The 134,656-nt window shown below is 34.6% G+C and overlaps 2 protein-coding genes and 1 long non-coding RNA gene across 7 annotated transcripts; 2 read left to right on the forward strand and 1 right to left on the reverse strand.

The window, feature by feature from the left end:
• Positions 1-3,654: 3,654 nt before the first annotated feature.
• Positions 3,655-18,680, forward strand: LOC106069581 (tRNA pseudouridine synthase Pus10-like). Of its 2 annotated transcripts, none has more exons than XM_056024231.1 (15): positions 3,655-3,671; positions 11,097-11,323; positions 11,607-11,723; positions 12,305-12,426; positions 12,725-12,833; positions 13,296-13,357; positions 14,266-14,311; positions 14,450-14,523; positions 14,646-14,728; positions 15,417-15,542; positions 15,950-16,083; positions 16,761-16,934; positions 17,679-17,824; positions 17,923-18,022; positions 18,140-18,680. In XM_056024231.1, the coding sequence occupies exons 2-15, from the start codon at positions 11,168-11,170 to the stop codon at positions 18,329-18,331; spliced, it is 1,641 nt and encodes a 546-aa protein (XP_055880206.1). In that variant the 5' UTR covers positions 3,655-3,671; positions 11,097-11,167; the 3' UTR covers positions 18,332-18,680. The 2 variants fall into 2 exon arrangements, with proteins under 2 accessions (XP_055880206.1, XP_055880205.1); XM_056024230.1 differs by lacking the exon at positions 3,655-3,671 and adding an exon at positions 9,784-9,932.
• On the reverse strand, positions 18,681-120,720 carry LOC106069582 (protocadherin Fat 4-like). 4 transcript variants are annotated; one of them, XM_056024227.1, is made up of 64 exons: positions 120,669-120,720; positions 111,196-111,713; positions 93,676-93,878; positions 92,886-93,007; positions 92,221-92,350; positions 91,996-92,095; positions 90,834-91,107; positions 88,718-88,846; positions 86,471-86,665; positions 78,026-78,181; positions 73,045-73,244; positions 72,321-72,423; positions 72,058-72,216; positions 71,671-71,893; positions 71,152-71,354; positions 68,152-68,278; positions 67,362-67,474; positions 67,046-67,210; positions 66,470-66,640; positions 66,049-66,213; positions 65,038-65,226; positions 64,116-64,305; positions 63,751-63,932; positions 63,087-63,299; positions 61,726-61,890; positions 61,450-61,617; positions 59,946-60,104; positions 59,545-59,679; positions 59,101-59,287; positions 58,217-58,446; positions 57,011-57,262; positions 56,756-56,914; positions 56,387-56,561; positions 56,119-56,267; positions 55,481-55,642; positions 52,288-52,570; positions 51,971-52,089; positions 50,982-51,233; positions 50,459-50,617; positions 49,405-49,569; positions 48,728-48,892; positions 47,536-47,836; positions 46,528-46,748; positions 44,981-45,211; positions 44,051-44,236; positions 43,733-43,843; positions 42,547-42,756; positions 41,126-41,284; positions 40,485-40,721; positions 38,895-39,059; positions 38,178-38,341; positions 37,390-37,624; positions 36,553-36,666; positions 36,374-36,448; positions 35,804-35,989; positions 35,560-35,724; positions 31,040-31,199; positions 29,017-29,141; positions 28,217-28,402; positions 26,857-26,976; positions 25,932-26,114; positions 24,913-25,116; positions 23,138-24,362; positions 18,681-22,478 (listed from the first exon to the last, which is right to left on the reverse strand). In XM_056024227.1, the coding sequence occupies exons 2-64, from the start codon at positions 111,696-111,698 to the stop codon at positions 22,255-22,257; spliced, it is 12,486 nt and encodes a 4,161-aa protein (XP_055880202.1). In that variant the 5' UTR covers positions 111,699-111,713; positions 120,669-120,720; the 3' UTR covers positions 18,681-22,254. The 4 variants fall into 4 exon arrangements, with proteins under 4 accessions (XP_055880202.1, XP_055880201.1, XP_055880203.1 ...); XM_056024226.1 differs by lacking the exon at positions 120,669-120,720 and adding an exon at positions 119,231-119,473; XM_056024228.1 differs by lacking the exon at positions 120,669-120,720 and adding an exon at positions 118,732-118,757.
• LOC129925205 (uncharacterized) lies at positions 71,814-77,797 on the forward strand. Its single transcript, XR_008776999.1, has 2 exons — positions 71,814-71,951; positions 76,656-77,797. It is a non-coding gene; the product is annotated as an uncharacterized LOC129925205 (long non-coding RNA).
• Positions 120,721-134,656: the final 13,936 nt, after the last annotated feature.

Here is a 134,656-nt window from a genome sequence, read left to right on the forward strand (position 1 = left end):
TATTTTTATTATTTATCATAAAAAATGATCTAACAAAGTGAAAGATAGATTGAATAAGGTTTTCATAAACATTGTTTGTAAAATGTTTTACATGTTTCTGATGTTCCTTCAGAGTTGAAGATAATTTAGGCCTACTTCCAAGTCCAAACCTCCTGCAGGACGACGGGGGATTGGAGCGGGCAGGGTTTGAACCGGGGACCATCGATAAGTCCGAACGACCAGGCAGCCATATACATATATATGCATTTGTGTGTATCAGTGGTTTAAAATAGGCCTATGTGTTTAACATTATGATAAAACTAAGTGAAGTGACATCTGAATAATTCTTAGAGTTTTTGTTTATAGGCCTATATTATCATAGTGCTAAAACAAATAGTAACAAATCTTGATGATCTAAATATAGACTAAGATGAGGCTTAGGCCTATAAAGATCTTTTCAATTTGTATCAGCAAAAATGTTCTTATATGTAGACGTATACTAGCAATCTAGGTCAGTTCGATAAGCCTACATAAATTTATGATAACCCCGCCACCCAACTGGCCTATCAACTCGTGTTATCATGTTATAGTTTCTTAAATTTTCACACTTCTCCCTCTATCTCGCTCTCTCTCTCTCTCTCCCCCCCCCCCCTCTCTCTCTCTCTCAGTCAATCATTTTATTTGATAAGTCTAATAGGCCTATTATATTACGTTACAAATGTGGCCATGTCACATGCATGTAGGCTATGTATCGACCAGAAAGGAACCTTCAGGCATAAGCTGGGATAAAGAATCAGTAGGCTACTACTTCACTCCGGCCATTGGGAGAAATAAGTCTCACTGGACATTTCATCGGGCTCTGCATTAGCGCCAACCAATGGCGGATCCGGGGGGGGGGCGGTAGGGCCGATCCTTTGGGGGGTGGGGGGAACGGATGAATATTAGTAAAGAAATCACACATTTTGTTTATGAATTTATTACTTTTGTTAATAATATATACTAATTATTTATAGTTCAACATATTTTTTTACCTTATTTCGCCCTACCACCTCTAGTATGTTGGCCGATTTGCTGTGGTGGGGAGGGGGCGATGGCATTAATCCCGTCCCCCCCCCCATGGGCGTAGCCAGGATTTTTTTTCGGGGAGGGTTTTGAGGGGGGAATCCCCCCCCCCCCCGAAAAAAAAATATATTTATAGGGCCTATATATATATATATATATATGTATATATATATATATATATATATATATATATATATATATATATATATATATATATATGTTTGTATGGATGTGTTTGTGTGTACATAATTAATCTCTATTACATTCTGACCTTTCTTTCTTTTGGAAGACGTTTATTGTGCCCAAGAATAGGTTCCTCCTGGAGTTAGTGAAAAAATGAAAACTCCTCGCCCTTGCCAGCAAGGGGTCTGGGGGAACGCTGAGAGCTCGCCTGCGCGGGGCGAAGCCCCGCCGCCAAGCACTATTTCTGGTTTTGAAAACCAACTAAATGCATATTCTGAGGTACCTACAGTGCATTATTTTGCTATTAACAAGTTTTATATTGAAAAACCTAATGTGCTATTCTTACTGACTTAGACACTCCCGCGCCGTTGGCGCATTTGCTGGCAAGCTGTTTCCACAAAAATCTGTCACTGGCAATGTCCGAAGCATCTTCCCACCTGCTCTAAGGACCTCCATGAAAGTGTGGCGCCAAGTTGTACTAGGATGTCATCGCAACTCTTATTATGCGTAATTCATTTTGTCGGAGAACATGTCCCGCAAACCTCATGTGACGCTCTGTCACAACCTTACTAAGGTGTCGACTCCCATTTCGGCATAGGATTTCCTTGATTTAGACCCGATCTCTATAAATGACTCCTAAAATCCGTCTTAGCCATCTTTATAGAGCCACATTTAGTGCTTTTCAATTTCATTGCACTTTATCAATGGAGCCCAGCCACTGGTAGATATGTGTACCTTCTCTTGACTACGATTTTGGAATTAGGTGACTATTTAGCTTTAGATGTTATATCGAAAAGGGAAGTTTTATCGTCAAAATCATCTGTAGGGGGTTAAACTAAAATATATCTGGAGTTTTTTTGTTTCTTTTAAAGTCAAAACCACATTTAGCTACAGTCATAGAATTTGGTGACTGTAGTTTGCTTTAGAAATAATATTGAAGAGAGAGACTTTTAACCTTAAAACGCTTTGAAGGGGGATTTTAAACTCAAAACTATCTTGAGGGGTATTAAGCTTTTCAAAAAGCCATCTGGAGGAGAGGGGTTAAAACTCAAAACCTCCCATTGGCTTGGCTACGCTAAAAGAATTGAGTGTGTAATTTGATTTTTTTTTATATTGAAGAGGAATTTTTTAGCATCAAACCCTCTGAAGGGAAATTTAAACTCAAAACACCCAATAAGCTTGGCTACGCTCATAGCATTTTGATTGCGAAATTTGATTCTTTTTTTATTTTGAAGATTTATTTTTTAGCTTCAAACCCCGCTGGCGGGAGGTTTAAACTAAAAAACCCTTTGGCTATGCTCATAGCATTTTGAGTGCGTAATTTGCTTTTTTTTTATATTGAAGAGGTATTTTTAGCTTCAAACCCAGCTGAAGAAGGGTTTAAATTTAAAACCCCTTTGGCTACGCTCATACAATTTTGAGTGTGTAATTTACTTCTGTATGTTGAAGAGGGGTTTATCGTAAATTTTGTTTTTGTTTTATAGAAGAGGGGGATTTAAATGAAAAAATCCCTTGTAGGGGTTTTCAAACTCAAAACCCCTTGTAGGGGGTTTTAAACTCAAAACCCCTTAGTATGGGTTTTCAAACTCAAAACCCCTCTAAACCCCCTAGTAGGGGTTTTTAAACTCAAAATCCCCTTGGCTGTGCTAGGGCTAGTGATGGTTTAGTATTTAAATTTCACCTAAAATAAACAAAATTAAAGCAAAAGATCAGTCACATAACTCCGACACCCCCCCTGCGGGGGGGGGGGGGGATTTCATTTCGGGGGGGGGGGGGTTTGAACCCCAAGAACCCCCCCCTGGCTACGCCCATGCCCCCCCCCCCTAAACTTTCGAGGGGGGGGCGGTCCAATTTATTTGTAGAAGTCCCAGCTTGTTAACAGAATGAATTAAATATCTATACGATTGAAACATATACTTATATATTATATCTAGACTGGAAACCGGAAATAAATTCTTATCCGCGATTGATCGATTTACAGACCTATGTATATATAGATTTTTATGTACGTAAACTCTTTTTTTCAGGCTCTAACGGGAGTCGCCCCAATCAATCTTTTCTGTCTTAGAAAAGTAATGATTTTTAGTTTTCGAAGGTTAGAAATAATGCAAAATCATTTCTCGGATTTTCACGCAAATATATGAAACAGACATTTCCTGTTTGTTTCCACTGAGATAATGTTTCAAAAATCCTAGATGGAAATAATTCATGTTGATTTAAATCATCTTATATAAATGTGAGCTGGAGCGCCTAGATCTAATTTTAACCTAATTTTATCTAATTTGTAATTTATATAGGCCAGGGCTATGATGTTTGTAATTTGGTGTCTTTTTAGTTTATATAGTTCAGTGCTGAGTATTTTGTAGTTTCCGCTATTTATAACTTTCTGCTAGTTTTAGCTAACTAGCTTTAGAGCTGTGGATGTTCTTTCCTATTTTTTGTCCCTGGTTAGTTCTGCTTATTTTTGTCTTTGGCATTAGTGCTGGATTGGTTGTTTTTTTTTTTAATATCAGTTTATGTGCAGGTCTGTAAACGGTATAGAGCCCCCATATGAGTTTAAAATAGAAATAACTTTTTATCTTCCTTTTTGTATTTTTTGTAGGATTTAAATTTTAAGATTCTCTTTTTAATGCTGTTTAATTTGGTATATAATGTTGTGTAGTCCGTGTCTTTAGTAATTTGCTAGATTTTATTGTTGTGTACGGCTAGGTACAAATTAGGGAAATCGGTAGTCCAGTTTAGTTTTAGAAAATTAGCGTGACGTCATGCTCTCCGATATGTTCGCGCTGACCAGTTATAGCTAGCTCCGGAACCACGTTAAGCTCTCTTTTGTCTTGAGCAGTGGTCAGTGCTGACAGTGGTGCCTGTATAAAGCTAATTGTGTGTTGTATAATTTCAGCTGGGACCGCCTGCTATAATTCCCGCCTGACTGCCTTACTGCCATTATTACTGCTGTACTGTTGCTTACTGCCATTATTTCTGCTGCCTAACTGTGCGGTAGTACTGCCTAACTGCTTTTACTACTGCCATAGCTGCCGTAGTACTTATAGCTGTTGTCTTATAGCTGTTGTTTTATTGCTGCTGTACAGCTGTCATTATTTCTGTGTAGTAGCTTATGGCTGTAGTTCTGCCAAATAGCTGCTTTATTTGTTAGGTTCAGTTCGGTAGGGTTGATCAATCGTTTAGTAGGGGTATATTTAGTTTTATTAATGTTGTTTTGGTTTCATGTAAATAACGTATATATAAGTTGTTTTATAAATTTAGTTGGTTGTTTTATTTTTAGTTTGTTCTTCTAGTTAGCTAGTTTAGTTTAGTTTAGTTTAATTGTGCTGTCTGGTTGCTTAGGCTACTCTAGCCCCTTGGTCGCAGACCGAGGTGCACAGATTGGGCCCACCCAGTAGAGCTACCACCTGCCTACTGTTATAATTGAATAAATGTTGAGCAGCAGATAACAAAAAAGGCCTCACTCAGTAGCGCCACCCTGACCTGCTCACATAAATTTAAATAGATTGATTACCTAGATCTTTCTAGATTTTGTATGTAAAATTGCAAAATAATTATGAGACGAGAGTACTCTTATTTTTTATTTCAATTACTAGATCTAGATCTAAAATTAAATTATTTGTTACATAGGTTATGGTTGAAAAAAACAACAACTTTATTCTTTTAACTACTTACAAAACAACGCCTTGATCCAACTTTCTAACAAAATTGCAACGTATGATCAAATAGCCCTCACATCTTGAGGACGCTACTAAACAATTGCAGACTCTTTGGCCCACCAGGGAGGGCAAATTCCACCCACTGATCAGGCTGTAAGCTTTCATCAAGCCCTGGCTATAATACAAAAAACAAATGGAAAAGTGGTTTGAGTGCTGGGACAAGTCCCAAAAAGTCCGTGGAGTCTGGGAGCGAATGAGCGCCCTGACCGCACTTCCCTGTGGTGGAGGCTGTCCAGGCCTGAGCAAGCTATTATAGCAGTGCAGGACAGGCCACTGTCCTGTTGGCTCATATTTCTCGCGGCTATGGCCAAATTTTGATTCACGGTGCCCCCGCTGCGGGGAAGAAGAGGAAACCGTGCCTCATACTCTGTTTGACTGCCCCAGACTTGCTGATCTCCGTCTCGACAGGTCTGGGAAACCCAAAATTCTCGACCTGTATGGCGACATTTATGCACTACGCAAGACAGCAGGGTTTCTGCCCAGGCTTTTGCAAGAGAGGATTTGAGCCTCTCAAGCCCTCACTCTAATGGAGTTTGATGATGATGAACAAAATTTCACATTTTTTGTGGTAGAAGTAAATCTCCATGTCCAGTCTAGATATAGTATATATAACTCTATGGATTGAAACTTGTTATTAGTTGTTATTAATATTTTAATCGACGTTTATATTATGTCACTCCCCTGTTGGCCGATTGGGTATGCAAAGGGGGGGGGGTGCGAATACATTTAATAATCTTCCCTTCTAAACCGTTTGGATTGGGAGGGGGCGATCCTATTTTTGTGGAGAAATCATAGTTTGTGAACAAAATTAGTTAAATTACTATATAATTTTTATATTATGTCGCTTTCCTCGGGTACCCGTAATTTAGCCAAGTCGGTGGGATTGAGGGGGAGGCTATTGCATTTACTGCCCTTCCCACTCTAGCCCGTTGAATGTGGGGGGGGGGGGGGGGGGGCGGGGGCGGTCCTATTTTTGTAGAGAAATTATAGTTTGTGAACAAAATTAGTTGAATATCTTAAATATCAATGTAGTAAGGGCCTATAAATTCACATTAGGCCTATATATTTTTCAAGTAAAACATTATTACAATGGTTCCTGAAAATTATTTTTTTTTGACCTTTTTAACTTTCGTTCTGTTTATGTTTTATGCAGACTAAAACAGATATACTACAGGAGGTCTCGCTTAACACGAAGATAGGCTTAATATTACGATGATTACGCCTAATAAAGATATACTTAAGCCACTTGTGCCTTGATTGTCACTTGCACTTCAGGATCGGCCCTTGCCCCAATGTTACTTTATTTTACTAAATTTGATCTGCCTTTTTTAATAGGATAAATAATGAGCTGTAGATGTCAGGAGAATGTGTTTCTGCAGTGAAGAATGCTAGATATTGCTAATCGTCGGGGCTCCCCGAACCCCACTTTGGGAAGCTTATAGCCCTCCCCCAGATCCCTTAGCTGTCAAGAGAAAGGCCACCAACATAACTTTGTTTTGTTTTTCATTTTTCCGAAGGTTGAAAAACACACACACGCATACGTGCTGTGTATATGCGTTTATACATAGATTTAGGGTTTGCTGGGCGTTAGGGTTAGGGTTTGGAAAAAATCCCCCCCCCCCCCCTAAAAAGTTCTGGATCCGCTAGTGGCGCCAACCAGAAATAAACTTTAACCCGGTAGGGTTACCTAACTCCGGTAAAAGGAGGACATGTCCTCTATTTTTTTTTTAGATTGAGTCTTAATCTGGCAGATATTGATCTAAAGTCTGAAACCGTTTGTCTTTCACTCTTGTCTACAGCAGCGTTATATGTGGTGCTTATCCGTTAATCGAATTAAATTCTTCATATCTTGTGGTTTAAAGACACAAACTCGCTCGTAGGCCTACTGTCGTGCATACAGAACCTAAAGGAATGGGATATCGATATGAATTATTCAGTTGTTTGACTTGTAGCTTACTGCAACTTGAAATCTTTGCTAGACAGAAAAATGAAAAAGTTTTTTTTTTTTTTTTTTTGGTTAGGAAAATGAAACCATATCTTGAATACTTAAATATATCCTTGACTTCGTTGCATGTGTTGGGGTTAAAACTACTATAAAGATGAAGCAATAGGTTAACAAGAAAAACTGATCATAGCCTCACATTACACGCCGTTGGAGGTGGGGGAAGTATACTTCGTCCATAGTGATTCGACAATTAGGAGCGTACTACTTTCATCATCCAGGGGGCCGAGGGCTTTGCACTGTATTTTTGTGCTTTCTCATGTGGCTAGTGAGACATATTTGGCCTCGAAATTTTTGGCTGTACAGTGAGCAAGCTATTTCAGCTGGAGCTTTTGTGAATGCCTTAATTTTCTTCTCAGGCGCTTTTCTTCAGCCAAGGCTTTTTGCTTGTCTTGAGCTTTTTTTGCACTGGTTCTCACAGCGCAGCTTCCGTCCCAGGTGGCTGGTCCAGTTTCTCGGGGAGGATTAGAGGGTGTCCTGGAGCATTTTCTTTGAAAACCTTGAACTCGTTTTCCACATGTCAGTTGTTCGTAAAGGAGTCTAAGGTATGCGAAAGTTGTCCTTTCTGAAGACGTGGCCTTCCCATTGCATTTGAGACTGCATCAGGATTGTGTGGATGTAATGCAGACACGCTCTTTGCATGACTTCTCTGTCAAGTAACTTGTCTTAACCATACGTTGAAAATGTTTCTGGGGTAGATCATGTGGAAATGGTTCAGCTTTTTGTATGCCTGTCCACGTTTCATAGGCGTACCTGGCGCAACGTCGAGAATGATGACAGCTCGATAGATCCCAAATTTTGTAATTGTGGTGACGCCTGTTCCATAAATTTCTGGATTTCTAGATGTAGATACGTTTATAATTATTTTTTTTCTGGTCGCTTCTCTTATTTCATTTCAAATAATGATTTTAATTTTTAACATGAAGAAAGAATAGGCGAATCGGTCTAATGGTTTCGCTCATTTTTTGTTGTTGTTACCAATAAAATACTTATTTTTTTTACTAGTTGAATGCATACATGTTGTATAGATCTAAGTCATTTGGTTAACATGCAAGACTAGATTGACATAGGAACACGCAAGTAACGTGTGTATTTTATCAGATAAGATATAGAATCTAAAACTTAAAAAAAAAAAAAAAAAAAAAAATAGGCCTGCATAAAAAAAAAAAAAGAAACAAAGTTACTAAGACAGTTTGTGTGGAAACTTAAACTCAAAATCGGCCCCCGAAGTGGTCCATCCAGGCAGGTAAAAAGGCAGGTTTCAATATTTTCAGAAAGAATATATCAGAATGAAATTCTATCAAAGGCAAATGACAGAGAAGAATGGAGAAAGAAGGGTGACAGATCTTGTGTGGTGCTCCGACGGTCCAGCAGACCAAGGGATAGGTGAAAGTCAAGGTGAAGTTTGATGTGAACCTGGCCTAACTGATTTCATATAATGATTATCTTATTTATCTAATTGTTTTGTATTGGGTCAATCTCTTATTCAAAGCCTCATAAAAAAATATATAATAATTTGCCAATTAGTTTTTTTTTATTCAGTAGTTCAAAAAGGTTTTACATCGTCAAAAACAAAGAAAACAAATTTCATGGTCTCTCACGACAAGTAACACGCTACGTCAGAAATTGTTCATAGTTCATTTGGTTGTCCTATTTTCCGGCTGTAGACATCATGGCTATTGTTCTCTGTTGTAGACACATGTACGAACACATGTATTATACATGTCCTTACATACCAAACAATGAAACAGGCATTCTTCCAAAGGCAGCCGTCTCCGGTTTCCATGGAAGCCTGGAAGCCAAAGAAATCCCTGGAAATACAATGGTTGATGTTTGTGTTGGTGCGTTGAGGGCCTACTAGTTGACAGATCAGCGTGAATCTTCATTGTTCTAATGTTGTTATGTCCAACACAATATACTTAAAACTGGGCTAATCAATGCAAACAGTGTTCCTGGACATCACTCAGTCATCACGTTGCGGATGAGGCGTGTGTTTGGCGACATTATATATACATTTTCCAAAGGAACCTTATTAATCTGACCGTTTTTCCACATCACCATCGGAGAAACCTCTACAAGTTGGCAGAAATGCACCGGCTTCCAGATGTTAACCTTTCATCAAACCAAGATTGAAGCCAGACAGCATTGCAGTGAGTTCATGAGGAATTAAGTGGACTAGATATAAGCAGGTTATTTAAAAAAATTCATTGTTTTAACAATTTTGCATACTATGCTGCGATTAATATAAATAACTACTTATTAATTGTTGTTTTAAATTTTGTTCTACTTATATGCATATTAAATAGATTTTATCTCTTTGAACAAAAATAGTAACTATTTATTATTTTTTTTGTTTATGTAGTAGTTAATATGTCAGAACTTACATAATTTAGCAATACATTTGTAAAAAAAAAAAATTACAAAAAAATCTAAAATCGTTTGCATAAATGTGTTAGGAATATGGTATATAGTCATCTTCCTTACTAAATGTGTTTGTTACTATTAATAGTGAATAGTTGTAAAAATGGTGTATTTTTATGAAAAAAAACAACTGCTTGCATAGTTGATTTTAAAAATTAAATTTTTCGCATTTAGAAAAGAAAAAAAGTAGCCGTTGCATCAGAACTTTAAAAGGTCTAAAATATCATGATGTGGGATTTTCACTATCTTTTCTAGTTTACGAGTTTTAAACGGGATGGACTGACAGACATTCCACACAAAACTAATAGCGTCTTTTCCACTTTCGGGGGTCGCTTAAAAAAGAAGTAAATCCAGATTGTATAGGTCTGTTACCCAGATATAGGTCTGTGATCTAAATCATTCTTCTTTTTAAATTACAATATGGCGACTTCCATTGCATGGAAAGAATATCATTAGAATTCTAGATCTAGTGGATTATAGAGCTCTAGTACTTTTAGTTGGTCTATATAGTGAACATTGTCTGATTAATGACTAATCTAAATCTAGACTCTATTAGCCATTAGGTATTATTATTTACACAATTGTCAAGTGTATTAACTTATAATTAACGTAATTATCTGTATAATAATTAATAGTGTAATCAGTTAATAATGACTCAATCATTATCATACTCAATCATTACTCAATGAGTATAATTATAAAAGTAAAAGTGTAAAAGTATTAAAAAAAAAAAAGGTAATTCTGCAGGAGTTCAAGGGGCAGCCATCTTTGTTACTATTTTGTTATTGTTTATTATAGTTTATGTTCCAAAGAAATCTCAAGATAGTAGATTTAAGTAGATAGAGTGTCTTAAAAAATACCAAGAATTAACATTAGTAGACATTACTTCTGTGTCTGTGTAGTGTTTTCAAAGCAATGCTATTTAATTTTTCTTTTAATTTTGACTAGGTGTCATATATTAATATGTTGTTATCTTTGTTTTTTTTAACAAATGTTTGTACTTTTTAATACTCATTTTTCTAATTTTTTGTTAGTACATCATTAAAATATTTTATCAGAATTTTCCAATGGTTATGGTGTATACATTATGACTGTATGTTAAAAGTTATGATTTTTTTTTGTGGCGTTTTGACCTAACATTGGTTGACATGGAACAAGAGAGAGGAGAGCTTGTTGCTGATTAGCCGGCGAGACACACCCCCAGCTCAAAAGTTAAAAAGTTGGAATTGAGTTTCATAGACGATAGATCTACATTCTACTTATTAAATTTAAGAAATTTTAGAGTAAATCTATTATTAGTAGTAAACTTTTAGCTCACAAAGCTGATTTTATTTATTATTATATTTATGAACTTTACACTTGTTTAGAATGTAAATATTGAAGGAAATAAACAAATTATCGGGTCTTGAAATGTCAGAGAGGTGGGGACAGAATGGCGGCGTTGCGATGGCAGAAAATAAAAAAATATCCAAAAATTTTGACAATCTCATTCATGTGCAGTTGTGTTTGTATAATAATGGCTGTTCATTAGAAACCTGTTTCTCAGTGCTCCCCTAGATCTGAATATTTTTTTATCAAAAGTGTTGTCATTGACATTAACCCTAACCCATCTACCTCTCGATTTAGTTCTAGTTAAGTGTAATTAGTATTTGTGACAGTAATACTGAGTTACTGTGTTTTTACTCTTAATAACTTCCTTAATTAATCTTTTCTTTTTTATTTTTCAGAAAAAATCATCTTGGCTTTTACAAGGCCTGGTAACAAAGCTTCAGGGTTATAAATAAACATTTTTATTCCAATGATAGATAAGATGGATATGTTCTCTCTATTTACAAGATCCTTTGAAGAAACAAAGGAGGTTTCAAAATTTTTACATCAAATTGGCTGTTGTATTCGTTGCATTTTGAGAAATCTTGGTGAATTAAATCCTGCATCTTATAAGTTATCAATAGAGGTAAGATATGAGCATTTGACCAACTTTCTTCCCCTGAATCAACTTTACTATTTCACTATTCAATCTTAGACCAATATATTCTAATATGAATCCTCTGTTAAGAATCCTTAATTTAAGAAAGAATTTATAGAGGCCAAAAATTATTTATTTTTGAATAGCAGTACATTTATGTTATAATAAAATCTTGATGAACTAAAGGCTAACTTTTGCTAGTTGTAGAGAAAAAGGTTAAGCAAATTGCTTGGTTCTTTTCCAATTTCCTTTATTTTCTACATCTGTCAAGGAACTTGAAAATATGCTTTTACCAGCTGAGTCCAGAACTACTGCTGAGAATGTTTGCCCTTGTCCAGGCTGTCTTGGAATTTTACAAAAATTCACTGAAACTGCATTTCTGAATCAGGTATGTTAATAAAATGATAATTAAAAAAAAATATTTTGGAAAATGTTCATGTCTCATAATCTTTAAGATAAGACATTAGTAATTTATCTAATTTTTAATGTCAACTGATTTTCAGCATTCACTTACTGCACTATTTCTTTCTTCATAACATTTGGCACTAATAAGAAATGTATATTTTATTTTTGTTTTTTGTAATAAGAAAGTGTACAAATTGCTTACAAGATCAAAATTTCACAGATACCATTTAATGTTTTCCACCAAATTACCAACTTAGTTTTCATTTAATTAATTAATATTTCTTATACATAATTACCCTATCATGAGTAGGTTCAACTTTTTTCAATGAATCTTTTGTTGTCAGCACATTTTACAGTTCTGTGGATAAGTATGGGAAGCAGTTTGAAAAAAACACATTAACTAAACTAGAAAAAAAATGTCATTAAATTCCATTATACTTTGAATATCACTTTTTGGTTAATAAATAGCTAGTTTAAATACATTTATTAGAAAACTGGTTATAGTATTTATTTTATAGGCTTTGAAAAAAAAAGTGTCTTGGTAAATGTTTTTTTTTTTTTCAGATCTATTTGAAAGTCAAGGAAGACGGATTTCAGTTCAGTGACTATCAGTGTTCACTTGTTTTACCTGTATCTCTAATTGTCAGACAGAAAGCATTATATATTTATCTGCTGAATAAATTTGGGTAAAAATATAAACATACTATTAATATATAGACATACTATTTTAAACGTTTCCAATAAAGTTTACCTTGTGTATTATATATATTCTATTAGGATGTTTCATGTCTTCTAACCCTCAGTAAGTAAAACTATAGATAGGTGACCACAAGCCTTTTTATATATGGGTGGGAACTTAGACTGTTTTTTAACTACCAGCTTTTGTTTATGTTTGTAAATGAAACACTATACATACATGTTCACAAACACACATATATGTTATTAATGAATACAAAAGTGTTAGCTCTTCTTTTTCATTGGCAGTGAGACTTACAAGGGAAATGAAGACAAACTGGCATCAGTCAAAGATGTTTGGAAGTGGAGCTGTGGATTTAAACTTGCCAACATTTTGGGATCTAGATTTCAGAACAGGGTAAGTCTCTTCTATTTTACTCTTAAAATCTTTATTGTTAAGTAGTTTAGTAAGTAAATTTAAGAACACCCCCTTTCAGACCTTGAGATCAATGGGGCAGATGATGTAAAGATTATCTGTTTCTGTTGCCTACAATAAAGCGCGAGGGTGTCATGTGGCCATTAGAGTTGGCCATCCTAAAAATCCTGAAATTTAAAATTCCAGCTTTCACAGAGATTTGAACCTGAGACCTCAGCTCGGAAGACGTGCTTTACCACTCAGCCACTCTGCATCGTTAAGTAGTTCAACTTCTCTATATCAAGTTAAATGGGATATTTTTTTTAGGAACATATTTATGAGTTTGAACTTTTCATCAACGTAGATATATTTTACTGGTTATTTGACAGTAAATACAAAGAATCTTTTTTTTTTGTTACAATTAGCATGACATTCTTCAGCAGAGTGATTTTCCTCTCCTTTTAGAGTCAGTTTGACATTCTGATGACATTCCAATACAAGGACTCAGACAAAGAATGTGCTTTTCTGTAAGTGTAAGAATTTTATCATATATTAGAGTAAAAAAAATAATCTTTATATTACATTTTTCTCTTGTTTATGTTTTGATTTTCAGAGATGAAAAAAAGTTATTTCTCTTTTGTTGAGAGGCAAGTGAATAAAGTTAGATCTAGACATTCATGTAATCATTAAAGTTAGGTCTAGTGGTTCATGGGACAATTAAAGTTAGATCTAGAAGTTCACTGAACAATGAAAGATCTAGAGATTTATCAGCTAATTGAAGTTAGAGTTAGAGGTTTACTGAACAATGAAAGATCTAGAGGTTTATCAGATAATTGAAGTTAGAGCTAGAGGTTCACTGAACAATGAAAGATATAGAGGTTTATCAGCTAATTTATTGAATAGATGAAGTTGGTTTCCTGGAGCTTTTTTTTTCAAGGGCTATTAATGGATGCTATGTAGAAAGCACAAGTATCATTTAGCTTAAAGTTTTCTATATATATAGTGTATTGCTGTTGTATTTAGAACTGGGACACATTCTAAATCCTGAGAAACAAAATATTGCTTTTGCAAGGATTTCTACCTAGACACTAGAACTGGAAACATTTTTTAACATTAGGCCACCGCATTCCATTAAAATTGGATGAAAGTTGTTTTATTATTTTTTTGATTTTATATTTTAAAAGCAACCATAGCAGTTATGTTTTTTTAATGCACCACTGATTGATGGCAAAATTTTTAATGCTATAAAATGATGTACACTTGTAAAGGATTTAGTTCTTATTGTAGGCCTATTTCTGAACAAGAATGTCTCTTTAAGCTGTATTAGTCTATTTCTATTTCTTATTTTATTTTTATTTTGTGAATATTGTTTGAATTGTTCTGTGAAATGTGCAATTGTCCAAGCTTATTATAATTTGTATTCACCTTTGACCAGACTTGACTATTTACCTGATGTCTTCAAAAAGAGGAAGCAGAGAAAAGTGAGTAAAGAATCATTTGATAGTCAGTTTTTATTGTAATTCAATATGTCATTTCATATTAGGAATAATTTATTCAAGGTGTCAGTCAAATGGTTACATAAGCTGCATTAGTGACATTGTGTTTCTTTATTTTGACAGTTTGGATTTGAAACTTTTACCAGAGCCAATGTACAGAAAGCTGTCTCAGACATGACATACTCCAAGCTGCAAGAGTATGTACATATCAATAATACATGACTGTCTTGGTCAAACAAAATTCTTTGAAATCTTACAAAATTTAGATTTTCAGTGTGGTTTAGCAAGTAATACAACTGTTACTTATTTCTGCCTCTAGCTGTACCAGCTGCCCACCTCTGATTCCAACTGTAGAATGTACCTGTGACATTTCATGCAGTCATGAAGCTGTTTTTATTGCAGGTAAATATCTGGACACTTTTTGTTTTGTAATAAAGTAATACATTTCTTCATGCTGATGTACACTAATAAATGCTTCTATTTGTAGTTTCTGTTTTATTGTGCAGTTTCTTAAATAGGAAATTTGGAACTTATATGATTGCTTTTTAAATACAAATCATTGACATTAAGAAGACAATTACTGTTACTCTCTTCTAATAAGGTATTTGACTTAAAAATATATGGTTCTAATTCATTAATTTGATTTGTCAAAATTATATCCCTTTTAATGAAAATGAAAACAACATTATATATTATAACATAAAAGAGTTTTAAACATTTAGCCATACATTTTCTAAACATTAATTAGGCAAATAAAATTAATTCAACAAGTTATGAAAATCTTAAAGTTTAACAATTGTAGTAATCCTAATAGAGTTCATATTATAATTATTATTCATATTATTATGAATAGAGTTAAACAATCTCTGTGGTCAACACTTTGCTAGTCTCTCATGTATCCAGCATTATGACCAACTTTATTTTACCAAGACAATGACTTTAAAAAGTTTGTCTCTCCAGAACTCAAACAGAACATTCTTCAATATGGTTTCCAAGCTCTGTTATTTAAGCCACCATATGTTATAAATTATTTCCATTTTTATTGGTAAGAATTTTTGTTAATTAGTTGACTTTCATTATTTTATGTCAGGCAGATATTTGAAGTTTAGTCGTGAGCTTAGTCAGACACCTTGGTTGATCGATGGCAAGAGAATTATGGAGGGCTCTGTACAGGAATTGATTTGTGAACCAATCATACAGATGTTTAAACCAACAGGTAAATTTATCTTTCTTTTTTAATACTTTGCCAACTTTCCTCATGTGGTGCTTCATCTTCTAAGAGGTTAACTTTTTTGTTCACTTTGGTAAAATGCAATAGTGCTGCATTTTATACATTGTACTATAGTGTCCAAATGTCATAAAAAAAAAGGTAAACTTTGAGATCATCCATTAGGATTGCTAGTGTGCTCGATTTTGAAGTATTTAGCTATGATTTAAGACATTGTTGAGTCTGCAAATTGACCTGATTTTATTAATGATGCTTAGTATAGAACTAAAATATGACAATATTAGAATTACATCTGAATTGTTTTATTTATTGTAACCTCCTGTAAACTATAAAGGAATACTTTTTATTTTCCCCCTTACAAATTATAAAGGAAGTTGCATGTTTTTTCTGTTCAGATCACAAGCTGTCATCTTCTGGACGTGAAGATGTAGATGTGAGAATGTTAGGTCTTGGTAGGCCATTTATTGTGGAACTTGTGAATCCACATTGTGTACAATTCTCATTAGAAGATTTGGCAGCCTTACAAAAGGTAAACAAAAATACTCTTTACCTTAACGTTTTAAGTTGAATTTTAGATTAGTTATAACATTAATATGATTTTTATATATAATTTTTATATTGCCAGCAATTCTTATTTCATGTTGCTACTCATGTTTATTTATATCATAATCTTTTCTTTTTTTTTTTTTTTATTTGCACCTATGATAATTTTGAAATGTCAAAACCTTTTTTTTTTCCAATCATATTTAGAGGTGTTTTTATTTTAAGAAACAATGTTTTCAGTGAAGGACTCATGCTATTAAAATGTAATTTATTAAAATACAAACACGAAAGGTTTTCCAGAAATAAACATTCTAATTTTATAAATATTTTTCATCCTTTACTGTTTCCAATATTCTTTCAAAAGGCTAGATTAGAAAAAAAACAAAAATTTAAAACATTGATTCCTTTGATGACAATCTTGTACATACTTTTAGTTGAGCTTAATTCTGAAAGAGTTGTTTGTAACATGATAAACTTGAAGATTATAAGTTTAATGTATAAGAAGAGTTTATACCCAGGTGGCTATTAATGACTACACTTTATGTCAACCTTGAGTACTCATGCTCAGACACACATAACATTTTTTTTCATTAACTAACTGAATATAAAATAATTAGTGGTTATTTTTGGAAATTTTTTAAATTTCTTTTTTGGGTCCTACAGAGAATAAATAATGTGTCCAAAGATGTCCAAGTGAGAGATCTGCAGATAGTGTCCAGGAAGGACACCAACCTACTGAAAGAGGGGGAGATTGATAAGACTAAAACTTATACAGCTCTGTGTTGGTGTGACAGGCAGCTAACTGAAGCTGATGTTGAATTAGTGAATAGTTTAAAGGTATTAAAATTGAGCCAGTTTACATTGGCCTCTCTCCCCCCCCCCCCTTTTTTTTTTTTTTTTTTTGTTACAAAGTTACATCAACTCAAGTGCAGTGGCTGAGTGGTTAATCGCTTGGCTTCCAAACTGGGGATCCTGGGTTAAAATCTTGGTGAAGGCTGGAATTTTGAATCTTGCGATTTTTAAGGAGCCCTTGAGTCCACCCAACCGTAATGGGTAGCTGACTTTAGTTAGGGAAAGTAGAGGCGGTTAGTCGTTGTGATGGCCACATTGCACTCTGCTCATTAACCGTTGGCCAAGGAAACATGACCTTAACATCATCTGCCCTATAGATTGCAAGGTCTGAAAGTGGAACTTTACTTTTTATTTTTACTTTAGTTATATCAACTCACTCTGGTAAAAAGTTTGTACACATTATTTCTTCGGCAACCAATCTTTCATATTCATAAGCACCTCACTAGCAGAGTGGTTAGTATGTTGGTTTGAGAAAGCGTGAGCTTTGAGTTTGAGTTCCTGTTTTTCTTCATTTTATCAACAGGACCAGATAAGTGATAGGATCATAGCATATGAAATAGCACTAAACTAAAACTATTGGTAAAAATATTTCTAATCACACAGATTTATTGTTGTTGGTCTAGATCTATAACTAATTTAATTACATGACTGATCCAAACTAATTACACTTCGTATAAGCTTGATTTTTTTTTAAAGTTTTTTTTTCTTTTCTTTTGTCTGTATCAATAGGAAATAACTCTTCAACAGAAGACACCATTGAGGGTGTTACACCGGAGAGCTGCAGCCACCAGAGAGAGATCTATTCACTCACTTAGCATCAAAAGTCTTCTTCCCAACAACAGGTTTACACTTGAGCTCACTACACAAGCTGGGACGTATCCTTCTGACAGTTTTAGTCAATAATTAGGACTTGCTTTGAGGCTATTTAGATAAGTTATTTCAAAGACTGGCTTTATTTTTTCTAACTTACTAGTTATGTCAAAGAATTTGTTCATGGTGACTTTGGTCGTACCTACCCCAACAAGAGCCAGATTTTGAAAGCAGATTGTGATATCATAGACCTAGATGTTGAGGTTGGTATTGTTTACTGTCATTATTTAGTGTTATAGCATATGAAGCAGAGCTGTTTATTAACCTTGAGTATGGTAAATCTCTACAATCATTATACTTAATATGATTTTGTTCTTTAGGCTGTAAATGTTGATTGGCCACCACTTGTTGAACCTATTGAATCAGGCACACTAAAAATAGAAAATGGTCAAGACAATTGCTTGAATAGTATTGAAACAAGAAAAGACAATTGTGTGGATGAAAAAGAAACCAAGGAAATTTGCTTGAATGAAAATGAAACAGTGACAAAAAGTTGCAAGGAGGAAGGTTAAACAACTATTTACTACTTCAGACTTTCATTCGCTAGTACATTAATGTCAAGCAGAACACATTTTGTTCTAAGTCTGTATGAATTATAAAAAAGTGCAAGAAACAAAGTTGATTTGTACTAGATCTCTTATTACATACATTCTTTGGTGTCACTTCTAATCTTAGTAGAATTGAGACTATTTTTATTTTATTGAGAATTTAAATAAATGAGTTGTTTTTTTAAGCTGTGAGTAAAATTAAATGTAATTAATTACACTAACAATTACTGTCATTTTGAATTGTTGATGTTTTAAACTTTGTTCAGTACAAGCAATGTTAATGTATTGTTTTAAATAAAACAAAAATAAATCATTTCTTCTTTATATTTATTATTGTTTATGAAGATAACTAAAGATTTAGGAGTATAGTGTTTCAATGCAAAATTTGCTTAATTAATTAAGGAAAATATGCCTAAAAAAAATCCTCCATAACAAAATTTACCACCAAACAAAATTCTAATTAGGTTTCATTGTACAAGTTTGCAGATTGGAATTTTTTAAAATTAGTTAACACAATACCATGTTGTAAGAAATCGTAATGTAAATATCAGTCTAAAATGGCCATAACCAATGGAACATACATTCTGTCAATGTTTTAAAATCATTCCCAGTAAACATTTTTGTTTATTAGGTTTAAGCATGGTTTTACTTCATTGACTATAAATTAAAAATCACAAAATGTCAGGGTAAGTCTTAGATTATCTGCATGATTTTCTGAGTGTATACATATCTAATTATCTCAAGGTCATGCTGAAAACCTAAAAGAAATATTTAGAGTAAAAATAGTGAGTTTATCATAGTGCTATACTTTTAAATTTAAGTAATCAAGCCACAGTAGTCATGAATATGTTAAAATAGTATACAAAAGTCATTGTCATTGTTAAGTACAATAACACCAAGTGCCATGTCCTTCAAATTAATTTGAGCTTTTTTTTTGTATAAATTATAGGAAAACATGTACAGTATTTCAAATGTTTGTACCATTAAAGACAAAGTACTTTTGTTTCTCCTTTACAGCTGTAAAGGTTAAATGCAAAGATTTCACAGATAATGCTTGATAAGATTACTGGCCATGTAATACAAAGATAGGTAGATAATTACAAAAAAAGTATAATGTGTCAAAGACTAATAACCAAACAAATGCAAAGGGAACACACAGGTGGCTAAAGAAAGAGCTGACTAGATATTTTGATAAAATTGAACTATTGAGTTGACATCCAACAAATAAGTGTTGAGATGTAGTTTTATTGAGCCCCTCATTTAGTGAGTTGGATGTTTTAGTCACTATCTTGTTTTCAAAATACTTAAACAGATCAAAATCGTGCATAATGAAAACAGCTATCAGATGAAATATACTTGAATGCTGTTAGAAACAAGTAAAAAAAAAATCCTGGTTACACCCCCTATGCCTCACATTTGAAGGCTTGACACTTGTACAAAATATACAATAAATAGATGAAAGACAAAGAAAGCAGTAAATAAAAAAAAAAAAAAAAAAGACATCACCTCCAGCTTATAAAATCTGTCATTAATCCAAGTGGGGGGGGGGGAAATTAAATTAATTGCAGTAATTCTAACAATCTAATTAGGTCAATTGGTGGACTATTTAAAATAACAAGCCTATCAAATGAGCTCTGTATATTTCTTTATGGGAGTGACATGTTTAAAATGTTGGTTACAGACAATATAAAAAAACACACAAAAAAAAAACAAGCAGTGAATTTAAAGATAAAAGTAAAGTTTCCAGTCCCTTCCTCCCTTGATTATTTCAACCTCTGACATTTTTAGCCAAAAAGTAATAATTGTACATAAAAGAATAAAATTTAATGTCAACTTAAAATTATCTACCCATATTTTTTGTGTCTAAATGTTAATAGTAGATCAGTAACATATGTAGGCTATTAACACAGCAATGTTTAAACAGGATTAAAACAAAACCTATTTAGACGATATGAATCAAGAGGATGGGTGAAGTCAGCGTTTGTTGGAATAAATAAAATGTTATCTCAAAGTTCAATATGAAGCGACCATGCTCATGAAAGAGAGTTTGACAAATAAAGATAAAGGTGAAAGATGATAGCAGCTTGATCGTAATTATTTTAATAGTTCTTATCTCTCAAACCATTTCCACTACTTCCACCACACATTGGCCTTTGAGGCTAACGTCATCATTTATGGGCAGAATAAAATTGACACCTCCTACATCTAATTGAAGCAAGATTACTAAAAACCCAGACAGCTTTGAAATAAATCTAGCATTTTACTACTCATTTACATCTATTATTAGATTTCTCCATAAGAAAGAAGAGGGGAGGGAGAGCACTATAAGAACTTATCAACAACCATTATAAATAAACATATTTATATATTAGATGAAATGAGTGCTTAAAGACAAAGCCTTAACAACACCATTACACAATGACAGAAATTATAAAATTATAAATGAACATCAGAAAAGCTAACTTTCAGCATACCTCACAATTTGTATGTGATCTGCAGAACTAGAACTCTTCAAATTATAGCTCTACCCACAAATAGTACAGTGGACATGAAAAGCTGCATTAAAAACATACTTATAGATTTAAAAAACAAAATAGATTTTCTTATTACATTAAATAATAAAAATAGAAAGTCAAATAGTTCACTTTCTATAGACAGTTTGAACAGTTCTTTCATTTCAATTCAAACATCATCTTTTTGTTGTATAGCACCAGTAGTTCTGAGAACAATTTATTGGAATACATGTTAAAAAAAAAATATTAATAAAAATTTATTAAAATTATCAACTTGCTACTGAATAAAAAGGAGGTGCAGTGGCGGTGTGGTTAAGTGCTGGGTTTCCGAACTGGGAGGGTGGAAGTCCTAGGTTCAAATCTTGGGATTTTTAGTTTCAGGCTTTTTAGGGTTCCTTTGAGTCCACCCAGCTCTAATGGATACCTGACAATAGTTGTGGAAAAGTAAAGGCAGTTGAGTTGGCCACACATGACACCCTCACCAACCCTTGAAAACAGAAACAGATGACCTTTAAATCATCTGCTACATACCTTTACATCATCTCCCCATAAATCGCAAGGTCTGAAAGGGAATTTTTTACTGAATAACATTTTTATAGTTTCAAAAAAAGTAACAGAATATGAAATTTTTTAATTCAATCTGACAATTTGAACCACTATTGCCTTTTCTAGTACTAATCACAGCTTTATTTATTATAACAAATAATATTTCAATATTGCGAATACTGTTTAGTCAACGTCACACTGAACCTTATATCTTTCTCGTGTCTGTATAATTATGTTGAAAATGTCCATCAACTTCCTATTAAACATGTTTAACTATTGTGTAATTCTGCTTAAAGTTTTCTATGGATGTTTTCCTTAATAGAGCAAAACATTTCAATGCATCTTAGAAAACAGTTTCTTATAACCTATAAAGCTATAACTAAATCTGCAAATTAGAACACTGTGAATAAGACAACTTCATAGTTTCTGAATTATTAAATAATTTCTAATGTAAAATTTAGTTCTTTATATCTAAAAATTAAAAAAAAAATTGTTTTCAACAAGGAACTAAAAGCCATTTCCACATTCATAATTTTTCATGGAAACAACTGGCAAAATCTTACATGATGTGCAACTGCATAGTTTTTTATTTAGATTATGCAAGTTACTTCCATTATCACATTAGCTGATGAAATAAGTTACAAAAACACACACACACACAAGCCTGAATTGATCTATTAGGTTTTAAAATAAAATATTATTGTGTTGCTATCATCAAATTTATTGATGAAATGAAGAAAATGAAGAACATTAAATCCAGAAAATAAAATGTAATCAAATGAGTTGGGTTACATTAAATAGTAGACAATAGTCTGAGTTTCAGTTTTACTAAAATACATACAAAGTGTATAGGAGAATACACAAAGCAATAAAGTAAACTGAGCTCCCACATGTTAATCCTGATGCTCCACTTGGCAACGTGATCGACTTTTTGGGTGGGGGTGTTGTTGTTGTTGTTGTTGCAGTGGTGCTGGCACTGGTAGTGGTGGTGTATAGGTTGTAGGCAGTCATAATGGAGGTACAACCAACACTCTCTGACTGGCCACTTTCAACTGAAATACAATAATGAAGTAAATAGATAGATCTGATAATGTGCTAGCATAGCTTTGATGTCATAGAATGAATGGGGGAATCAGAAAGCTATTTCAAATTTAAAATATTGATGAAAGAATTGCATGGAAGGAGTTCTATTCTGCAACGTTTGGCTAAATGACATAAACCACTACCTAACAAGGAGCTTGAGTTGGAATATCAATCTAGTCCAGGAATTTTGATTAATTGAGATTTGATTCAAGCTGAAATATGTTTGCTGAGAGCCTCAAGGCAGCATGGTACCTTCTCCCCACAAAAAGAACATCCCAAATATGTGAACCAGACATTAGTTCCTCTACTTCATTTGTATAAAGCACTGTTGAGTTTCATTCTGAACTATGTTGTTTTTGTTCTTAAACATCAATCCTTTTAAAAAGAAACCAGAGAACTTATCTCCCATTTATTACTGGTATTTTCTGTATTGAAGTATTTAGAAGAAAGGAACTATGTGCAATTTTTTTATTGAGATAGGCCTACTACAAGTAGCAGCAGCAAAGCAGGCTGTGGCATTTTATAAATTCAGCTGCCCAAAGGGAAAATAATAAATTTGTTAATATTCTAGTAGCCTGAAACCTTAAAACATTTTCTAAATCAAAAGACAAAAAAAATAAGCACTGACCTATGGAAATGCATGTTTTTCCCAAAGCTTGCACTGTTTCGTTTTTAGAGAAAGAGATGTAACTTTCGTCCAAGGCTACAAAAGAGATCTCTAGTGTTACATTATTAAAGGCTACTTCATAAACTGTGACATTGCTTGAATCCACAGAGGTTTGTCTTTTAACTCTCTCAGCACTGCTGTCAAAAAACAGATCTGAAAAGAAATTATGAAGTGAGCCTATCATGTTATGAAGAGTTATTGCCCTTTTCTTTCTGCCCGCCAATTCCATGGTACCAGTTTGCTGCTTGGCCTTGGAAGGGAAACGCCCATTCTTTAGTACAAACTCCAGAAAGTATGTTTTGCATAGGTCAGTACTGTTTTGGGTTGAGCATTTCAATATAATGGAAACAATATTTTCTTTTGGGCAGCATGTGTAATCATGAGATTCCACCTTTGGAACACATATTTCATTGTTTGTGCAGATGTTGTCTGAGCATGCATCTATGTAAAACTGACATCTATGACCTGTCTTGCCATCTGGACATTGACAAAAGAAGGACACAGTGCCATCAACACATCTCTGGTAGTCTGGGCATGGAGATTCTGAGCAATCATCTATATCAGTCTCACATCTCTGCCCTGTCCAGCCTGGCTTGCAAACGCAAGTGTATGTCTGTTTGTCATCAGTTGGCCTGCAGGCAGCAGAATTTTGACAAGTGTTATTTTTGCATGGATCACTGTTGACTGGGGGGACCTCACAGTAAGCTCCAGTGTACCCAACATCACACAGACACTGAAAGGAGCTGATGCCATCTTTACACAAACCTTGATTGCAAGGTTTGGACACATTCACTTTGCAGTTGTCAATCTGCTGACAGTAGTAACCATCGCCTTCAAAGTCCTCATTGCACCTGCACTGATAAGATAAGTCATTCCTTTGAATACACCTGGCATTCTCACTGCAAGTCTTGCCATTGTTGTAGCACTTGTCTGACCTTGATATAACAATAACTATTGTCCTGGTCTTGACCTGCTGGCTTTGAGAATTTTTAGCCTGTAGGGTTACTTCGGCTGAGTTTCCAAAATAGGAACTTATATTCTTGGACAGGATCAAGTATTTGTTATCTTTTATACTGAATAATGAGCTGAGATCACTAGCTATAGTGAAAGTAACAGAACTAGCCACAGTGGTGTTCTGGTCATAGATCATTCCTATAGAGTCACCAACCAATCCATTTTCTGAGACCTGAAAGTATGAAGATAAATATTTAATTACTAATTGGAGATTTTTCATCTATGTTGGATAACTATAAATAGATAGCTATTTGGTGTATCCAGAGCACAGATTATAGACAATAATTATAACCTATGTATTTAAAAAAAAAAAGAATATGATTTCTTTTGTTTCACTTTTTAGTAATGTAAAACCAAATGTCAAAGCTCTTTGCCTTGTAGCACAAAATGATTTTTATTATTTAGTTGACAACAGTGATCTTTGACTATGGTGTCCTTGACATTGTTAAGCTTGTTTATTTATTTCAAAATCTCTCCCAATCCTTTACGTTACCTTACAGTCTATCACTTCCCCCCTCCCCCCCCCCCCCCCCATATTTCTCAATATCAATTTCTTTTCTTTTTCTATCTTACTGTAGTTTATTTAAAGAATGAAAATTGTACCTTAGAAAACAAAAGTAAGCCAAGAAGAGATTTCTGTGTGTAAAATGTATTCCCAATAATAAGACTACATCAAGTTAAAAAAAAAAGGAGAATTGAGTTTGTGAGAAAGGTGTACTTACTACTGTATTATTGATTGTTATTTCAGGAAGTTTCAGATCCTCAATGTCTATGTCTGTTATGGTCAATGTAATGGACTGCTCAAAGGTTAAGACTGGCTGCCCACTGTCTGCAACTTGTACTATTACAGAAATGGAAGGGTCAGGCTGGTCCAATAGTTCAGTGGGAATAGGGGCTACCAACACAAGTTGATTAACTCCCTGAACCTACAAAAAAAATAAAAAAAAATTAAGACTTGGATCAAGCTGTAAAAGAAAAACTATTTTATTAGTGAAAATAAAAGCCTTTAAATAATACATTCTAACATCTTTTATGCACCATATGCTTTGCCACATCAATGAATTCTTGCTAAAAGAATAAAAGAAAAGATTTCACACTATAAAAACAGACAATGTATGAGAAATGTATACAATTATGAGACCAAGTCACATTCAATTGGTAGACAAGAACATGAGCAAGACTTGTTGAATGGGCATTTCTGACCTTTAAATGTTTCTTAGATTTATTTTTAAATTTGTGCTCTGTCTGTATTAAACTGTTCAATAATTTAGATACTGTACTACAATGTGATTTATATGTCACCATCCACTCTAGCATCAATTACAATTATAAACTGCAGTTTACACATACTTTAAACACAAAAAAAGTTCTTGAAGATGGTGAGGTGCACTACTACCTACATAACTAGATAATGAAAGTGACAAAAGTAGTGATGACTATTACATATATTTTAAAATGCAATGTCAGGTGTCTTGAAGTTTTTATCTAGATTTCATAATATAAGACAACATACAGACTAATTAAGTATATTAATATAAATTTATAGTGTGATATTTATTTTATACTAAAGGGTTTAAAGACAGAAATATTAAGACATCCTTATTTAAAACTTTAAGACTGAAATTCAAAACCAATAATTAGTACTTAAATTTATGCCAGTATGGTTATCAATATTTTTATAGGATAAAGACATTTGCTACTGACCTCTCAAATTACATTAAATTAAATAATTTAAATTCACCTGTAATAGATCTGAGTTTGTGCCACTGGTGCTAAAGGTGAACATTTGGCCTATGTCATCATCTTCTGCCAAGAGCCTGTCTATAGGGTATGGTGCAATGGCAGTGGCTGGCAAAAAGTGAGGGCCCTTAAGAGAAATAGCTGTGGGGGGCTCATTGACATCTTTCACTGTTATGGTTATGACCTATATGTTAGTGTAGAGGCAAAAACAAAACCATTATACCTTTGTTGTTACATTTGCAGATGTCTAATATTATGTTGTGCTAGAAATAGGTCCTACAAATGTTAACAAGACAAGTAAATTAGTGTAGCCATATACAAGTGTAGGGTGGCCAAGGAGTAACTCAATTTTGATTAATATGATTGTTATTGATTCAGGGGCATACATTTTGTATTATTACATTCAATAAATGATTTGAAATGCTATTTATCTGTAACTCTCTAACTCACGATCTATTTCTTTATGTTCCCAGCATTTCTATTTTGAATTGAATTAAAACATACCATTATCCTCCTTCCATAGACCTTTCAATAAATACAATGTTTCAACCACTGGAAGTGGATAACTTTTTAATTATTTTTACAATGGTCTAGGCAGAAATAATGTATGGTCTTTCTGCCATCTCTTTTTATTATTGAAATCTTTTAGATTTGAGGATACATAAGTTTTAAATCCATTTTATGCATTGCTGATACAATGAATGTACTGAACATTATGTGAAAATCGCAGCTATAAAGAAAACTGCAGCACTATCTACATCTGCTTAATCTTTTATCTCTTTGTCAACTAATCATTGAATGCCATTCTAAAACCTATGTTGGTTGAATGATTCCTAATTATATTTTAGAACTAGTGTATATGTAAACAATTTATGTAAAATGTTATACAGGGATCAAACAATCAGTAAAATATACAAACAAATTACCTGATAGATACTAAACTCTCCATCTGAACAACTAACATTCACATGATAGATTGACTGAGCTTCAAAATTGAGAACATTACCAACAATCAATTGTATTGTTCCTTTCAGAGATGTGATAAACTGACAAGAAAAACAAGTAAAATAAAAAAAATACTTAAAAAAAAATATATATATAAAGTGTATCAATTAGTTTCAATCAGTCATGTAATTACAGTTGTAATAGATCTAGACTATCCATAATCAATCTGTGTGATTAGAAATGTTTGTTTTTTTTACCAATTTTTTTGTTTAGCCCAATTTCATGCTTTTAGATTTCTCAATATGCTATGATCCTATCATTTGTCTGGACCAGTTGGAAAGGGGTAGGGGGAGAAAGAACAGGGTATCTGGGTGATAGCTTTTTAAATGTATTTATAAAATTAATATAAATTTGAACTATTGGGCTAATGCCTTCAAAGGCTTCCCAAACCAACACAGTAACCATTTTGCTAGTGTGGAGCTTATAAACATGGAAAATTGTATTATCTATTGTTTCTATTTCGTGTTTGTGTTCACCAAACCTCAGATGTTGACCTATAAAGGGGACTAATTCATCTTATACCACCACTTCAGTCAAGTACAATTTCTTTCCCTTGTTTGAGATACTAAACAAAATAATTTATTACCAATAGTTAATTACAAATTGGTTAATTTTTTAAAATTAATTCTTGTGTTCTCAGGTAAAAGAAATAATTGTCCAAAATGTCAGCTTGATTTGAAATTGGGTGTGGGAGAAATAACGTGTACAACCTTTTTACCAGACAGACAGAGGGAGTTGATATAAGCTTTAAAAAAAGCTCACTGTCAAACCCTTGTGCACAATAAACACAGTGTGTCCCATTCTAAGATATGGTGGGAAATGCTTGGCTACCCATCAAGGGAGCTCAAGTTTGAATCCCAGCTCTAGCAGAGATCTGTTTGCTGAGCACATAAAGGCAGCACGGGAACATTCTCCCAAATACCCCCTCCCCCATTGGTCCATAAAAGAGATTGCACCATAATGTTCTGAGCATGCTATAAGCATGAATGTTAGGCTATACAAAAGCAATTTAAAAAAAAAATTTAAATGCAATCAAATGAGATATTTATGTTTTCTTTCAAGGCCTTTAAGTTCACATTTCTAAGATAAATGTCTAATGAGTTTGTCATGTGGCCAACAGAATGGTCAACTGTCTTTTTTGTGTAGGTAATCTGAGATATGTCCTTACATGCTGACCAATGCAGGACTTGAAAAGTAAATCCCTTGATCCCATGGGCATACTTTGTAGAACAAAATTCAGTTCTAAAGTAATAAACTAACAATGTAAGATTGTCTACTCACAACAAATGGCAGTTTGCTGTCCACAGTTTGGCATGAGTGAGTCTGGTTCTTATCTACATCTATGACTAGTATATCAGACAGGACAGTGTTAATGCTTGCTGTTTCAAAAACACTAATGGGGCTGCTTAGAACATTTATACCAGAAGGTGGCTCGTTAGCATCTGTAACTTGAATGTCAAAGTCAACCTGCATAGTCAAAAACACTTCTCAATATGTGCAATCTAAGTATTGCAAGTAAATGTAAAATTTACATTTCAATGACTATATATTTATACATCTTGCAAAATAAATTTGAAGTTGTAAGATCAAAAATAGCATTCTAAGTAGCTGTTATGTATCTATTTTATGAGCATTAAAATAGTGTTAACATTTGCCAAGTTATTTTTACAAATCTACATCTTGGAATTACCATACATAATAGCAGAAGTAAAGACTTTATTCTTCTAGAGAGAAAACTTTAATCAAATATGTGCTAAAATACTTGCACAAATCCCAGACTACAAGCTGAAACAAAGAAATTGTTATAGGGCCATCTAGCTTTCCCCAAAAATATCCTTCCAACCATCAATTTGCCATCAAGAAATTACAAGGTCATATGACCCACCCATATATGTCCACACTCCTTCACACTCACTTAACTACCAACTTATGAACAGGGCCTCAAAAATATGGTCTTCTAGTTCTGCATTTTTACAATATGTTATACTAGGTTAATCTAGTGACATCAAAAGCATTGACAAGTGAACATAGTAGAAATTGTTTAAAACTTTGCATGATAACAATTTAGTTGGTACTCTTACAGTTAATGACTGTGCTGGGCTGCCACTATCAGTGCTGGTGATTGAGATCCTATAGACACTAGAGAACTCAAAGTCTAAACTGGTCTGACCAACAAGCAACTGATCCCCAACAATGTAGAAATGATCTGTTGGTAAGAAAGACATTTGAAAGTTAGTTACTTTTCAACTGATAAATTAAAAACTTATAAAAAAAACTTCACCTCTGCAGTTGTTTAAATTCAATATTTAATTTTTTTTTTAACAATCCATATATTATGTAGAATTTAAATATGATATTTTACAATGTTGCAATGATATTATGACATACAAATAAATGCATTTACAATTTACACTTAATATAAAAACAGTATTTTTATGTAAAGTATACTTTACATTGCTCTGCACATTGATTTGAAATTCTAGATATTGTTAAGACATATTTTAAATAGATTGTCAATGGGTAATGTTGCAATTCATAGAGATGCATAGTGATTTCATCTATCCATCCCAGTGGCACTACAGCCTATGGAGGGCTCTGGCCTGCTCTGGCACATCTTTCCATTCTAATTTATTCTGGGCTTTACGTCTCTATGCCTTGACTCTTAGCTATTGTAAATCTGCTTCTACATCATCGAGCCACCATGCTCATGGTCTGCCTTTGGGATGCCTGACCTTTGGTTTTGCTGGTGAACAATCGTGGCTCCTCTGTTCTCTGCCATTGATGTCATCTGTTCCTTTTGATTCCGTAGTGATTTGGGATGTAAAAAAACCCAGAAAGGAACCTATCACCATATGGTCTGTAGAATAAGTTATAACTAAAGCAAAAGTCAAAACCAACTCAATAGCATAACAGGCAGATGAAGATAACCTGTTACTCAAGCTACTTTGTTTAATGGTTTATAAGGTTAAAATCCTTTAACATAATGTCTTCACTTTACTCCTCTAGTTCTCTTTACAAGCAGGAGAATTTGAAGGACTAAGTCATGAATTTGGGGACTAAGTCATGAATTTGAGGGACTAAGTCATGAATTTGAAGGACTAAGTCATGAATTTGAGGGACTAAGTCATGAATTTGAGGGACTAAGTCATGAATTTGAGGGACTAAGTCATGAATTTGAGGGACTAAGTCATGAAATTGAGGGACTAAGTCATGAATTTGAAGGACTAAGTCATGAATTTAAGGGACTAAGTCATGAATTTGAGGGACTAAGTCATGAATTTAAGGGACTAAGTCATGAATTTGAGGGACTAAGTCCATGAATTCCAATGCCAAGAATTTTTTTTTTATTCCAAACTGAAACTCTCTTACCAGCAGTTGATTATAAAAACTCAAAATATGTAGATGTAATAATAAATTACATTTTGATTAAATTATTTTAAACATCAAACAAAGCTTTAGGTTTTTTTACAAATCAAACAAGAACATAAAACTAAAATTCTATTTAACCTTATTTAGGCCAATAACATCTTTTAATAACAAGGGCATACACAAAACTTCTTATCTTATCTTATATGATACAGACGTTACTTCAAAAAAGAAGATGATTACGTCCTTCGCGTCATGCATTTAGTCATGCATAAATAATAATAAAAATAACTAAACACAGTTGGTATCTTTTACAACAATAAATTAAACATACAGTTTGAGCTCCTACATTTCTTTTCTAGAAATCCTACATCTTATTAATAAAAACCAAACTTGGGCAAAGAGTGTCATTGATAGAAACATTTTAGAGAAAAAATAGATTTTAGTTAAGGGAAACAAAAAGGAATACACTCATTTTAATGCTAATGCTGACTTATCAGATTAAAAAAATATTTCAGTGTTACAAGTTGGTTAATAATGCATCAATTAAGAAGAAAATCAAATGAACCAGAATGCACTATAGCTGCCATTTGAGTGTAACAGAGAGGGAGAGATTAAACATAATAGTATAATTTATTAAACACTTCCTATTGAAATAGACATTTTTTGTCACAAGAAGTTGATATTTTCCTGCATACCATTTCCTTTTAAAAAAAAAAATTTAACTAAGTAAAAGACCTGTAGATGGAGGGGGTTCTGTCAAGTTGTACTGAAATGTTTGTCTTCGGTCAGGGTCTTGTGTCACTATTGACCCAATGACCGTTCCCCTTGGTGCAGACTCTGAAACAACTTTCTGTGTTAGTTTAACATCTGTTGGCTTCTCATTGACATCAATCACCTTAGAAAGAAAACAGAACTATGTAAAACAAACATTTTTATGTATTTTAATTTGTACACCCTTAGATAAATTTCTCTTTCAAGCTTGTTTTTTTTTTTACTATTAGATTGAATATATATCATAGTATACTACTAATTAAAATTGCTTTTTTTTACTATACTTAATTACTGATAATAAAATATTGAAGAAAAACTTTTTAAAAATTATTTTACAACAGATTTCATAGTATATAATAAAGTAGTTCTCCTTTCAGACCCAGAATCTATAAGGCTTCGGTTTCTGTGGCCCACAGTTAACAAGGGTGTCTTGTGGTCAGAATTATGACCTTTACTTTTCCCTAACTAATGTCAGCTGGCTAGACTCAGAGACGCCCCAAAGATCCTGAAATTAAAAATTCCAGTTTTCACCAAAATTCAGAAGCCAAGCACTTTACCTCTCAGCCACTATGCCACTTTTATATTCAGTCGTATGCTTAGTATAGGGATGAAGTAACAAAAATATAGGATTTGAATAACAATGTTTTCCATCACTTTAAAGTGAAGAAAAGAAAAAGAAATGGAAACTAGTGTCTATCACAGGCAAAGTATGCACTGCACAGAGGCATTAACAAGAAACATAGAATAGGGATTAGAAAAATAAATAGCCATATAGTTAAACTAACAGTAGAGAAAATTCATTCAAATAAAAACTAGCCCATCTAGGTACTGAAACACTACCTAGAGAAAAATAATGTTAAGCATTAAGTTTCTAACTCTGATAACTTGATACAAATTAAACTAAAACCATGTCAAATTTTGATTGGTTAAAAATAGTTAAAATACTGGCAAGATCATATTAGGCTTATTGGTCTTCAGAGCATCTATTCAAAGAAATTAGTAGTGTTGACAACAATAAGACCAGCTTTAAAAAAAAAACAAGTAACAATGTTTTAAAAAAGGAAATAGAGTGTAGGTCAGGGTATTTCTACTCAGCCAGTTAACCATGACTCCATTTAAAAAGTCCTTTCTACACAGTTTTCTCACTATAAATGTGTAGTGTAACTGAGTTGATCTTCTGCGTGCGTCCAGCGTGTCTGAAGGTCATGGCCATTGTTGTGTTTCATGTCCAGTGTGTGTGTGTGTGTATAGACTGCATCAGTGGTATGCTAGACGTGCTGGTTTCATTCACTGTTTACTGTAGTCTAATTTTGTCGAATAAAGCCATGGTATTGGTATTCTAGTCGTTATCATTTCATTACAATTTATTCGACAAAATTATGTATCTGGATTAGTGTTGGATTCCTTAATTTACAATGGATAAATTACTCAGACCGAAAGAGTTGGACATTGATCCTAATGCTCCTCTGGCCTCAGAAAAATGGACTCACTGGTATGACACATTTCAGAATTTTCTTTCGTCCATCAAGGATATTAACGAAGACTTTAAACTAAAGTTGTTGAAGAATCACGTATCTGCTACGGTTTATATGCTCATCAGTGATGTATCGTCCTATTCGATGGCCATAGACACACTCAAGACTACTTATATTAAGGTAAAGAATGACATTTTTGCTAGACATCTGATTACATCCGAGCACAATCCAGCAAGTAGAGAAAGTTTGACCTTTTTGTAGTGTTCTCCCTTGTACTGGACATCGGCAAATGTATGTCCTAATGTCTGGATAAGTCTTCATAAGGAATTGACCATACCGTACGGAGGAAAACGCAATCCTCTACACATCTGTGGTCTTAAAGCAGCACGAGTCGAAACACCGAGCCTATTCAGTAATCTAACTTCTGACTGCAGACCAGTGGCTACTAAGTCCCGAAAGCACTCAATAGGTGATAACAAATTTATTGAGTCTGAAGTTAGAAAACTCCTCTCGGACAAAATCATTGAACCTTCAAAGTCTCCCTGGAGAGCACAGGTGCTTGTGACAACAAACGAGAGACATAAAAGAAGGATGGTCATTGATTACAGTCAAACAATAAATCGTTTCACCTTACTGGATGCATACCCAATGCCCCGAGTCGATGAACTGGTAGAACGGATATCCAACTATTCCGTTTTTAGTACTCTAGACCTCAAAAGTGCCTACCATCAAATACCAATCAAGACTGAGGAAAGACCGTTTACTGCATTTGAGGCATGTGGCAAACTCTACCAGTTCTGTCGCATCCCTTTCGGTGTTACCAACGGAGTTGCATGCTTCCAGAGAACAATAAATCAAATTATTGAGATTGAAAAGTTGCAGGACACCTTTGCATACGTGGACAATGTAACGGTATGTGGTCATGATCAAGAGTCGCACGATGAGAATATGCAAAGATTTCTAGATGCTTCTAGAAAGTATGGGATCACATTTAATGAAGACAAAAGTACGATAGCCACTGACAAAGTTTGCCTATTGGGATACGAAATTTCTAAAGGCCTTCTCAAGCCAGACCCTGAAAGATTCCAGGCTTTAAGAAACCTTCCTCCCCCTCATGATATGCACTCACAAAAACGGATAGTGGGCATGTTGGCGTACGACTCACAGTGGATCCCAAATTTTTCTAACAAAATAAATGTTTTGGCAAATAACAGGTCGTTCCCTCTTTCAGAAACAGTAAAGACAGCCCTTAACGAATTAAAGCAGGAGCTGGAGAAAGCTGCCATCTTCACCATCGACTATACTCAACCTCTGACGGTTGAAACAGACGCTTCGGATGTTGCAATAGCTGCCACCCTCAACCAGGATGGCCGCCCCGTGGCGTTCTTTTCAAGAACACTCTCGAAAAGTGAAAGGCGGCACTCAGCTATAGAAAAAGAAGCTTATGCCATTGTAGAATCTTTAAGGAAATGGCACCACTACTTAGTAGGAAATCGCTTTACCCTTGTCACGGATCAACGCTCTGTGGCCTTCATGTATGACAAACAGAGCAAAGGGAAAATAAAGAATGAGAAAATTCAAAGGTGGAGACTGGAACTGAGCTGTTTCCACTACGATGTCTTGTATAGACCAGGCAAACACAATGTAGCGGCTGATACGTTTTCTAGAAACAGGTGTGTGTCAGCTATGAGTCGAAATGAATTGAAACTGCTCCATGACTCTCTGTGTCATCCGGGAGTAACAAGACTATGGCATTTAGTGCGAGCGAAAAACTTACCTTTCTCAACCAGGAAAAGTGTTGTTAAAAAAGGGAGTCCGTGCATCAAAATATGATGATGGTACAATAGCTGTGGACTTAATTACATGCAACCCACAGTATGCCATTGTAAGACTTCCTGATGGAAGAGAAGAAACAGTGTCATTGCGACATTTGGCCCCCGTTCCAAGAGAGGGAGAATCAGAGGTGTATCAACATATGGAACATGAAGACTTTGAGCCGGAGACAAACCCTATAACACAGATGCAGGTGCCTACTGACCATGTGACTATAGAACCAATGGCTGCTCCTAACACATATGTACAACAAGGGGAAAATGGACATCAAGAAGAAGTAAATGCAGGGGCTGAGTCTCCTGTTAGAGAGCCGCCGATGTCACCAACTCCAAGCGACGGCAGTATTGGTCCTGGTAGATATAACCTAAGACCAAGAACAAGCAGACCTAATTATAAGGTCTAACATTTATTTAATTATTTTTCCATATCACAAGTTCTAACTCAGTAATTGTAGGCTTAATATGACACACTTTGAACTGATCATTTTATAGTGTATAGCTTTTCTAGTTAGACTTTTTGTATTGTATTGCTTATTACATTATTATTCAAGACAACTGGTCCTAATATTTGTATGCATAAGGGACTGATAATTTTATAGTGTATAACGTGTTTGTTTATAGTTATACAATGATTTTCAATAGAGTAAATCTGTAAGTATTCTGTAGGGATACTAAGGCCTCTTATATCGCTGTCCTTCACCATTATTTACATGTTTATTTCCTATAACTTTTAGGCGGGGTGATTGTAGTGTAACTGAGTTGATCTTCTGCGTGCGTCCAGCGTGTCTGAAGGTCATGGCCATTGTTGTGTTTCATGTCCAGTGTGTGTGTGTGTGTATAGACTGCATCAGTGGTATGCTAGACGTGCTGGTTTCATTCACTGTTTACTGTAGTCTAATTTTGTCGAATAAAGCCATGGTATTGGTATTCTAGTCGTTATCATTTCATTACAAAATGATTATACTTAAAGCAACTACTTTTGTTGCTTGGATTGTATACTGTGTTCAAGATATTTCAAATTCTAGTTAATATTACAAGTCTCTTTTCAAACATGTGAGTGAGAAAATAAAAAAATACTACCCAGTAGGCCTACTCTTTTTACATAACTGGTTAGTTTGTTAAAGGTTTTCAAAAGTACTATTCCCAAGCTTCAAAGTTAAAGATGCAAATTTAATACCTGAATTACAAAACTGCTATTTGATGTTAGGCCATTTTCATCAGCTGCTTTCACACTAATTGTATATTTAGATTTGGTTTCATAATCAATAACTTTCTTTGCCACCAAGGAACCAGTTCCGTGAATGTCAAAACTTGAGCTGTCATCCGTTAGAGTAAAGAATGTCTGCAAAGTAAATAAGAAGACTAGAAAATTGACTAAAATGTACATCTAATGAGCACAAAGGTATAGCAGAAGTGAATACCTGCTGGCTATCTGGGTCAGTTGCAGCTATCTCAGCAACAAGCTGATCTACAATATTGTTTTCATTGATACTGTATGTTGACAACCTGAGGTCATAGGGTGGCTCATTGACATTAGTCACATTTATCATGAGAGATTTAGTCACCTTCAGGTGACTGCCATCACTGCCAGTGTCTTGACATGTGACCTAAACAGTGAAAAGTTTGAAACTCCATTAAAAACATTAATACAAAGAAAACTTGTTGAACAGAAACAGACTTTTAAAAAAATAATATACAAATGACCTATTGCTAGTCAGTGGTACATGAAGTACCTATGAATGTCAGTACTTTTGATAAGCACCCTCCCCGTAAAGCTTTTTTTTTTTTTATCTTTTTGTTCACAACACTCTCCATGTAGACTTTCTGGCATTTCAAGGCTTTGTTTAAAAAATTATAACATTTTAGCTACTAAACGCCCAGCCCAAATTCTTATAAATAACTTTCTTTATCAAAAGCCATGTTTTACAATTTCACGTTTTTTTTTTTCCTGTAATAATTATATGTGTTTGTTAAACATGATTCATCATTACCTGTAAAATGTAATACTTTTGAGTCTCATAATCTAATTCTGCTTTTGAAACTTTCAGATTCAGAGAGCTTTCAACCTAAGATGATATAGAAAAAGATTGTAAAATGAATTTAAACAATTTCAACCCAATTAGAACCTGATCAATCTATAGAATAGTGATTACATTGGATAATATCTTACTGTGAAAGGGACTGAGTCCAAATTGTTGACCACACAACTGTAAGTTTGATTCACATCTTGATCCACTACTGAGAACACTCCAACCAGTGTTCCTGCTGGTGTGTTTTCTGGTATCTACAGAAATGAAGGACAGCAAATTTGGTTTTTTCTCGTAAGAATTCCAAAAGGTATAAATGATATTTTTAACATGTCAACTTAGTGTCTCCTTGACTAAATATAAGTCCTGATTTCCTGTTTCTGACAATGTTTACATTTGAATAAAAATAAACAGCTGCATTATATAATCTTTACAAATAATTTCTGAAGAAAATTGAATCTTAGTAATTATCAAAATAATTAAATTTTTCAGTAAAGTAAAGAAAGTGTAATGACTATTGTTCTTCCTATACCGTGTATAATTTAGTTTCACTATTTGCAAGTAAATGTTGGCAATTGGGTTGTCCTTCAAATCTCTCATATGAGCTTTATTGTAAAGGACAAAAATTAATCAATAGAACAATTTACTCTACAAGGTCAAAATCAATGGATGAATTTACTTTAAAAGGACAAAATCAAAAGATGTTGTTACTTTTTACTTTAAAAGGACTAAATCAATGGACAAATGTACTCTAATAGGACAAAATGGATAGATGCATTCAATTTGAAAAGAAAATCTCTGACTGCATCATGTCTTGCAAAGAAACTAGTGAATTCAACTTTTACAATGCTACTTTTTTTTATTTTAACAGGGATACTTAATATTTGAGGCATGATTTTTTTTTTAATGCTGAAACTTTTTAATGCTAAAATAATTTTAAAATAAATTCCTAGTTAAGGTGATGTTAAAAATCTACTTACAAGTGAGTTATTTAATTTGACATCAGTAGGGGCATCATTGACATTCAATAATATGATCCTTAATGTGTCATTCAGTGCAAGTGGTGGATCTCCAGAGTCCATGGTCTGTATAACTAAACTAAACACTGGTGTTGTTTCATAGTCCAAGATACTGTTGTTTATACCTATCTTCAAGGTGCGGCCAGAAATTTGGAATGTATTCAATAGCTCTGGTAAGCTTTGAGTCACATCAAACCTATAAACAATTTTTATTTACTATTATGTCCACTAACTCTGATAAAATTAAATTAATTTAGAATTGATCAAAATTAGGTACATTTAATAAATAATGTAGTATTATTATAATATTTAAATCCACAACAAAAATTGTTTGGGTGAAAAATGGTAAAAGTTTCAGCTTTGTTTGTCTAAAGCAAACTTTTGAGCACGATAGTTGACAACTTTAACTTCACCTTAACTAACCATTGGTCATAGAAATAGATGACATTAGAATCATCTGCCCCATAGATCGCAAGATCTGAAAGGGGAAACAACAACACAACTTCATGCTATAACATGCTAACTGCACTTTGGTCCAATCTCTTGTGAATCTAAGGGGGGTAGGGGTATCTGGAGAAGGTTTCTGTTTCTGCCTTTAGATGATAAGCAAACACAACATAGTTTGAGTCTTGATTCAAACTTGAAACCCCCTTGACAGGCAGACAAGGGGTTTATGCCACTCACACATCCCACAACCATAATAATAAAGATAATATGTTTACACAAAAATAGAAACTAAAGGCACAAACCCTACAGCTACAGATATCAAAGTGTATGTAAAAGTCTGGTACAGCTCTGGGTCTACAGTGTTCAAGTCACCAACCACAGTCCCTGGAGCAGAATTTTCTAGAACTTGTCCTCCACCATAAATATTGATTTGTTTTGGTGGCTCATTGACATCCAGTACTTGGATCTAGCAAAAACAAATGTTTTTTCAAAGAGAAAAAACAAGTAACAATGTTGTTATAATTTTTAAGAAATGAGTGCAAAATTGTCTTATGTAATGTTACACAGGAAGTGCAGATGTTTTGTATAGTTTTATTCTTTATAGTCCAAATAGTTTATTGTTATTTAAGACTAAGACTGCTTTATTGATCCTTACGGAAATTTGTTGTGATTACAAGGACTCGTTTCTCATATAAAGACAACAGAAACATACATATAAATACAACAGACACAATCTACCTGCTAAGGATAATTTCCACCTACTAAGGATAATTGCAAACAGGTATATAACTTAATTAAAAGATTATCTTTAGTGTAAGACAATATATTGATGTTAGAAATTAGTGCTGTCTTATTTATCCTGTTAAGGGAAAAAAGGTTTAAAAATAGATTAAATATTCCTAGCAAGCAATGACTTTTTTTTTGTATTCAGCAATTATGTCATTATTGGTATGCTAATTAAATAAAACAAATATCATCCATTTCTTTAACAAGATAAATATTAACATGTTTTGACCTACCTTAAAAGTTTCTGATAAGTTAACTTTATTATTATTTGAGTCAGAACCCAAAGCAGTAACAATGATGGTGAGTACTGGAGATGTTTCATAGTCTAATGAAGTTGTAAGTCTCAAAGAGTTTCTCTCAACAGTAAAATTACCAGAGTCAACAATAAAATTGTAAGTCTGTCATAGATGAGAAAGTTGAAATCATGTGAGATCATTGACATTAAAATAAAAAGGTGCTCACACTACTGTCTTTGTTTTGAACAATAAACACATTTCAACATGTCTCAATGTAAATAATTGTTTTTTTAAAGTGTGTACATACATTTTTATGTGAACCCTAACCACTAATCTTATCTTAAACATAAGTCTGATTGTTTATGCACCTAGCAATGTTCCATGGGGGGAAAGTCTGAATATTTTCAGAACAATGAGCGTTGATTATGATTCTTTTCTGAAAGTCTCATGTTTATATGTAAGTATTTTTAAAACATTTTTTGGCATAACTATGTAGAAAAAAAGTCAGAAAAAGATCACTGAAGGAGCAAAAGCTTTCTCAGTCCTATAATTACATACATCTTCCTGAGCCATTCAGCACATTAGGCAGCAAATTGTCTCCATAGAAATAAATCTCAGCCACTTTGAAAGGCCCACACACTGTCAGCACTTTCTAATGCTTTTTATGCAACCAGTTGCTTTTGAATGTCAGAAGGCTTGCGATCCAAGGGGCAGATGATATAGATCTCATAGGATTCTGTTGCAGTCAGTTAAATCAGGGGGGGTTAAATGGCCAGCACTACAATCAATTGCCTTTATTTTCTTTAATCTAATGTAGAGTGGTCATCTGTGTTTGGTGGACTCATTGATATCCTAAAAATCCAAATTTAAAATGCAAGTCTTCATTAGGATTTAACCTTGTGAACCCTCAGTTCAAAAGTCAGTGGTTTACCCTTCAGCCTATTAACTATGGTTATAAAGAAAACTTTTAGACAAACATTTAAACAAAGTGATTCCTTTTTTTTTCTCATAATATTATCTTCTCAGTATTATTTTTACAAAGCTTATATCCACTCACTGTCTGGCTGTCCATCTGTCTGTCAGTCTGGTAAAAAGTTTGAACATGTTTTTTCTCCCATTTCCCATTCTTGGATCAAGTTAAAACTTTGCACAATTATTCATTACACCTGACAAGACATGAATCAATCAAAAAAATTAAACAATTAGCTATTTAATTGTTAGTGATTAATTATTTTGTTTGATTTTGAAATAAGGGGAATATTTTGTTTGGACAGGTTATTTCTCCCTTTTCCCATTGTCAGACCAAGTTGAAATCTTGCATAATTATTCATAGTCTATAACAATACATGAATCATTCAATAAGTAACATAAAACTAAGGTAATGAAAAAGTTACAGATCCTGGTGGCAATTGATAAAAAATTAACTTATATGAAAATTAAAATTGTTTAAAGTGATGTTATTGTGAGGTCACACCTCTCAGAAATAACTAGTTCAGAAATTATAAAGACAACAACTATTCTACCAGTACTCCTAGTATGTCAGATTTAGTGCAGGTTTTAATTTGTTATTCTAACAAAAGTACTTACTCCAGGTATTTCAGTTTCAGTTAAAGTGTTGATGATACTTAGTTGACCCACTTCAACATTAATGCTGTTCTCAGACACACTTCTATTGCCAGTCAACTGAATAGCTTTAGGCACTTGGGCAGTGTTGCTTATGAATATATCAAAGTCCTTCACAAAGTACATACTAGGAACACCATTATCTGAACAATTTAATTGAATCTTAACAGACGTTCTATTCACAGGAGGCTTGACTAAAATCTATAAAAACATTTTTAATGAAATCAGAATTAAATATCATAAACATTGTTTTTAAAAATTATAACTAATTTAGAATGCATGTACATATATAACATATTTAAAACACAATAATTTTTATTTTTCTTCTAAAACACACAAGCCTACTCTCTGATATAACATAAAAAGGAGACCTATGATCTTCTGTAAGCATACATTTTCATTTTTTTTAGATTTAAATATACACAAGCAAACGTTTTCTTTAATTAGCAAAAAGGTGTATAAATAACAATGTTCTGATAATGTACACCAGAGAAATGCAAGAAACATATGTTTTAACAATATTATTCACTTCTGTTTAGTCTGCACTGGTTGTCATTTTACAGATGCACTATTTATGACAGAGATAGTACAGAAATACAACATGCCTGCAGTGAGAGTCCATCTTTACCAACTTTAAATGATCCAGATTCATCTTTAATAAGTACACAGGTGTGGTTTTGTTTCTTGGTGTTTGCTCCAGCATTATCTGGGTCAGTGACAAGAATGAAAGCAACAGTCTCTCCATCTTTGGCTGCAGCTGAAATCTGAAATAAGTTGACATAAATGCTGCAGATTATACTGATGATGTTAATAGTATTTATGTCAGATGTTTTGTGATTTACTTAACTTTTTGATGTCAGTTCATTTGAAATTCATTGTATTAAAAGCTAACAATCAATAGAAAAAAGGATACCTTTTTAAAAGCTTATCTAAGGGAAAGAACTGCTAATTAGTATATAAGTAAATGCATGAGTGGGGCCGATTTGAAAAAGCCCTAAAACAATTGAGATATGGTGCCCTTTAAAAGTTTAGATAGTATATGTCCGTGCTTAATATTTCTTGGGGGCCCTAAACTATAGCTTGTGTTGCCTCTATTGGTAAATAGGATAAAAGGAAATCTGCTACCGAGGACAGACGCAGATGACGAAAAGAAAAACTTAATCGACCATAGGTGGACAATGGTTATGCTTGCCCTGGTTGTGTGAAAATATGTAGGTCACAGATGAGGCTGCGTATCGACGGGAAATATTGCATTGCATTTAATATTTTAAAATTGCAGGGTTTAGCTCCTTTTCTGCTATATAAAACAAAATTAATTATTATACTTGTATATATGTTATACTAATTGATTAACTAATTGGTTAATTTTTGAATTGATTCATGTATTGTCATCGACTATGAATAATTTTGCAAATTTCAACTTGATCCAAGAATGGGAAGTAGCATTTATTCCCCTTATTTTGATATCAAACAAAATAATGAATCACCAATAATTAATTAACTATTATATTAACTATTATTTATTAATGTCTTGTCGGGTATAATGAATAGGTGTGAAAAGTTTCAGCTTGATACAAGATTGGGAAATGGCAGAAAAAACATGTCAAACTTTTTACCAGACAGACAGAGAGAGTGAGTTAATAAAAGCTTTGTAAATGAGAAATCAATTACAATCTTGTACATAAAGTCAAAATGTTGGCAGACCAAATTTTGAAAAAAGAATATATTTTATTGAAATAGAGATGTGGACGTAAAATAATACTATATGTCATAAATATTTTAGAATATAAACCTATTTAATTCTTTGTCTCCAGAATCTTTTCTCCCATTCTGACAGAATTCACTTTGCCCATTTGTAGTTCACTACTATTACTATAAAATGGTGTAACATTTGTCATCAGAAAATGTTATGATTGGTATTGACTTTAAAGGAAATACAATTTTTTTTAAAATGTTCTCACTTGACAATTAGAGCATCATTCTGGAGACAAAGATTCAAATCACTTTTATGATATAAAAAACTCACATCACTATTAGAAAGTTTAATATCACTGGGTTGTTCATTCACATCCAACACTGCTATTAAAAATGTCTTTGAGTAATTGGCTGAAGGCACGCCACTATCAACACAACGTAAAGTCAACTGATATGAGGGCTGCTGCTCATAGTCTAGCGCTTTTAAAATAACGAGTACAGAAGAGGCGTCCACAGCAAAAACATCATAATTGGTTATGACCTGTGTAATTTATTTAGTTTGCATCAAAGTTTTTAAAAAATATAATAATAATAATTTCTGAAGTTATCACCTTCACCTATCCCATTGTTTGTTGGACCATTGGGGCTTCAAACAAGATTTGTCGACTGTCTTTCTCTATTACTCTCTGTCTTTTGCCTTGGATAGAACCTCTTTCAATGGCAGCCCTGCCCATTCCCTTTGATTTCTGTCTTCTTCTTTTTCCTGGTACTGTTCCCTTAGGAAGGTCTTTGTGAGCTCTGAAGACCTTGAATATGGCCTGATGGTTTTAATATGTTTTTTTAACAGTAGTTAGCAGGTCATTGAAGGGGTCCAATTGCTATAATAACCCTATCTCTAATATCTTTGTTTGTGATGTGGTCTTTAAAAGAACCAAATTAGATATCATTTCTGATTAATACTAGAGGACAGACATTCCAGAGGAGTCCTTTACTAAAAGTACAATATGGACAACAGGAAATAGGCCATGAACTTCTTAAGTTAGAAGAGAGAATTAATCAACACTATAGTGGAGTCTTAATAATTCAAAGTGTATGGGAACAGGCAGTGACTTTGAATTAAAAGAATTGGAATTACACTTAGACAATGGAAATAACAGAGTCTTATGATTTATATATCCCATGACGTTACTTCCTTGTTGAAATTAAATACATTGAGTTTTATTTCATTAACCAAAAACCTGGCATAACTGACTTGGAATCGACCCTTTCTTTTTTAATAAGGACAAAAAAAAAAGGAAAAAAAGGAGAATCAAACTTAACTGCTGGACACCTTTTTTTATGGTCTACAGTTTGGAAATGAAAAATAAACAAATTAAATATTGATACTAACATATTGATATTTATGTACATTGGCACACTAGCACGACACCGCTTGTGTTTAATATAATGAAGAGAGTACCTAATATGTCTTCCCTTACAATAATTAATATAATTTCTTTGTTATTCAACTATAATACCTGAAAAAGGTGTGTCTGTCCAATATCTGGATCATCACAGGTCAGTAACCCAAGCTTGTATATGCGCTGGTTTTCAGGAATCTCAAGTTTTGTTGCATCAATTGAAATGTTCTATTTAGACAGAGATAAAGTTACACAAGGTAAGAACATTATTGTCAAGAGTTTTAACAAGCAAAGGTTCAAAACAATTGTGATTTAAGTTCTGTTTAATGATGTTAATTTTATATAGCAATTTAATACAAATTTCACAAATAACACTTGAAAAAGTTGTGTACAATACTAAGGCATAATTGACAAGAAAATAAAATTACAACTTACAAAAGGGGGGTCATTACTGTCCAAAACAGTTATTTTCCAACTGTTTGTTATACTTAGCTGTCCCTTGTCTTTGGCAAAAGCTTCAAGGACTAGGGGAGGTGAGTCAATGATGTATCGAACAGTTTGGGCAAGGAGAACCTTCTGAGAACAGACTGTGCAAGTTGAACGTAAGCTTTCAACAAATATCTGAAACACAGACACTTTCTATAGATTGATAGAAGTTTCAAAGCTAAAAATAATTTGGAAAGATGAAGGCATAGCCCTCAACACTATAATCAGACTGATGCGTTCCTTGGTCATGGCCACATTCTTGTATGCTTGTGAATCTTGAACACTGACTGCAGAACTAGAGAAGAGGCTCCTAACATTGGAACTGAGATGATAAAGAAGGATCCTAGGTATCAGCTACTAATAAGGCATCACTAATAAGAAGATGCAGAACAGGATCACAATGGTGATTGACCTCCATGATGACCTGCTGACCACTGTCAAAAAAACACAAACTATAGCCATATGAAAAGGTTCTAAGGGCTCACAGAGACCTTCCTATAAGGAACATTACCAGGAAAAAGAATAATAGGTAGAAAAAGAAAGTGATGGGAAGACAATATCAAAGAGTGGACATGCCTGTCACTGGGAGAGGTTCTACTAAAAGCAAAAGATAGGGAGGAATGGAGGAAGAGGTTGACAGATCATGCATGGTTCCCCAACAGTTCAACAGACTAAGGGATAGGTGAAGGTAAAGTATATCCCTAAGTTTCATATCAAATAAAGAAAAACATTTACTAGAAAAATACATACCACTATAAAAAGGATATTTTAGATATTGTAACAGATTATTAGATGTGAATTAACAGCAAAAGAGATACTAACAGCTGAAATAAGATTGTTACAATTAACATGGAGAAAAATGTAAATAAATACACAAACCAATTTACAAATGGCTTCTGCTGTGTCCAATTTAAAGTTTTTGGCAGAGGCATCTGTCAGCTCTATGCTGATTCTGTCAAGGTTGTCCGGATCATAAGTTTCTATGGATCCAACCACAGCATTCACCAGTGTTTTCTCATCTATGGTCTGATTAGCACTTACAGAGGTATAATTCATCAGTAATGGGGAATCATTAGCATCAGTGACTGTGATAGTGAAATTCTTTGCCACCTGAAACAATTAGAAAATGTTTTAACCATAGAATGAAACTAAAAATCTTCAAAACAAAAGTTTGATGAAGCATTTGCATGGAGTTGTTTCATATCAGTTCACACAAATACAAATAGTCTAGCACTCCTCATAAATACACCTAGAATGGAAGTGGACACAAATACAATTAGTCAAATACTCCACACAAATACAGCTAGAATGGCAGTCACTACAAATACAAATAGTCTAGCACTCCACACAAATACAGCTAGAATGGTAGCCAATACAAATACAACCAGTCTAGCACTCCACACAAATACAGCTAGAATGGTAGCCAATACAAATACAACCAGTCTAGCACTCCACACAAATACAACTAGTCTAGCACTCCACACAAATACAACTAGTCTAGCAGTCCCCACAAATACAGCCATTCTAGAAGTTCACATAAATACAGATAGTCTGGGAGTCAATACAAATACAACTAATCTAGCACTCCACATAAATACAACTAGTAGTTGAGAAAAACACACAAATACAACTTGTCTAGCAGTCAATACAAATACAGCCAGTCTAGAAGTTCACATAAATACAGCCAGTCTAGATGTTCACACAAGTACAGCCAGTCTAGAAGTTCACACAAGCACAGCCAGTCTAGAAGTTCACACAAGTACAGCCAGTCTAGAAGTTCCAACAAGCACAGCCAGTCTAGAAGTTCACACAAGTACAGCCAGTCTAGAAGTTCCAACAAGTACAGCCAGTCTAGAAGTTCACACAAGCACAGCCAGTCTAGAAGTTCACACAAGTACAGCCAGTCTAGAAGTTCACACAAGTACAGCCAGTCTAGAAGTTCACACAAGTACAGCCAGTCTAGAAGTTCACACAAGTACACCCAGTCTAGAAGTTCACACAAGTACAGCCAGTCTAGAAGTTCACACAAGTACAGCCAGTCTAGAAGTTCACACAAGTACAGCCAGTCTAGAAGTTCACACAAGTACAGCCAGTCTAGAAGTTCACACAAGTACAGCCAGTCTAGAAGTTCACACAAGTACAGCCAGTCTAGAAGTTCACACAAGCACAGCCAGTCTAGAAGTTCACACAAGTACAGCCAGTCTAGAAGTTCACACAAGCACAGCCAGTCTAGAAGTTCACACAAGTACAGCCAGTCTAGAAGTTCACGCAAGTACAGCCAGTCTAGAAGTTCACACAAGTACAGCCAGTCTAGAAGTTCACACAAGCACAGCCAGTCTAGAAGTTCACACAAGTACAGCCAGTCTAGAAGTTCACACAAGTACAGCTTGCAAGAAGTCTTGAAACTATAACAAATGTACACTAACAGATTTGGGTGGTGTGCCAGAATCAGTTGCTGTTACTTCCACTAATAATCGAGGGGCCGTTTCAAAGTCAAGCATTCCACTGACAATTAGAAGATTCCCATTGACAGAAAAACAGTCCGAGTTGGCCACAGTGAAAGTTATGGTTTGCCCCACATCAGAATCTTGTGCTGATAGCACCCCCACTGTACTATCTATGAAAGCTGATTCAGAAACTGTTGTAGCTGAAAACAGAAAGCATCAAAAACCAAATTGACATTTCAATTTACTAAAGTATGTCTAGAGACACATTGGAATCTATAAAAGGTAAATATTTTATGTAGGCCTACTAGCTAGAAATATAACTATCTAACATAGTTTACAGAAATGAATAAAAATACTTTATCGAGAAGGTTAATACTAAAATACTTTCTAGCAGTTTTACTTGCTCTCAAGAGGTTAATAACTACAATACTAAATAGTTATTTTATATATTAAAATAGTACCAAAATATTAAGGTAAATATCTCTAATCCTAGTCTAGAAATGATGTAAAAGAATAGAATTGGAGGCAAATATATAATATAATTTTAAAGTATCTTAAATGGGAGCTAAAAAACAGCTACTAGCATTTAATAGACAAACAGCAAAATAAATTGAATTTATTATTTTTACATTTCTGTTAAAATTGCTGTACGAGAACAGTTATTTTAGCAGCACCTGTAACCTGAATTATGTCGTTCCCCAAGAGCAAACAAACATCATAAAATTAGATCACAATCAACACAAATAACAGTTAATAGCTTGATGAAACTTTTACACAATTTTATCAGAAAAATAAATAATTTATATCTAATACCCATTTACATAATCTTAACAGAAAAATACAACTTCTACTTCTTGACACCGTTGTCAAGGCAGAAATCAGATCCACATGTAGAAATGTTTTTCATTTAATACAGGAAAAGTAACCAGAAGTGAAGTAACAAATGAAAACACAATAGGTATGATAGTATAAAGCAACTTCACATACCTGACAGCTGTAAATTAGTTGGTGCTTCATTTACATTAATAACCTCAATACTGAAATCAAACTGGGCTGACAACGGTGGTGAACCATTGTCTGTGACCTTCACTGTGATGACGTAGCTAGATCTCATTTCATAGTCAAGCTGAGCAGAGGCCAACACAAGAGATCCATTTCTTATTCCAAAGATATTGTTTGGATTAACCAAAAGCTCATAAACAAATGATTGGCGTATCACTTCTTTATTGTCAGGATCTGTGGTCACAAAACTTCCAATCTCATTTCCAATGCTGGCATCCTCTGAGACCTAAAAGTTTTAAAGACAATTCTTATGAATGTAAAATAGTTAATAAAATAGTTTAGTAAATTCAGGTAGTTAGTAAAGGCTAAAAATTAAGTGAAAAAAAAAACAGCATTTCAACCACTTCTGTGATGAATTTTCAATGAGTGATGCAGTGCAACAATTTATAAACTCCCTAATTCAAATTAATGTGTGGTACTTATATCAGGCTGCACCAAGGATCATTGTCGAATTCTGTGAGAAAATCTAATACTAATAATACTAAATCTAATAATAACGAGAAGTTTAACTTAAGCATCATGGATGTATTTTGAGCAACTATGACAAAAGCAAGCCCTTTCATTCATTCGTTAAGAAATGAGAAGGTTTTCATTTCATTCAATTTTAATACTTTTAGTTTTTTACCAGTACAATAAAATTAGTCAACACAGCAAATGAGTTCATTAAACTTTATTCTGACTTAACTCTACAAAAGTGTTTCTCAGTCTGAGGTCAGTGTCCAATTCCCTCAATTACAATTTGGTAGGTTAGGGGTAAAAGCTAGAATAGAATCAAATTCATTCTTATAATGACAAGAATTTTAATTAGCAAGCCCATGATTACTAAAACAAAAGTTCTGTTTTCAGATCTGGTCTGTAAAGTCGAGTTTTTAGCTTTTTTTTTTATTTTTGCAGCTTTATGTTTAATAATGGCTGAAAAAAAAACCTTTGCATTTGTCACAAAGCTCCCTAGAAATATTGTTGGAGTTTTGTAAAATTTCTTTTGGTAGCTTAAAGACACATTCCTATTTTGACTCATTGTCTGCAAACTACGTTTCATACAATTTTCAATTTACAACTATAAATCAATATTCAACTTAGGAACATTTTTTACAAGAGAAAATAAAAGCATAATAACCTTATTCCTTGTTAAAACCACTGTTGTTGGAGCTTCATTCACATCAAGAACTTCTACTGTAATGTTTTTATCTAGAGACAATGGGGGCTGTCCACTGTCTGTTACCCTCAAAGTGAGGGCCAAAGTTTTTATTCGTTCATAGTCTATGATGGCTGCTACTGAGACCTAGTTCGGAAGAAAGAAATAACACTTCAGGAGAAAGAGGAAAACACAAAAGCAGAGAATACACAAATCCTTAATAGTCAAATAATGCATCAGAAATAAAATTATTTCACAGCTCACTAGGGGATGACAGTAGGGTTCAAACCTGGAACTATAGTGATGACATCCTATAGAAAAAAGGCATTTCTTATGGGAGTCATAGAGTTTATGCAAATTTCAAAAAAATCTTGTAGGGTTTTAAATTCACAAAGTTGACATCCTCACTCAAGACACAAGCCTCACACTAAGTGACAAACCTCACTCTATGTGACAAGACTCATACTAGAATATTCCCTAAGGATGGCATGAGAAATGAAGAGTACATATTTACTCTTTTGCAGTGCCACAAGAGGCTAAAAGATAGGTACAGGAATATTTTTTTTGGGTGGGGGGTGAACTATGAATACATTGATAGTACAAGATATCATTTAATATACGAAATGGAAAAAGTTTGTATAAATATTACAAATACTTACCTTCAGTGTGTTGTCTGTGATATAAAACTGTGTGCTACTAGACACAGTAAAGACAAAAGTTTGACCTTTGTCTGGATCAATGGCACTAAGGTTAGCTACAATCATTCCTTGTGAGTTCTCCTTCACCTTGATAGTGCTGGTCACTTCATTGTTAATCAATATGTTCTAATGGTATTGAATTTAAAAAGTAATGTTTAGAGCTTATTAATATAACCAAAAACGCATTTTTTTCACTCTTCATCTATGAATACTATAACAGCATTTATATTAAAAAGTTAGCAGCAAAGTTCCTTGTCAGACCCTGTGACCTATATACTAGATGATGTAAAGCTCATTTATTTCTATGGCTGATGAATAATGAAAGTATCCTATTGCCAGCACAGTGTATTTACTTTCCAACTAATGTCAAGTACCTACAATAGCTGAATTAAGGATGTTCTAAAAGTTCTGAAGATCAAAATTCCAGCCATCACCAGGATTTAAACTTGGAACTCCTACATTGCTTTACCCTTCAGTAACATTATATCATATTCTACTAGGTTAGGTATGTGCTTCAGTTGATAGTAAAGTTAAAAGATACATACAATTTTATTTTAAGCAAGTTGACAAGAATAGGTTTTTAGCTTTCACAACATCAAATTTAGGCCAATTATGATCTTAAGATCTTAACATGAAAGCCTATGTTTATTTTTTTTTGTTTTAAAAACATTCCTTTGAAATGAACTCTACAGACTGACAATGCTGAAACAATGGAATGATGATGAATGTGAAAAAACAGATCTCTAAGTTTATAAAGTATAAGGCAACATTTAAAAATCTTTTAAAGTTGAGAATCCTCAAACTTTTTTTTAAGAAAAAGGGTATGAATATTCAAAGTGTTTATTTAAAGAAAATATATGATTCATAACACAGACTGCTTTCAGATGATTTTATATAGAAAGAAAGATTGGACAGACAAATAAATTGATACTAAGTACTAAGAGATATACAACACATAACTTATGAAAATACATACATTGTTTGATAAACATTTAGCCTAGAGTTGGATACTTACAATGGGTGGATCATTTTCATCTTTGACTTGCAGGGTAAAATTCTTGTCCAACCTGAGCCCATATTTGTCAATGACAGACAGACCAATACTGTAAGTGCTTTGTGTCTCAAAGTCTAGAGCTTTGTTCAGAATAATACTGGACACACAACGAGATCCTTGCTGTAGGAGTACAAATGTATGTAAAGGTGCCTTACAGAAATGGAGGCTGAAAAATGTCATAATTCGCTTATTTCCTAATGCATATATAACATTTTGATATTAGCAATTTATATTAAATAAAATAATATTTGCAATTTATATTAAATAAAATTGGAGGATCCTGTTAAGTTGTGAGCTTTTCTATGGATCTAGATTGTTCATGTTTGAATAAATAATATATATTTCTCAACGTATAACACATACAGTTTTTTAATATTAATTTTTACTAATAATTATTGTTTTAAGATAGCTTTCAAAATACACAGTATTTAGCTCATTAAAGTAATATACAAATAATAAATAATAGTTTAAAAAATACAATAACCTTTGTAACAGTCAAACAACTTGGTTTTTCTGCTTTCAAGACATCTTTGGAAACAGTAGCAGTAATATCTTCATCAAAGTCTGGGTCTAGAATAGTCAACTGTCCAATCGTAGTACCCAATTTAGTATTTTCTCCAATGACTGGCTGGTCCACAGTAAACACAGCAGACTGTGCACTGTTCAAATTCACTAGAGTTAGAGATGATGGTGCCTCGCCTACATTCAGTATCTCAAAATTGAAGCTAGCTTTTGCCTTTCAGAAACAAAAATATGTTTAAATAATATATAATTACTATATCTTAAATATAAATTCAAATATATCAATTTTCTTTGCAGTCAAAATTTGAACCTTATAAAAGCAGCATATAAATGTACTATTAATTAAATTGGCTTCTTTTAATATAAAAGCAAATTCTTTCCTAATTAAAATCTTTATGATGTTTACAGGAGATCACACATTTCTACAGCCTACAGTTTACCAGCATAATAACCAACAATGTTTTCATGTCCACAGCCTTCAGTTTACCACCATAATAACCTATTGTGGTTTAATAGGGCACCATGCCCCATACAATTATCAAAAATTTAATTAAAGGGTTGCTACAGCTTTCAATTAATCAGCAGTAAATAGTCTTATCTAAGTGTCCCTTGGGTTCTTGCTGTAACTAAAACACACTAAAATAACTGGGTTGAAATGCTAAGCACAAACTTGTAATTTCCTACAGTTAATCAAATGATGGCCACTCTCGTGCAACCTTACACACTTCCAGCCATATGTTCATACATTACAACTGAAACATCAGTAAAATTTGATAATACAAACATCCATCCATGACAAGTTAAATACCGAATTGTGATAAATAAAGACAATAATAGTTGCATGAAAATGAATTTTGAACATTCTTTGATGAGCTATTAACAAATTTAGATATTCATATATTTTATTTAAATAAAAATTTGTATATTTTCAGTCATAACAAAGTTACTTACTGATAAAGCTGGGATGCCAGAATCCATGACTGTTATTTGAACCACAATAGTAGGGTTGGATTCAAAATCTAATGGATTGGCTAACAGAAGCTGATTTCCAACAATAGTGAAAGGATTGACTGTAAACAAATAATCTGTTTGCTCAGAAGATTTTATTTTAGAAAATTTACAAAAGATAATTAAATGTTAACTATACAAACTTAAAAAAAATAAAGAATTTTTATTCCCCATTTGATACTATTAAGTTAACGTAAGGTAATGAAAACTCTTATATTCTAAGTTTACATAAATACATCATCAATAATAGATCAGCATACTGTCTGATTCATTTTTATATGTCAAGTTCTGACCAACGTCTGCATCTGAGGCTGACAACCTGGTGACATTCTCGCCCACTTTCATGTTCTCTTTCAGCTGCAGGTTGGCACCAATAAACACTGGTGCATCATTGGCATCCTGGACTTGTACTGTGAAGGCTAGATTTGCAGTTAACTTAGGTGAGCCAGAATCAGTCACCTGCACCTGCAGCTGGTGAATTCTCTGTGTCTCAAAGTCAAGGCCACACCACGACGCAGTGCACTGAGCACCTCTAGGAGTCAGCTGGTTATAAAAAAATAATTCATTTTTAAATAAGTTTTAAATAAATGGAAAGAGGTTTTATCCTAGGCAAAAGACAGAAAGATGGAGAAAGATGGTCAACAAATCTTGTGTGGTGCCCCAACGGTCCAAGAGATTAAGGGATAGGTGTGGGTAACATTGTAGAAAGTTAATAAAAAAAATATTATGCACTTGGAAACTTCTTTACTTAATTTATATGAATGGGGTTAAGTAAGAGAAAAAGAAAGTTTAGCAATATAATGGCATGTGTTCTCGAATATTGTCTCAGTGATACTGGGTTTAACCCAGCCCACCACCATCTTCTCCCATCCTGCGGGAGGTTTGAATGTAATAATCTTCAATTCCGAGAAACATCTGAAACATGTAAAAAAAAAAAAGTAAAAAAACATCCATAAAGAAGGACAAAAAAAAAAGAATTTCTTTTGCAGTGCCCCATTTTCTTCTCAAAGATGCCTAAGTTAAGTATTTAAATAATATACTATGTTATCTCTACATTACAATGAAGTCTATTGCCTATTTACTATGATACTATGTTCTATTTTTTCCAATGATATTCTAATAGGTAGGCCTACACACAATTTCATGAAAATGAAAATATAGATAAAACATTTTTTAGAATAAAAAAAATAATTTGAACTATATTTTTCTTTTTATTGTACAGATAAATAATTATGTCTTGAAAAATGTGTGTTTCTTCCTCAAATTAGGTTAGCATTTTATATGTTGAAACTTAGTGCCAAACCAAAGCTATTCTGTCACTTGTTATGGCATCCTTCAGCTGTGAAGCAACTATGGATTATCCCATGTAAATGAGGTGAATGCCTGGGCATAAGCTGTGGTGTCACTTACCAAATACTAAAATGAATATGTTAAAGCTTTGTTTGTTGAAAGAGTGTTAGTCTTTAGGAGAAAGTTTCATAATTTCATAACCAATAGCAACGTTACAATTAGTGAAATCATAGCTAGATACAACTCAAATCTCAAGCCATACTAATTAAAAGCAAAAAGAATTCTAAAACTATATAAAATAAATATTTTTGAAAATCTTTTTTTTAATACAAATGTTTCAGCAGACTTTTCTCTCAATGTGTAGAAAGAGATTTAACCTAATAATGTTATATTCTATGTGTTTTTCTATCAAAAATAAAATTTTTACTCAAGGTAAGAAAAAAACAAAAACAAGTTTATAAATTTCACAAAAGCAACTTTGTTTTTAAGAAATTAAAGCAAATAATTGTGAAAATTATTGATTATTAAAATTTTTGTTTTATTGCATACTACACAACTGAAGATAACGATGTAAATTTGTCAGGATTACAAAAATAAGTGTGAAATATAATAAACTAGTCGACCGGTGGTGTAGCATACGCTGCTATTTTGTAGGGCCAGTCTTAGGCTATTGCAACCTATGCATCCGCAGTGTACCCCGCACTTTCAAAGGATCTGTGCTAATTCTAGGTGTATAAATTATTAAATTAAACCATTTTATAACTTATAACAGATTTTTCGCAGCCTCCTAATTTACCAGGAGCACCTGGAAAGCTCCTGAAATTGCAAAATATACGAAATACCTGTAATTGTGGAATCTAGTGAAAGAAGCTTCTCGCACCTCAAACTAATGAATAATTACTTGAGGTCAACAATTCTCAAAGATAGATTGAAACATTTGATAATTTTTGCTATTGAGCGTGATCTATGTAGAAAACAGAATTCTTATGATATACTGTATGACTTCGCTACATGCAAGGCTCGTGTAGTAATTCTGTGTGTAGTAAAGAATGAATAAAATGCAAAGACGAATATATTTTCTAATACAAACTCTTAATTTTCACTTATTATCTGTATCCTACCCAAAATGGGCCCCGGCGAAATCCGTCTCACATTGGGCCCCACAATGGTTAAGTCTGGCCCTGCTATTTAGTGATGGGTAAATACTACTTGTTCTCCCCCCTTGTCAGGTTTAGGAATAGCTATACACAATTAAGGTCCTGGGGTTCCACCTGACAAGACATAACTCACACACAGTCATACATAGAGTAACCAACTATGTGAATAGTTAGAATAACAAAAATTAAATGAATTTAATTGTATGAAACTGATATATGTGTATGTACAATGAAGATGATAAATAGACAATATATATATTAGATATATATATATAATATAAATATAAAGATATTATTCAACAATTAATCTAAGCACCTTTGCTACTGCTATCAACTTGTCCCCCTGGTTTCATAGTCCACCAGACTCTGACCGACTGGTGCCACAAAACTGCCAACCTCGGTAATAGTAAAGTTAGACCTCAGATGATCACCAATTTGACAATGACACTGAAAACTGTAATATATATTTCTGAGACGGCAGGCGACGTCCACACTGGCACAGACTCAAGCTCAGTATATACAACTCCAACACTGACACCCCTAAACAGGGGTCCAACAATCCTACTGAATAATAAGTCCAAGAAAACTAGTACCGACTATAGATATAACAACCTTTTACGGACCAACACACCGTCCATTCCAACCAAAGTCAGAGGGTGAACTGCTTCATGACAAAGAATGGCCAATAGATGTCACCGGACTTAGTGACGTAGCAAAACAATTCAAAACAAACATACAAGGCACTCTTGCCCGTACAAGTACTATGAGTAGAGGAAAAAAAAACAGTTAGGATAACTACGCGACATCTCCCCTCTTTTTTTTTCACCTCTAAAATTAATTGGGGTAACTCTAGTCCGTTCGACTTGCAGAAATAAAAGAGTGATCTTTCCATTACTTGGTGTCCAAATTCTTCTTGAGCCATGAAGAGAATTATATATATAGATATAAAGATAACTAAAAGTGTGATATAGAAAAAGAGTAACCAACCCAAAAGCAACAGATTTACCTTAAGTGTTGATTGAGTTAGTTGAAATCTTCCCCCTGCATCATCAAGCAGCAAATATTCAAATGTTTGTTTCAATGTTGAGTTAACAACCAAATTATTGTTATCTGGGTCATCTGCAAAAAGATCTCCAATCACTGTGTATGCTTCACTCCCCTCAGGAATCTTGGAAACATCAAATATGGTAGAAAATTGATTACTATTTGGTTTATTTTTATTTTTACAAAGTAGACTATAGCAGAATTATGCTTCAATTATAAAAGCTACTATTTCAGAAGAAGTAGCCTGTAATGTTAAAAAAAAGTCTGTTTAGTGTATTGGAGGAGGTGAGCAACCCCTATAAATTCTCTAAACATTGGGATGGATTTCTCTTTGCAGATAGGCATGAACAAGGAGCTTTTCACCCCTCAGTTCAGTTTGAAGGTGTATGAGACTATTACTGAATTGGGTCATACTATATTTTGCAGTGTCGACCTCTGTAAAGTTGTGGTTGTTTGGCTTCATGTGTGTTGCCTTGTGACCTATACTATATTTGTCACATGCAATAAGGGATAAACAATTCAACAAATTAGTTAATTAGGGAATATTAGAAAGAGAACATATAATATATAACATAGAATAGAGCATATATGTTTACATACTGTATTATTAATGAGTTTCACAGATGATGGAGGCTCATTGACATTTTGCACATTAACATTGAAGATTTTCTTAAACAAATTTCTGGTAGAGTCAGTTACAACCACAGTGATGTTATATAGAGACTTGGTTTCAAAGTCAAGTTTGGCTCCTGGAATAAAACAATCACAATCAATAATAGTAGTTATACTTAATTTAAAAATACTTCTGTAGGTTCATTTTTATAACACTATAACTTAAAATAAATTTAGAGCATGCAAAGCAGCTCACCTGAAGTGACAGACAACTCTCCGCTGGCAGAGATGCTAAATATATTCTCAGGGTTGTTCTCTAAAGTAAAACTATGAGAGTCAGATTTGTCTTCATCTACTGCAGTGAATGATCCAAGCACAACACTCACACTGTTTTCTGCCACAGTAATAGAAAGTGCACTGAACACTATATCCTGAATAAAAGACAAGCGTCAATGTATTACAGCTTACAGAGTTGCTATATATTAACATATCATGTTTTGTTACAAAATATATCTATGAGTATTAAGAATAGTATTAAATATTTTCCTCCATTTTTTGCTATATAGTTTTATTTCAAGAATTTTTTATGTAAAAAAAGGGAAATAAATGAAAAATAATCTCTCACTGTGGGGGCTTCGCCTAAATCCAAAATTTGAACAGAGATGGCCTTTGAAGTCTGCTGATTATTGGAGTCTGTGGCAACAAGAATGATATTATACTTGTCTTGCTTTTCAAAATTTACACCTTTGGCCAAGATTATATTTGAACTACACACAACAACTGCCTGGAATATAAATCAAACCCAAAACAGATTTCCTGTTAATATGATCAATTTTTAAAGCTTACATCTTACATCTACTCTCCTACTTAATGATCTCACCCCAACATTGCAAAACACATTTTTATCCAGCTGAAACTGGTTGTTTTCATTATTCAGAAGAGAAAAGGAGATTTTCTGGTCCAAATTAATGTCTTCAGCTCTTATTATGGCCACAACATCATTGATTGCTAAACTCTCATTAAATGCAATAGTTTCTGTGTCCACTTGTTTTGATTTGTTGTTGGCTGTAACTGTTAAGTTTTGCGGGGCTTCGTTAACACCAACAATGTTGATATAGAAAGTTTGCTCTGACTGTAAACAAATGTTGTACAAATTATTTGACCTCTAAACATATTTTTAAATGATATAAAAAAAATTGAATTTTATAAAGATAAAAATTTGGATTAAAGATATTTAACACTTATCAGGAAGTTCTGTTTAGCATTTTTTTAAATGTGGAGTTTTATATAAATGAAAATTATTATCTATGATATTAAACATATGTTAGGTAGTGCTACACATAGTCATTGCTATAACTAGCAACAATCTTACAGTTCAGTACATCAATGAATGTTTTACCTGATTCACTCTTGTATTAGATGAAAATATTTTTTTAGATCACAATCCATTAATACAGAATCATAAAACAGAATTTGTGCTAAAAAATTCTCTCCACCTATGTTTTGCATAATGCATGGCTCCCTGAGCATAGAATTACTAGACTAATACTCTTTCCACTTTTCTAAGAAGATTAAAATAAGAATCTTTAACTCCAATGTCAAGGCAGTTCTACTATATGGGTCTTAACCAAATGAAGAACAAATGAAACAACAACAAAAAATTGCAGACCTTCAGATGTTTGAAAAATATCTTGAAAACACAGAAAATAAAAAGTGGGAGTTGGGCAAACAAATAAATGTAGAGGTGCAGATTTTAGAAAGAAAGTAGAGATTGATTGGTCACACCGTTTGAAAAGATAACAAAAGAGCTAAACAGAACTTAAGAGTAGAAACCCCAGGGGGCACAAGACACAGAAAGAGACCAAAAAGAACACAGCAACACAGTGTACTAGACGAAGCTGAGAGGACAAGAAAAAAAAAAACTATCAAGAGACCAAGGAGAGTGACATGTTTTACATAGACCCTACGTTTCATGAGGAACACAAAGGATAGATGATGATAATGATGATTATAAAGTGAATGTTAGAATTGAACACGAACATTATGATTGATTAAATGGATAAAGGATGAATATATTTTTTCATACACTTTTTGAAGGAATGCCATTGTCTTGCACAGCAACAAGAACAGAGTACATTCTGCTGGTGGTTAATGGAACATCAGCTTTAATCAGGGTACTGGTACCATTCATTATCTTAAAAGTCCCTCCAGCATCATCTTTGAGGATAAAAGTCTTTGTCTGCTGACTATCCTCATCAATGACATTAAATTGACCGATGACTGTGCCAGCTTTAGCCGAAAAATCTACTTTGTTGTCTGAAAAACAAAGCAAAAATGTCTTTGTTCATGAAATACCAGAGTTCAGGGATCAGTTAAGTGATGTTTATTTGATCATAATGAAAGCTGAGAACTATTTCTAAGACTTTTTTTGATCAGCTTTTAGTTTTTTTTTATATTGCATGTTAGTTGCTTCAGTGTTCAGTGTAATTTAATATTTTCACTATATAGAGGCTGGTGAGATGCGAATTGACATAACTAACTCATTAACTCAGCATATTAACTTGAAATTATATCAACAAACTGAACACTGAGTATAAAAACAATAAGTTGATAGGTCATTGTTAGGTTTAGGCATATTTAATTCATTCATTGTTGGGGTTAGGCATATTTAATTCATCAAAGACTAATGGGAATACATCCACTGTTGTCACTGTCACTGATTATATTTCACATCTATTGTCAATTACCATTCACTGCTTAGAGTCACTATGAAAAATTAACACAATAAACAAACCCAAAATGTCTTTTTCAAAATGAAGTCTTTGTCTTGAAAAAAAAAGTTTTACTTTTACAAGTCATTTAGATCCATAATTTAATGCACCCTGTCTTAAATGGACATTGGTAATAACTATTCAACAAATTGTAAGTTTTAAAAAAGGATAAAAAATAATTGTTTTATATCAGATTTACCACTGAGCACGATATCAGTGGGTGCATCATTAGCATCAGTCACATCTATTGTCAAAGAAAAAATGGCACTTTCTTGAGGTGAGCCACTATCTGTAACAATCACTTTGACTGTGTGGGATGAAGTCTTTTCATAATTTAATGAACACAGCCTTTGTTGATTCACAGTACATTGCTCAGGGGAAACAACCTAGTTTTAAAAAATAGAAAAGCATGTATTTTTTTCCATTAGCAATGAAATACAGTCAACTATAAGAGATAGGGGTGGTTTGTGATGATAAATAGTATTATTAATAATGTTGAGAAGCATTAGTCAGTAAATTATAGTATTTAGATGTATGTAAGAAAAATATATCTTAAGCAAAGGTATTCTAACAAAAACCAAATTCTACTTTGAAACAGGTAGCATTTTCAGCAGCAATTAATAAGTGTTTTTTATTTACTAACCACTAGTTTATCGACATTTATTCTAAACTTTCCATTAGCACTATCCAATAAACTGAAGGTGAAACCAATCTTGTTATCAGGGTCGGACACTTGAAATGCTCCAACCACTGTACCATCAATACTGTTTTCTTCAACCTTAGATAGATAACCAATTAATCAAATCAAACTTACAAACTTATTTCTATAAATGTTGCACAAATGAACAAACTGTAAAGTAGCTAATAAAATCTTTTCTAAAAAATATTTTTAAAAAATTTAGTAATAAATTTTTTTTTTTTTTTTTTTCAAATAGATGTACAGAATATAATGACAATGCTCAGTGTAGCATGCCAATTTTAGATGGGACAGTTCAATATGGTGATGAATTAAATAAGAAATAGAATTTGATAATTTGTTCTAACCTTGTTGTTGGTCAACTTGAGATCTGAAGGGGGTTCATTCATGTCCATAACATTTATAGTCATCATCTTTTGTTTCTTGTAAGGTGGTGACCCACTGTCAGTCACTTCAAGGGTTATGTTGATTACATTGCTAGTTTCATAATCCAGTGCTACAGATACCTAAACAGGGAGTTTCAAACTAACTCTGCTGTTATGAAATTAATACATTCATAATCTGAAAGCGGCATTGTCATTTATCATCTATATATAGTCATAGGCACCTCACTTGCAGCGGGGTTAGTACGTTGGCTTGAGGAGGCATAAGCCATGATTTCAAGTTCAGGGCATTCCCCTTTTCTTTTCTCTTGGAAATGCTTTTAAAAATGGATTATGGTAAAACTCACCCAGATATCTCTTTCTTTCTCCGCCCCCTCCCCCATTTGCCGAGTGGTCCAGAAAAGTGATAGGATCATAGTGTATTGAGAAAGCTAAAAGCATGAAATAACACTTAACAAAAATGATATAACTATTTCTAATCACACAGATTTATTGTTGTTGGTGTAGATCTATTAGAAATTTAATGACATGACTGATCCAAACTAATTGATACATTTACACTTATTATTAGTTGTTTTTTTTTTTTAAGTATTTTTATGTTTTTCTTGTTTATATTTTAATGTCACAAAAGATCCTTTTGCATAAAAGACAATTACATTTTATAGTCCAAATAATTTGCTGTTTTAAAACATAATGGCTGGGAGGCTAAGACATCCAGTTCATAATCCAAAGTTCATAAGCTACAATCATCTATAGCAAAGCAACAACATAACATAACAAGAAAAATCACTAAACAAAAGAAAATACAGTCTAAATGTGATTCAAGCTTAAAGCTCTATGAGAGAAACCTTAAACATCATAATTAATTCTGTTGAAAAAAGTATTATTACAGCAAGAATTACCAAATGTTTCAATCTATCTTCGAGAAATGTTGACCTCAAGTAATTCTTCATTAGTTTGAGGCGCGGGAAGCTTCTTTTACCAGATTCCACAATTACGGGTATTGTATAATGCCGTTTTTTTATTATCGCATGTAGGATTGGCATTTTCCATATTGAATGACATTCCAAAAATTTGTCTATATTTCAGGAGATTTTGATGAGTATTCAAAAGATTTTAATTATTTCCAGAGATTTCCAGGAGCTCCAGGTAAATTGGGAGGCCGTGGGAAATCTGTTATAAATTATAAAACGGTTTAATTTAATAATTTACACCTAGAATTAGTGCAGTGCCCATGAAAGTGTGGGGTCCACTGCGGTCACACAGGTTGCAGTGGCCTAAGGCCAGCCCTGAATGGCTCAATGGTTGTGAAGTTGCATTTTGTCATCACAATGGTCCCCCCAGTTCAAACTCTCACCACTTTTCTTCCCTGTCAAACTGCAGGAGATTTAGGATAGGTTGTAATCATCTTTAAGCCTGATGAAACATTCCAAACTTTTAAAACAAACAAATCAGTGAACTGTATTACCTTAAGCTCATTTCCAATCACCACAAAATTGTCTCCAGGCTGACTTATTATACTGAATGAGAAAGTCTGAGACTTGTCCTGATCAATTGCTGTCAATACTGCCAATGTACTTAGTGTATTTTCCTTTACTGACAATGTTGATGTTGTTATATTATTGAGAAGTATATCCTGGGGAGCAAAAATTAAGATTATTTTTGTTTACCTGAACTAGATTAAAGTGTTACGTTCTTGAAGAAAATGATTTGATGGATATACAGAATGTAACAATGATGTCACCTGTGGAAAGTCATTCTCATCAAGGACACTTATTGTAAGTGTCACAACAGTTTCCAGTCCTTGTTTATCTATCAGGCTTAGAGATACGGAATATTCTGACTGCGTCTCATAATCCAATATCACACCAGTAGTTAAACTTGCTGTATAGTTTGTTCCTGGTGTATCCTGCATGTATGAGATGAATAGCATTGATACATAGTTTGAACCCTGTCGTCATTTAAATTATATTATCAGGAAAAAAAGAAAAAAAAAACACACTAGTTTAAAATACTGCCAAAATTATTCTTTTCAATGAGTACAAGAATATTGTAATAACCCTATTGGTGGCCAGATAGGGTTAACTGTAGGTTCAGCTGACACACGTGAACTCAGGCGAATCACTCAGGTCAATGGCTGTCGATGGACAAGTTCTTAATGTGTTATGGGTTTAGAAGTGTTTACAGAAGGCCTGATTAGGAGAGATCGTAACAATATATATTGAAAAAAAATTCTGCCTATTTCTATTTCTCAGTTAATTCAATTCCACCAAGCATTAATCTTGTATTTGAACCAGTGGTAAATTTTCAAAATTTAACAAATAAAGTATCAATGTCAACAGAAAATAATTAATCATTGTTTTCTCTTTGAAGTCTAATAGCTAGAGTTACATTGCACACCCCTAGTAAAAATGCTGTTCTTGTTTATAAGTTAAAATTATGTTATAAAAAAGTGTAAAATATTAGGCCTTTTATATTAATGTGCAATTTTTACAATTATTTATAGTTTGTCTACATTTAAATATACTGTGAATTTAATGACAATTTTATTTTTGTTTTCTTTATAAAAAGAAATTTAAAAAAAAACAGGATTTGGATAGTCAGTATTCAACTCAAAAGTTTCAACTCATCAACAAATATAGGAAGTCAATTTTAGCTCAACTAAAATCAAACTTATAACTTAAGATCTATTCTAAATAGAAGACAAAAGCCAACCCAGTTTATAACAAATATCTGTTCAAAAACATAAAAAACCCTGAAAAATGTAGGATATAGATTATGTAGTTAAATTAAATTAATAACTTACAATATCCACTGTTTTGTAACTTCGAGATATTATCATGCGGTATAGTAGCCAATTATGAAATGTAAAGCAATGGTTGTGATTTTGATTTCAGGTCAAGTCTTCAATTTTATTAGAGAATTTTAGGACATCTCTGAATATAGCAAACTCTGAATTTGTATTTGTTAGGGAGAGTTATTGTGGATGGTAAATGAGCTGACCATATGCCAATCAAGAGAGCCTACGGTCACTAAAGGCAGTTTTGTTGGAACAGATCTAACAGATTTACAGTCATAAACTTAATTTATTTATTTAGGACTTACCTTTATGATAATGTTCTTGTTGCCAACTATGAATATGTCTTTGAAAGTTTTAAGTGTAAGCTCAACAGAGTCCCCATTATCTGGATCAGTTACCAGCAGTGCCCCAACCTCTGTACCCATGTTTGAATTCTCCTTGGCAGTGAGAAAGTTTGTTCCAAGAAACAGTGGTGCTTCATTGACATTCATAACATCTATTTTAATGGAGCTCACACTCTGAAAAAAAATGTGTTTGTTTGTTAATGTAATTTTGTGTTTAATGTTTAAACCTTTTTCCATTGCATTCTAAAGAGGAAAAGTAATAATAAAGCATTTAGCATCTTACAATCTTACAGAAGAATTTACTTTCAAAATTTGACAATATTCCTGAGTCTTCTCAATTTTTATGAGTATATCTATTGTAAAAGTCAAAATTGGTGCTGGTCAACTTCTTACAAATTGTTGTACAAACAATTAGACTTATAATAAGTAACCTCACCTACCCTATAGACTTTACGACCTTTAAAGATCTTAAATTAGACTAATGAATTAATTTGATAATATATTTTGGTGAACCCTGCTAGATTCCCTTGGATGAATAAAGAAAAAAAGAACTATACTATATGGATTTATACTTATAAATACCATAACAGTAGCAATACAAAGATTTTAAAATGACTTTACTGACACTCATTGATGGAGCTCCATTGTCAGTGACTTGTACATTTACAAAATAGACACTTTGTGCCTCATAATCCAAACTTTTAAGTTGAATCAGGTTGTTGCGCTCATCAATGCTAAATACTTCTGTGTTATTAAGAATAAGGTAAGTTAAACTATTTTTGTCTTGATCAAAGGCCGACAAAGTTCCTGAAAAAAATCAATGTATGAGAAAATCTTTACAAGTTGCTCTTTTTTTTAAAATGTATTTACAAAGCCTATATGAACTCTTTCTGTATGGTAAAAAAGTTTGTACACTGCCTACTGCACTACATCCCTCTTTAGCTAATAAAAATATTTTTTGCTAAGAGATTAAAACCAATAAAAACTTGCCAATAATTGCTCCTGAAGGCTTGTTCTCTTTTATCTGTGATGTACTGATCTGAATATTGCTGGGTGGGTCATTGACATCTGTTACTGCTATGGTCTGACTGCTAATCAAGCTTAAAGATGGGGTTCCACTATCTGTAACTCTTATAGTTACACTCAAACTGCTTTGGCTTTCAAAGTCCAATGAGCAAGTCTGAAGAGAGAAAAAAAATTATACAGATTTTTTTTACAAAATTAAAAAAATGTATAAAAAACATTAAACAGCTTTTGTATAATGAAAGCCTAGTAATTTCTAAATTGTTGATATTAATTTCAATTTATGGCTATATGGGATTTTACATTCCAAATACTAGAACATGCATGCAAGAGTTGATCCAGCTGTTAAAGGTATTTGCATTTGTAGGGGTAAAATATAGTGTGCATATATATATATATATATATATATATATATATATATATATATATATATATTAGTTAGGTGCATAAAATCCCAGTCTTAGTCTTAATCAAGGATAAGTTCTATTGGTTCTATTCATTGACTTTTTGCTAAGTTGTGGTATGAGGTCTTGTTCCAATTCAGAGTGAGTACATGTATTTTTAAGTGTTGTATTTATAAGCAATTGCTAAAAATTTTAGTAGAATAGCAAGGAAATTGGTACTTTGTTTATTTTTAAGAATCTAGGTTAGACCAATATCCGGCCTGTATTAGTTGCTAAATGTTGTTGGGCTTTGAGTGTAGGATGATCAAGTAGAGAAATGAGCAAGGTGCTACAAAGTACATGCTAGCAATAAAAAGACCATGTTTAAAGTTTCTGTATAGGGCTGGAAAGAGCAAATAAAAAGAAGGTTATTATACTAAACAACCAATGCTCCAACCACCCAATAATTGAGATAACACCCAAACTGAATGGAAAGTTATACTTACACTTTGTCCGCAGAACTGAGTTGAAGTTTTCACAAACAATAGTCCATTTTTCAAATAAAATCTACCCTGAGCATCATCCAAAAGTTCAAACGTAAACGATTGCACTGCAGTTGTGTTGGCACCTGTGTTATCTGGGTCTAACACGGACAACTCTGAAACTAAAGTTCCTTCTGGGCTGTTTTCTGGCACCTGGAATAAGAAATAGTCAAATTTAATGCACAAAATAATTTATTTTAAGAATCAGTATAACTTGATTTTGATATATCATAACTAAGATAACAGCAGAATAAAAAGTATCAAACAATACTCTTTCAAAATATTAAGTGCATTACAAGAATGTCCTTTTCCTAACTAATAGCACTATATAATATACATATAATAACATAGTATAGAGGACCTAATCACCATTCAATGGCTGTACGGATATTTATCCCGAATGGGAGATGACAGCATGCTTAAGGAAAATCTTCTCTGGTGAGCTTAAAGGATGATGGCGTAACAGAGGTACCCCCCGTAAGCACTACAAAATTCAACTCAGGCACCATTTCACCCTCACTCACATAGAGGAAAGTAGCTGGCAGCAGATAGCCCTTGAAAGAGACAGTTAAAGAGCCCTCACAAAGGCTGCGGGACACACATTTTGAGACCCAAAGGAAAGCATTTATTGAAGACAGGCGCAGAAGATGGAAAGAAAACTTAAATAGACTAATGGCGGACAATGGCTTTGTCTGCACGAGATGCAGAAAAATATGCAGGTCACAACTGGGTTTGCATAGTCATGTAAATCACTGCACTCATCTTCAGAATCAAAGACATTGCCATTAATAAAAAAATATTAACTAATATGTCTAAGCTCGTGACAATTTTGAATTTTGTAAATTATATAAGACTTCATAAGGCTACTTTCATTTATTCAATAAAAATGCATTCATGTATACATTGTACATAAATATGAGTCTAGGATATCAAAGTTTGCCTGTATATAGAGGATATGAGTTAGACTGAACTTACTGTGGTTTTAGAAAAAACAACTTTAGTTGGGGCTTCATTCACATCACTCACAATTATTTGAAATGTCTTCACCATGGACAGCCCTGCACGATTTGTACTCACAGTGGTTATGATAAGTTGTGATACAAGATAGGTCTCATAATCAAGATTAGATGAGGGTGTTGTCTGAGGAGATAGATTTGTCAAATTTTTAAGCATACTAGTACAAGAGGAAATACAAACATTGATTTTGTGAGAAAATTTTATTACCATGCAAGATAAAATGATAAATAAATTGTTTTTTTTATTTTAAAATTATATTTTCAAAGTGATTAAATTTCATAGAGGTAGATGCTCTGAAGGTATATGTTCATCTATACAGAACAGTTTAGACAAACAGGAAAAGAAAGAAAACATGAATGTTTAAAAGATTTCATCTTACATATAAAATGTTCCCATCTATTCTGAACTGGTTTGCCATAGGACCAGAGAGAAAATAGTTATAAGTGTCATCCACATCTTCATCATTAGTCTTTAACACTGCCACTGTGGAGTTTTTGCTGTTCTCTGAAACTATTATGCTATCTGAAACACTGTCATTGATTAGGATATCCTGGGAACAGAAAGATATTCAAATCACAAATAAGATCAAGTGACATATTTTGAATGTTTGTCCTCCAAAGACTATAAGAATGTCTAAACAGAAAGATGTTAATTTCAACTTTGACTTACTATCATGGAACAATAGTAAAGTTGGTTTCAAAGCAGAATTAAAATACTAAGAATAATGAGTGTTTGTAATTGAAAGTATAATTTATTTATTTTTAAACTTGTTTTTTTTATTTATAAATATAAAATATGTTAATAAACTGACAACATTTTTTTTTAATAAGTGGACTTTGTCATAATTTTAAGCTGAGAGATAACCCATAATCAAAATGCATATTCTTGCATTGAAATGTTTATGTTAATATTAGATTAGAGAGCAACCCCTTGCTTTAAAATAAATATGACTAACTTTAGGTGGGTCGTCCATATTGATAACTGTAATATTGACATCAAGCTGGACATCCAAAAGAAGTGAATCTTGAGCTTTGATTTTTACAGATACCATTTGAGCTTCCTCATAGTTGAATCCAGCCAAGCACACCAGTTTGCCAGTGCAGTAGGTAGAACTGTTACCCTTAAACAAAAAAATATTTTTTACATTTCTAGGGCGGAAAAAAATATTTTTATAGTTAATTAGATAGGGTTCGGGTTAGGTTTTCTAAAAACATATTAAAATAGAGCTTCAGTTACAATGTAACTAAAAACAAATTAATGATGCTACTTACAGCCAGAACACTACACTTGGCACCAATAATACGAAATTTGTCACTATTGACAGATAAAGTAATATTGTCACCTTTGTCTGGATCTAGAACTGATACAGTGCCAACCACAATAGCTAGAACAAATCCAAAGAAGCAAATAATTCTATCCTTGTATTAAAATGATGAGCAACTATGTAGACTAAAATGTTTCATTAAAATATTTGCACAATGGAACCATTCTCCATTTTTAAAACCCTACTGTAGGTCTACTAACTATTGAATGAGGTCTAATTATAAAAATGCATGTAGCGTTTTATGAACAAGATTTTAAAATACAATTCTAATATTGAAAAAGTTAGAATTTCTAGATTTAAAAAGTTATTATGCATATTGCTTGAAACCATTATGGATAACCAAATTAACCTTAAGAAAAGAAAAAAAAAGGCAGATGTTTGAATTGTAGAATTTACATGCTTTTTTTTCTTTGTTTTAAATGAAATATTGGAGGAATAAAATATGAATGAAAGTTGGGAGAAGTTAGGGTCCAGTGACTCAATTTTGCTTTTACCAATTTCATGAACTCTTAGTAATGATGAGAACATATGTCAATGGTTTCCATTTTCCTTACCAAGAAATGTTCACTTCATCCTGATACCCTTGTTCAAATTGGAATTCACTTATTTTGATGGTCTAGTTTGAAGTAAGCATCAATTAACTTCAGATCTACTGTACTTACAATGACATTTTACATCTATTCAAGATGGAGTATATTCCTGACTAGGGTCTTCTCTTATGCCCTATAGCCACTGACCTGGTACATTTTCTTTTGCTAGTGGTTTGTTAGTTTGGTAGTTTGTCAAAGCATTTGCTGATGTCAGCTGCAGCATATATGGAGGTTCATTTACATCCTTTACACCAAATATTATATTAACATCAACCTGTAGATGATTGTTTCCAATTATTATATATGCAGTCCAAATTATACAAATAAATTGAACCAAAAAAGAATATTTGCAAACTTAATACTATAGAAAAAAGAAAGCATAAAAACATTTTTGATCATTCAACCATTGGCAAAGATTTTTTACTTGCTGTTACTTTTGATTCCTTTATAAGAAATTCTATTCAAGGCAAAAGACAGAAATGGAGAAAGACAGTTCACATATTGGTCCACAATGGTTCAACAGACTTAGAAATAGGTAAAGATGAAGGTGAATATCATTTCCAGCTATTTGAAAAAGGCAAATGTATTTCAACTTGAACCAATTTACTTGCAATATATTTAATACATCTGGCAGGGCCAGCTTTAGATAATTGGAGGCCCTGGGCAGAGTAAATTTGGAGGCCCAAAATGAAATAGAAAAATAACAAATAAACAACACACACAAAAATTACACTATTTATTTAAAACCTAGTGACTCCAACAATAACATTGGGAAGAAGTTTCACTATTTCATCTAAAAAAATAGTTTTTAGTCTTGAACGAAGCCCCCACCAATTGGAAGCCCTAGGCGGCTGCCTACTTTGCTTATGCCTAAAGCCAGTTTTTTATCTGGAAACAATTTGTGTACTTTTTCTGTTTAATACAATGTCTTTTAATTCTGATAATTATAATAACATTTTCTTAAGAGCACTTGATATAATAATGATTTAAATCTAAAGAAGTGAGTTATAAATATTTATTTATCAATACAAACACGACTCAATCTGTGGTTTAAGGAATCAGGTTAGTAACAGTGTCAAAAGCTTGTTATAGAATGATTTGTGTATCGTAAATGTATTTAATTTCATTTTATATCAATTTGTCAGGCCGATGATATCACTGCTTTGATTAAATGGCTATCCTTTTTATTTGCACCTTGGACTGCCAATACGATGGTCGAGTTCAAATCCTGTCTTTTTCTAGGCTGACACCAGGCACAATTATTTTCTTATTATTCTTAATGATGAAACAATTTTTCAATAGAACATCTGAAATTCATAAAATGCTCAATCTTTCCAATCTGTACACATATATTATGACTATCACTAAGAAATAATGTAGATCTAGATTAGATCTAGACTAGATCTATATTATATATACTACATGTAGTAAAATAGTAGTAAAATAAAATAAAAAGAAGGTGACCAGACAAATGAGACATCCCCCTTATTATTATTTCAACTTTCATTCATGACTTTTGACAGTCGTCCGCACTTTTCAGATTCATAAAATTCAGGGCGGGAAGGCTAATGTTCCGTTTTCATAAAAAAAGGTCAATCAATGACCCTTTTATTTCAATATCTAACTTTGCGCTTCACCTTTTGGTTAATAATTTACAGTTACCGTATTTCAGCGTTTCCTTCAAATCTAAGTTTTTGCTCCTTATTTCATGTTAGCGTTTTCGCACTGTGACTCTCCTGTGTTTGAGGCACGAGTAGTAGCCTACTTCTACTTTGCAGCATCTTACCTTCTTCTCTGCACGTTTTCGGTCGATTCTTGGCATGTTATTTCCCCTCATGTTTCTCACTCTCAGGGTTTCTATTATTATTGATCAATTCCAGCTAAAACTCTTCGTAAGCGTAGCTTTCCATTCTGCTCAAGTCACTGCCAAAATTAAGACATGCCAGAAACAAAACATACATGGACATCCAACAGTGACTACGACCACAGTAGAGTGCATTATACAAAATGTGGAACACATTGTGGACGCTGCGATAAAACCAAACATCTGAATACAGATGTCATTTGCACTAGGTAACTTCTAGTTACCTTTCCAACATAGAGACAGTCGTAGAAGGTTCTTTTGCTTATACAGTTTTCCATAATCACAATTTTAGATCATTTTGAAAATTGCTTAAAAAGTTAATGACTTAACCAAAATGCACTTATGGCAGAACTAAACATGAAGCAATCGCTACACGTTTTGGCCCTTTTGTAATAAACAAAGTAAAGAAGCATTTTAGTGATGCCCAGTTTGTGACAGTGTTCGTGTGTGTTTCAAAGCCACAAATAAGTGAACTTGTCGATATATGAAAATTATGCCAAGTTTCTCAAAAAGAGAAGTAGGCCTAGTCTATTCGACAGGGTTAACGCTTTCAGGCTTTCAGATAGATCACACTAAAAGCTATTACATCCTAGAAACACGTTTCAGAAAGCCTGCAATTATTTGAGTTAAAACTTCCTTATTTGATCATCAATGACAATGAGTTATTTTAATGAAATTAATCATGTGCCAAAGTTCGCTTCCTCAGACAAAATATTTTATTGTAATTCCAGGAAGACAATGATCGATGGGGTGACATTTTTCTTCATTTTAAATACAATTATTTGCCCTAAGGAGAAATAGAAGAGCTTGGTTTTGAAAGAGTATTCCTTGAGATGAATGCCATGTGGAGCAGTGAAAATACACAGTTAAATGTGGAAACGCTAAAAGGACTATTAATCGTGTGACTTTATCAAGGAAAATTCCAGAATTCCTTGTGAAAAATGTAGGCCTATTAAACTAGCTTGAAAGAATATAAATTTTACAAGATTCATGAGTCCATGAAGTACGGTTTTAGAACCACAGCCTACCAAAATTATGAAGATGCATGACCATCATTGAGAAAGATAAAGAAGGACCTATTTAAATACTGTTTTTCTTTCTATTACTGCACTATTATAGCGACGTGCAAGTTTTTGAAAGCACCAATGTGCAAAATCATCTGAGCGAAGCCTTTTTTTTTTACTTCCCATGATCAACATGCGTCCCGCTTTCGCTACCCAGTTATCTGGTCACCTTATGTAGTAAAGTAAGTGAGAAAAAATATATAATATATAAGAACTTGCACTTGAAACAGGTGAAATTAGGTCTGTTCCTCTGACTCTGAGGTTGTACTTGATTGTTGGATTTATTTCATAATCTAGTGACACTGTGGCAGTCAAGGTATTATTGTTGATGCGGAACACTCCATATGGATCACTCAGCAACTCAAACTTGCTCTGTTTATTCTTATCTTCATCCACAGCTGTCAACTGCAATAGTGGTTTACCTGCAAGAGATTAGGCACAAAGGAGTTTCATTTTAATCCACCACTTTGGAACTTATCTTAGAAAATGTGAATTGTGTTAGATTAGCAGAGAGTACAATGATGTTTTCAAGTGGCAAGAACAACAACCCAAATATTTTTACTTTCATTACATATGTTTGAGCATCCCTCAAAACAGTGGGTTGAAAATGTTCAAATTTCAATTAATTTGGAACATTGATTATTATTTCTTTATATAAATTTCCATAATGATTTAGGAGAAGCAGCTAAGAAATAAAGCTATTAAAAGCATTTCAATCAATGAATTCTGCGGACTTACCAGGGACTATGTTCTCTGCGACAGCATCAGGAGTGAAAGTAACATCAGTGATTGGTTCATTGATATCTGTCACATTAATTTCAATACTAAAGTAAGCCACAGCAGGCGGGCTACCGTCGTCTTTCACACTGATGGCAACAAAATATTGACTTTTAACTTCATAATTGAATGCACAAAGTTTTCCTCCCAGTGTTGAGCAATTTACATTGGATTCCATCAGCACCTTGACAACAAGGAAATAGGAAAACACATTTACATTGACAATGTCTGTAAATCTAAAGGTAAGATAGATATTCTACATTTAAATAAGTTAATATAAATGAGGTCTATGAAAAATTAGAATAGCTGTGAACATAGCATAATTATTTTACTTTTTTCTCTACCTACCCTCAAACAAGTTTGGCTACTCTTCTTAAACAGTTCAAACAAATTGGCACTAGTTAGCATGCTAACAGTCAAAGTCTGTCCAGCTTCATCATCCATAAGCTCAAAACATCCGATTTCTGTGCCTTTTGGACTATTCTCTGGGAAATTGCTGGGTACTAACTGTGCATACATAATGCAACGTTACAATATTTTTATTTTGTTTAGTTTGACTAATCTTGAAACTTTCTATCAAGCATTTATCTTTTAAGTTGTTTTTTTTTTACCTTAGCGGATCTCGGGGGATCATTTTCATCGATTAGTTTAAATGTAAAAGGTGCATCAACATACAATCCATCTAGATCTGTGGATCGTATTGTGGCATTCCATCTAGCAACAAAAAAGAAAGTTTCGTTACGACATGAGATAAACCAAAGTCACATATTTGTTTCTTTTACATTTTTTATTTTTATTTTTAAAATAAAACTTTCAGAATTTTATTAAATAAGATTTTCTTTTTAGAACTTCATTAAAGAGGATAAAAATTTTAATGAAGTGTGATAGATATCTCAATCTCTATAAAGTTTGATGACATTTAAAATAATTTATTAATGGTGCCATACCAATTAGCTTATAGAAGGTCCAACTAAATGAGACTTAATTGGCATTTCCCTGCTTGAATGTATAAAAGAAGACATTCAAGACTCCTATATATATTGACAGCTGACTACAATCTAAGTTATAAGATAAATAAAGTATTTCAATTTTTAAAGTAATGCTACAATAGTGCATCTATGGTAGTAGATAGTTTTTCAGTACTAAGCAAATATTATTTCTTTTATTTAGTTTTATTTATGCGTAATTGTTTGTGTGCATTTATTTATTATTATTATAATTTACAAGTAAGGAGCAGATCAATACAACTAAAATAAAGCTGTTAATGCCAATAGCAACTGAATAGTTATTCCTTTCATTGCATGTGTCTATTCAACTCCTGAAAAAAAAGCTTACATTCTATAAGCAGAAGTTTCGTAATCCACCAGTTGCTTCAAGCACAGACTGTCATTGGTCGCTTTCAGTGCACCAGAGGGATCAACAATAACAGAGTAGCTATGTTTGTCCCAGGCTTCATTGTCTGTAACTGTGGTCAATTTTGCAAAACATTGACCAACTTTGAGAAGTTCTGATACATTGGTTGCGTTCACATTGATCTGGCGATGTTATGTCATTTGTCAAAAAAAGTTGTGTTATAGATTTATTGTAACATAAAGAGATAGCATCCAAAAAAAAAAAGTGGCATTAGAAACAATCACTTTTCTGGTAGAAAACACCCACTCCTTTTCAATACATGCAGAAATTATTTTACAAAACAAAAATAATAAAAGCTACCTTGTAGAACTTAAGTAAGGACAAAAAATAAAAAGTAAAGTACCCCGTTCAGACCTATGGGGGCAATGGTGTAAAGCTCATCTGTTTCTGTAGCCCACGTTAACAAGAGTGTTATGTGGCCAGTACAATGAACAATTACCCTTGTTTCCCTAAAGTAAGTCAGATACTCATTAGATGCCCTTAACATCCCTCAGCATGGAAGCCAAGCGCATTACCGCTCAGCCATCATGCTCCTTTAGTGAGAACAAAAGTCAAAGGATATATTAATGGCATAATGTGATAAACTGTAGAAAAACCTAAATCAAGGCTTTATTAAGCTAGATCGACACATGAACTGACGAAAGATGCTTAGACAACTTACTTAGACTTAGATCGTCCCGCGCCGTTCAGCGCATTGGGCGGCAAGCTTTTTCCATAAAGATCTGTCACTGGCGATGCCTGAAGCCTCCTTTCACCTGGTGTCCAGTGCTCTGAGGTCCTCCATGAAAGTGTGGTGCCAAGCTATACGAGGACGTATTTGTTTGCGCTTTTCTCGCATGGGCCTCCATATCATTGCAACTCTTGGAATGAGTAATTCAGTCTGTCGGAAGAAATATCCTACAAACCTCATGCAACGCTCGATCACGACCTCATTAAGTGGTCGAGTCCCAGTTTGGCATATGATTTCTTTGTTTGAGACCCGATCTATGCAACTGACTCTTAAAATCCGTCTTAGCTATTTTTGTTGAACCACATTTAGTCTTTTCTCAATTTTGGCAGATGACTTCATGTTTCGCATGCATAGGTTGCTGTTGGGATGACGATTGTGTTAAGTAGCTGGATTTTTTACAAGTTTAATTGATTGGCTTGTTCAAATAAACCTTTAGAAAAAGCTCCCTGCCTTTCCTATTCGGCACGCTAAATCATGGTAGGCATCCCCATCATTTGTTATGATGCTGCCTAGTTATGTGATCTTATCCAATTCTTCAAGCTCTGACTTGCCAGTCTGACGGGGGCCTTATATCCCACGTGCACAATTTTAGTTTTATCCAAGTTCATGCGGAGGTCATTTTTTGGTGCCTGCACGGTAGCTGAGTGGTTAAGCGATTGGCTTCCGAACCTGGGTTCGAATCTCGGTAAAGACTGGGATTTTTAAAAAAAATTTTTTAGGGCGTTCCTGAGTTCACCCAACTCTAATGGGTACCCGACTTTAGTTGGGGAAAGTAAAGGCGATTGGTTGTTGTCCTGACCACATGACACCCTGCTCGTTAACCGTTGGCCGAAGAAACAGATGACCTTAACATCATCAGCCCTATAGATCCCAAGGTCTGAAAGGAGAACTTTACTTTTACTTTTACTTTTACATTTATTTTACTAACTATCTAGAATCTCCATCATTTCTTGTATGCATTTACTTGAAGACTCGAGTAGTGCAACGTCGTCAGCAAAGTCCAAGTCCTTCATTTTATTCTCTTCACGCCAAGGAATACCAAAAGAAGTCTCATTCATTGCTCTCCTCATTATTCGATAGCTAGGAGGAAGAGAAAGGGAGACAAGATGCACCCCTGTCTCATGCTAAAGAACTCTGTTTTTCCATCTTTTGTTTTAATGCAGCAACCAGATTGACTTAGGTGTTGTAGAGTCTGGACGAATTCTACAGGGACGCCATATTCTCTTACTATATTCCACAGTGATTCTTGATGGACACTCTCAAATGCTTTCATGAAGTCCTCGAAACTGATAATTAGCCGTTGATGGTAGTCGAGACTTTTTTCTATGATATTTCGTAGAACGAAGAATTTCTCCGCACATGATCTGCCTCTTTGGAAGCCTGCTTGCTCTTCTCTGAGTCTCTCGTCTACTGACTGCTGATGCCGTCTCTATGGAACAATACTGAAAACTTTGGCAAGGACAGAGGTAATGTCCCTCCAGTTGTTGCAATCTGCCAAGTTGCCCTTTTTTAGGAAGCTCTACAATCACTCCTTTTTGCAAGGAACTTAAGAAGTTTGCCTACAAAGATTTAAGACATCAATCATTCGGTCAACATGGCACTATCCCCAGTGTTTTGGCATTTCTGCTGATACTATGTCAAGCCCTGATGCTTTGTTGTTCTTTAGGACTACAATGGCCATGGTAACCTCCTCTGTTGTAATTGAGTCTGTCTTGATCATTATTATTATTATTATTATTATTATTATTATTATTATTGTCCGGAGAGGGCTCTTTGAATGTGTAAGTCAGGTCTGGTGACGGTTGGTTGATGGTCTCTTTAAAGTGCTCTACCCATTTGCATCCATGTTTGTCTTTTATTGGTGCTTTGTGTCCACTCTTTGCTCCAGTGAGATCTCGGACGATACGATGGAGAGTCTTTGTGTCATTCCTGCATGCAGCTGCTTGTGCCTCTTGGCCCTTCTGTTCAATCCAGTCTCATTTATCTGGCCGACAACTTCTCTTTACTTTCAGATCTGCTTCCCTATAGGCTTCTCCCGCTAGGCTGCGATCATGTGTTGTATTTTTCAGATTTCGTCTACGTTTGGCATCTTTCCTCTCATCGATCAATTTCCATTTCTATCTTATATCCATCGTTCCTTGTATGAACCTCGCCTCCTTCCGATAACTTCTTCCGCGCACTCAATAGAGGTATCTCTGAAGTTAGCCCACTCTTCTTCAAGGGTCAATCTATCTCGAAGCGTTCTTTAATTTCAATTGGAAATTCAATATTGAGATTATCCATATTTAATGGCCGGGTCCGTAGGTTCGTTTTGGTTGTCGTCTCAGCCGGAGCTTTCATTTGCCACTGACAAAAAGGTAGTATTCTGAGCTCCTCTGCGTGTCCGAAAGTCCAATAGAGATGATCTCCATCGCTGGAGATGCAAATGTAATACATCTCATTGAAGGTTTCTCCATTTGGTGGTCGCCATGTTTTCTTGTGTATTTTTTGTGTTTAAAAATTGTGTTTCAAATTTAAAGATGCGCAGAGATAAACCAAACGTTCATCATTGTCATGGTGGGGGTGTTTCATCAAGTGTGGTTTGAAGTGGATAAAAAAAAACTTAGACAATAAATCAATGTTGTGAATACATTCACACGACGTTACCTAAACATAAACACGTATCAAGAAACACCACACGAAGGCTAAGCTATTTAGAATAAATAAAAATTGAAATAAAAATTTAAGGAACAGAATATAAATAATGAGGAGACAATTAATTTGAAGTTGACCTAAAAAAAAACGTACTATTTATTCTAAATAGTGTTATCTGGTGGTGAGATAGATGGGGGTAGTGGCATGTGTGTGTGTAGTCAGCTGGCACAAATCGCCCCAGGCCAGCACTAGACCAGCGATCAAGCGTGACGGGCAGCGACGGTCAACAGCGATGACTGGCGAAGTTTCAAGAAACATCTGAAGTTAACACTACTCAGGCTAGTCACGTCGTATGTGGTCATGTGATCAACCTTCCAGTACCCATTGATCGTTGGAAAAGCTTTTATCCAAAGAACAGGCTTGGACTGGGAGCTCTTCACCCCAAATCCTGTCTGAGAGCAACCCGCAGTAATGGCCATGGACCGATTAAGGGGACCGTACTTCTTTCTTGGTTTCCACTCGCTATAAGTGGCCGAGGGCAGCGCTAACCATGGGGAGTTTGCCTCATATTCCTATATTGTAACCGCCACTGTTCCGTGCAGGGACCGCAAATCCAGCTAACGAGAAACTGATGTCGGCCCCCTTGTAGAACAGCGTGTCGAACTTTTTGGACTGGGTTGCTGGTTTTTGTACCATCCCTATCCCGAGATAAAAAAAAACAACTCACACAGGGTATACTGCCTGGGTTTTGTTCGCTTCCCGTTTTTAGCCTAGCTATTTCCGCTACTAGACGTTTCCACAGAGGCGCCACGCTGAGGCGACGGGGGCTGAATCCTCCGCATGCTAACAACCAGAATGGCCGAGCTACGTTCCGTCGGTTTTTGGAAGGCCAGTGGGGACTTTATATGAAGAGAGGTTTGTGTCGCAGTCAAAACGGTTCACTGCAGCACAGTTCACTACAGATTTGAGTACAGACGACTTGTTTAGGTGAGGTTCTGTACGGCACATTACGATGGTTCGGTGCGGAGTAGAGTCAAGACACCTCACGAGTACGGGACTACGTCATGGTGTTGATCTAGAGTCAATCTATACGATGTAGTCCGACAGAAGTCCAATGTGTGAAGTCAGTCCTGTACAGTTGAACCCAGTGCGGGACGAAGCAGAGAGGCCAGTGGAGTTTGATACAGCATTATAACTATACAGGCGGTACGGTTGTTAAAAGTGAAATATTTGTACAGTCAGTGTTATGTGTTGCCAATTGTACAGTATTGACTGTTGATTTACTCGGCATTAAACTACTAGGTTATTTTCGAGCCCTGAGTTGTCAAGTTCTTTGAATTGTTGGTGTGTGTGAAGCAATATGCAAAGAGCCAGGATTGTGAGGATCGTTACAATAGTTTAATCTTTTTATACATGAAAAACAAATATGTATGATTAATAATAAAAACAGAAGTTATTTACTAATGGCAGAAGTATTTTTAAGTGAAATAAAGATAGCCAATTAAAAAAAAATTATATCATAAAAGTTTAAAAACTCACACTTAATGGAGCTTTATTAGGCGGACCGCAGAATATTTTTGGGGATGTCCATGTTCCGTCTGCCTGGCACTCTATAACGTTTGGACTACCTTTAACTATCCATCCAGTCTTTGAACAAGAACTGTTGCAGCGATCACCAAAGTAAGAGCCAGAGGGCTATAGGAAAGTCAAAGTATAGTTTAAAGTCTACTCATCAAAATTTGTGAAAAAATGTTTTGAGTTACACACAGTATGTTTTCTTAATTGTGTTTTTTTTTTAAGTTTAACAGATCCCTAGATTTCAACAATGGAAATCTTAATCACTTACTTTTTTACTTAGACTTAGGTCCTTCTGAATCATTTGGAGATCTAATAGGGTCAATATTATGAACAAGAAAAACATAAAAATACTAAAAATACAAAGTTAATATTAAGTGCAATTGTATCAATTAGTTTGGATCAGTTATGTGATTCAATTTGTAATATATCTAGACTAGCATCTGTGCGATTAGAAATATTTTGAACAATTGTTTTTGTCTAGTGCAATTTCATGCTTTTAGGTTTCTGAATGGGCTATGAACATATCACTTGTCTATACCAGTTTGGGGCGGGGAAGAAGGGGTTATACGTGACCGTGTTACCGTGATTTCTTTTTAAATGCATTTTTAAAAAGTTGTAAGACTTCCATTTCAACGCGAGGGCTCAAGCCTCATCATGGGAACTAATTCAACTTATACCACCACATCTGTCAAGTATAATTTCTTTTCTTAGCTCGATACCAAATAAAATAATTAATTACCAAAAGTTAACTAATTGGTTAATTCTTAATTGATTCTTTTTTGTCAGGTACAAGACATAATTGTGCAAAATTTCAACTTGATCTGAGATCTGGTGGGGGAGATATAACGTGTACTAACATTTTACCAGACGGACAGACAGAGGGAGTTGATATAAGCTTTGTTAAAATAAAACCATTTTTTGTGTATTGATGAGACATTTTTTAGTCTAACTAGGCCGACGTCATATGGACTGAATTCTTCAAATGAAATGCGGTATAGTAATGTTTATTAAACCTAGTTATCTGACTCATATTTTTAAAAAGGCGTGATAGCTAGATTTCGATTTAATCTAGATTTTTTAAAAACTAGATCTAGATTTTTTTACAGTATATCTACATTTTTAAAACTAGATCTGGATTGGGCTTTGTTGCTGAACATAAAAATTATATATGTGTCAGACGCGAATAGCCCAATTTTTCAGTAAAAGAAATTACAAAAGTCTTTTCTCTATAGAAGAAGTTACGAAGGCTATATAATATAGTAGAGTCACTATTGCGGAACAGGCATGTTTGCGGAACAGTTCGTCGAAATTAGTTAAAATCTACTTTGTTTTGACATTTTCTGCTAAACTACTGTAACAATACTGCGCATGGTCCATTTCTCTACATTTTCAATATATGGGTTTTCCTTTCACAGCAGAAAATTAATTTTGACCCTAGGTTAAAGTTGACAGGTGTGGAATCGTCCATTATTTTTCACGTACCAGGAGAACCGCAAAGGTCAAGGCTTAAGGCTTTTTAAAAATGATAATGACCCATCACCTGCATAATACAACATATTTTCGGTTTATAAATGGATGTGGAAACACGTAATTTCATAGCGATCCACTATGGATTCAATTTTAACAAAATTGGGAGATGTTAACCCAGTTTTTACCTTTTTAAAGATAGTCACAATTGCGGAACACTATAGATGTTATTTATTTGACCTGCGCATTTAGCTTAATATTTACATAGTGATTTAGATTATCGGAATTTAAATACGAGTTTGCATTAGTATACATATATTTAAAAACATTTAGAGAATAATATTACATATAATATAGAATTTATGATTACCAGACGTCCAGAAAAAAAGTAGACAAATCATAATATCAAATATATATATATAGGCCTAATATGAATATAGGCCTAACAAAAAGAATTCAAGAATAGTGGAAAATAAAACCTTGTAAGGAAAATCAGGGTAGTGTGACGTCAATTACTATTTAAAAAGATGCAAAGAATCTAAGGGTGATAATGTGTGTAGGCCTATTTAGCTTTAATAAAAAAAAATTAATGTAAAGAATAAGGAGTTCAAGTATTATATGACTTTATATAGGCTTTGTTCCGACATTTTTACCGTGTTCCGCAATTGTGACTTCTTAAAAAATCCTGTTCCGTGATTGTGACTGACCATATCTCAGTCGATTTGAATGTAAAATTTAAATATGTGTTGCAAAACTTAACAATGCGTCTATTTTTTATCGGAAAATGGATGGGCAATGCCTAGTTACTTTTAGTTTTTCCATAGGTCTAACCATTACGGAGCAAAAAATTGAAAACTAAAAGTAGCAGCAAACTGTTCCGCAATAGTGACTCTACTCTACAACCACAGACCTATATATACTATAATAAATATAGGTTTTTGATTTCTAGTTACGATTTATTTAGGTAGGTGCTGTTTTACTACTACATACCAAGTATTAGAGTTGAGAAAAACCCAGGTTCGTTTCTTGTGCAACGCTATTAGCTAACACCGCATATCATCTCTCCATTAGTCTATTTAGATCTATAATCTAATTCTAGTCTAGATCTATTTATTAAAATCGAATAGGTCTAGTAATAGTATAGATTCTATCTTGAGACTAGATTGCCGAGTCTAGCCTATGCTATGCCTATAGTCAGTTTTTATTAGAATAAAGTCTAGATAGTACTAAAGACTAAAGTTTATTAATTATTAGATTATTAGATATAGACATAGGACAGAGATACTGTAATAAATTTACCATACTCTATACTTAATCTAATAGAATAGAGATATATCTATAGATCTATCTATAATCTAGTCAATCTAGATCTATACAATATTCATTATAATACTTCTACTTATTTAATAAGTTAGTACTTAGACTTAGATCTATTATAATTTATTAATAGATTTACTTTTCAATGCCTAGACCTAATAATAAAATCGCTCATGATGTTTAATGACTGATTATTTTTATTTCTTTTTATAACAATAGGCCTACTAGATCTAGGCCTAGACTCTACTTAAATCTAGTCTAAAATAATGACTGTCTAAGACTCTAGATCAGTGGTTCCCAAACTTTTTTGCCTCGTAGACCCCTTGCCATCTTTTCTGGTTTTCGGTAGACCCCCTGCTTAACTTATACCGGTACTGCAGTTTTGCAAATTCACCAACTCCATTTTTTTTCAAGTAATTTCTAGCTGTAGTGAGTAAAACAGTAAATAAGTAATTTCAATCTACTTAGTAGCCTAAGTTAGAGAGATCTTTCTTTTTTATAATTAAATTCAAATTTATACTTTTAAAATAACAATTGATATGTATTACTGGAACCACCAAACACACTGGAAATGTGTGTTGTTGTTGTTGTTGTTTTTCTGCAGGTTCATCATCCGTTGCTACGGATATGTTTCATATAGGAATTTGTTGTTCTGTGAAGTAGTTCTTCAAACAATAAATATCAATTATATATTAATTGGCCTTAAGTATCACTGCAAAAGTTTTCGTAAAGAGCAGTTTCTTGTGTAGGCCTATTTCTTCATCTTTCACGTTAGGCTCAAATATTGAGTCAGCGGAACTGTTTTCTCAAACAGGAGAAGGGGCGAAGTAACGGGCGTCCAAACCAGTAGGCTTTCGGCAGGAGGGACTCATTAACCTAGGCTTGCAACCCAACTAGCAACTGAATTGAACCCTCTGCTGCCTTGCAGCTATACCCAAACATGGGAACTGTTTCGTGGGTCAACCTCGAGGAAAAATAAGGAGCAGATGGCAGTATGCAGCACACAGCGCTACACCCAGTCAGAGCCTGTGAGGCCACTGATCCCAAACTGTATATGTTGTTTGCAAAGAATTACATATAACTCATACCACCGATGTGCCTACTGTATTGTTGCTTAAAGAAATTTGTTTAATAATATCACATGAATGTTTGTGTAAAATACTTTTTAAAACTACTATAACAGCTGGTAAAATCAATGTTTTATCTGTTGTTTTCCATATTCGGCTATAAGTAAAGAGATCTTGTAAGACGCTCACAAACCACCATCTTCTCTATATGGTGTTAAAAAGAGATTTTGTGGGACTAATTCTGAACTTTATCATTGAGAGTTCGAAAGTTTTTTAAAACCTTTATCTTTTTATCAGGGTGACATCGTCTCAATCGATCTTCCAATGTAATAATATAGTTTCATATCGTCATAAAAAGTCACTTAGGCAACCACATGTTTGACAAGGAAGAAATGAATCCCAATTTTAAATAACCAACGCTGTACAATCTATATTTCTTTTTGTTACATGTAGAAAAAATTAAGCTATTTAAATAAGTATTGAAATTAAATATAACAAATTTTGTTTTGAATAGCAGGATAAATATTGATCGGATTAACTAAAATACAAATCATACATTAGTGTAGAAAGTAATTACATTGATGAGATGTGAAAATTAAAGTCACGACATGCTTAAATTAAATCCATTTTCGTAGACCCCCATGGACATCTCATAGACCCCCAATTTATTTTTTCACTTTTGTAGACCCCTTAGAACTCTTCGTAGACCCCTGGGGGTCTATATAGACCACTTTGGGAATCACTGCTCTAGATGATTGAGACTTTCACATAATACGGCATGTCGGCTGAAAGTAAGCTGTATACAAAGTATACATATATAAAGTGCTTTTTTGTCAAAAAAAAATAGGTGGCGGTACTCAGTGATAGATTGCCTAACTTTCAACTAGGCCTACTAATAAATTAACAATTAACGTTGAAATACAAGAAAAGTAATAATTTTTCCCAACATTGAAAAAAGGTGCCGGTACCCCGTACCGGTGCGTACCGTCAAAAAATATATGTAGGCCTATATCTCAATCTTCTTTCATTTAATTTTTTTTTTTTTTGCGGAGTTATTGCTACTTAATACATTGATACCGGATCGATTCATATAGGGCCTAAGTATACAAGCAGGATCTCGAGCATTGGATAATTTTTTTTTAAATACAAAGTTTTATAGAAGAGGCAATATATTAGTTGTTTGAAGTTTGTAACTTCTTAAATTCAGGCTAAAAATATCGAAGCCTACATTGCTAAACAATTAGAAGAGATTGACTGTCTCATAGTGTACCTTGTGTACATTTGCAAAAACACAAACTCTCTTTGTAATCTTATCAGTTAGACTTTCAAAACTATTAAAAATTAAATAAAACTTAGTGATTATTTTTACTGTATAATTCTATTATTATTCCTTTTTAGAATTAGGATATAAACAAAAATTTGCCATATGACTTTGTCTAACAGGAAAAAAAAATTAAACTTACGTCTATTTATGCAGTTATTTATAGTTACCTAGTACTATAAAATATATTGAACTAACACGTACATTCATCATAATGCAGCCATGCGATTTTTCGTTTATAAACATAGCATTATTTTGGGACCAATATTTTACAAAGGCTGCTTGGAGAAATCAGGTATACCCATTAGGAGAAAAAACGACCCCTTTACTCAAGAAAAATTTAAGAAACTAGAACAGACACAAAATAAACAGTGACATTCATAACAAACTAATATTCGAAATTGATTAGAGTAACACCTTTTTAAGTAATCATTTAAAGTTTAAAATCACTACAATTTTGTTTCAACAATTATTTTGTGTATGAAATTGTGTATTGGAAAATGCCGGGTACTTGAAATAAGCTAGTCCTAAAAAAAAAAACACAGATCTTGGTTAAAATACTCATCAAATAAAGTACTCTAAATGTGTAGTTTCACGCGCTAGTTTCAGGTCTTTTATTTTTATAGCCTCTACCGGGTTATATCCCAACTACCCATATTTTTGTGCAGAATTTTTTTCTCTATCAGGCACACTTAAAATTATAGCATAATAATGTTAGTTTAATTTAAAAAGAGAACTGAAAAATGCAAAGATATATAAGGAAAAAAGCAACTTCCGGCCCAATTTGTGATTCAACTTTTTAATCAAAGAAACGAAACGGACTAGTCCAACATAGCCCATTGAAATTATTGTAGATTCTAGATCTAGAATTTCTAGGTCAAGTTTAGACTGATATAGACTAGATCAAGATATAGAATTATTTCAATTTCTAGAATTAAAGTGTAGATTTTGATTTCCAAATCTTGGATTTGTATTGCATAAATCTAATATAAATTAGCCCACATCTAAATTATTCCAAATTTATATTGTAAGTAGATATAGATCTTAAGAGTGCTAAATCAGAAGTTTAGTTCATGTAGATCTGTATCCTTATTTTAGTTCGTTTAAATGAAAATGCCATAACTCCGTTGATAGCTGTGCTGAGACATCGAAGTACAAGCACGATATATCTGTTCTTTTCTTTTTTTTTTTCAATTACAAATCAATGCTGAAAGATGATCTAAAATGACTCGTCTGACGTATTGTACATATCTGGTAGATGCCGTGCCGTAATGCCGTATTAGTTTTAACCAGTTTGTTATTAAGTTAAAAGCAATGCCTGGTCGTGCGGTTAGCGTTCTGAACTGATTATCTCGACGGTCCCGGTTTGTTTGTTTGTTTTACATGTTTCGGATGTTCCTTCAGAATTGAAGATAGTTTACTTCCTAGTCCAAACCTCCTGCAGGACGACGGGGGATGGGAGCGGTCAGGGTTTGAACCAGGGACCATCGATAAATCCTATCGACAGTCCAGCGCGCAAACTGCACGACAAGGCAGGGTTCATACCCTGCTCGCTGCCATCCTCCGTCGTCCAGCGAGAAGTTAATTATTTTTAACTTAGAAGGAACATCCGAAACATTTAAAACAGACAAAAAATTTTTTACAACGGCAAATGAATCTTTGAAACATTATTACTTTTGACTATCAAAATTAAATCACGTCTTTAATATTCCTTGCGAATAGGCGGATCCGACAGGGATCTTTGTAATCTTGTTTTGTAGAAGTTTTATATATAAACTTATTCATATCATTATAATTGTATAAATATCATAGTATTAAAGTTATAAATTTATTTTAAATAATCATCCACAAACATAGTTCATAATTCTTTGACATAAATAATACTTGTAATTGTTAGGACACCATTAGGACTTATTTGAAAGTGATTTGTTTTATCGAAAGGGTAAAGTTTTTAACTTAAAGAAAATGACGTGACTAGTAAAAACAAGGATTGGAAATGTAACGAAAGTAAACACAGAAGACTTTTGGCAGCTTTAGAGAAAGGTCGGCTTTAGTTTCTGAAGTAGATATTTAACTTCCCGACATTCGACAGTTCCCTTCATTACGTATGCACATTCTTGTTCTACATTGTTCATCAGCGCCGAGCACCTTAGTAGTGTTGACCTTTCACCTGTGTTATTAGGTTAGCTGAATGTTACCTGCGTTTAGTCTTATCTGCACAAGACACAGTGCGGAGTCGCCAAACAGAAATACAACTGTAACTGTAACTTATTCAATAGCATAAAATTCTAAGCCCTGACATAATCATAGCACGACCATGTCCAGACTTAGGATTGGCCACACCTACATCACGCACTCTTTTGTACTGAAGAGAGAGGAGCCCCCACTTTGTGAGTACTGTGACTCTCGCCTCACCGTGGAACATATCCTCGTTGATTGCCCCAGATACCAGGATGTCAGGGAGAAATATTTCAGAGCCACTAATTTAAAAGCACTATTTGATAATGTCGACCCTGGGAGGGTACTGGGCTTTATCCGGGAGGTGGGGCTATCTACGAAGATCTGATTTATGAGTTTGTGGACATGTACTATTTACATTAGATTTTTACCAAATAATTAAATTTTTACTACCTTTACTAATTTAACTGTGAATAGAACTTGATTTTAATGATATGACTGTATAGAATCTGGCCCTTGTTGTTTAGAGAGAGAGTAGTCCTTAAGGGACTGCAGGCACGACATGGCCTAAATTGTGCCGATGTGCCTAAAATCAAAACCAATAAAAACCAACCATAATCATACAAAAAAAAAAAAAAAAACTTATTTCACAACGAAGAAGTACTAAATAGCTGGTCCTAGCTCAGCTGCTGTGATATTCCGCCATTGACATTGAATCTTAATTAACTCGTTCTCTCCTAATCGTTGCTTTTGACCTCATTAAATTAAATTAATTTTTATTTTTTTAAACTTGACTTTGAAATATAAAAAAAAGAGATAATGTTTCCCTTTAATTCTATACCAAAATACAACAGTTTCTGATAACAAACAACAAAGCTATTGAAGCCCAATCATAACAGGGGTAGTGAAATAGTAATGAGCAAATGAAGAATTCCTTCAAAATGTGGAAAAATAATTACGGAGAGAAAGAGTTAATAATCTTAATAAAAAAAACTTGTTTTAAAGTGCATGAAGCACACAAAGAATACAGATAAAAAGTTTTGAAAAATAACTTACATTGCATGAGATATAAACAGAGAGACAAGACTCAATGGCAACAGTTCCTGGTCCACAGTAAACAATTTTGGGACTTGATAAACACTGTTGCTTAGAACAAGAGTAACCATTGGCATTTAATACGTAACCAAGGTTACAGCTGCACCTTCCCTGGTTACACAGCTGTTCACACTTCTCGTGACAAGTTCGAGTTTGCTAAAAACAAAAACGTAAATGTCCATAAAACAAACAAGAAGTTCTTCCTCGACATTCTTTAATGTACTGTGGTGTTTGGAGATAGACGGGAATATAGAAGGAATATAACATCAGTTTCTCCAATGCACCAAGTGTTTAGAGACTAGTGAATACAGAACAAGAAAAACATTTTTTAAAAATTAAAAAAAAACAAAGCTTATACAAAGCGTACTTGTATCTGTTAGTTTGGATCAGTCATGTCATTACATTTGTAATAGATCTAGACCAACAAAAAAAAAAGCATTCTTAAAAATAAAAGCGGGGAACGACCTGAATTCGAAGTCATGACTCAAGCCAATACGGTAACCACTCTACTAGTGGAGATCTCATGAACATGGAAATGATATAGATATCTATTGTTACTACAGTATCTACCTATTTTTCAGGTTTGAGCTCACTAAGAATCAGGCGACGATCTATCATCATCATCATCATCATCATCATTCCTTTGAGTTCCTCATGGGACATAGGGCCTCTGCAAAAACACGCCACTCTCCACGGTCTCTTGCTAGTTTTTGATGGCTTCCCAGCTCTTTCCGGTCCTCTCGGCTTCCTTTAGTATACTGCGTCGCCATGTTCTTTTTGGTCTTCCTCTACGTCTTGTTCCCTGGGGATTCCACTCTAATGCCTGCCTAGCTCTGTTGTTGGAATCTTTTCTAAGGGTGTGGCCAACCAAACCATCTCCACTTCCTCTCTAAAATCTGCACCGCTATATTTTTCTGCCCACAGTTTGGTGTTTTCTACTTTGTCGTACCAGTGTAATTTTAGGATATTTCTCATGCATCTGTTTATGAAGGTCTGTACTTTTTTTTTGTTTTCGCTTCAGTTGTTCTCCATGTTTCAGAGCCATACAGTAGGACCACCTTGACATTAGAGTTAAAGATTCTGATTTTAGTCTTGTTTGAGATGTGAGGAGATTTCCAGGTTGGTTTTAGCACTATAAACATTTGACGCGCTAGATTTATACGACGTTTAATGTCTTCATCTGTTCCATCTACTTGGTCTATGGTCTGAGAATCCAGTACTATGTCTCCAATTTGTTTGTTGTTTACTTTAAGTACTTTTGTTTTTTGGTGGTTTATTTTGAGGCCTACTCTTTTTCCGACTTCATTTAAATTTGTGACCTTTTCTTGCATATCCTGTCGTCTATAAAGGGGACTAATTCATCTTATAACACCACTTCAGTCAATTACAATTCCCTTCCCTTGTTCGAGATACCAAACAAAGAATTAATTACCAATAGTTAATTACCTAATTGGTTAATTTTTTAAAATTGATTCTTGTGTTGTCGGGTAAAAGAAATAATTGTGCAGAGAGAGTGAGTTGATATAAGCCTATAAGCTTTGTAAAAACTATACACCATTAGCCACACGAGTCAATAAACAAGCAAAATATAAACATACTTTAGAAAAAAAGAGGCTCATTTAAGAGCAGAAGTTCACATTTACAACTACATATCTCAATAATGTAGAAGTTATTTCCCCTTTCAACATCAAACAAAATAATTAATTACCAATAATTTAATTGACTACTTTGTTAACTTTTAAATTGATTCGTGTTATGTTAGGTACAATAAATAGTTGTTTAGTTTCACCCTTGATCCCATAATGGGTGCGTGAGAAATAACGTGTACACTTATCTAAGGGGACAAATCAGGTATTTAGCCATATATTTGAATAATAAAGAATTGATTTCCCTTTTTGGTATCATACATAATAATTATTACCCAGTTAATTATTGACTAAGTAGTTTTTTTTTATTGATTCCTGTAATGTCATCGTCAATCAATGATTGTGGAAAGTTTCAACTTGATCCGAGAATGGGTGTGGGAGAAATAACTTGATCCAACTTTTTAACAGACAGACTGAATGAGTTAATATAAACTTTGAAATAAAATTATGGTAAACATTTGTTCAAGTTTTATAGGACACGTTATATTTTTGAAGAATATTGCTTATTCACTACTTTTTGAGCAATAATAATAAATAGCATTCTAAAAAATCTTCAACTAACTGTAAGATTGTATTGGCCTGAGCAAGGGATGCCACCACACGCTTCAACAACAGTTACATTTCTTGATGACCTCTGCATTCCACGCTCGCAATTCCTGATGCATGGCCCCCATTCGCCCCAGGCACTAACCTGTAAATAAAAGTATTCGTCTTATCATCTATCTTATATATAACAGATGCTACTTCAAAAAAGAAGATAAATACTTCCTACGCATTTCATGTTGTAAGCAAAACTAAATATGGACAAAGCTTTCAGAAAGCTGACAATGAAACATATTGCACTAAATACAGCACCATGATGGCATAATTTATATAAGTTAGAAACCCTAAATAACATGAACAACTTCATTAAGACATAGGGAGCTGTAGAACCAATCTTTTTTTTTTTAAGCATGTTGAATTTTTCAAACAGAATGTTGAAATGGTCAACAACTTTAAGAAAAACAAATTAGTTTAACCTCTAAAGGATTTGTTAAGTCCCAAACTTTGAATCTCATGGTTGAAATTTAAATGAATTTGAATTAGCTACTTCAGTGGGATGAGATAACACAGTTTGGCATTTCTACACCTTTTGGAAACCAGCTGCTGTTAGGTGATTTCATTATTTATCTTCCAGGGCCCTTCTGTATGGATTTAAATTTTGGGTGCTATATAGAAAGCATCTAAAGTTTTTAGAACATTTCCACCAAAGTTACATTGCTCTTTTATGGGCATAAGATGGCAAGGTGATTTTCTGTTGAACATTGATGAAGAGAGTATAGATGCAATTATGCAATGATAATCTTTGATATCTGGACTGATTGACTCTCCATATTGTAGGTGACATGACCGAAAGCCAGAATATTTGTATTTGGTGAGCGTAATTGAGGACGGCATAAGACAGTCCCTCACACAGAATGCTTCATAGACCAGATAAGGGGTCACTCGAGACTAGTCCTGCAACCTGGCAACGAGCTATTGGTCTAAACCGCTCACAGGTTGCGACGTCACAGGCCAATGTTCATGTCTTCTATAACTATTGGTCTCGGCCAGTTTAACCTTACTAGCATAAATTAGAATTGAGGTTGAAAAGAATAGAGAAAACTCAAAATACAAATAATGTTAACGAGGTAATGACGACCACTGAGCAGTTAATTTCCTAGACAAGTGTTTACTACTTCCCCAATTTTTACAAGAATATGGTAGACCTGATTTCTTTTTAGAAATACAGGCCTATCTAGTAAATAAGGAGTAGATAATACATTTCTATTTGTATTTCACTCGACTACGCTTGAACTCATGCAATTTAAAACTAAGTTATACGCTTGAACTCATGCAATTTTAAACTAAGTTAAACCTGTTACATAGACATTGATAGACTCTAGTCTAGACAATCTTAGACTAGATTAAATTAAATCTAGAAAGTAGAATACAATAGATTCTAGAACGCAGGGTCTGTAAAAGGAGAAATAAGGGGGGTATTTAATTTCTTTTCACAATCTATGCCTGAGTAGCCTTTGAGTTTTATGCAGATTTTTACATCGAATCTTATCTAGATCATACTGTTGAGGCATACTTTGCTCGGTTCCGTCCGACCTACGACTCCCGATGCCGTCACTGTAGAGAGAGCGTCGAAACAGTGTGGCATATCTTGTACGAGTGTCCCCAGCTCCGAGAGCTAAGGGGGGGGACGTGTCTGAGCAGTCATTCGACAATGGTAGGTATGAGGCATAATGTGGAACGGCCCAATTTCTTGCCAGAGCACTACGGGAGGATATAGTCCTTCATGCTCTAATGTTTCAAAAGGAGTTCATCTCAGATCATACTGTAGTTTTAGATCTGGTATGTCCTGGTAAGAACAGTTCTTCGGCTGTCCCTTTCAAAAGCAAATGGCTGCCAGATGATCTGGGAATCCCCTTTTGGAGTATAACGCATGCCAAAGGAAATTTTTTTTTTCTAAAAGAGAACCGTGTGCAAGAGATACACCCAGAAATTTAATGTTGATTTCTTTAATAAATTTGTATTGCTCTGTGTACAGTACCTGCCATTGTTCAATAACTTTAATATGAGGTGATTAGGTGATTTCTTTGAATTTAGCTAGATTTAGATTTATTGAAGACTACGTACGCAAATCTTACCTGGCAGTCTCTCCTCGCTGTATAAGATTCGCAATCTAATTGATTTTCAGTCAAAATATCCTGACACTGACCACCACAATAAGCTGGGGTTAGAAGTGTTCGGGTCCTTATGCTTTTCCCTTTCCCACAGTCCGTACTGCATTCTGACCACTTCGACCATTCCGTAAATGAACAATTTGTGGTGTCCTCCGCAGTGCATGACGTAAACTCAATCACATCTGGACACGGCGCTCCACCACAAGATTGAGCCACCAGAATGGGACGAGTTCGATTTCTGATCAAGCAAAAAAAATAAAATTTAAAAGACTTTATTTTGTAGAGTCATTGAAGATTTTTTAAATAAGATTTATAAAAACATATGCCTACGAGTTTTTTTCTGGTGCGTGTTCTGTTTATTGCATGTAACTCTAGTCCTAGACCTAATGTTTACATTTAACTAGTCGAGTTTGAAATCAAATAGACTTCAAATATCCAACAAGACTTTCTATGGTTCCCTAATATGTGCTTTTGTAATAAAGCCATTAAATTTGTAATTCTTTTTGTACTAGTAGGCCTATTCAATTAAAGTCCATTTCACAAATTTCTTTCAAATAACATAATGTTAGTCCTAACCTTTCCATTACATTCATTAGAATGAAAAGTCATCACTCTTTTTTTGGTTATCTAAACTTTAAATAAAGTACTGCTTTTGTTTGTTACTAGTAATTGTACTGGGTCTAGAGTCTAGAAAGTCTTCTTTTTTTGTGGGTCAGCTCAGTTATATTAATGGCGGCCAGAATATACAAAAGAACGATTTTAACGCGATCTTCTAGGTTTTAGAGCAAGTTCTGGATCAAAATGAAGAAACAAAAAGCATTTAAAAAAAGCTAACATAAGAGGAAGAGCCGCTAAATTCAAGGCATACATCTTAGGACTGGAGGAATTAGCTCAAAATCTCCCAAAAAGTAGTATTTATTTCCCTTATTCAATATCAAACAAAATAATTAATTACCAATAATTAGTTAATCACTTTTTAAAAATTGATTCCTGTTTTGTTAGGTACAATAAATACATTTGTAAAGTTTCAACTTGATCCGAGAATGGATGAGGGAGAAATAACACACTTTAGACCAGACAGACAGAGTGAGCTGATATAAGCTTTGTAAAAATGATCATCGCTCACTTTTTTCCTTCTCCACATTGTGTAGAGCAAAATCCAAACTGCGTCCAACTACCTACTTGGCAATCTGTGACACAGCAATTGCCATAACAAAGAGCAGTTTCTGTGAGTAAACGAAAAAATGAATTCAGCGATTTTAAGTTGCCTTGATCTACTATGAATCTTAGCTACCGCTATGTTTTTTTTTAAACATCTGCATACATAACTAGGATATTAGAAATTGATTACCTTCTGCTGGTGGGCAGGGTTGCCCATTACACTGACTGTTGATAACTATTGACCGTTGCCTTTTCTTGGTGCCTTCGCCACAAAAACTATTATTCAGCTTACATTCTGTCCATTCTGACCACGGCGCCATCTATTGAAATCATCAGAACTGATCTGCATTGCTCATTATTATTATTATTGTTTGTTTCAGAGAACTCAAAATTACTTAGCACTGGTGTAAATCATGCTAAAAATAAAACGATTATAAACTACGAATCGACCAAAAGTCAGAAAATGAAATGTAGATTTCTATAGCTTCTTATTTTCGATATTAGATTACATTCTCCATTGTGTCTAGCACTAGAAGCATTTTGACTTCAATGAGATTACAATTAGACCAAAAATGAAGATTCACACAGATTAATAACTATAAGATCAATGTAGTCTTTTTTTTTTAAAAGAGAAATAAGAGTTTATAATTTAATAGTTCGTCTAAAATACCAATGGAAGTAACAATTATGTGGAAACACAAACTCAAAATCGGCCCCCGAAGTGGTCCACCTAGAGTCTTCACCAGGATTCGAACACGGGACTTCCGGCTCCAAGTGCTATATAGGCCTATATATAGGTTATTAAATTGTCAGCTTCTGAGCATATGTGGTTAGTTCAAACCAAGCCATTCTTACCACACAGTCGATGTTGCTAAATCTTTCACACAGGACACTCTGCCTGTCCTCAGTTTCTGTACAGTTAGCTCCACCACACACTGGGTACTTGATGAATCGTGTCCTGGTCATATTACCTACCCCTGAAATGAACAACAGTTATGAGCCTTATTTGATTCCAACTATTAACTCACACTTTTGTCATAGTCAAAAGAGAACATTTTTGACAGCTTTTCCATATTCCATCGACCTGAAATTTCACACATTTACTTAGACTCCATGACAAAATATTTTATTAAAATTTTAAAAAGGTTACTATTGATTGTTACAAACTTACTTTAAAGCGGCGACCTATAAAGAAGACCAATTCAGCTTATACCACTACTTCAGTCAAGTACAATTTCTCTCACTTGTTCGGAATACCAAACAAAACAATTAATTACCAATAGTTAATTAAGTAATTGGTTAACTTTTTAAATTGATTCTTGTGTTGTCAGGTAAAAGAAATAATTGTGCAAAATTTAAGTTTGATCCGAGGTTGGGGGTCGAAGAAATAACGTTTACAATCTTTTTACCAGACAGACAGAGTGATTTGATATAAGCTTTGCAATAAAAAAGCGTTTATTTTAGCTTAAAAAAGGATACTGGAACATCAACCTAAGAAACTGCAAGCCAAATAAGGAATGGGTGAGGAATTAGCATGACCTCTTGAGGGTCAATTAAAACTGAAAGCCCTGAATCAACAAGTTCTTTTAGCAAACTATATCTAGACCCACAGAGAGCTGTTGTATTTTATGAAAATTTAACTTACCACATACCGCATCACAGATTGACCAATCGCTCCACTGCCCGATGACGCAATCCTGTGGACAACACGGACCCTTGCATGTCGTTGTCTCCGATTCATATTCACATCTGTTGCCTCCGCAGTCCGCTTCTTGGATGACTATCCGATTCCTAACTCTGAAACCGTCCGACTCACATCTGGCATCGCAGGCTTGCCATGGTCCCCAGCTATGTACCAGACGATAATATAAATAGCAGATAATGTTCATCCTTCGTAGAAACCACCTAGTAGCTTAAATACATATTCATACATACATATACAGCGATACATAATGGAAATCACACAATTACAGTGGTGCAGGAATTCTTATACTTGGGAACAACAATAGCTAACAACCTAGATCGACCAAAGTATGTGTGAGGAGATAGCCCAAGACCGGACAGCATGAAGACAGACTGTATGTGCTGGTACGAACTTCGCCGAGTGCAAAAGAAACGAAGCTGTATCAGTCAAGAGAAAGAAGAAGAAAGCTGCTCTGACAGCTAGCCCTAGGGCAGATGCATGTGAGCTGGCGCTCCTAGATCAAATTTTTGACCTAATTTTATCTTTATTTTAATTTGTAATTTATATAGGCCAGGGCTATGATGTTTGTAATTTAGTGTCTTTTTAGTTTATATAGTTCAGTGCTGAGTATTTTGTAATTTCCGCTATTTATAACTTTCTGCTAGTTTTAGTCTTTTTCTGTTATTTGTGTTTTTTTTTCGTAGAGGAAAAGTAGTTTTTAAAATAGTTAACTAGTCTTAGAGCTGTGGATGTTCTTTCCTATTTTTTGTCCCTGGTTAGTTCTGCTTATTTTTGTCTTTGGCATTAGTGTTGGATTGGTTGTTATTTTTTTATTTCAGTTTATGTGCAGGTCTTTAAACGGTATAGAGTCCCCATATGAGTTTAGAATACAAATAACTTTTTATCTTCCTTTTTGTATTTTTGTAGGATTTAATTTTTAAGATTCTCTTTTTAATGCTGTTTAATTTGGTGTATAATGTTGTGTAGACCGTGTCTTTAGTAATTTGCTAGATTTTATTGTTGTGTACGGCTAGGTACAAATTAGGGAAATCGGTAGTCCAGTTTAGTTTTAGAAAATTAGCGTGACGTCATGCTCTCCGATATGTTCGCACTGACCAGTTATAGCTAGCTCCGAAACCACGTTAAGCCCTCTTTTGTCTTGACCAGTGGTCAGTGCTGACAGTGGTGCCTGTATTAAATTATTTTTGTGTGGTGTAGTTTCAGCTGGGACCGCCTGTAAGTTGGAAAATGTTTTTATTTTTACTTTCTTTAGTTAGATTTGTATTAATTGTTCCTACATCTACTGTTATAGTCTAGATGTAGACGGACTAGTGGAGTGACATCACTGGCTAAGTAATTAGCCATTGTGGTCTATGGTGGAACCGGATGCTCCATTAATCTGGATAGCGTCGGTCCCCCAACCTCCCCGAGCCATCCCTAATGATCCCCTTATTGTTTTTCTATACTATGTCTATTTGTAAATATTTTATGATCTTATGTTTCTTATGTATTTTTATTAATATTTTATTGTTAGGATAACCGCTCTATTAAGATGGCAATTTGTCCTACTTTTTAATGTAAAAGATGGCTGCGCCCTAAGCATCGCTGTCATGGCGGCTTTTGTTGAGCCCATAGACCATAGACATAAATAAATATAGACTGGAAGTAGGAAGTTATTTTTATTTGGGGGGAGTCAAATATGTTTGATGTACTATATCTATGTGAAAAACAAATGGCGGCAATTGAGCTATAAATTCTAGGACTAACATTTCAGCTAAAATATAATTATGATCTTTAGTTTTGAAAAGTACAAAACTGCCATATTCCCAATATTTTGCCTTTGTTTCATAATCATAGACATAGGCAAATATATATAGATTTGTGATGTGGATCTATGTTTGTTGACATGGCTTCTTTATTAATGTATGGCGGTCGTCTTATCGATTCAAATTGTTAGAATTAGTTTTTAGTCAAAAACAAAAATTGAACAGAACGTGCTCTAATGTTCGTAGTACGATAGGCCAAGGATTAATTCTAAAGGTTGAAAAAAAATTGAATATTATACACATTAACTTTCAGTTTCAGTAAGTCAGAATAATTCAGTATCACTGACACTGTGACTGTGACTGTCACTAATTTAACATTGATAGATCTAAATCTAATAAATATGACAAATATTTGTAATAACTAGGTCTAATACTTTTCATACTTTTTAATACTAACTATTAAACTAGTCAGTCTATCATCTATGCATGCAGACTATAGACTAGATCTAGTATATGTATAGATTATAGATCTAGTGACAATCTTGAACCTAGTCCTAGACTATTTATATACTAACTATAGACTATTATATAGACTAGTCTATACATATTACAATTATAGTATAGTACTAGTAGTAAGTAGTATTTTTTTACTATAGTATTTATATAGACTAGATCTAAATCTAGTATTTAAAACTATTTATAATTAGGCACGATTAGAGATAATAATACAGAAGGGATTCTATCAATTATATAGGTTATGGCTGAAAAACAAACAAACTATAAATACTTTTAATTTTACACTGCTCATAACTGCTGTATAACTCATACAAACTTATCTTTTCCCGAATGTTTCCCATAATAATTTTTACTTTATCGTCCAGTCTATATATATATATATATATATATATATATATATATATATATATATATATGTCTATGCCATAGACATAAATAAATATAGACTGGCCAATTAAAGAGTTTTATGAAACGAAAATTTGTGACTTGCAATTTTGTGTACTTTATTATAAAGCATTTATGAGCAGTATAAAATTGCTTTTTTAACTTTGATACACACCTATATATATTGTAAATAAGGAGGCAGTGTATATGGCTCCTTTTGTCTCGAAAGGCAATGGATGCGCCCAAATGAGTCACTGGTTTTGGCTTAATCTTGAGACGGGGCAGAATCTGGTGTGGCTAATCAAGCCAATTCTAGAACGGCAGACTTTGCCACAATTTGTACATGTGTATGCCTCTGATTTAGGGCTAGCAGACAGGGCAGCTTTCTTTTTTTCCCTCTTGATTAAAGCCGCTTCAGTTCTTTTGTTCTCAGCAAGGGTTGTCCCAGCACGCACAAGGATGTGTACTGGCCCCTACACTATTTGGCCTGGAGGAAGAACTTTCAAACTGAACGGTGCCCTGCATATTTTCGTGAAAAGCTGACACTAGTTTTCTTAACTTATTTGGGCAGCCGATTCTCTCTAGTACAGCAAACAGACCGCTTCTGCTAACAAGGTCAAAGGCCTTGGTCAAATCAATAAAAGCTATGAATAGGGGCTGCTTTTGTTCTCTACTCTTCTCCTGTAGCTGCCGCAGAGAGAAAATCATATCTGTTGTAGATCTACCTGCCCTAAAGCCACACTGCGACTCTGGATAAACACGATCTGCCAGGATCTGTAATCGCTTTAGTAATACTCTAGCAAAAGCTTTTCCGACTATGCTAAGCAGTGAGATACCTCTGTAATTGTTACAATCAGAGCGGTCGCCTTTATTTTTATAAATTGTAACAATGTTGGAGTCTTTCAATTCCTGGGGGACCATTCCTTGTTCCCAGCACAAGCTTAGCAGTTCATGAAGTGGTTTGATTAGGGCATGTTTTCCAGCCTGAATTACTTCAGCAGGAATGCCATCTCCTCCGGGTGTTTTCCCATGTGCAAGCATGTCAATGGCAATGCTCAGCTCCTTTACTGAGGGCGTTTCGTCTAATTCCGTCAAAACTGGAAGTGATGGGAAGTTGGAAACATCATTTGGTGAGATGGCGTTTTCAATCTGGTAGAGTTCTGCATAGTGTTCTACCCATCGTTCCATTTGCAGCGCACGATCGCTGATGATTGAGCCATCTTTTGACTTGAGCGGAGCACACTTGCTGGTGTGAGGTCCAAAGGCTTTTCTAATGCCCTCATATAGTCCTCTAATGTTACCACAGTCGGCACAAGATTGAATATCTTCGCATAGTTCCTGCCAGTATTTGTTAGCACATTGTCTTGCTACTCTTTGGGCATTGTTACGTGCAGCTCTGAGCCTTTTTAAGTTGCTTGGGGTGGGATCCTTCTTGTAGATTAGCATGACTGCTCTCTTGTTCGTAGTGGCAGTTTCCATTTCTGGTAGACTAGCTTCAAACCAGTCTTCGCTTTTCTTGGTTTTGTTTCCAAAGACCAGTGATGATGTTTGGAAGATTGTATCACGCATAAACGTCCAGTTTTTTTCTACCTCAGTCACAGAGAAGTTTTTAAAAGCTTCCTCTAATTTGTTCTCAAATTCGGTGCAAAGATCAGGATTTTTTGTGCTAGTAGTATTCAGGCGTGATTTTCTTTTTCCCTGTGATGTGTGGATCTTAGTTGGCAGCAGTCTTGTCCGGCAGGACACTAAAGTATGATCAGTATCACAATCAGCGCTTTGGTAGCTACGTGTCAGCAGTATATTTCCAATGTCCTTTTTTTTCGTGTCAGTATCATATCCAGCTGGTGCCAGTGCCCAGACCTAGGGTGCCTCCATGAGACACAGTGCTGTGGTTTTGTTCTGAAGTATGTGTTGGTAATGCAGAGCTTATGGTATGTGCAGAATTCAAGCAGTCTTTGTCCGTTCTCATTCATCTTTCCGATTCCAAAAAGCCCAAGACAGTCTGGCCAGGTAGTGTGATCTGATCCTACTCTGGCATTGAAGTCACCTAGAAGGATCATATGTTCTTTTTGAGGAATGTTTGCAATGGCTTCTTTGAGGTCTTCAAATAACTTGTCTTTGTCCTCCTGAAGCGAGCATAGTGTGGGGGCATAGGCACTAATTAGAGTGACTTTTCCAGATGCTGTCATCATACTTATGCTTAGTAGCCGTTCCGAGCCACCAACTGGAGGGACTATCATGGGAAGAAGACTGCTCTTGACAGCAAAGCCCACACCATGTATTCGAGTCTCATCCTGTGCTTTCCCTTTCCAAAAGAAAGTGTAGTCAGTCTCGCGGAGCATGCCGTTTTCGGCCAGTCGGGTTTCCTGCAGGGCTGCAATGTCAATATGTAGCCTTTTTAGCTCGTTGTTTATAACTGCCGTCTTCCTTGCATCGTCGATCTGCCTTAGATCATCAGTGAGACCAGGACACATTGTCCTGACATTCCAAGTGGCCAGTCGCATGACAGGGATTTTCTTTTTCAGTTTAATTTTTCTTCTTTTGTTGCTTGGTGCAAGTTTCCAGCCTACTTGTCGTTTTAAACTAAGCTCTAAGCATCCATTAGAGCAGGCAGGCTGGTTTCAAATCAGGAGGCAGTGTAGCTTTGTTTAATCTCTAAGAATGAAGATCATGCACATTTTCATAATTCGGAAATCCGACAACAATAGATATACATGTTTTCAAGTTACATGAATTTTCTTCCTTTTTCCAGTCTATATTTATTTATGTCTATGGTTGAGCCAAAGCTAGCTTATGTTTATGGTAGTCTAGCCTGACCTGTGTTGGTTGTGGCTTAGACTTTAACTCATGTATTGCTTTTATTAGCTACATGTAGGTAAGTGAAATTACTTCATGCTTGTATTGGGAGTATGCACTAGACTAGGTCTAAACCAGTCTAATTCAAGTAGTTCATTATTATTTTATTTTTCTTATGTGAATATTGTTTTATGTTTGTTTATTTTGTATGATTGCAGGCTATAATTCCTGCCTTTATTGCTGCCGCAGTTATTGCTGCCGCAAATAGCTGCCTTTATTGCTGCCGCAAATAGCTGCCAAACTGTTGTATAGTTCTGCCCTGTTGATCTAGTAGTTGTGAGGTTTAGATTAGAAAAAGTCAGTTACAGTAGTTTATTGTTTTGTAGGTTATTTTAGTGGTTTATTGTCTTGTAGGGTATCTTGGTGGATTATTGTGAATCGGGGTAACTAGTGTTTTTATTTGGGTTTGGTTTGTTGGATAGTGATTGTAGTTGTAATAGTATAGATTAAGTAGGGTTGATTAGTTGTTTAGTTTTTGTTTACCTAGTTGTTTTGGTCTAGTTGTTCCCGTATATTTTCTTTTGCACATATATTTTTATTGATTTGTTTTCTTTCTTGTAAAAATAAAGTGTATATAAGTTTGTTTTATAAATTTAGTTGGTTGTTTTACTTTTAGCTTGTTCTTTTAGTTAGCTAGATTAGTTTAGTTTAGTTTAATTGTGCTGTCTGGTTACTTATGCGACTCTAGCCCCTTGGTCGCTGACCGAGGTGCACAGATTGGGCCCACCCAGTAGAGCTACCACCTGCCTACTATTAAATGAATAAATGTTGAGCAGATAACAAAAGGTCTCACTCAGTAGCGCCTCCTGACCTGCTCACATATACATGCACAAACTGTGGCAAACTCTGCTGCTTCAGAATTGGCTTAATCAGTAACTCCAGATTCTTCCCCGTCTCAAGACAAAACCAAAGCCAATGACTCACCTGGGCACATCTATTGTCTTCCGAGACAAGAAGGAGCCATACTTATTGATATTTTAACCCATTTGTATATTATATATCAATACGTGGTAAATATAAGATGAAAGAGGGTGGTCGGTACGAAGTGGGACCATGAGCGATAGATGCAATCGCTCCCCCCGGACAGGGGAGGGCGGGATTGGAGAGGGGAGGGGCGAGATTGGAGCGATTACATATTTGTGTAAAATAAGACTGTCACTAATATAAGTGTCACGTATCAACTTTAATAAACCTAACCTAGGGAAATTAAACTTAGTATAATTCTTTCCCAGTAGGGAAAGTCCATACGTGCAGGTGTCAGAAATACCCATTTCGTAATCTGACATGCGTCCGATGATAGCGTGACATCTGAGAGGGAATGATTTGATTGGTTAAAGCAAGCGTCTGGGGGAAGGGACTAAGAAAACGCGGGATCTTGAGACTTTAGCTGTGGCGAAAATTTAATAGCGATAAGGCGTATTTTAGTTTTGAGTTGTAACTTGCAGTGACAAGTCTTATATTTTATTAGATCTAGTATTAAACTGAATATATTTTATTATTGAGCTTTGAAAGAAGATATTTATGTAGTGGAGTGGATATCTTGTCAGAAAATACCGGCCACTCCGATATCCACGTGACCCTTCACCCTAGATGGCACCTTGTGTCCGCGCATGACAAGGCAGACCAACGTGGGCACTGTCCATTCGACCGGCATCTCTGGTCGCTGTAATGTCCGTATGTTACTGGACCTAAGTCGTCTCCACTCCCTTTTGTGCTTGGTTCTACACCATGTGTTCACGTATGGCTGCAGGTCTTTAGTGTATAATAAAGTTTGGAATCGTCCTACGAGTTGCCTTCGTCATTTAGAATTTAGTTGTCTTCTGTGCCAAACCCACCACAGAAACTTGGTAGCACGAGTGGGGTCAGGAAGAGAGACAATACTGTGGGATCAGAAGACGTCTCAGAATCTGCTTCCTGACAACCGAAACTAAGAAAGTGACAACCAGACGTAGATGTCAACAAGTAACAGTTAGTTTATTCCTGTTTCTGTACTTTCAAATATTTTCTTTTTTTTGTTTTCTTCTTTTTGTTTCAGGGTAGTTAGATTTAGTTTAGTTTATTTTAGTATAATTTGCTTATATTTTCTTAATTGTGATTTTACTTAGCTTGAACATTGTTTCTGTTGAGATAGATTTAGTTATTAGGTTACTATTATTGTTAGAGTTTCTTAAGACTTGCAGCCAGATGGAGAGAAATATGGTGGAACCTAGTTCAGTGAAGGGGAGAGACGTGGGTCCCATGTGCAGTGGAGGAGAGCCGGAGGGAATGGAATGTGTCACTAAGGGGATGTTGACTCGACTACAAGCTGAACTTAAGGCATTGAAACTGGCCTGTCAGCGTTCTCATTACATCATTGAACCTGCTAGAAAAATGAGACAGTTCAGTGGGGATGGCAGAAATGATGAAGTTTCAATTGAAGATTTCGTCAGAGAAATAAGAGATCTATGGGAGCTCCGGCCTTACCTCTCGCCTCAAGAGAAGACTGCAACCATCCTTGAGAACATAAGTGGCCAGCTAGAGTAGAGGTAGATCTTCAGCCACCTCATATCAGAAGTGATCCAGAAGCTCTGCTCGATGCACTTACCTCTGCGTTTGAAGTAGTTATACCGGTGCGAGAGGCAGAGATTACATTTCTGATGTCGCAGCAAAGAAGAAGTGAGTCACTGCTTGAATTTTCTCACCGACTATTTAAGGAGTTTACAACGGCCATCAGACAAGAACAAAGAGAAGGCTTAGATTGCTTCAAGGAGGAAAGATTGAGGGACCAATATGCCTATGGAATCAGTGATCCTGACCTACGTAGAGAGCTGTTTAAGTTCATGGCGCAACATCCCCAGACAAGCTTTCAAACGCTACGAAACTATGCGTTCAAGTTGGAGAACCAGAACAAAGATGCAGTTCGAGCCCAAGAACATTGGCCTGAAGTTCTCTTAGCACAGTTCGCCAAACTAGAGAAGCAACTTGAAGAGATAAAGGGGTCAGGCTATAACAGTTTGCCAAGTTCAACTAGCCCACTCTCTAGTCAACCACATAGTCAACGCAGATCCACACAAAGTCACACGAAACATAGCAACCAAAACAGAATTCGACCAACAGCACCGCCGGGTCTTGTATGGTCAAGGACGAAGAGAGGATTCTTCCCATACACTGATGATGGATCACCAGTCTGCACCCAGTGCTGGGAAGTTGGACATGTAAGGCGTCACTGTCAGCAATCACCACAACTCACAGCTGAGGTTCAATCTGTGAGCAATAGTGAACCCATTGTTTCACAGCCAACCAAGTAGAACAACGAACCAGTGATCAACAAGCTGATGCAATGTACAATACAGATGCAAGTCACTCAATTCAAACATCGAGAAATAGAAACATTAACTCTGGGCAGCCAAACAAGAACAGGCATAACAGAGTCCGGAGGCCAGATAGACAAAGAAGAAACTACAAGCATTTTAACCAGCCACAAAGACGATTTCGCTCACTGCTCCCTATCACACTTTCTACAGCTTCCCAGACATTATGTTTAGAGAAAGACAGACCACTCTGTATGACCGATGGAACCAGCACGTTACAAACTGGAAAGATGTTTGTGGTTCCAGAAGACACTGACAAGAAACAATTGTTTCAGTTTTCAGAAACCTACTAGGCTAAACGCCCCGGGACGGGTCGTTTCAAGCTAGGGGCTCTGTAGTGGAGTGGATATCTTGTCAGAAAATACCGGCCACTCCGATATCCACGTGACCCTTCACCCTAGATGGCACCTTGTGTCCGCGCATGACAAGGCAGACCAACGTGGGCACTGTCCATTCGACCGGCATCTCTGGTCGCTGTAATGTCCGTATGTTACTGGACCTAAGTCGTCTCCACTCCCTTTTGTGCTTGGTTCTACACCATGTGTTCACGTATGGCTGCAGGTCTTTAGTGTATAATAAAGTTTGGAATCGTCCTACGAGTTGCCTTCGTCATTTAGAATTTAGTTGTCTTCTGTGCCAAACCTCCACATTTATTTAATACAGTCTATTTTGTATATTCTGTACATACAATGATTCCTAGTTATTAAATTAAAGTTCTGTATTTGAATTAAAAGATCTTCATTTATTGAATCTCTAAGATTTATTTAGATCTTGAGATATATTTACAGAATCCCCAGCATGTCACAGTAACATCTTGTAACATCTCAACAATCTCAATAAAAAGACTTGTGATAATAAGTTATCTATGTTATATATTACATTCGCTGATACTCTACGGCTGAGTTAGTTGGTATATATTCTTATTTTGCCTGGAACACTGTTAAACCCACCAATAAACGGTCCGAATTACAACGTTGCCCCACACCAACACCATTTTCTAGCCTTCAAATTCTATGTCCTTGTTTTTGTCTCTTTCATCCAACAAACGAAAGGCCTGCAACCTTCTATTATAGAGTATGCACAAATACTTGTAAGGCCCATCAGTTGTGGCTTTCCATCTTCACAAACACTATAAAAAGGCCCTTATATTCACTCTGGCAAATTTAGGACACTTCATTTTTGCTTTGGAATAGAGACGTAGTTAGGGTCACTAGACGCCTTCATGCCCAAAGGAGGACAAAGCCTTACAAAGGAGGACAAAGTCTTACAAAGGAGAACAAAGCCTTACAAAGGAGGACAAAAACAAGACAAAAGAAAGCTTTAAAAACTGGACTTGTATTTATTTCATTAAAAGTGTAAAGCAATGCAACTTTATTGCGTATCGTATTTCTAAGAAGAAAGGAATTTTCGCATTATTCATTATTGGCTCTAACATACGCGTGGAACTCCATAAAGGAAATGTTCGTCGAATTGAACTGTGAGAAGAATAGCTCTCACTGAGTCAAGTCATAGTTTAGTTTTTCTCTTTTTAACCACTGCAATTATCAGAGAAAACACTCTCTCAACGTTGTACCTGGGAATACAAAGAAACATTCAACAATTTCGAGACGCGTCAAGTTTCATTAGAACAACTTTGTATATACACAAACCACTGAACACGAGGAAGTTTCTAAAAAAAAAATTGTTATTTTTCTGTCCAGCAAATGATTTCAAATTGCAGCAATGGTAAAATAACTGAACATCGCTAAAATCAATACCTCTTTCCTTTAGGTACCGTATGCATCACTATAGTTAAACTAATATAGTGTCCTCTAATAATGTATTTAGAAATATCCAGCGATAGCACTGGAATTTTTTGAAAGGTAACATCCATTTTTCTAAGTAGTCTATACAATGCACCTTTGGTATGTTGATTGATTGTGTGCCACAAATGCCATGCATTCTTCTTCGTAACCTTCTTTGAAGTTTTTTTTTTCAGAAGTCTTCATTTGATCTGAGAATTCACTTCTCTTAGTTATTTTACTCCTAGCACTAAAGTAGCCGACATTTTGAATACAAATTCTAATTAATAAACACAAAAGACAACAGCGAGCAGGTAACGTTGATTGGTTGTTGCTGTGTATTATAGGTCGTTATCACTAGCATTGATCATCTAACAGTTTCTAACTCATTACTTTACAGGTTGCGGTGTAGCTTTACACATTTTTTTTATCTTTCTTTGTTAAGGAAGTGTTTGTATTGAAACCAGAAGATTTGAAGTATTAAATTCAATGTATAGATTATTTGTCAAAGTCTATGCATTTCAATTTCAAATTGTGTTAATTTTTTCTCATAAACATATGCTTTGATACAGATATAAAAATACATTTGATAATCACAATCTTCAAAGGATAATACCTCACATTAACTCTGAGAATTATCTACACTTCTACACCTAGAGAAGGATTACTTTAAAGATCTAGATCTATGAATAAATATACATAGATAACAAAATGGAACAAAAGAAAGTTACTCACAAAAAAAGTGTTAAGTGCTTAAGAGGAAGGAACTATTGTTTTGAACTTTAGACATTAAAATGGCGGCTTTCACATACATAGTTGGTAGAAAGTGTGAATTAAAAAAAATCTTTTTGGTAAATTTAACCGCTGCGGTTTTGATGTTGAAAATGGCTTAGTTGTCCTAGGATAAAGTTAAGAAAGAATAGGTTAAATTTTATCGTCCAACTGTGTTGGTGCTAAATGTGATGCAAAGCGTTCCTTTGAATCACATCAGAAAGGTCGAGAGGGACCATAGCGTATTGGCCACCCTTGACCTCCTTATCTGGGTATATTCATTGTTTTCCGAGACAGAAGGAGCCATAGATCGTCTACTGCAAGTGGAAGAATTACTGATTTTGATCGAATGCTTGAATGAATGTGTGGTCAGGACCAAAAATTGTTTATTGTAAGTATTAGATTATAAATAGTAGACAGTGATTTCTTGTAACTACATACACCAAGAAAGTCAAAATGCAATATACATTAAAAAAAAAAAGGTTTGAGCTCAGCGTAATTTTACATCTGTATAAAATCGTGTGTGTGTGGAGAAAAGTTTCAAAAGATCTAGATCTATAAGTGGGAAGCGTGTTCGAGAGGCAAAGTACGCTTGAACTTGGCTTGGCTTGAGGTTCGACACCAGACTCGAGCAGAGTTGTGTTTACTGAGCGCCAAAAGGCAGCACGGAAAACTTTCTCCCACATACCCCCTTCTCCCCACTGGTCCACAAATGAGATTAGAACATTTCGCTCTGAGCATGCTATAAGCATGAAAGTAGCGCTATATAAAAGCTATAATTTATTTATTATTTATTTACACAGTGAATATAGAAGGCCTATTTGTCACAGTCTCAGTTGACATTGCCTGAGTTAATGTTCACGTCATGTTAAGAGGTTAAAAGACACGTGGAATTCCTGATGTAGAAAACAGGAAGTAGAATGATTAAAGTTGACTTTGAGTTCAGTCAAGTCATTTAAGTGGTATCCTTTAGACCGGGCGGTCAAGCAGATATTTTGGTCCGGGACGGACAGTAGCGACTTAGAAAAGTCGAGTAGTAATGTCAGTTAGGTAGTAACTTTCAAGCAGTTGATGCCAGTTTGAGACATGTATCTCTAGTAGTAATTCTGTAAGATTCTGTAGAGTGTTACCCGCTGAGATGCGGACGTTATTTGTAATATACTCTGGAGAGTTTAACGTATTGAATATTTTTTATACCGCTGTTATGCGGATAGGATTTTCTTGACTTGTAGCACTATTATTATTATTGTTGTCAAATAAACTTTATATTTGTCTGCTGAAACGGACTTAAGTCACGTGTCAAGAGTACTCCAGGAAGCACGAACCCAGCATTCCACGACATTCGCATTCTTCAACATTACACCATTTAACCTTTTACATTTTGGAGGCCAGTATGGGGATCGAACCCACGACATTCGCGTTATCATCACGTTGAGAGGTGAACATGATTTTCGCTTAAGATTTGATTTATCCACAGTCGTAATTTTGCTTGAAAGCACTTCACGTCATTACACGCAGTTGGGACAATTTTTTTCTTTACTTTGAAGTTTCAAATTCAAGTCTTGCAGGTGGACAATGAGATCAACTGCAAATACCAAATCCTGAACCCATTCGTTAGTTATGAAATGTTCAACAGGTTCACCTTTCATGTTCAGAAACTGTACAATTTCCCCATGCAGTGCAAAAAATCTCTTCAATACTTTATAACAGTGTAGCATGGGAACACAATTAAATTCGTGTCCAATGTCATCCAGAAAAAATTGTACTGTAATATCCCCTCCTGTAATTTCTCAAAAACATCCTCGCTTGTTGTGGTGTTATGTATAGAACAGAGCTCAAGTAGCTCCTCATGTATCTCAAAATTCCTGTCACAGGCCCTTATGAACATAGCCAACTGTGCTACACCCGTTACATCAATTGACTCACGAGAGCCAATGAAAAGAATTCAAATCAACTATTTTGTTCTTTAATTGTTTACGCAAACTGACTGACATGTCATTTATTTTATCTGCCAGTATGTTCCTAGTTAATGTTATTTCTTTGAATGATTTCACCTTTTCTGGACAAATTACTTCGGCAGCTTTAACGACAGACACTCCTTAATAAAATCACCTTCACTAAATGATTTCTGACAAATGTAAGTCTAACTCTAACATATTGACTTATTTATAATGTTATTATTAACAATTAATAATAATCAAAAAGTGAACAAATCAACACTAGACTTAAAAAGATAACTTGAAAGATAAATAAACGAAATTTTCGAGAAATTATTTGCTTTAAAAAATCTGATCATTTAAGAATAGTTAATAATTTCAACGAAGTTGATTGTTAAATTTTTAGCGGTCCCCGAAAGTGGAATAAAAGCTATTAATTTTGTTTGGCCTGTCCGTCCGTCCGTCCCGTTTAGATCTCAGAAACTAGAAAAGAAAATGAAATTCGGACATCATGATATTTTAGATCATTCAAAGTTCTAATTCAACGGATAATTTTTTTCTTTTCCGAAAGTACACTATCTAATTTTTAAAATTATATATGCAAGCAGATTTTTTTTTAAATTACATAACTTTTCAATGAAACAATTCAGGGGAGGTAACTTTTTAAAAAGGTCATGGACTTCTTCATTAATAACTCAAGCTTCATTCATAGATTCGCGTATAGGTACAAAAAAATTGCATCTAAGGTCATAATGGTAAAAGTGTTAATGGATCATTATAAAATATATTTATTAACTAACTAATTGAAGAGAATACTGATTCAAATGTTGTTTTTTTTAAAAGAATTTTGATACAAACTTCGTTTTAGTTATAAGTTTAAAGAATAACGAACTACGTTTATAGCGTGCAGTTTTGACATATCCTCATTATAGGGGCCTACACTTGACAGTCTACATAAGACTAAATTGAGCCCAAATCTAGATATGTTTATAATAAAGGCGTATATATTATAAATGTATTGATAATTTGAACAACATTTTAATTATTAAGGCAATAACTTATCTTCTGACAGCTTAGGGGTGCAGATTTATTTATTATGTAAACAAAAGTGCCTAAGAAAAATCGAAAAAATCTTGGAAGACAACGGCCACCCGCTCCATCAGAACTACGTCAGGTCGTCGAGAAGTGGGCGACTGCTGTCAATCAAAACAAGAACGGAGCGGTACAAAAACTCGTTCGTAACTCACTCGGTCAGACTCTATCACCGCCACTTATTAATCAGGGAACATGAAATGCACCAAGATAGATGTGTGTAGTCGCTGAATGAACTATTTATGTTGTGTCTGTTGTATTTATGTGTATTTTTCTGTTGTGTTGTCTTTAAATGAGAAAAGAGTCCTTGTAATCACAACAAATTTCCGTAAGGATCAATAAAACAGTCTTAGTCTTAGTCTTAGTATCACATTAAGAAATGAATCGGATATTAACAGCATAGTAAACCATCACTCGATAACAAAAGTAGTTCGTTATTTTCCCCTTTATGGGGCCGCTAAAAAAGTTTAAACTTCGACTTTGAGCCATGGGTGGCAACTTGCAGCCCCTCCAAAAACCCTGCGGGCGCCCATGCCCGGGGGGGGGGGAGGACTTTCGAATTTGGACCTTCCTCCCCCCCTCAACTCTAGCTACGCCACTAGGGAGATAATACTGTTTGTAAAGATAGATTATTCTAAATAAGGTGCCTCTCTAAGCCTAGATCTATAGAAATAAATAAGTAAAGAATTATCAACTATTTCAACAGTACCGTAGTCTCAGATATAACTATGCGCTTTTGAAATTCGAAGACAGCAGTTTCATTTGAATATACAATGACCAAACTTATGGGCCTATAAGTGTCAGTGCATACTCTATAATAGAGAGTTGCTGGTCTTTCGTTTGAATAATGAAAAGTTTAAAAAAAAAGACATAGAATTTGAGGGCTAGAAAAATGTGTTGGAGTGGGGGGAGGAGCGTTGTATTGCGACCTTTTTTATTGAGGGGCAAAATAAGTATAGATACCAACTATTTCAACCGTAATCAGATTGTGTAAATAAGAGTGTTTGTTAAAGCGGAGAAATGGAGGGGGGGGGGAATGACACTCGAATTTACAGACTGGTTCAAGTTATAAGTAAAAAAAAGGGGAGGGGAGGGGTATGAGAAAATCTATGTATATATATAATTCTCTTCTTCCCTCAAGAGTTTGGACGAGAAGCAAAAAGTAAAGGAAAGATTACTCTCTTATTTCTGCGGATAGTCATTCCACGAAAAAAACAAGAGGAGGAGGGGGAGAACACGTTTTCACAGCTCGCTACGGATGGCTGCGCGCTGGACTGTCAAACCCTGCCCCTCCCATCCCCCTTCGTCATGCGGGAGGTTTGGACTAGGAAGCAAACTATCGTCAACTCTGAAGGAACATCCGAAACATGTAAAACATTTTACAAACACTACATAGCAGCGCCGGACTTAACCATTGTGGGGCCCTATGCGAAACGGATTTCGCGGGGCCAAGTTTGGGTAGGGAAGCGGACAATAAGTCAAATTTAAGAGTTTGTATTAGAAAATAAATTCGTCTATGCATTTTATTCATTCTTTACTACGTACAGAATTACTTTACGAGTCTTGCGTTTAGCAAAGTCATACAGTACATCATAATAATTCTGTTTCCTACATAGATCCCGCTCAATAGCAAGAATTACCAAATGTTTCAATCTATCTTTGAGAATTGTTGACCTCAAGTAATTCTTCAATAATTTGAGGCGCGAGAAGCTTCTTTCACCAGATTACACAATTACGGCTAATGCATAATGCCGTTTTTATATATCGCACGCAGGATTGGCGTTTTCCATATTGAATGACACCCCAAAATGACAATTTTTGTCTATATATTTCCGAATATTTTAAGGATTTTTTCGTATATTTTGTAATTTCGGGAGATTTCCAGGAGCTCCTGGTAAATCGACAGGAGGGCGCGGGAAATCTGTTTTAAGTTATAATACGGTTTAATTTAATAATTTATACACCTTGAATTAGAGCGGGTCCTATGAAAGTGCGGGGCCCCCCTGCGGTCGCATAGGTTGTAGTGGCCTAAGGCCGGCCCTGCAATAAACAATATTTAGCCTGGGACCAAATCAACGGGCCTAGCCGGCGGGTAATGCTAGTTATTTATAAAACATATGATGAACCAAACGTTATTCATTTCCACTGACCTTACGTCTATCACTTTTATAACACCCGTGACCAAACTTGGCCCGAGGAAATAAAACACGGTACCCCGTCAAAATAGCGCCGACAAAATAGCGCGAACAAAATAGCGCGGACGAAATAGCGCCGACAAAATAGCGCGAACAAAATAGCGCATAAAAGAAATACCTTAGATATCGTAAAGTATGAATAGACCCAATATTTTTTTGTTTGTTTTAATGTTATCATACTTTTTCAGTCATTTTGCAGGAAACACTTGAGATATCTTAAAACATAAATAAGCAAAAATCATAATTAGGTAAAATAATTTCAAAATATAGCATTTATTACATTATAAAAGTGTACTTCGAAAACACGCAAAGATACTTGTCAAATTTACACACACACACACACACACAAACTTTCACAAAGTTAAATTGAAGGAAATGTCACGTAGAAATTCCATCACTGGCTTGATTCCGTACATTGGCAATATAGTTATGCATTTTAATCAAAGATGAAAAAGGGGAATGATATAAAATTTAAAGAACTCTCGTTCTCTGCAAATATGGCATAATTCCATATCTATTAATATTGAAAAGATAGAGACATAAAAAAAAATGCTGCCCAGGACATTAAATTACTAATAATCTGGTTCTTTTATATACATCACATATAAGTCCACGCTATTTTGTCTTGTGCTATTTTATCGGCGCTATTTTGTCGGCGCTTTTTTTGTCCGCGCTATTTTGACAGGTCACCTAAAACACAATAGTCTGTACTTAGATATAGTAAGTCTACTAGCAGTGACCGTTCTTTACCTGACCGTTATCCCGTTGATCTCTCCCACTCTAGCCAGACGTCATTAGATTTAATTACAAACAAAAAAATGTGTTCTCCTTACCTTCCCATAATGCAATCTTTGTAACAGCAAGGCTTGTTGCATTGTGTTTGGAAGATGATGTTATCGCAGTAGCCTCCACAAGTTGCGTTCTTCACCTTGTCCCTGTACCGGACACAGACTGACCATGGACTAGGGTCACTGCAGACGTTGGATGAGCAACGACAGGATGTCCAGGAGGTCCAGGCCGTGAAGTCACAGTTCTCGGCGCAGCAGCGCACGTTGCAAGGCTCACTCTCGATGACCTTGCCGGAGCATGTTCCGCCGCACGATTCCGGAGACAGAATTGTTCGTTTCCGCTCCCTCAGGCCGGAAGTTCCGCAAGACTGAGTACACTCGGTCCAGTCTGTCCACTGTGACGTAATACAGTCGGTAGGCACGCATGACTGCGACCTGCTTGAGTCAGCTAAGCAGACGATGACAACAGTATATGCCAACAATCTGTAAAATATACCACGTGGTCCAAAATGTCTGAAATTACTCGGCTCAATCAAGAGGCCGCTCATCCTGTTTTTGCTCAACTAAACGTGTTTTAAAAATAACAGTTTTATTAACTATATGCCAAGGCAGTACTCATTTCACCATATCATTTATAAAACACAACACATTGTTAATTATATAAAATAATTGACACTCATTATTTCAATACTTTGAACAGATTTTCTACGCGAGTTGAACTCCGAATTAGGAGATGTATTTTATCATTAAATGTTTCATTCAAATTAATTCGACCCGAAAATAACCTTGTTTTAAAGCTGTTTTACTGTTATTTAACTAATTGTGTGATACTAGCAATGCACATAATTAAAGATTATTGTAGGTTTAATAGCCTACAACTTTGAAATTATACTAATGATTAAGCACATGTTATTAAGACAAGAAACAATAACAGTAGGCCTATAAATTTAGCTATATGGTTTGTGGCACAAGTCTATAGATCCACATTACTTTCGGAGATTGAATATTGGTCGCCAATTCGTCATCCAAAAGAACCCAATTAAACTCTTTCTCTCCGTAATTAATAATCCTCATTCTGACGGAATTCTTCAGTTTGCTCATAACTATTTCACTACCTTGTTATGATTAAGCTTCAATAACTTTTTCGTTTGTTATCAGAAACTGTTTTATTTGGTCTAGAATTAAAGGGGAATGCATGCTCTTTTTATAGAACACAAAGTCAAGTTTATACAACCAAACATTAATTTGATTTAATGAGGTCTAATCAACGATGGTAATCGTCAATTAGGAGAGAAAGAGTTAAAAATTACAATTTAGAAGTTTACTCATAGCCTCCTTTTTAAAAACTTATTCTTTGATTTAGTAGAGACATTTTTATGGAAATAATTAAGATTAGCAGTACGATTCCAAGATTACCTTATTAAAAAATGAAGACTTATGAAGAAAAATAGAATATACCTGAGAATGTAAAATAATAGGACAGAACTTTATACAATTCAAAGAGCGATTCTTTTATTTTTAATAACTGATGAATGTTAGATTTAAAAAAACAAAAAGAAAATTTTTAGAAATTTTACAGATGATGTAGGTTTTTGAGAAAAGAATTACTAGCTCGTTGGCCACACTAAACTCTATCTTGAACGTTATAATTTTTCAAAGTTTAAATGGAAAATAATTTAAATTTGGCTAGAGAACTAGAAAATCTTCTCTTCAATAAACTATATCTACGTCTTCATGTTGATTCCCCCTATCCTCCGAGGGTGATGTATTTATGGTGCCCACTTGTTATATTGAGAGATGAATTAATAGAGCCATTGTTTGTTTCATAAATGCCTAATGGCTGTCAGTTTCGACTCTGGTATCAATTGTTGGTGAAGTCGGGTGTGACGAGGCGGAGCTAGGCGGGAAATGTGGCCATTGACTACTGGGGTGGTAGGTCAATGCATGCCAAATCGCTTGGATCAGAAAGATTTTTCTTATGGAAATCTCGCCTACTACGTTACTGCTAGGGCGGAGATGCCTTATCGAAGGTTGCTGGTTCGTGCGCTGGTAGCTTAGTTTCGTTATATTTAATTCACTATCTTCTCTCAATTTTTAGCGGCCCCCGTAAGGGGAAAAAGCCGCTATTAGGTTTGTGCAAAATGTCCGTCTGTCCGTCTGTCCGTCTGTCCGTCTGTCCGTCTGTCCGTCTGTCCGTCTGTCACACTCAGATCTCGAAAACTAGAAGAGATATGAAAAATATTATTTCATCATTAAATCCGGCTTGAAAAGTTTAGGTGCAACGGCTACTTTTGGTTTTCTAAAAGCAAACCGTTTAATTTATAAAATTAATTATGCAAGCGATTTTTTCATAAAAATACACCAATTCTAAAACAATTACGTAAATGTAAGGGAGGCAATGTTACAATATGCTAACAAAGATGGACAATTTTTGTGTATTTTCAGTATCACTAAGTCAAATATATTTTTAAAATGTACAGGAAATGTTTACAACAAATACAAATAATAGTTAAAGACGTTTTTTCTGGTCAACTAGCTGCTAAAATTAAAAGAAAACATTTTTGTTTGTTTATAAAGGCTAATAATGCACTTTGTATGTAAATATCACGCACATTTTTTTAAATGGACTTTTTATGCAGCGATTTTCGTGCAGTAGCGTAACGTCGCAACATGATCAGGTGCTAAACCAATTCCTTAAACTTTTTTTAAAAATCAGATTTTATTTATTTTTTGTTTAGTGCCCCCATCCGAATAAAAGAAGCTTATTTTTGTGCGTTTTGTCTGTTGGTCGGTCTGTCCGTCACGATTAGATTTAAAAAACTAGAACACTAAAAGCTATTGAAAATCTGATTTACCCTTTAATGTTCCTCCCATAACATCTCAATAGTTTTAAGTATCTAAAATTGATTGTTCCGGATTTTTTTTTTTGCAAAACTAATCAACGCCAACAAATGTTTGTTTGCTCTTCTAAACTTATATTACATTCAATTTCCATGCTTAAACGTTGCAAAAACACATTATCAATAATATGTTGTTCCGTTTTTTATGTAAATAGCATATTAATGCTAAATCATAATCTCTATACTGACTTATATTTCATTAAGTGTAAAAATGTTCCGGATATTGTTTTATAAAACATGAATTATGCCTAATGATTGTTTGAAATCGCATAAGGCTTTTAAAAAAAGTAATTTACTAGAATTGATTACTGAAAATTACTTTTTAGACATTTAATTTTCTTGTAAAACATAACATAGAAGTTTTGTAATCGATAAAGAAAGTTCCGGATTTTGTTTATTACAAATCGTCGCCAGAAATTTCCGAATTTATTTAAAAATCTACTAACGCCAAATAGTTGTTTGAACTCCCTCTTCTAATTAATAAACAAATAATCTTCTCATTTACGAAATAATGTTTTTATGGATTTTTATGAAAAATATTTTAACTCACTACTCTCTTACAGTACAGTTAACTTTCTACCTAAAACATTAACAAATCTAATTATCGTTAATATTATGTTACGATTTTTAAGGAAAACAGAATCCAAACACCAAAGTAAGGTATGAAAATCTCTCCACGTGGCTGTAGTACATCTAATTTTTATACGAGACCATCCAAAAAATTTAATTAACGGTATTACATTTATCTGAAATTCTCTTTTTCTTTTACTATTTATACAAACATCCGGAACAATCTATTATATAAACTTTTCAATTGTGTTCATACCTAAAAATTATTGCGATGTTTTTGAAACGTAAAATAAAGGTTAATCAATTTTTAATAACTTTTAGTTGTTTTTTTTATATCAAGATAACGGACAGACCGACTGACAGACAAAACGCAAAAACAATGTGGCTTTGATCCTTTTTAAATAATATCTATTAGAACTCAGTGCACCAATGTCTATGAACCCTCGTTAAATATCTCGTGTAAATAAAGACATTTTTTTTATGGTACCGGTACTAGCCTATTGTGAGGTAATGGAATTTTTTTTCTTTGACGTCATATGAATGGACTCTTTAAATGTAATGTTAAAAGAACGCACTCGGTGCACCAATGTCTATTAACCCTCGAAAAAATTGCTTGTATTAATGAAAACATGTTTTAGTCTAACTAAGCCGTGTGACGTAGTGTTTTTTTTTTCCTTTGACGTCACATGGAATGAATTCTTTAAATGAAATGCTAAAAGAACGCACTCGGTGCACCAATGTCTATGAACACTCGAGAAATGGCTCGTGTTGATAAAGGTGATTTTTATTCTAGCTAGGCCGTGTGACGTAGTGTTTTTTTTTTCCTTTGACGTCATATGGAATGAATTCTTTAAATGAAATGCTTAAAGAACGCACTCGGTGCACCAAAGTCTATGAACACTCGATAAATGGCTCTAATAGATGAAGGCGATTTTTAGTCTAGCTAGGCCGTGTGACGTAGTGTTTTTTTTTCCCTCTGACGTTATATGGAATTAATTCTTCAAATGAAATGAAAAAAGAATTCAGTATAGTAATGTTTATTAAGCCTCGTTATGTGACTCGCGTTTAAAAAAGGAATGATATCTTGATTTAGATCTAATCTAGATTTTTTAAACTAGATCTAGATTTTTATTACAGTATATCTACATCTGGATTTATATTCTAATTAAAATTATTTTAGAGTCTAGATCTAGAATTTCTAGATCTAGTTTAGACTAAAATAGACTAGATTAAGATGTAGAATTTCAATTTCTAAACTTAAAGTGTAAAAAAAAAGGGGTAGATTTTCATTTCCAAACGTTTTGATCAATATTGTAATGTTTTAATATACTAAAATAATCTACTATTTTTTTATTAAATTTAAATTTAAATTTACGGCAAATGAATCTTTGAAACATTATTACTTTTGACCATCAGATGGCTGCCTGGTCATGCAGTTTGCGCGCTGGACTGTCGTTCAGATTTATGGATGGCCCAGGGTTCAAACCCTGCCCGCTCCCATCCCCCGTCGTCCTGCGGGAGGTTTGGACTAGGAAGTAATTATCTTCAACTCTGAAGGAACATCCGAAACGTGTAAAACATTTTACATCAAAATTAAATCACCTATTGAATATTATTTGCGAATATGCAGATCCGACAGGGATCCGACTTCGACGGGGGCCGCCTCTGAGTTTGTGTAACACAAACTCTCTTTGTAATCTTGTTTTTCCATAATTTAGTCCCTTATCTTATCTTATCTTATATAATACAGACGTTACTTCAAAAAAGAAGATGATTACGTCCTACGCTTCATGCATTCAGTCATGCATATTAGTCACTGGTTTTCCTGGCTAGCTCAGGCAACCTATTCCATGCTCTAATAGCACTAGGGAAGAAGGAGTATTTGTACAAATTTGTCCTAACATATGAGATGAGGAATGTGCTTTTATCTTTGTGTCTTTCTGAGTATTTTATTAAATTTTGTTTTAGTATTTGAAGATTATGGTTCAGTGTTTTATGTATAATTGCTACTTTACTTTTGCGTCTTCTGTCCTAATTATGTATGTATCATTTTTTTTAAAAAGAATTTTAAAAATATTTTTCCTGTTTAAATCTAGAAACTGTATTTCAAAAGCTGCCAAAATCGATATTAAAGGGGCGAAAAAGGGCGAAAAAAATATTTCTGTTACCCTGGCATTCAGAGTTCTTCATATTTAACAGTGTTGTTCTGAGATAGCTAGAAAAAGTTTCCCGTTTCAGACGTTGCGATCCATAGGGCAGATGATGTTAAGGTCATCTGTTTGTTTGACCAATGGATAACGAGCAGGGTGTCATGTTGCCAGCACAGCAACCAACCCCCTTTACTTTCTCCAACTTAAGTCAGGCACGTATTAGAGCAGGGTGAACTCAGGGACACCCTAAAAATCCTTAAATTCAAAATCCTAGTCTTCGACGAGATTCAAACCCAGGATCCCAGGCTCGGAAGCCAAGCGCTTAACCCCTCGAAAGCTAATGTCAATATTATAATTATAAAAGTAAGTAAAGTACCCCTTTCAGACCTTGCGATCTATGTGGCAGTTGATGAAAAGAGCATCGGTTTCTTTGGCCAACTGTTAGCGTGTAGGGTGTCATGTGGCCAGAAATACGACCAACCGCTTTCATTTTCCCCAGCTAAAGTCAGGTACCCATTAGAGTTGGGTGGACTTAGGGGCGTCCTCAAAATCCCAAAACTCGGAAGCCGAGCGCCTAACCCCCCAGTCACCACGTTAGAATTTCTTTCTCAATACTTCAACGAAAATACTTCAACAGGTTTGGAATTCAACGAAAATACTTCAATAGGTTTGGAATTCCACGAAAATACTTCAATAGGTTTGGAACTCCACGAAAATACTTCAACAGGTTTGGAATTCAACGAAAATACTTCAATGGGTTTGGAATTCAACGAAAATACTTCAATAGGTTTGGAACTCCACGAAAATACTTCAACAGGTTTGGAATTCAACGAAAATACTTCAACAGGTTTGGAATTCAATGAAAATACTTCAACAGGTTTGGAATTCAACGAAAATACTTCAACGGGTTTGGAATTAAACGAAAATACTTCAACGGGTTTGGAATTCAACGAAAATACTTCAGCAGGTTTGGAATTCAACGAAAATACTTCAACAGGTTTCAAATTCAACGAAAATACTTCAACAGGTTTGGAATTCAAGTTTTGCTTTCAAAATCTTTGCCCTAAAAAGCGACAATTTGTTTTCAAAAAAAGATTAATTTTTCCAACATCGAAAAAAAATTTTTTCGTATTCCTTGAAACTTACAATTAGGTGCATGGCATAAACGAAAAAAAAACATCCACCATGAAATATTTTTTTTCTGGATCGTTTGTGCAATTAACAATATTTTCCAAATTTAAAACAATGCTTTTATTTTAGTAAACAATAAAGCTAAATTCTTCAAAACGTTTCCTTTCAATAACCAATAAACTTTATTATGAATCAGGAGATCAGCATCTTCATGGCCTTAAGTGAAATTGCTAAGAGTTTTAGTTAGCCTATAATGAAGTTGAAAATCTTAATCATCAATTCCATTACTTCGGGAAGCGTGGTCGAGAGGCAAAGTACGCTTGAACTTGGCTTGGCTTGGCTAACTATGAAGGGGGCTCGAGATTCGACACCAGACTCGAGCACAGTCAGTGTTTACTGCGCGCCTAAAGGCAGCAAGGAAAACTTTCTCCCAGATACCCCCTTCCCCCACCGGTCCACAAATGAGATTGGACCATAGCGCTCTGAGCAAGCTATAAGCATGAAAGTAGCGCTTTATAAAAAAAAAGATAAATAAAATGTTAAATGTCTGCGCACATAGTGCTTTCTGTAGTATAATATAACTTCAAAGATAAGTATCTTGTGATGAATATTTTTCTTTGAAAAAAAAACAACAACATTTCTTCCACCTCCATACTTTTTGCTATGTCTGTTGAAATCCAGACAATTTAAAAAAAAAGAAATTTGATGTGGTTTTTTTTTGAAGCACTCAGTTACAACATTAGCTAGGTCCACTCCACGCATTTGTCCTTATGGGTGGCAATAATACCAAGCGTTTCACTTTAGGGCATTTAGTGAAAATAATAACTCACCCAAGAATTTCATGCACATCCCCCGCACCGTCGTTGCTCCGATCGTTTGACTGGTCCAATAATGGTAAAACAATATATTCAAAAAGAAATAAATAAAAGATTTTTTACCTATATACTGTAATATACCTGCAACTATGTTGCTTTGTTTGTCCGTCGGAGTGTATTTTAATGTTTAAACATTCCATGAAGAAAATGATACACATTTTTTGTGTGAGCTTGCGCTCCCAGAGCTAGTTTTATATGCAATTTTAGCTATTTTTATATATTTTATTTTTATAGGTTAGTGTCAGATTTTATAATTGTACTTCCGCATATTTATATAGGTTAGTGCGGGATAGTATAAAAGTGATGTACTACATGCTGTCTTGAAGATGTACATAATAGTTGGCAACATGCTGTATTGAAGATGGCGGCGTCCATCAGTCCTAATAGAATATAATATAACTACCTTACACATAGTATAGATCTAGTAAAAAATATAAAATATTTCTACACTTACAGGCCGTCCCAGGTACAGAAATATAAAATAATTACACGACAGACCACAAAGATCTTCGGCTGTCACACAGACATACTATACTGACCACTGGTCAACTGTACACTGAACTGTTTTAAGACAGCATGTAGTACATCACTTTTATACTATCCCGCACTAACCTATATAAATATGCGGAAGTACAATTATAAAATCTGACACTAACCTATAAAAATAAAATATATAAAAATAGCTAAAATTGCATATAAAACTAGCTCTGGGAGCGCAAGCTCACACTTGCAAAAGACTTTCTGTGTTATTTTTTCCTTTAAAAAAAATGCAATATTTTTTTCTACAGGCTGGTGTTTCAAAAATGTTGACTCGTCTCTTACAAGGCATGTTTAAAACAAAACAAAGATCATATTTGTTTGAATTTAAATTACCAGAAATTGATTGGTATTAGATAAATTGCATCATTAATGACATAATGGACCTCATTTAGCCACGTGATTCTCTATCTCTGCCATACAAATTACGATCTAATTTTTATACACAATGGCTATCACGTGACAGTTTTTTTTCGCTGTTTTATCAATATTATCACGTGGCTAAATTTTGTTTGTTTACGATTGGTGAATGAGGTCCATTGTGTACAAAAAATGTTATAGAAACATGGAAGATAATTTCTGTAAAATGAGCTACATTCTGATCTCTTAGCTTGAATATGATTAAACTAGACTAAAAAACATGTAAAAATAACTAGCATTATTAATTTTGATGTTATAAAATAATTCATGCTGTTGAATAGCTCAGCGATTAAAAAAAAAATATACAAGCAAATAAAAATATTAATTATTCTCATTTTCTAAGCAGTCAACGGAAATTCTTAAGATTTCTAATTTTGTATAACTATAAATTACTAGATTTAGATTTTTGTTCATGTCAGAACCCCAGTAATAATTTTGTTAGACAAAAATATTTGCAATATGATTATAAATTACAAACAGAATTCCTTTTAGAGTTCATTTAAATTTTTCATAAAAAAAGGTTTTCCCTGAAGTATAACATTTTCTATTTCTTCCTAGTTGCAACTCCTACAGGGGTTAAAACAAAGGCTCAAAATTTGTTGTATAATGTTATGCATTGATTTGTTTTTTTGTCAATTTTTTTTAACACAGTTAAATCACCTCTCAGCTCTTTATTCAATTTATTTCATACAGAAAAGACAATATTGTAGGCCAAGTTACATTTGTAAATATCATTTCAATCTATCTTTCTTTCTATCTATTTTTAAATGCTATCTAGGAATAAAACTTCATAATTGTCACACAAAGGGTGTGGGGAATATAGGATTGAAAAAGAGCATTTATTATTTGTGTACACATTTAGTCCAAAAATAGCGAAACCAAAAATGTCCACGTAAGAATCTAGTTAAAACTGAGACAAGAAGTTGTGTTCAAACCGTCCGTGTAATCCAATGGGAAATGTAAGCAGATCAGGTATTTGATTTGTATCTAGGCAGACATGGAGTCTAGCTGGTACAGGGCCTTAATCAATGAATACCATACTAACAATTGTACTATACAGGGGCGTAGTTGAACGACATCTGTTTCACCAAATGGGGTTTGAGTAACGTAGGCCAATATCAATAGAGAGATCAAGGAATAAATGACATGGAACAAAATGTACTCTGTGTGCTGCACTGAGGTATAATTGAATATTTTCATTAATGGCGGATGACTATAAAAAGCTAGCTATTTGGTGTATCCGGTGAACAGAACATATACAAATGATTAGCTATGTAATTTAGAAGGTATTTGGGGAACTTTGTAGCACTGTAAAATTAAATTGCTAGTCTCTTTCGATTGAAGCACAAACTAATTACAAAGCTTATATTAACTCACTTTGTCTATTTGTATGAATAAAAAGTTTGTACACGTTATTTCTCCAACACTCAACCTCGGATTAAGCTGAAATTTTGCACAATCATTTCATTTACCTCACAACACAAGAATCAGTAAAAAATAAATAAATCAATACGTTAATTAACTATTGGTAATTAATTATTTTGTTTGGTATCTTAAACAAGTGAAAGAAATCGAACTTGAAAGATGTGTAGGTAAAAGTTGAATTGCCTGCTGGGTAAGCTACACGGTTGCAGTATTAAATTTGAACGCGTGTGTAAGTGTGCTTGCATATGATTTATTATAAGCCAACAGTTGACTATATAAGAAGAAACTCTGGAGCTGTTTCAGTTTCTGAAACTACGAGATTGTTAGTGCACTCCATGTAAGTAAAATGCTGTAAGAGTGTTTTCATTCACATGTGCTAGTGCACTCCATGAAAGTACAATACTTCGAGAGTGTTCTCATTTAACGTAGAGAAGTGGACATGTTAGCTTTGTTTATCGGCTTTCATGAAGTGTTTTTTTTTTAAACCAGTCAACGTTCAAATATTATATTTATTTTATATTATTAAATTAGTTTTATTAAATTTGAAACAAAATTTGGATTTTTTTTTAATGTAACAAAAAATACAGTGTTCAGACTATTGTTTATTACAGCGCTTTTCTAAAAAAGGTTTAAATTTTTCATAATCGCCTTTTGTATCTACTAATAGTGTAAAATGTAATATCAGTAGATCAGTGTGAGACATTGTCTTGACACAAGTTTGAGACAACCCTTGCCCAGTTTTGCTACACAAGACAGTTTACGAACCATTGTTGCCTTATCTACTGGTTTCATCTCGCATGTAATGTTTGCTTATGTTTTTGTCATCTACGGGCTGATTTAAAAAAAACAATTGAAATTGTTACGCATCCAATCTTCCAAATAGGGGCCACTACGTTTTAATACACCCCCCACACACACACTTTTCAACCTCCTCTTCTGGCTACGAAACTGACTGTTTATGTTGTCTGTTGTATAAATTTGTTTTAGAACGTTAGGTTCCACCTCTGATGTAATTTATGTAGAACATTGACTCAGTAGACTCGCCACTTTTTGAAAAGGACAGTAAAAATAAAAATCATTTGATATTCAATATATATCCTCCAAATAGCTAAACTTTAAATTTAGATGTTTTACCGTAATGTAAAAAAAAACCAACGAAGATATATTTTATGGAAGAGGCGGAATAGAATAAGAGAAGAATATCGTGGTTAAGATGTGTTGACAGATGATGGACATTTAGTGAAATTAAAGCGGCAATGAATAATAAAAGCGTTCTAATATCTATAGGGCCTACACCCACTGATGTGTATCAGTTGAAGAATGCACGGCATGTCAAAGTTGGGTCACAAAGGGAATCATGGAAATATCTGAGCTCAAGATGCTAACAGTTGAAAAATAAATGTAAATGGTGCCGCGAGTTACGGAAAAGTATGTCAAGACGTTACAGCTATTTACATTAAGAGCGAACGATTTTAGGTAAAAAAAAATGTTTTGAAAATAAAATCTCAAGGTTAATTTTTATTAAATAATGAAATGAATAGACTCTAATTTGTATGTTCATGCGTAAAAAGTAAAAATTATGTTTTCTTGAATTAGGGCTACTTGATCTAGAGATTTTCCTCTCGGCGCATGCGTGACCTCTCGGTCTTGTCTCACTATGTAGAAATGGTAATCATTGCCTAGATCCATAAAATAGGCCTACTATAGCTTTAATAGAGTTGAGCAATTTTTTTTGAGGGTCTTAAGTTTGTTTTAGGGCTACTATACATAAGTTACGGATCCAGTTAGTACCCAAGGAACACTTCTGACAAGTTTTATTAAGATTAGTCAAACGGTTTTGATTTCTATGTGGGACATAGGCTACATACACACGCCTTACATTCTACTTTATAGTATAGTCAGTATAGACAAGCATATGGCATTGTCTTCGATTCCAAACATTAGGCGAATGCAATATTTCACATCACCACGCAAAACCAGTTTCGAACTGAGACCTGCATATTTTGCCAATCTGATGCAGAAATGCCATTGTCCTCGGGTGGTCAATTTTATCAATTGCACTAGAATAAATTACAATGTAAAAGTTTTGAAATTTTAAAGACTTAACATTAAATAAGCATGATTCATTTAATAGGACAAAAATGTACTTTCAGGGCCTTTTAGTCAGCTTCTGGCCTGTGGGAGTGCTGTAAGGTGTAAGCTCATCTTTTGTTTTACTGAATTTCTAAGATTCATTGCAGGGCCGGCCTTAGGCATAGGTATAATAGGCAATTGTTAGAGCTGTGTTCAAAGTGTGTCTGCTCGTCGTGACCAGGCCCATGAAGAGCTTGTAAGCTAATAAGAGGTATTGTAAAAAGAAAACCAAATAACCTCTACGTTGTTTTAATTACAAGACTCTAGTATCAAGGACTGACAAGGACTACTGTAATTAGGATTTGGAAACTCAGTTTCCTACAAATATAAACAACTCAACACCGTAGTAATCCGTATTGACAGAACTCTTTTGCGTTGTTGAAATGTTTTTACCACAGCCTATGTATTTTGACTTGCCACCAAGCTGCTGAGATCTGATCCTAACATCCAAACAGGCATGTGAATCAGAGGGAGTGTAGCGCATCTGAGCTTTATGACTAACATTTAAGAAAGACATCGATTACCTCGACTACATCTGCTGCTCATTTCTTCTTATTGTTATTTATGTCTCGCTTTTATGTATTGACTTTATAGAATTATGACCAGACATTTTTTTCCTGATTATTTATCTCTGACGTGTGTTTAGAAAAAAAAAAGTAACTTGATAAGTGAGTGAACGCTTATGTAGGCATTTTTGTATTAAGTATTTTTAAGCAATTTATCATGCTTTTCAATTATATCTAGTTGTGATATTGCATAATGTGAGATGTTCTCAATTATTTTTTTTATATATATTTTAAAAATCACTGACCCATTACACTGTTGTTTTTTTGTTTGTTTTATTTTGTACAAAGCTTATATCAAAGCTCGGTCTGTCTGGTAAAAAAAGGTTGAGATGAAATTTTACACAATTTTCTCTTTTACCTAACAACTCAAGAATCATATCTCGAACACGGGAAAGGAATGGTAATTGACTGAAGTGGTGGTATAAGCTGAATTAGTCCCCTTTATAGGTCGTCGTCTGAGTCTTAGTCAACACAAACTTGAAAAATAGGACGAAACTATAGAAACAATAGATAACTATACAATTTTCCATGTTCATAGGCTCTCCACATTGCAGAGTTGTTACCGTGTTGATTTGAGAATCCTAATAAGTCTTGTGTCATGAGTTCGAATTCAAGTCGTTCCTCCTTTTTTTTTTTTTTTTATAAATGCCTTTTCATTGCTAGTCTAGATCTAATACAAATTTATTTACATGACTGATTCAAACTAATTGATATAAGTGCCTTAATATAAGTTTTTTTTTTTTTTTAAAGTATACAGTATTTTAAAGTATTTTAAAATATTTTCTTATTTAAGTTGAATTTTTGTATAGCAATCTCAAAAAAAAAAATACTTACTTATCTTTATAATATATATTCATTGTTTTTATTTTAACACAATTTTATACGGCCCCGCTTTGGTTTATAGGCCGATTCAGAGGGCTGAGTGGGAGAGGGGAAATCGCATCTACTCCCACACACCATTAGTTCAGGAAAAATTATTTGTATTTGTTATAATTATTATTATGGTATAATGAATAGAACAATAAAACAAGACAAGATACTGAAATTTTGCAAAGAGAATTAGAAGAATTACAGAAATAGAATCAAATTGGAGCATGTTTTTTCCACCCAGAAAAATGCCAGCTATTATGTGTGACAAAAAACTAAATAGAAACAAAAACTACTTATTTTATTCATGGCAAACTAATTTCACAGACTAAAAACTTAAAATATCAAGGTGTTATAATAAATAAAAAAGTTTTCAGAGAACTTACACATGATTTACATATTGATGAAATTATTTTTAAAAATGAAACAAAACATCATGGTCACAGACATAGAGTAGTTTATGCTATTCGGACACCTATAGGCCCAAATTTGAAAGTTTGACTTTGACAGCGCATTATTTTACAATGGTTTGACATAGAAAAGAAAATGACGTATCAAAATCTTCTTTAGTTAAAGGAGAATATGGATGACTACTTATATTTGTTCCCCAAACCTATATTTGTTATTATATTTAAGGTCAAAGAGGCCGTGTGTTTTCATTTAATTCGGACACATTTGACCCACATTATTTGATTCCGGACACCATAATTTATTTCGGACAGTCTCTATATTTAGGCATCAATAAACTCAGATTTTAATTCTATATTAACATTAACTAAATTTTAAGATCCCCAGGCATAGCCCCTCACATGAAATCATTACGATGTTTTCAAACTATGCATAAATACGAACACAAAAAATAAAAATATGAACACACTTATTCTACCAAAATTAGGTCACTGGAATAGTGATTTCTGCACCGACTTTTAGACTTATTTTATGTTTGTTTATTTTATGTGTGTTGAATGTTTGGGGTTTGCATGATTAGATGTGTGTTGAATGTTTGTGTTTTTTTTTTGTTTATTAATTTAATAAATTTCTAATACAGATGATCTTTTGTAGTATAGTAGGCCCCTACAGGTTAAGATAGCCATTCTTGACTAACTGAATCCTCTATATTCTCTCTATATAAATCTAGATCTATCTAATAGATCTAGATCTAAGCATTTAACTTCATTCAATGTACCAAGCTCACTCCAAACATTTGCCCATTTATTCTCTAATAAAAAAAAAACTACAACAAACGAACAAATATAATATAAAATCATTTTTATTGATGTCCAAAACTGGCTGTCCGAAATAAATTTTGGTAAAAAAATCGTAATTGAATTCGGACACCGTATTAATTTTTTTTTGGTATAGAATTAGAAAACTTGGCTTATGAATCAAATAAATTAGCTCCAAAAACAGAATAAATATTGTCGGGCTCATTAGTATAAACTTAGCCAATCAAAAAATATAGTCTTAACTCTAGGAAGAGGTAAAGTCATCCGGGTAACATAGGAAAAAACAACAACCTGACTAACAAATTTGAAATTCGTTTTTCTTACATAAAAAGACAGCTAAATGGAAGGAAATTGGGTCAGAATAATTGGAAAATGGACAAGCAAATTATACAGCGCGCTAGTTTTATAATAAATATTAAAATAATTATTTAATGACCACAAAAAACAGCGAATGTCCGAATTCATGTAATGTCCGAAATAAATAAACTACTAAATATATATAAGCCTATGATTAGGGTTTATTAAGCGAAAATTTTACAAATCAAACAGGAACATAAAACTAAAATGCCATTTAACCTTAGTTAGGCCAATATTAGAATATTGTTATGACTTTGCCATGCGCACCGCTATCCAAGATAGTGCAGAAAGAAGGTGCGCACTATCAGTGACCAAACAAGTCGGATGTTGACATTAGAGACTAACGATTTCCGCCCAAGTAGAAAGCCAATATGGAGATGCTGTACTCAAGGCAGATGCCCTTTGTGTGTCATGTCTCTATGTAAATAAACGTCTATGTCCTCGTTGAGTTGCCTCACTTAAGTTATTACAATTGGTCTCAGATGTGGGATTTATAGGCAACTCAACGAGAGGAGGTAGGATTAGATCTCTATGGCATCGCTGAAGCTATTACATCAGCTCTTAATTAAATAGCTAAGACAAGCGCTTCGAGACCGAGGTTTAAAACCTGTCGGTAGCAGGGAAACGCTCACGGCTCGTCTGCGGCAAGCTCTGATCGATGAAGAGGAAGATCCGGAGACCTATCAATTTGAAATTGAGCCTGGGATTGTTGATGTAATGGGCAAGATCCAGGACTTTGTGGATGCATTTGATGAACAACTGAACATGATTGGGAACAAGATGGGAAACATGAGCAGGAACATAATGTTGAACAAAGTTGATAAAAGTGTATTACAAGTAGAAGGCCAAATAGACCAAAGTGATAAAATTGTGTCGCAAGCAAAAGGAGGAATAAACTCATTATGGAAGGAGCAGTTGCCTGGTCAGGACTGTGGCTGCACAAACAGTGGTGATGGAGGCGCTGGGGATTGGAGCGCCGTCTGTGACTGTGTTGTGGGCAAGTCTGTCGCGGGTGACTTTCAAGGCGAGAAACGTGACGACGATTGCTGCGACGATCTGAACGGTATGTTTCAAATCGACAGGAAAGAAACAAATGAAGAAACAAGAGAAGTCTGTTATGTGCCTGAAGTATTTGTTCCTGTTGTACCTGTTACCAGTACCTCAATGAGCCGGACAGATCAAGAAAACGTTGGGTCTGCGTCCAAGCTTTCTGCTGTGGACCTTAAAGACCTCTGTTTATCTGTCAGTACCTTTGACGAGAATTCAAACCATGAAAGCCTGAAGACCGTTTCTGATTCCTTGCCTTGGATGACGTCGGGTGAAATAGTGAATACGGGCCCCAACAATGGCCGAGACAGAAACAACGAATTTGACTTTGGCAGCTGCATAAGAGAGAACTCGATGCTTGGCAACTGCATCCAGGCGATTGACATGAACTGTATATGCGGCGTCCTGTGGGAACAGTGCCCATGCCAAGAAACCCAGTTACAAGATCTGAACTTGACAGAAATGTGTACTTCTGCCCACATCAGTGAGAGTGACCTGTATGGTTGTGAATTAATTCCAGCGAAACCTGATGTAGCGGTGGATGAACATTACAAGGATGCTTCATGGGCATACCTTACAGATGAGGCTGAGAAAGACTATGTGCCTGAAACCATGGCTACAAGTGGGCCTACAACTGTGTCACGAGACATCCATGGAAAAGGTCCTCTGACTCAGCGTCTTGGAACAACAACCCTGGAATCTAGAGTGATCGCCACAACCTTCATTTGTGTTACGTGGCTGGCATCAGAGACTACCGTCATTAAGTCGAAGCAGCGACCACGATATCGTCTCAAGCATAGACTGGCCAACTGGAAGAAGAGAAAGTGACGGCCACGATATCGTCTCAAGCATAGACTGGCCAACTGGAAGAAGAGAAAGTGACGACCACGATATCGTCTCAAGCATAGACTGGCCAACTGGAAGAAGAGAAAGTGACGACCACGATATCGTCTCAAGCATAGACTGGCCAACTGGAAGAAGAGAAAGTGACGGCCACGATATCGTCTCAAGCATAGACTGGCCAACTGGAAGAAGAGAAAGTGACGGCCACGATATCGTCTCAAGCATAGACTGGCCAACTGGAAGAAGAGAAAGTGACGGCCACGATATCGTCTCAAGCATAGACTGGCCAACTGGAAGAAGAGAAAGTGACGGCCACGATATCGTCTCAAGCATAGACTGGCCAACTGGAAGAAGAGAAAGTGACGACCACGATATCGTCTCAAGCATAGACTGGCCAACTGGAAGAAGAGAAAGTGACGACCACGATATCGTCTCAAGCATAGACTGGCCAACTGGAAGAAGAGAAAGTGACGGCCACGATATCGTCTCAAGCATAGACTGGCCAACTGGAAGAAGAGAAAGTGACGACCACGATATCGTCTCAAGCATAGACTGGCCAACTGGAAGAAGAGAAAGTGACGACCACGATATCGTCTCAAGCATAGACTGGCCAACTGGAAGAAGAGAAAGTGACGGCCACGATATCGTCTCAAGCATAGACTGGCCAACTGGAAGAAGAGAAAGTGACGGCCACGATATCGTCTCAAGCATAGACTGGCCAACTGGAAGAAGAGAAAGTGACGGCCACGATATCGTCTCAAGCATAGACTGGCCAACTGGAAGAAGAGAAAGCGACGACCACGATATTGTCTTAAGCATAGACTGGCCAACTGGAAGAAGAGAAAGCGACGACCACGATATCGTCTTAAGCATAGACTGGCCAACTGGAAGAAGAGAAAGCGACGACCACGATATTGTCTTAAGCATAGACTGGCCAACTGGAAGAAGAGAAAGCGACGACCACGATATTGTCTTAAGCATAGACTGGCCAACTGGAAGAAGAGAAAGCGACGACCACGATATTGTCTTAAGCATAGACTGGCCAACTGGAAGAAGAGAAAGCGACGACCACGATATTGTCTTAAGCATAGACTGGCCAACTGGAAGAAGAGAAAGCGACGACCACGATATCGTCTCAAGCATAGACTGGCCAACTGGAAGAAGAGAAAGCGACGACCACGATATCGTCTTAAGCATAGACTGGCCAACTGGAAGAAGAGAAAGCGACGGCCGCGGAAAACTGTGCAGATGGCTTTGTGGGCAACAGACACCCTACCGTCTGTGGTTCCCACTGATCGACCTCCACCTGAACTGTCAAACCTCAGCTGCAGTGTTTCTTTTCGGGACGAAAAGTGCTAAGACGGGGGCAATGTTATGACTTTGCCATGCGCCCCGCCATCCAAGATAGTGCAGAAAGAAGGTGCGCACTATCAGTGACCAAACAAGTCGGATGTTGACATTAGAGACTAACGATTTCCGCCCAAGGAGAAAGCCAATATGGAGATGCTGTACTCAAGGAAGATGCCCTTTGTGTGTCATGTCTCTATGTAAATAAACGCCTATGTCCTCGTTGAGTTGCCTCACTTAAGTTATTACAATATATCATGGGCGTAGCCAGGATTTTTTTTCGGGGAGGGTTTTGGGGGGGTCCCCCCCCCGGTCCCCCCCCCCCCCCCCCGCGGAAAAAAATTATATATATATATATGTATGTGTGTGTGTGTGTATACATAATTAATCTTTATTATATTCTGACCCTTTCGGAAGACGTTTATTGTTTATTGTAGACTCCCCGCCCTTGCTAGCAAGGGGGTGTTGGGGAGTTCGCAGAGCTCCTTCAACGCGGGGCGAAGCCCCGCCGCCGGGCACTATTTCTGGTATTGAAAGCCAACAAAATGCATATTCTGAGGTATCTACAGTGCATTATCTTGCTATTAAAAAGTTTTATTTCAAAAACCTATTGTGCTATTCTTACTGACTTAGACCCTCTCGCGCCGTTCGGCGCATTTTCCGGCAAGCTGTTTCCGCAACTCTTATTTTGCGTAATTCATTTTTGTGTGAGAACATGTCCCGCAAAACCTCATGCGACGCTCTGTCACAACCTTACTAAGGATTCGACTCAAAACCATCTGGGGGGGTTTTAAACTTTAAAGAAAAAGCCATATGAAGGAGGGGGATTTACACTCAAAACCCCTTTGGCTACGCTCATAGATTTTATAGTGTGTAATTTGCTTTTTTTTATATTGAAGAGGTACTTTTTAGCTTCAAACCCCAACTGGAGGGGGGGGGGGTTGAAACTCAAAACCCCTTTGGCTATGCTCATAGAATTTTGAGTGTGTAATTTGCTTTTTTTATTTTGAAGATGGGGTTTATCGTAAATTTTGGAGGGGGTTTTAAAATCAAAATCTTCCTCAACTGTGCTGTTGGAATTTGGGGATTGTTGTTTGCATTTTTTTGTTTTGTTTTATAGAAGAGGGGGATTTAACTGCTAAAACCTCTGGTAGGGGGTTTAAAATTCAAAACCCCCTGTAGTGGGTTTTAAACTTAAAGCCCCGTGGTAGAGGGATTTGTATCTCAACTTTTTAAATCTCAAAACCCCCTGGTATTGGGATTTAAACTCAAAACCCCCTGGTAGAGGGTTTTTAACTCAAAACTGCCTCGGCTGTGCTGTGGTAAGTGATGATTTAGTATTAAAATCTCACCTAAAATAAACAAAATGAAAGCAAAAATCATTCACTTAATTCCGTTCCCCCCCCCCCCGGGGGGGGGATTTCATTTCGGGGGGGGGGGTTTGAACCCCAAGAACCCCCCCCCTGGCTACGCCCATGCAATATATATACATCTTCTGTTTAGAAACTTTAGAACTCACCAACTCATGAAAACATAAAGAAACTAGATCAGACGCAAAATACAGCCGTGAGATTTATACTTAACGAATACTCGCATTTGATTATAGTAACACCATTTGTAAAATCATTCAATTTAGAGACACTTCTGGACAGAGTAATAAGTAAAGTAGCTAAAATAAATAAAATACTGAACCATAATTTATAAATACAAAAATAAAACCTAATAAAAGACTTTAAAAGACACAAAAATACAGGCACATTTCTTATTCCATATGATAGGACAAATTTGTACAAGTGTTCTCTCTCTCTCTCTCTCTCTCTCTACCTTAGAGCCATTACAGCATGGAAGGGTTTGCCTGAATCAGCCAGGAAAACCAACGACTTAGCAGAATTTAAGTTGGTAATTAACACGCATGACTAGATTGATATAAGAAATGCGTAGGACGTAATTATCTTCTCTTTTGAAGTAACGTCTGTAATGCATAAGATAACTTATCTATAGAATTTGTATTCTCTGGCATGAAATTGTCATAATTATTTATTTATTTATTTTTGGAAAAATAGAATTCGCATGTACAGATCGCAACTGAGTTTGCTTGGTCAAGTAAAATGCTGAATAATTTATTTTGAATCCTTGTCGGAATCGAAGACAATGCCTATTATTGTTACTATCGTTATATATATATAGCCTATAATAATATATATAGCCTTTGGATGAATGAATTATATTATAACTTTTTTTTTGGGGGGGGGGGGAAAATCACAAAACTGTATACGTATATTTGTTTATATATTCAAAAACAAATCTCCTCCCTTCTTAATATAGCCGTCTCTAGTTTTCTGCTTTCATTGTAGTTTTTTTTTTCTTTACGATTAATGGTCATTTGTTTTTAAAACGGTTCATTTTTATTAAATTATGTCTTACATATTTAAAAAAAAAAGTTCACTTTTGGAAAGTAGCCGTTGCACCGAAACTTTGCAAGTTGAAAAATATGAAATCGTATCTTTTCTAGTTTTTTTTTAGATCTAAACGTTACGGGCGGACAGAGAGACCACACAAAATTAATAGCTGCATTTTACGTTTCGGGAGTCGTTAGAAATTGTATTCATTTGATCTTTATTTTACTTGTGTTCCTTATTAATCTTTTTGTTGAAGACTTTGAAGCTAAACCCGTGACAGAATTCATGCAAATGGAAGCCTTGGGCAGAATTTCTGTGGAAGTCCATTGGAAGACTTTAATGAAAATGAAGTGATAATGATGCCGATGTAGATATAGAGTATATCTGCATTTAATAGAATTTCCGTTTTTATTTTTTACAATACCTCTATTTAAGTCACAACTTCATGGAGGAACCAGCACGCTGATCTCAAAAAATGGTTTTATTTTCCTCTAAATTTAATAATTGATGTATAACGCTGAGAAAAGCATTACTAGCTTGTTAGCCATATGGGGAAAACTTTAGTTTGACAGTTATTTTTTTAAGTAAAAAAATGAAATAAATTTAAATTTGGCTACAAATTGGAGTAAAAAAGAAAAACATTGGCGTAGTCAACCGTTATTTCTTAAATTTAAAGTTGCTGAAAGTTTATTGATAGATTATCTAAGCTTTGATTATATTTTTACGTAAATCTAAAATATATTACGTTTAGAAGTAGATCTAGATCTAATTAAGATCTTAAGAGTTCATAATCAGAAGTCTAGATCTAGTTGTCCATATAATGAAAGTACTGAGTAGGTCTATGCATACAGCGTTCGTAAAAGAGTTGACGGTTTCAAAATCACAAGTTCGATACCCGGTTTGAGCTTTACAAAAATGTGATTATTTTTTTTTTTTTACTATTTTATTATATTTTAAGTTGTATAATGGTGGTATTGTCATTTTTTAAAACGTATTTTATTTTATTTTTATTGTTATTTAGTGTGGCTAGGTATATTTTTTACCGTTTTAAAATGTAGGACCTATAAGTTATCGGAAGCGGTCAGTATTTAGCTTTTGTATAACTATTCTTCAGAGCAAAAAGCTTATCATTGTAAAATTTATCATTATACAGCAGAACTGTTTTAAGTACAGCGAACCATCCCGATCAATCTGGCTAAACATATTTTTTTGTTAAGCAAGGCTTTATGGAGATTTCACAACATGAAAAAAAGTGGAGTCAATAAATAGTTTGAATAAGGCGAACACAGATGTCGTTTTGGTTTTTTCAACCCATGAGATTATAATCCTGATTTTTTTTTCTTTTGAAGACGAGCATAGATACTGTAAACACTTTAAAATGTTGATTTGGTGAAAATTTCAAATAGTGTAGATGGTTGGCTTCCTGGTCGTGCTTTTTAGCGGCCCCCGAAAGGGGAAAAGACGCTATTAGTTTTGTGTGAAATGTCTGTCCGTCTGACCGTCCGTCCCGTTTTAGATCTCGTAAACTAGAAAAGATGGTGAAAATCCGACATCACAATATTTTAGACCATTCTGATGCAACGGCTTCTTTTTTTTTTCTGAAAGCAAAAAATCTAATTTTTTAAATCACTTATATAATTATGCAAGCAGTTTTTTTCATAAAAATACACCACTTTTACAACTATTAACTATTAAAGAAACACTTGAGGCTCTTGATTAGAGGAGACGTACACTCTCCACACTTTCAACACATTTATGCAAACAGTTGTAGATTTTTTGTCAAAAATTTTTGTTTTTATATTTGTATTGTTAAGTTATTGTTATACTAAGTACTATATTTACACACAAACAAATGTTTACTATTTTTTAAAGAGAAAAAATCTATTTAGTATGCATTATAAGTTAGATATAATTTAAAACGAATAGTAATCTTGTAAACTGCATTTTCGTGTTTCTTTTATCCAATTCAAATAATCTGCTCCATAAATATTCGAATAAGCGATTGAGCCTTTTCAAAACAATTACATCAACTATAAGACTTCAGTAAGGCCAGGGGAGATGCGGTAGCTGAGCGGTATAGCGCCTGGCTTCCTAACCGGAGGTCCCGGGTTCGAATTCTGGTGAAGACTGGGCATTTCAACTTCAGAATCTTTGGGCGCCTCTGAGTCCACCCAGCTCTAATGGGTACCTGACATTAGTTGGGGAAAAGCAAAGGCAGTTAGTCGTTGTGCTGGCTACATGACACCCTCGTTAACCGTTGGCCACAAAAACAGATGAACTTTACATCATCTGTCCTAAAGACCACAAGGTCTGAAAGAGGAACTAGTTAGGCCAGGTTCACATCAACTTTACATTCACTTTCACCTATCCTTTGATCTGCTAGACCGTTGGGGCACTACACAAGATCTGTCAACCTTCTTTCTCCATTCTTGTCTGTCATTTGTCTTTGATATCACTGCCTGGTATGGCAATCTGAGCATTAACAATAAAAATAAGCTTTATAGAATCCTAAATGCTGCTGGTAAAATCATTGGCAAAAAACAAAACCCATTTTGGCAGTTGTTTGAGATAAACATCAATAAAAAAGCTAACAAGATCCTCGAAATAAAGAATCACCCTTTGTGTCAGGATTTTGTGATTTTACCATTACAAAAGAGATACAAGACACCGATAGCAAAGACAAACAGACACAAACACTCTTTTGTTCCCCTGG

This window comes from Biomphalaria glabrata, chromosome 3 (assembly GCF_947242115.1).
Source record: "Biomphalaria glabrata chromosome 3, xgBioGlab47.1, whole genome shotgun sequence".
Classification (NCBI taxonomy): domain Eukaryota; kingdom Metazoa; phylum Mollusca; class Gastropoda; family Planorbidae; genus Biomphalaria; species Biomphalaria glabrata.

Excerpts from the sequence above, each read along its gene's own strand:
- LOC106069582 (XM_056024227.1), bottom strand. The coding sequence starts at position 111,698 with ATGAGCGGCCTCTTGATTGAGCCGAGTAATTTCAGACATTTTGGACCA. Across the intron at positions 52,090-52,287 it reads ATATAAAAATGAATCAGACA|TCAATCCTTTCACTATTGTT; the intron begins GTATGCTGATCT and ends ATTTGTTTACAG. Across the intron at positions 38,342-38,894 it reads ACTTATCAGAAACTTTTAAG|ATCCAAGTACTGGATGTCAA; the intron begins GTAGGTCAAAAC and ends TGTTTTTGCTAG.
- LOC106069581 (XM_056024231.1), top strand. The coding sequence starts at position 11,168 with ATGATAGATAAGATGGATATGTTCTCTCTATTTACAAGATCCTTTGAA. Across the intron at positions 12,834-13,295 it reads GATCTAGATTTCAGAACAGG|AGTCAGTTTGACATTCTGAT; the intron begins GTAAGTCTCTTC and ends CTCTCCTTTTAG. Across the intron at positions 14,312-14,449 it reads AAAAGAGGAAGCAGAGAAAA|TTTGGATTTGAAACTTTTAC; the intron begins GTGAGTAAAGAA and ends TTATTTTGACAG.